The sequence below is a fragment of the Silurus aristotelis genome, assembly GCF_946808225.1.
Source record: "Silurus aristotelis genome assembly, chromosome: 20".
Lineage (NCBI taxonomy): Eukaryota > Metazoa > Chordata > Actinopteri > Siluriformes > Siluridae > Silurus > Silurus aristotelis.
Window position 1 is genome coordinate 16,889,310 of NC_139593.1, and position 144,179 is coordinate 17,033,488.

The following is a 144,179-nucleotide window of genomic DNA, read 5'->3' on the forward strand; positions in this document are numbered from 1 at the left end:
ACTTAGGGCAAGAGGTACACCCTGAATGGGGTGCCAATCCATTGCACTACGGGCAATTTCAGAATGGCAGTTAACCTAATCTGCAAGTCTTTGGACTGTGGGAGGAAACCGGAGTACCTGGGGAGGAAACCCACCAAGCACAGGGAGAAGATGCAAAGCACACTAAAGTTCCCAAATATTTAGTTTATTTAACTATGCTTGAGGCATTTAACATAGTGTGGGCTAATAGTTTTGAACATTTGAGGTCATGAGTTCGAGTCTTTACAAGCATTGGACAATCAAGAGCCAGCATTGTAAACACAGGACTAAATAACATGATGACTTCATATTAACAAGCCTGGATTAAATGGGACGGTTGAGTTAGTAAGGGCATCCGGCGTAAAACCTGTGCCAAGTTGTACTGCGGATTGTTGGTCCACTGTGACTGTGATGGGAGCAGCTGAAAGACTAACAACAACAACATTAACTTAAACACCTTTCCCATTACAGTGAACTTTCAGCCTAATCGCACACAGTATGACTGCAAATCAATCCCTGCTATATCTATCCATTATCACCCAAATGAGGATGGGTTCCCTGTTGAGTCTGGTTCCTCTCAAGGTTTCTTCCTATTGCTATCTCATGTGTTTTTCATTCCCACTGTTGACCCTTGGCTTATAAGTAATGTATAATTACAATTTACACATATTACAAATTCCTTATTTTCATTATAGAGGGCAGTGATATATATCTTGCTTTATTATGAAGGTAATTATTATGATTAAATCTGTGACAGGAACAATGGCAGCAGTTCAGTTTTCAGCTCTATTTATTGCCCAAAACAGAAGAGGCATACAGAATGTAACCTTTACATGTTTTAAAATAAGCTGTTTAATAAATGTTCTAAAAACTAAAATAGGTGAGCTATTTAGTCATCATTGTGTTTGTAAGAAAAGGTTTAGGTAACAGCAGTGCATACACTCCATAGTGTGTAGAGAAAGTAAAAGCAGGTGGACTTCACTGCTACAAGTAGCCTATTTCATGAGATACTACTGTACTTATCCTCTGCCATCTGCCACCTGCTGTGTGTGTGTGTGTGTGTGTGTGTGTGTGTGTGTGTGTGTGTGTGTGTGTGTGTGTGTGTGTGTGTGTGTTTCTGTGTCTGTGTCTGCGTCTGCGTGTCTGTGTAAGAGAGTTCAAATCGCTGAAAAGTCAAAGTTATAGGTCCACTTTTCACATTTTTAACTGTTGTAATTCGCACACCAGGAGCACTGTATCGCTCCGATTTGCCAAAAGATCAATTCAGCCAGCAGCCCACTGAATAACTCAAACTTTCTCTCTTAACTTTTATGAAGTGGACTGTCTGAAAGTGTAACATACTGTATATTTGTAGTCAATGTTAAAATATAATAATAATAATAATAATAATAATAATAATAATAATAATAATAATTTCTTTCTTTCGGCTTCTACCATTAGGGGTCGCCACAGTGGATCATCCGCATGTTTGATTTGACACATGTTTTTACGCTGAATGCCCTTCCTAACGCAACCCTCCCCATTTATCCGGGCTTGGACAACCGTAATGGCTGGGGGTGGTTCCCTGACCGTGGATCGAACCCGGGCCGCAGCGTTGAGAGCGCCGCATCCTAACCACTAGACCACCAGGGAACCAATAATAATAATAATAATAATATTAATAATAATAATAATAATAGTTAATGGCCCAAGATGTGCAGACCTGCAGTAACTACAGGGAAATAAAGTTGATCGTGCCGCCCTCGCCTTGTCTCCAAAACGTCCTACATGCGCTGTCCCCCCTAATAAACTCATTTCTAATCCTTTCCATCCTCGTCACTCCCAATGAAAATCTCAAGATCTTTAGCTCTGCTACCTCCAGCTCCACCTCCAGTCTTTTAATCAATGCCACTGTCTCTAAACCATACAACATCGCAGGTTTCACCACTGTCCTATAAACTTTTCCTTTTACTCTTACAGATACCCTTCTTTTACAATTCACTCCTGTTATCACTCTTCTTCACCCACTCCACCCTGCCTGCACTCTTTTCTTTACTAACACACTCTCCATTACTTTGCACTGTTGAACCCAGGTACCTAAACTCCTCCAGCTTCTCCACCTCTTCTTCCTGCAACCACACCACTACACTGCCCTCCCTCTCATTCACACACATGTACTCTGTCTTACTCCTTCTGACTTTCATTCCTCTTCTCTCCATCACGTATCTTCACCTCTCCAGGCTCTTCTCAACCTGCTCCATACTCTCACCACAAATCACAATCTCATCCACAAACATCATAATCCACAAAGACTTCTGTTATGAACTTAACGTCAACCGGTGATTCACCACTGCAAACAGGAAAGGGCTAAGTGCCGATCCTTGATGCAGTCCCACCTCCACCTTGAACCAGTCTGTCGTTCCTACTGCACACTTTACTGCTTTCACACTGTCCTCATACATGTCCTGCACCACCCTCACATCTCTGACACACCTGACCTGACCACACACACACACACACTCTCTCTCTCTCTCTCTCTCTCTCTCTCTCTCTCTCTCTCTCTCTCTCTCTCTCTCTCTCTCTCTCTCTCTGGCTCTTTCCTCATACTGCACCTGACTCTGCTCTATGCAAATCATTTCATATATATATATATATATATATATATATATATATATATATATATATATATATATATATATATATATATATATATATATACATACACACTGTATATAGGCTGGAAAGAAAATAGTTCAAAAGTTTGGATATGATTGTGTGATACTTTAATTTACATTTGATCAGCTTTTATTTTTTTTGATGATCAACATCTGGTTTTATTTGTTATGATATTTTATGATATTTGAGTCCCTTATTTGTTTTGAACAGTTACAGTGCCCATTGATTTTAAAGGAATTTTTCATGAACTGCAAATTATTTTTGTATATCATATTTAAACTCTGGGGTTAGGGTTAGGGTTAGGGTTAGGGTTAGGGTTAGGGTTCAAAGTTTAAGGAAAGTTTAAGGAAAGTTTAAGGAAAGTCTACTTTGTTTTACTTAAACAGCAATATAACCAGAATTGGTATTGTGTCGTGACACAAAGATGGCTGTCATGATTAAACAAAGTGAAAGTAAAACAAATTGTTTTTGCAATGTCAAAACACAGAGGCAATCACTTAATAAATTTAACTGAGTCCATTCTATTACAGAAGTGTTCATTTGCATTCCTTCATTAAACATCTGTCAAGCTGAAATTATCAAATAAAAGCAAGTTTGATTCTCAAACAGGTAAAGATGATTTTTTCTGAAAAAGAATAATTCTGGTTACTTATTGTTATATTTATAACCAACTCAAAACATTTAATTCTGAAAAAAAATTAATAAACCCATATCAATCAAATCCTCTTCTTTTAGCTATCATCAATTTAATTCTGCTGTTCTCAAGAAGTTCTTTGATATAATGTTTTACTCACATGTGCAGACATAATGATGAGATCAGATCAGATCAGATGGTGATGATAATGACGTTTTTCTGGATTGTCGACAAACAAAAAATTGGACAAAGCAGACTTTTAAACTGATGCATATATTCAAATGACATTATGCTACAATTATTTTTCATAGCAATTTCAAGTTATTTCAGTATATGGTATTTCTAAGGTAAAGCAAGCAATAATGTTTGCACTGCATTGGTTTTGTAATTAATTTAAAATTGTCTTTAATGTAAAAAAAAATATTTTAATGTAAGTCATAAAGCCACAGTTCTTGTTGATTTTGATTTGTGCTAAATATAAACTTTTTAAACATTTAAACTTTTTGTTTGTTAAATGTCATTTGTGGGTGAAAAAAACTATACATTTGTTACAAACTATTTTAATTTCCTTAACAATAGTGGCATATTTGAAATATATATATATTTTAAATAAAATTTCATGTTAAGCTCTTTTATTACTAAAATCGTAATCAGATCCACCACATGATATTGCAGTATAATAACATTATAATAATAATTATGATGATAATGGGTGATTTTTAGATGCATGTAAATGTGTTATATGATAAGGAAAATGCTACCGTGTTCATGTTAATCTACTGATTTAGTTACTCTGATTTGGATTTGATCAGATATTTATTTAAACACGTATTGGATACCGGTGGCCAGATGGTGGCAGTAATGAAGTGCGAGGGAAGAAAAACACCAACTACAGCCACGAGGAAAACAAGTCGCGGTAAAGCGAGACAGGAATAAGACCGGAAGGTAATATTAACATTTTAAAATTCTAATGTGCTGGTGCATTTGTCGTACTTCAATATTAATTCGAATACATCAATTTAACAAAAACAAAAACGTGTCCATGAGCGCATTGTTGTTAGTAACACTGACCACCGGGCACTAGCAATATTAGCATCTGGTTCAATAGTAATGACTGTTTTAATGTTCTGCAGTTTTTAAACAAGCCGAGTTGGTAGCCGTAAATTCACCGTTCATAATTCAATTCAATTTCAATTAATTTTTATTTGGATAACACTTGAAGTTGTCTTGAAGCAGCTTTACATAGAGTCTTCTTCTTCTTCTTCTTTCGGCTGCTCCCATTAGGGGTCGCCACAGCGGATCATCCGTCTCCACACCACCCTGTCCTCTACATCTGCCTCTTTCACACCAACTACCTGCATGTCTTCCCACACCACATCCATAAACCTCCTCCTTGGCCTTCCTCTTTTCCTCGTACCTGGTGGCTCCATCCTCAGCATTCTTCTACCAATATAATTCATGTCCCTCCTCTGCACATGTCCAAACCATCTCAATCTCGCCTCCCTCACCTTGTCACCAAAACATCCTACATGCGCTGTCCCTCTAATAAACTCATTTCTAATCTTGTCCATCCTCGTCACTCCCAACGAAAACCTCAACATTTTCAGCTCTGCTACCTCCAGCTCCGCCTCCTGTCTTTTACTCAATGCCACTGTCTCTAATCCATACAACATTGCAGGTCTCACCACAGACCTATAAACTTTCCCTTTCATTTTTGCAGATACCCTACTATCACAAATCACTCCTGTCACTCTTCTCCACCCACTCCACCCTGCCTGCACTCTTTTCTTCACTTCTCTAACACACTCACTTTGCACTGTTGACCCCAGGTACCTGAATTCCTCCACCTTCTCCAGCTCTTCTCCCTGCAACCGCACCACTCCACTGCCCTCCCTCTCATTCTCACACATATACTCTGTCTTACTCCTACTGACTTTCATTCCCCTTCTCTCCAGTGCATATCTTCACCTCTCCAGGCTCTTCTCAACCTGCTCCCTACTCTCACAACAAATCACAATATCATCCGCAAACATCATAGTCCAGGGAGACTCCTGTCTAACCTCGTCCGTCAACCTGTCCATCACCACTGCAAACAGGAAAGGGCTCAGGGCCGATCCTTGACGCAGTCCAACCTTCACCCTGAACCAGTCTGTCGTTCCTACTGCACACTTCACTGCCGTCACACTGTCCTCATACATGTCCTGCACCATCCTCACATACTTCTCTGACACACCTGACTTCCTCATACAATACCACAACTCCTCTCTTGGCACCCTGTCGTACGCCTTCTCTAAATCCACAAATCCACAATGCAATTCCTTCTGTCCTTCTCTATACTTCTCCATCAACATTCTTAAAGCAAATAAGGCATCTGTGGTGCTCTTCCTCGGCATGAAACCATACTGTTGCTCACAGATGGTCACCTCTTCTCTCAGCCTGGCTTCCACTACTCTTTCCCATAACTTCATGGTGTGACTGATCAACTTAATTCCCCTGTAGTTACTGCAAGACTGCACATCTCCTTTATGGTTAAAGATTGGTACCAGCACACTTCTTCTCCATTCCTCAGGCATCTTCTCACCTTCCAAAATCCTGTTAAACAATCTGGTCAAAAACTCCACTGCCATCTCTCCAAAACATCTCCACGCTTCTACCGATATGTCATCTGGTCCAACTGACTTTCCACTCTTCATCCTCTTAATCGCTGCTCTCACTTCCTCCTTACTAATCCTATCCACTTCCTGCTTCACCAACTCCACATCCTCCAACCTTCTCTTTTTTCCTCATTCATCAGCTGCTCAGAATACTCCCTCCACTTTCTCAACACACTCTCCTCACTAGTCAACACATTTCCCTCTCCATCCTTTACTGCTTTAACTTGCAGTACATCCTTCCCAGCTCGGTCCCTCTGCCTGGCCAATCGGTACAAATCCTTTTCTCCTTCCTTAGTGTCCAACCTCTCATACAGCTCCTCATATGCCTTTTCCTTGGCTTTCGCCACATTCCCTCTTAACCTGCTGCCGCATCTCCTTGTACTCCTGCCTACTTTTCTCATCACTCTGTCTATCCCACTTCTGTTTTGCCAACCTCTTTCTCCTTATGCTCTCCTGCACTTCCTCATTCCACCACCACGTCTCCTTGTCTTGCTTTCTATTTCCAGATGTTACACCAAGTACTTTTCTAGCTGCCTCCCTCATCACTCCTGCAGTAGTTGCCCAATCATCCAACACCTCTTCAACACCACCGAGCCCCAGTCTGACCCCTTCCCTGAACCTCACACTACACTCTTCCTCCTTCAGTTTCCACCATCTTATTCTTCTTTCAGTCCTCATTCTCCTCCTCTTCTTCTTCGCCTCCAAAACCATCCTACAGACCACCATCCGATGATGTCTAGCTACACTATCCCCTGCCAACACCTTACAGTCTCCAATCTCCTTTAGGTTGCATCTCCTGCATAGCACATAGTCCACCTGTGTGCACCTTCCTCCACTCTTATACGTCACCCTGTGATCCTCCTTCTTCTTAAAATAAGTGTTCACCACTGCCATTTCCATCCTTTTAGCAAAATCCACCACCATCTGCCCTTCCACATTCCTCTCCTTAAAACCATACCTACCCATCACCTCCTCATCACCCCTGTTCCCTTCACCTACATGCCCATTAAAGTCTGCCCCAATCACCAATCGTTCTTTCCTAGGTACACCATCTACCACTTCATCTAATTCACTCCAGAATCTTTCCTTCTCCTCCATCTCACAGCTAACTTGTGGAGCATAGGCACTGATGACATTTATCATCATCCTTTCAACTTCCACCTTCACGATCATCACCCTATCAGAAACTCTCTTCACCTCCACTACACTCTTACTGTACTCTTCCTTCAGAATCACCCCTACACAATTTCTCTTTCCATCCACACCATGATAAAACAGTTTAAACCCACCTCCAATGTTCCTGGCCTTAATCCCTTTCCACTTGGTCTCCTGAACACACAACAAATCCACATTTCTCCTCTCCATCATATCAGCTACCTCTCTCCCTTTACCCGTCATAGTACCAACATTTAAAGTACCAACCCGAACCTCCACTCTCCTACACTGCTCCTTTCCCTGCCGTCTCTGTAGACGTCTTCCTCCTCTCCTTCTCCTCCTTCGGCCAACAGTAGCCCAATTTCCACCGGTACCCTGTCGGCTAATGATACCTGTGGCGGTCGTTGTTAACCCGGGCCTCGACCGATCCGGTATGAAATTCTCAATAGTGATCCTGATCCTGATCACCTGTGATCCTGAGCCAGTGTAGCAGACTGTTGAAATACAGAACAGTTCAAATCCATCAACAGAGCTTCCGTGTTGCTCCGTAATCTCATGGATCCACAGGCCATTGATGCGAAACAATCCTCAGCTGCAGTCGCCCACGAACTAACGATTATTTTGATAATCGATTATTAGGGCGAATATTAATCAGATACGAAAATTTTTAATAAGCTGTTTTGCTTATTATATCTATATGGAATCCTAATTCTTTTTATTTACGTATAAAAGTGTACTTTAAAAATGCAAAAGCCAGATAAGGATATTTAATTTTGACATTTTAAAGCTTATAGTAGCTGCTTGTTGAGGAGTGCATGAGGGATTCTTCTTTAAACAAATTCCCTCATGCTGGGTTTTTTTCCTACTGTAAAAAAACCCACAAAAATATCCAAGGTGTAAATAGTTTGAATCAACGTTTGTATTTTTTTTAATGAAAATTGCAGATGGCAAGTTGACAACCAGGAAAAATACACAAACATTTTGTTTAGTTGTAAAGATATAAGCATCTGGAATGTAATTAACTTAATTTTGTATAATAATTAAAGGATATATGCATAATTGAAATATATAAGCATTAGAATAAATATAAAAGCATAAATATACAAGCATTTGAACTTAGTAAAGTCACAGAAAATCATGTTTGAAAACAGAAGGAGAAATGCAGCAAACTAACAGGTTTAAAAGGAAAGAAAGAAAAATACATTGGTGTACAAATGCATAATCATTAGCTGAAAACCATAACGGTGACAAAAAATTAATTGTTTACTGCTGCTGTTATTTGCTGCTTTTAGATTGTGTTTGTTCATGCTGATTTAATTACATCATCACGATGTCGCGAGCGAGCTGATTAAAGCTTGCAGGTCACGACAGAACAGATTCTGTGCGACTTTCCCAAAGTTATAAACAAACAGCTTACACAATAGCGTTTTATTAATCTACGCAATTTTCACATTGTTTCATCTTCATCCGTGACGCCAGTGTGTGTTCTTTTTACTTTCCCCAAGCGGCCGTTATCTTACAGGTACACACTCATCTTATGGAAAGAGAAAAGACAGTCCATCACTACTTTAAGAAATGAACGTCAGTCATTTTGAAAAATCCCAAGAACTTTAAATGAATCCCCAAATGCAGTCACCAAAATCATCAAACACAATGATGAAACGGCCTCTCCTTACCGCAGAGGATCATTTTAATAGAATTACCAAAATCAAAAACCGCCAATTTATATACATGCTTCTTGGAGTTCAAGTGGCAGACATATTTAAAGATCCACTGTTTAGAGGAGTCTGCATTAATCAGGCCATCATGGTCGAAGTTCGGCAAAGAAACCATAATGTCAGAAGAACAACAAACAGAATAGACTTCTTTGGGCAGAAAGATAAAAGGAATGAGTGTTGGTGGTTTTCTCAAATGCCTCCTTGCCTCTTAGCTCCAGTAGCATTTTCCCAAAAATTTTGCAGGGTCTTGGCCACTTTCACTGCCTGCCAGGACATTTACAATCCTCAAGTTAGCTCTACATGAGCAATTTTCCAATTTTTCTATCCAATTCAGAATAGTCATTTTTTTTTGGTTTTGTTGCTGAGTCATGTTTTGATTTTATAGCAGTTTTAATATTTTTTTCAGCATCTATTGGTTTTTCACTATTCAGTGAGCTTTGTAAAGTCAGTAGAATATTGAATCAATACTTGTCTCTGATACTAATTGTTTTATATTAGTTCAGACTCCAGTTCTTCTGGAGCCAGTGGTGGACTGTAACGAAGTAAATGAAATTCGTTACTGTACTTTACTCAAGTATTTCTGTTCGGAGAGACTTTAACTTCAATACATTTTAAAGTCAAATATCTTACTTGTCGTGGCAGTAAGAAGAGCTGAATCCAAATTAAAATTATTGATTGAAAAAATTTTCTAAACCCTCAGGAGCCCAATTCAGACATTTACATTTAAAGTTATTGTGGAGTTTGTTAGTAAACAAGCCAAGGTTGTCCTGCATTCTTTGTTTGGGGAAATAAGAGATAAAAACAAAGAACAACTGAAGTCTCCTATTAGCATTAAGCCAGGGAGATCAGGTGGTTGTAAAAGAAGTTGTACCACTATTGCAAAGCAAATGAACAACTGTAAAAGTGGAAACATAGTCAACCTCTACCAAAACAGACCATACTCGTCTCAGCAAATCATTCACTATGTTTTGCCTATTTTGTAAAAGTGTAAGGATCAGGGAAGAGGTCAGACAGAGGCTCGGTGGTGGTGATGAGATGCTGGATGATTGGGAAACTACTGCAGGAGTGATGAGGGAGGCAGCTAAAAAAAGTAATTGGTGTGACATCCGGAAATAGAAAGGAAGACAAAGAGACGTGGTGGTGGAATGAGGAAGTGCAGGAGAGCATAAGGGGAAAGAGGTTAACAAAACAGAAGCGGGATCGACAGAGTGATGAGAAAAGTAGGCAGGAGTACAAGGAGATGTGGCAGCAGGTAAAGAGGGATGTGGCGAAAGCCAAGGAAAAGGCATATGAGGAGCTGTATGAGAGGTTGGACACTAAGGAAGGAGAAAAGGATTTGTACCGATTGGCCAGGCAGAGGGACCGAGCTGGGAAGGATGTGCTGCAAGTTAGAGCAATAAAGGATATAGATGGAAATGTGTTGACTAGTGAGGAGAGTGTGTTGAGAAGGTGGAGGGAGTATTTTGAGCAGCTGATGAACGAGGAAAATGAGAGAGAGAGAAGGTTGGATGATGTGGAGTTGGTGAAGCAGGAAGTGGATAGGATTATTAAGGAGGAAGTGAGAACAGCGATTAAGAATGAAGGATGAAGAATGGAAAGTCGGTTGGACCAGATGACATACCGGTAGAAGCATGGAGATGTTTAGGAGAGATGGCAGTGGAGTTTTTAACCAGATTGTTTAACAAGATTCTGGAAGGTAAAAGGATGCCTGAGGAATTGAGAAGGAGCTTGCTGGTACCGATTTTTAAGCATAACGGAGATGTGCAGACCTGCAGTAACTACAGGGGAATAAAGTTGATCAGTAGGGAAAGAGTAGTGGAAGCCAGGCTGAGAGAAGAGGTGACCATCTGTGAGCAACAGTAGGAAGAGCACCACAGATACCTTATTTGGCCAGACAGAAGGAATTGCATTGTGTATTTGTGGATTTAGAGAAAGCGTACGACAGAGTGCCAAGAGAGAAGTTGTGGTATTGTATGAGGAAGTCAGGTGTGTCAGAGAACTATGTGAGGGTGGTGCAGGACATGTATGAGGACAGTGTGACGGCAGTGAAGTGTGCAGTAGGAACGACAGACTGGTTCAGGGTGAAGGTTGGACTGCATCAAGGATCAGCCCTGAGATCTTTCCTGTTTGCAGTGGTGATGGACAGGTTGACGGACGAGGTCAGACAGGAGTCTCCCTGGACTATGATGTTTGCAGATGATATTGTGATTTGTTGTGAGAGTAGTTAACAGGTGGAGAAGAGCCTGGAGAGGTGGAGGTACGTGCTGGAGAGTAGGGGAATGAAAGTCAGTAGGAGTAAGACAGAGTACATGTGTGTGAATGAGAGGGAGGGCAGTGGAGTTGTGCGGTTGCAGGGAGAAAAGGTGGAGGAGTTCAGGTACCTGGGTTCAACAGTGCAAAGTAATGGAGAGTGTGTTAGGCAAGTGAAGAAAAGCATGCAGGCAGGGTGGAGTGGGTGGAGAAGAGTGACAGGAGTGATTTGTGATAGTAGGGTATCTGCAAGAATGAAAGGGAAAGTTTATAGGACTGTGGTGAGACCTGCGATGTTGTATGGATTAGAGACAGTGGCATTGAGTAAAAGACAGGAGGTGGAGCTGGAGGTAGCAGAGCTAAAGGTGTTAAGGATTTTTGTTGGGAGTGACAAGGATGGACAGGATTAGAAATGAGTTTATTAGAGGGACAGCGCATGTTGGACGTTTTGTTGACAAGTTGAGGGAGGCGAGATTGAGATGGTTTGGACATGAGGAGGGACATGGGGTATATCGGTAGGAGAATGCTGAGGATGAAGCCACCAGGAAAGAGGAAAAGAGAAAGGCCAAGGAAAAGGTTTATGGATGTGGTAAAGGAAGACATGCAGGTAGTTGGTTTGAAAGGAGTAAGACAAAGTACATGTGCGTAAATGAAAGGGAGGGCAGTGGAGTGGTGCAGTTACAGGGAGAAGAGGTGGAGTAGGTGAAGGAGTTCAGGTACCTGGGGTCAACAGTGCAAAGTAATGGAGAGTGTGTTAGTGAAGTAAAGAAAAGAGTGCTGGCAGGGTCGAGTGGGTGGAGAAGAGTGACAGGAGTGATTTGTGATAGAATGGTATCTGCAAGAGTGAAAGGGAAAGTTTATAGGACTGTGGTGAGACCTGCGATGTTGTATGGATTAGAGACAGTGGATAGAAGAAGAGCATACTTTTTAACACTGTAAAAATCTCCAAAATCCTCATCACAAGGAAAAGCTAGATTTCTCCAGGAGCAAAGGTATGTGTTTTCATCCCAATTGTAAATGATGGGCCTCATGCAGTACTAACTATGCTGGGATGGACAATGAATGGGCCACTGTTGTTACAGTAAAACTAAAAAATAAAGTGCCACAGATAGTGTCAGATTGTATTTCTGTGACCAAGCTGGAGGACGTGTCAAGTCAGCAGTTCAAATATGACTTTTTCTGAGGGTGGGGAAGAGGAAGAGATAGAGATGTTTAAGGCAGATCGTCTGTTTATGGACATAGTGTTACAGTCAGCCAGAATGGTAAATGGACATTACAATCGTGCCATGGCAAAACAGCGTGCCACAAATTTACTTAAGAATTCATCTTTATGCAAGGACTATATTGCCTTAATAAAACGAATTGATCAACAAAGGATATGCTATAAAGGTTCCAAATGAGGACCTTGGATGTCATGGAAAGGTTTGGTATGTTCCCCATCATGGAGTATATCATCCTAAGAAAAACAAACTTTGTGTGGTATTTGACTGTGGTGCTTCGTATCAGAGAACATAATTAAACAAACAACTTCTCCAAGATACAGTTCTCACCAGCACCTTAATAGGTGTTCTCAATAGTTTTCGCTAAGAGTCTGTGGCAATAATGGCTGATGTGGAAGCCATCTTTTACCAGGTATGACTTCCTCCAGAAGATGCTGACCTACTCAGGTTTCTATGGTGGTCCTCAGCCAAATTATAGGGGAGTACAGAATGGAAGTGCACCTGTTTGGTGCGACCTTATCACCTAACTGTGCAAGTTATGTTCTGAGGCGATATTCAAAGTATAGTACACATCTATTTGATGATTGCACAATAAACAGTGCTGCAAAATTCTTATGTTGATGACCGCTTAAGGTCAGCTGAGTCTGTTAAGAGGGCTTTGTCACTTTACAACAACATAAAAGCTATGTGTCAGACATGAGGCCAATCCAAAATCCAAAGCCATCTGGTGGATTTCTCTGTGGCTTCAGTTGCGGTTCTAATCGTCTTCCTCTTTGTCTCCCCAGTGATTCCTAGTAGAGTAAGTACTTTGCAGAGTAAACGCCCTGCAAACCCTCTACAGCTCACCTCCAACGGCTCACAACGAGTTATCCAGCACTGCCTTCTACACTCTTCAACTGACTTTTGGTGCTTACCCCACTTCTTCTCATTGGCCTCTTCCATGCATAAAATCAATTGCTTGGTGGAATTTGAAACAATGATCATGTCTGGATGAAGTTGTGTAGATGTTATTCTGGTAGGGATCTTCAGCCGTTTATTTAGATCGACCTACAATTGCCAGTCTGTAGCAGAAGTAAGAAGACCAGACTTTACTCTGGATTGTGGGTGGGCCTTCTCTCCGGCTCTTAAAAACTGGATGTTCTTTGGCTTGAAATGGCCTTTGTTGGCATTAATGGCTATGGCCAAGGTCTCAGCAACTGCCTTAAGCACTTTGCTGTGGCGCCAATGATAGTGCCTGTCTTCAAGGGCTTTTGAGCAGCTGCTGAGGATATGTTCTAGTGATCCCCTTCCCAAACAATGGGACAGGAAGGTGTCTTGCTTTTTCCCCAGAGGTGGAGGTTTTGCAGGACTTGGCAAGACATCATAGATGCTTTGGACTAAGAACCTGATAGGATAGAAATATACTTTCCAAATATCAGCCCATGAGATCTTACGCTGCCGAACACTAACCCATCTAGTTCAAGCTCCTTGTTGTCCCAATCCCACCATCCGGCTAGCTCTTTTTTCTTCCACGCCTGCCCTGATGTTTTCCGTTCTTTACCTTCAGTATTGTCAATTCCCACAACCGGGAAGTAGCCAAAGCCTGCACGCCCTGTTGCTATTGGCCCCACCAATGCCTTGTGCCTCAACCGTGACTCAGCCACTTCTAGAGATTTCCCTGCGCTCCATTTCCTACCTGTGCACACCTGTATGCCAGCTGCTGCCACCTTGGGATCCCTAGACACTCTGTACTGCCATGCTTTCAGTGTTCTTGACACCATTAACTATTCAGTAAGACTACTCATCGGGGTGCTTGGTGGAGATCCTGGTTCCCCCCCCTTTATGATGTCTGATACAGATTCACATTACACATCGGACCACTGCAACGGACTGTCTACCTCATAACTTGGTAGTTGTGGGGTGAACCCAGTTGCCCCTTCTTCTGCTTCCATAATTCGGTTGGCCCGGTTGAACAGGTGGTGACATGGGTTGCGGTACAGGCTTAGGAAGAGTGAAACCAGTGAGGTCATACTCCTTGTAATGTGCGGGGAGGGTCGTTTACATAGCAAAAAAGATTTTCTTTTCATTCATTCATGAACCTAATTTACCTAATCGCCAATGAAACACACTTATTATTCCGCTGCAACTTTAGCATCCTTCTCCGCGTCCAGATCCATTTAACTATAGTCTCTGTGAGGGTGGGAAAGATCACGTGGTGACAGGTTCTGGATGCTGAATTCCTCTCGCCCGGTGCTCTGTGTATGCATGTGCCTCAATGTCAAAGCGTGAGTGTTTCAATCAAGAGGTGTTAAAGTGAAAGCAACTTGTAGCCTTTTATTACATTAACAATTAGAGAAAGAATAAGTAACATTTGGAGAGAAAATGACTTTTTGGAACTGTATTATTAGTAGTTTAGGCTCTAGGTAGGCAACCAGTGCACTGACTGGAGAGGCTTGTGTTTTTCAATAAATGTTTAATCTAAGAAAGGAAATCTAGGGCTGTGCGATAAATCGATTTTATCAATTAACTCGAATGTGTAGTTTACATCGATCAGTTTTAATAAAAATCGGTTTTCTCTTTAATGTCCGCTGACGCTCCCCTCTGGGCTCCCATAGTTTCGAACGAGCTCAACGGGCTGCCATCTTGTATTTTTGGCTTGTTGTTTCTGATTGCACTTTAACCCAAAGTGGGTTATAATCCCAGAAGGGTAAATAAACTTTATTTAATAAAGTTAAAACTTAAAAAAAAAATGTTTTGTCATATGCAGATTGATTTTAAGCAGGGGAAAAAAATCTATATAAATCGCAAATCGGATTTTTTGTGAAAAAATCGGGGATTTTTATTTTAGGCCATATCGCCCCAGCCCTAGTTTCACGTCTTATTAATTAAGATTTAGAATTAAAATTGCTTAGATCTAAAAAAAAAAAAAAAAAATGCAGCTTGACTCGTTTTTGCTTGAAGGCTATCTGTTCCTACAGTATACCTTTGCTCACCTAAAAATTGTGTGTGTAGTTTGACCTATCTTGATGTAAATTTCTGTTGATATTCTAAATAGTGTTGACATGATTTTGTTATTATAAATTACATAATATTTATTTATGGCTTTTATAAGAAAGATCATTGCTTTTATTGAACTTTGTTGAAAGTTTGAACTATTCTGTTTTGTTTATCTTACTAAGTTACCTGCATCACCAATCAATGGAGAGTGACTGCTTAAACCTACTGCCATCTGTGTGTGAAGTTCTTGCTGACTCCAGACTTGTGCTACATGATGACACATCTCTGGAAAAGCTTCTTGATTGTTTTAAAGAGCTGATAATGCAGAGTAAGTAATGTACATTGTAATTGAAAGCCAAGTCATGTTGTATCTCATGTTGTATCTCTATAGATATTTCATAGATGTACATAATAGGTTAACTAAGGTTAGGACTTTTGGGGGGACACAATTATGGTTTTACACAATTAAACTTTGAGCCTTAAAATCAGTGCTTGATAGCTACTTTGATTTCTTTAAAAAAAGCAGTGTCAAGCTTACTGCAAACTGAGCCAACCAATAAAGATTATTACCCTGATTAAGGTTATAATATAGAATAAGGTCTAGGATGTCAGTTGGATTTGAGCCAGCAAAGTCTGGTAACATTATTTTAACTAAAATAAAACAAATTGACAAAATCTCTTTTACAAGCAGGACCTAAACTAAAAGGCAGCAAAAGACAGTAATAATTAACCAAACCTATCAGATAGGAAAAACGAGTGAAAATAAAAAAAAAATCAATTGAAAAGAAAAGTTCTGATTGTAAGCATGGAGAAGAAGTGGTGGCCTAAAACAGACTGTGTGCCTGTGGAAGAGTAGCTTTGATGTGCTGTGGAACCAGCCTCTCTAAGCACTTTATTATTACCAGAGTGAGTGTGACTGGGAGCTAGTCACTGAGGCCACAGGCAACACTGTAAATGACCCTGTCTCCAGACTTGAAGGCAATATTTCGGGCCACAGGCAACACTGTAAATGGCCCTTTCGCTTGAGGATCCCCACAGGTGCTCAATAACATTCAGGTCTGGAGACGTACTTGGCCACTTCATCATCTTCAGCTTCTTCAGCAAGGCAGTTGTCATCTTGGAGGTGTGTTTCGGGTCGTTATTATTTTGGAAAACTGCCGTTCGACCCAGATTCTGAAGGGATGGCGTCATGTTCTGCTCAGCATGTCAAAGTACATGTGGGAATCTATGTTTCCCTCAATAAACCACAGTTCCCCAGTACCAGCAATACTCATGCAGCCCCAGACCATGATGCTACCACCACTACCGTTTTCTAGGTACTCCTCATCAAGGGCATACTAGTCACCAACTGAGCCAAACAAGTTTATCTTAGTAGACCATAGAACATGGTTCCAGTAATTCATGCTCTTGGAAAAATGTTGTCTTCAGCAAACTGTTTGTGGGCTTTCTTGTGAGGCAGCTTCAGAAGAGGCTTTCTTCTGGGGCGACAAACATGCAAACCAACTTAGCACTGGCAAGCAATGCTGGCTGCACTCATGTGTCTGTTTTTTAAAGCAGCTTGACGCACAGCAAGAAGACTTACCTTCTGTGATGCAAGGCCTGCTCAGAGTGGAACCCGTCTCGGAAAACCTCTGTATGACCCTTGCCACTGTACTGTAACTCGGTTTCAGGGTGGTACCGATCTTCTTATAGCCTCAGACATCTTTGTGGAGAGCAACAGTTCTAATTCTCAAATCCTCAGAGAGTCTTTGCCATGAGGTGCCATGTTGAACATCCAGTGGTCAGTATGAGAGAAAGTTACATAAAGCACCAAATTTTAACTGCTCTAATACAAGATACACAAAATTGTATGATCCAGACAAACATGAATATGATTAATAGGACATTAAGGCTTTGCAAGATTAAACGATATTCATATGTTTTCACTTAGGGTGTACTCACGTTTTTGTCAGCAATTTTAACAATAATGTCTGTATGTTGACTTTTAGAGGACAGTTAATCTGTACTGCTCTGAACCACATTTACTACTCTAAAATGTATCCAAGTTTCATTTCTATAGTATTGTCCCTTTTAGATATACTAAAATATTTGCTAAAATGTGAGGGGTTCTGACGTTTTTGAGATACTTTGTATATACAGTTGTGTGAAAAAGTGTTTGCCCCTTCCTGATTTTGTATTTGTGTTTGTCACAGAGATAACACAAGTGAACACATGCAGTTTTTCAATGAAGGTTTTTATTATTAAGGGAAAACAAAATCCAATACTACATTGCCCTGTGTCAAAAAGTGTTTGCTCCCCTGTTAAAACTGTTGTTTATCACACCTGAGTTAAATTTCTCTAGCCACACCCAGGCCTGATTACTCCCACACCTGTTCACAGTCAAGAAATCTCCAAAGAAATTCAGAAACAAATAAGAAAGAAGGTAATTGAGATCTATCAGTCAGGAAAAGGTTATAAAGCCATTTCTAAAGCTTTGGGACTCCAGTAAGAGCCATTATTCACAAATTCATGGAACAGTGGAGAACCTTCCCAGGAGTGGCCGGCCGACCAAAATTACCCCAAAAGCACAGCGACGACTTGTCACAAAAGACCCCACAACAACATCCAAAGAACTGCAGGCCTCACTTGCCTCAGTTAAGGTCAGTGTTTATAACTCCACCATAAGAAAGAGACTGGGCAAATCTGTTCTGCGTGGCAGAGTTCCAGGACGAAAACCACTGCTGAGCAAAAAGAACATAAAGGCTCGTCTTAGTTTTGCCAGAAATCTTCTTGATGATCCTCTTAACTTTTGCGAAAATACTCTGTGGACTGATAGGACAAAAGTTTAACTTTTTGGAAGGTGTGTGTCCCATTACGTCTGGTGTAAAAGTAAGTGCGCATTTCAGAAAAAGAACATCATACCAACCAGTTATTAGGTTTAGGGGGCAAACACTTTTTCACACAGGGCTATGTAGTTTTGGATTTTAAATACTGCATGTTGTGTTCACTTGCGTTGATCTGAAACATTATAGTGTGACAAACATGCAAAAAAATTAAAATCAGGATCGAAATAGAAATACTGTTTCACACCAGTGTGTGTGTGTGTGTGTGTGTGTGTGTGTGTATGTATGTATATATATACAGTACAGACCAAAAGTTTGGACACACCTTCTCATTCAAAGAGTTTTCTTTATTTTCATGACTATGAAAATTGTAGATTCACACTGAAGGCATCAAAACTATGAATTAACACATGTGGAATTATATATGGAATTATATACATAACAAAAAAGTGTGAAACATTTGAAAAATGTCATATTCTAGGTTCTTCAAAGCCACCTTTTGCTTTGATTACTGCTTTGCACACTCTTGGCATTCTCTTGATGAGCTTCAAGAGGTAGTGACCTGAAATGGTCTTCCAACAGTCTTGAAGGAGTTTCCCAAGAGATGCTTGGCACTTGTTGGCCCTTTTGCCTTCACTCTGCGGTCCAGCTCACCCCTAAACCATCTCGATTGGGTTCAGGTCCGGTGACTGTGGAGGCCAGGTCAACTGGCGCAGCACCCCATCACTCTCCTTCTTGGTCAAATAGCCCTTGATGTCTTCAGTGTGACTCTACAATTTTCATAGTCATGAAAATAAAGAAAACTCTTTGAATGAGAAGGTGTGTCCAAACTTTTGGTCTGTACTGTGTGTGTGTGTGTATATATATATATATATATATATATATATATATATATATATATATATATATATATATATATATATATATATATACATACAGTGAGGAAAATAAGTATTTGAACACCCTGCTATTTTGCAAGTTCTCCCACTTAGAAATCATGGAGGGGTCTGAAATTGTGATCGTAGGTGCATGTCCACTGTGAGAGACATAATCTAAAAAAAAAAATCCAGAAATCACAATATTTGATTTTTAAACTATTTATTGGTATGATACAGCTGCAAATAAGTATTTGAACACCTGTCTATCAGCTAGAATTCTGACCCTCAAAGACCTGTTAGTCTGCCTTTAAAATGTCCACCTCCACTACATTTATTATCCTAAATTAGATGCACCTGTTTGAGGTCGTTAGCTGCATTAAGACACCTGTCCACCCCATACAATCAGTAAGAATCCAACCATTAACATGGCCAACACCAAAGAGCTGTCCAAAGACACTAGAGACAAAATTGTACACCTCCACAAGGCTGGAAAGGGCTACGGGGAAATTGCCAAGCAGCTTGGTGAAATAAGGTCCTCTGTTGGAGCAATTATTAGAAAATGGAAGAAGCTAAACATGACTGTCAATCTTCGTCGGACTGGGGCTCCATGCAAGATCTCACCTCGTGGGGTCTCAATGATCCTAAGGAAGGTGAGAAATCAGCCCAGAACTACACGGGAGGAGCTGGTCAATGACCTGAAAAGAGCTGGGACCACCGTTTCCAAGGTAACTGTTGGTAATACACTAAGATGTCATGGTTTGAAATCATGCATGGCACGGAAGGTTCCCCTGCTTAAACCAGCACATGTCCAGGCATGTCTTAAGTTTGCCAATGACCATTTGGATGATCCAGAGGAGACATGGGAGAAAGTCATGTGGTCAGATGAGACCAAAATAGAACTTTTGGGTCATAATTCCACTAAACGTGTTTGGAGGAAGAAGAATGATGAGTACCTTCCCAAGAACACCATCCCTACTGTGAAGCATGGGGGTGGTAGCATCATGCTTTGGGGGTGTTTTTCTGCACATGGGACAGGGCGACTGCACTGTATTAAGGAGAGGATGACCGGGGCCATGTATTGCGAGATTTTGGAACAACCTCCTTCCCTCAGTTAGAGCAAGTCTAGTCATGTCAAGTCAAGAAGCTTTTATTGTCATTCAACCATGTATAGCTGATGCAGTACACAGTGAAATGAGACAACGTTCCTCCTGAACCCAGGTGCTACATAAAACAACAGTAAACAACAGTCACAGAACAGAAGAACACAGGGCCAGGAACTAAGATCCTCGCCACATAAAGTGCATGTGTGCAACTGGTGCAAACAGTGCAAAGACATCACAAGACAGTGCGAGACAACACAGGACAGTGCAGGACAATACAAAATACACAAAATATAAAAATAAAAACAACAATAGCTCCGCCAGTAAAACCTGTCGTACAAAATAAGGTGCACAGTAGCAGAAAAAATGTAAACAGAGAAATGTAAACAATTGTGCAATTCTACAATAGCAGCAATCAAAAATAAAGTGATCAGTGACCAAAGGATTTGGAGAGAATATTGTGCAAAGAGAACAAGTCCCGGAAGATCAGCAACAAACAACAAATGGCATGTAAACATTATTGCGACAATGAAAGGTGTAAATGGTGTTGAAACCTGGGTGTGCGAAGTGTATGTGTGTTGAATCCGGTTGTACAGATCAGTGTGTGAGTATGTGTGTGTGAGAGAGAGTTCAGTTCAGATGTTTGTTGAGGAGCCTGATGGCTTGCGGGAAAAAACTGTTACACTGTCTTGTTGTGACGGCCCAAATGCTTCGGAACCGTTTCCCTGATGGTCGGAGGGTGAAGTGTGTGTGTGACGGGTGTGTGTGGTCATCCACAATGCTGTGTGCTTTGCGGATGCAGTGTGTGGTGTAAATGTCCATGATAGAGGGGAGAAAGACTCCGATGATCTTCTCAGCTGTCCTCACTATCCTCTGTAGGGTCTTGCGATTCGAGACGGTGCAGTTCCCAAACCAGGCAGTGATGCAGCTGCTCAAGATGCTCTCGATGGCCCCTCTGTAGAACATGGTCAGGTTGGGGGGAGGGAGATGAGCTTTCCTCAGCCTTCTCAGGAAGTAGAGACGCTGCTGGGCTTTCTTGGTGATGGAGCTGGTGTTAAGTGACCAGGTGAGGTTATCCGCCAGATGAACACCAAGGAATTTGGTGCTCTTGACGATCTCCACTGAAGATCCCTCGATGATCAGTGGAGAATGGTCTCTCTGTGCTCTCCTGAAGTCAACAACCATCTCTTTGGTTTTGTCCACGTTCAGAGACAGGTTGTTGGCTCCACACCAGGCTGTTAACCATTGCACCTCCTCTCTGTATGCTGACTCGTCGTTCTTGCTGATTAGACCCACCACGGTCGTGTCATCAGCAAACTTAATGATATGATTCGAGCTGTCCGTTGGTGCACAGTCGTGAGTCAGCAGAGTGAACAGCAGTGGACTGAGCACACAGCCCTGAGGGGCTCCAGTGCTCAGTGTGGTGGTGCTGGAGATGCTGTTCCCGATCCTGACTGACTGAGGTCTCTCAGTCAGGAAGTCCAGGATCCAGTTGCAGAGGGAGGTGTTCAGGCCCAGTAGGCTCAACTTCTCAATCAGGTGCTGAGGAATGATTGTGTTAAATGCTGAACTGAAGTCTATGAACAGCATCCTTACATAAGAGTCTTTGTTATCCAGATGGGTGAGGGCCAGATGGAGGGTTGTGGAGATGGCATCGTCCGTGGAGCGGTTTGGACGATACGCAAACTGCATGGGGTCCAGTGCGGGTGGGAGCTGGGTCTTTATGTGCCTCATGACGAGCCTCTCGAAGCACTTCATCATGATGGGTGTGAGTGCAACGGGACGATAGTCATTGAGGCAGGAGACAGAAGACTTCTTCGGCACAGGAATGATGGTCGTCGTCTTGAGGCACGTGGGAACAGTGGCGCTGCTCAGGGAGATGTTAAAGATGTCAGTGAATACATCTGCTAGTTGTTCTGCACATTCCCTGAGCACTCTGCCAGGAATGTTGTCAGGTCCAGCAGACATTCATGGGTTAACTCTGCATAGAGTTTTCCTCACTTCAGCTGTGGTTAGACAGAGCACCTGGTCACTGGGAGGAGGGATGGTCTTCCTCGCCACCACGTTGTTCTGCACCTCGAACCGGGCGTAGAAGTCATTCAGCGCATCTAGGAGGGAGGGGTCACGGTCACAAGCAGGTGATGTGGTCTTGTAATTCGTGATCGCCTGGATGCCCTGCCACATGCGCCGGGTGTCTCCTCTGTCCTGGAAGTGGCCATGGATTCTCTTGGCGTGTGCGCGCTTCCCCTCTCTGATGGCACGGGGCAGTTTGGCCCTTGCTGTTTTCAAGGCCGCCCTGTCCCCTGCTCTGAAGGCAGAGTCTCTTGAAAATGGGTCGAGGCTGGGTCTTCCAACATGACAATGACCCGAAGCACACAGCCAGGATAACCAAGGAGTGGCTCTGTAAGAAGCATACCAAGGTTCTGGCGTGGCCTAGCCAGTCTCCAGACCTAAACCCAATAGAGAATCTTTGGAGGGAGCTCAAACTCCGTGTTACTTAGTGACAGGCCAGAAACCTGACTGATCTAGAGAAGATCTGTGTGGAGGAGTGGGCCAAAATCCCTCCTGCAGTGTGTGCAAACCTGGTGAAAAACTACATAAAATGTTAGACCTCTGTAATTGCAAACAAAGGCTACTGTACCAAATATTAACATTGACTTTCTCAGGTGTTCAAATATTTATTTGCAGCTGTATCATACAAATAAATAGTTAAAAAATCATACATTGTGATTTCTGGATTTTTAAAAAAAAATTGTCTCTCACAGTGGACATGCACCTACGATGACAATTTCAGACCCCTCCATGATTTCTAAGTGGGAGAACTTGCAAAATAGCAGGGTGTTCAAATACTTATTTTCCTCACTGTATATATGTGTGTGTGTGTATGTATATATATATATATATATATATATATATATATATATATATATATATATATATATATATATATATATATACACAAATTTACATACAGTACAGAACAGAAGTTTGGACACACCTCATTCAAAGAGTTTTCTTTATTTTCACGACTATGAAAATTGTAAATTCACACTGAAGGCATCAAAACTATGAATTAACACATGGAATTATATATGGAATTATATACATAACACAAAAGTGTGAAGCTCTCCCTTCACCCAATCTCAACGCGTTACAACGGCTTGTATCTAAACAGTAGCCTACCAAGAAAGTCATTGTTCACTGTCTTCCTCCTTCCTTTCACAACTATTTCTCTCAGGAGTTTATCTTTTGGCATCGTCGTGCGTTTAAAAAAAAAAAAGTTTTTTCTCCCGATGCCGTGCCGCTCAGAACACAGGTGAGGTGCGTGGTTTTTTTTTTGGTTTTTTTTTTTTCTCCCCGTTCGGAAATTTCATTGGTCTAATGATATGGGGTTCAGTTTTTTGTCTTGAAGTTTTTGAAACCGGAAAAAACCCAGGAAAAATTAATAAATAACCCGCTTCATTGTTTAAGCCACGGGGTTCAAAACGTGGGAAAAAAGTAGCGGCTTATAGTCCGAAAAATACGGTATATATATTTAGATATATTATGGGTATAATAGTACACGTATTCATTCTGAAAAGTTTCGGTACAGGGCTTTCGGTTCAGTGGATGTGTACCCAATACAATCCCTTTTCCCCTTACAAACAAGTTTGTTTAGTCTCCGCCTCACACTTTAAACAATTATTTTTACATACACAAAGAGCTTTTCCTGTTTGCAGTGGCAATGGACAGGTGGACGGTCAGACAGGAGTCTCCCTGGACTATGATGTTTGCGGGTGATGTTGTGATTCGTAGTGAGGGTAGTGAGCAGGTGGAGAAGAGCCTGGAGAGGTGGAGATGTCCACTGGAGATAAGGGGAATGAAAGTCAGTAGGAGTAAGACGGAGTACATGTGCGTAAATGAGATGGAGGGCAGTGGAGTAGTGCGGTTGCAGGGAGAAGAGGTGGAGAAGGTGAAGGAGTTCAGGTACCTGGGGTCAACAGTGCAAAGTAATGGAGAGTGTGTTAGAGAAGTAAAGAAAAGAGTGCTGGCAGGGTGGAGTGGGTGGAGAAGAGTGACAGGAGTGATTTGTGATAGAAGGGTATCTGCAAGAGTGAAAGGGAAAGTTTATAGGACTGTGGTGAGACCTGCGATGGATTAGAGATAGTGGCATTGAATAAAAGACAGCTGGAGGTAGCAGAACTGAAGTTGTTGGGAGTGACGAGGATGGACAGGATTAGAAATGGGTTTATTAAAGGGACAGCAAGTAGGATGTTTTGGTGACATAGTGAGGGAGGCAAGATTGAGATGGTTTGGACATGTGCAGAGGAGGGACATGGGGTATATTGGTAGAAGAATACTAAGAATGGAGCCACCAGGTTGGAGGAAAAGAGGAAGGTCAAGGAGGAGGTTCATGGATGTGGTGAGGGAAGACATGCAGGTAGTTGGTGTGAAAGAGGCAGATGTAGAGGACAGAGTGAATGACATGGGTATAAAAACAAGACAAAAAAGAAACTAGAGATTTAATTTAATCAATTTGGTTTTGGCAAATTTTATTTGATTACTTAATTTAATCAATATAATAAAAATGTGTATTGCATTAATTGAATTTATTGTATTTAAATTTATATAATTTATTTTTATAAAATATTATATATTCAATCAAGCCTTTTATTAAAAAATGGTTTGAACAAATGTAAACAATAAAAAGCTATTTTAGTTTTTCCATTTTCCCCCCCAAATTGTACCGAAATTAAACTGAAACATCACTTAAAAACAGGTACATACCGACGATGAATTTTGTGTACCCTTACAACCCTAATATATATATACTCTCAGTATACCCACACAGTCATGTGAAAATTAAAGTACTTAAAATAAAGGACTTAAATTGGAATAAATAAAACCTTAGATGAAGACCACATAACATATTACACAATGTTATTTATTTATTTTACAAAACTAAAGCCAAAATACAGAATTCGTGATGAGATGAGACCAAAGCTTTGCCATAATACACTTGCACCTTGTGTAGCAAAAATGAACACAACAAAACAGCATAAACGCCCTATTCCAGCTGCCAAGCACAGTGGTGAATGGGTGATGGTTTGGGCTTGGTTTGCAGCCGTAAGACATGGTTAATGTGTAGTTGTTGAGTGAACTTTTTTTACCAAAGTATTATAGAGTCAAATATGAGGCCATTTGTCTGACAGCTAAAACTTGTTCGAAACTGGGTCATGCAACAGGACAGTGATCACAAGCACACCATCAAATCTACAACAGAATAGCTGAAAAGAATAAAATTGTGCATTGGGTGAGCCAAAGTGCAGAACTCATCTTGACTACAATGCTGTGGCAGGACCTTAAGAGAGCTTTGAATTAGCAACTGCCTGCAAAGGAAACTGAAGCAACGTTGTAAGGAAGAATGAGCAAAAACTCCTCCACACTGATTTCAGATCTATGAGAGAGTCATACAGAATATGATTACTTTTAGTCAAGTTATTCTTGCTGAAGTTGGTTCTTTAAGCTATTGATAATAAGGCACCTTTTTTTTACACAATGTTTCTAGATTTAGGCTTGATTTTTGTAAATAAATAAATAAATAAATAATGGCACAGTGTAATGTCCTGTTGTTCTTTTGAGGTTGTATTTACCTAATTCTAATATAAGAACCAGATGATTTTTGTCCTTATATGTAAACCCAAATAATGTACATTTTATTGTCTTTAGAATTAATAGTATTATACAATAGCCTTGCAAAATGCTTAGGAAGGTATTTTATATCATATATTCTTACATAAGAGGGCAAAATAAAGCAATACATTTAGTGCCATAAACTCTGCTACTTAAGAATATTTAAAAGTTATTGATGACACCTTGTGATACAAATACTTATCATACAGCTAAATCATCGAAATCATCCAGTTACTGAGCTTGTTAATTGAATTTCTGTTGCTTGTTCACTGACTGTATAGCACCACTGTTTTTGTGGTGAAGTACTATATTTTAATTCCTAAGACAAATTCATTCATTTTGCTTACAAAAAAAAACCTTTTTTTTTTTTTTTTGTCCTACAGATGATGAGCAGTATCTTGCGCAGTATCTTCCATACCTCCAAAAGTTTTTGCAGTCTGTAACACAATCTTGCACATTAGATCCCAATGTCTTTTCATTCTCACTCAAAATTGCTGGGCTGCTGGCAAGCAAAGAGCACAATTTCACCCTGTTGGAGGTAAGAATGTTAAAAGAAACACTTGTATACATTATGTACACTTGCTTCGTTACTGTCTTACCCATGGAAAAAGGGTATTTCAGCAGTAAAGATACTACAGTGAGGAAAATAAGTATTTGAACACAATGCTATTTTGCAAGTTCTCCCACTTAGAAATCATGGAGGGGTCTAAAATTGTCATCGTAGGTGCATGTCCACTGTGAGAGACATAATCTAAAAAAAGAAAAAACCAGAAATCACAATGTATTTAACTATTTATTTGTATGATACATATATGCATATGCATATAAGTATTTGAACACCTGAGAAAGTCAATGTTAATATTTGGTACAGTAGCCTTTGTTTGCAATTACAGAGGTCAAACGTTTCCTGTAGATTTTCACCAGGTTTGCACACACTGCAGGAGGGATTTTGGCCCACTCCTCCACACAGATCTTCTCTAGATCAGTCAGGTTTCTGGCCTGTCGCTGAGAAACACGGAGTTGGAGCTCCCTCCAAAGATTCTCTATTGGGTTTAGGTCTGGAGACTGGCTAGGCCACGCCAGAACCTTGATATGCTTCTTACAGAGCCACTCCTTGGTTATCCTGTCTGTGTGCTTCGGGTCATTGTCATGTTGGAAGACCCAGCCTCGACCCATCTTCAATGCTCTAACTGGGGGAAGGATGTTTTTCCCCAAAATCTCGCAATACATGGCCCCGGTCATCCTCTCCTTAATACAGTGCAGTCGCCCTGTCCCATGTGCAGAAAAACACCCACAAAGCATGATGCTACCACCCCCATGCTTCACAGTAGGGATGGTGTTCTTGGGATGGTACTCATCATTCTTCTTTCTCCAAACACGTTTAGTGGAATTATGACCCAAAAGTTCTATTTTGGTCTCATCTGACCACATGACTTTCTCCCATGACTCCTCTGGATCATCCAAACGGTCATTGGCACACTTAAGACGTGCCTGGACATGTGCTGGTTTAAGCAGGGAAACCTTCCGTGCCATGCATAATTTCAAACCATGACGTCTTAGTGTATTACCAACAGTAACCTTGGAAACGGTGGTCCCAGCTCTTTTGAGGTCATTGACCAGCTCCTCCCGTGTAGTTCTGGGCTGATTTCTCACCTTCCTTAGGATCATTGAGACCCCACGAGGTGAGATCTTGCATGGAGCCCCAGTCTGAGGGAGATTGACAGTCATGTTTAGCTTCTTCCATTTTCTAATGATTGCTCCAACAGTGGACCATTTTTCACCAAGCTGCTTGGCAATTTCCCCGTAGCCCTAGCTGATTCTAGCTGATAGACAGGTGTTCAAATATATATTGTGATTTCTGGATTATTTTTATTTTTTTTTTATTATGTCTCTCACAGTGGACATGCACCTACGATGAGTGGGAGAACTTGCAAAATAGCAGGGTGTTCAAATACTTATTTTCCTCACTGTGTATCTAAAATACAGATTATATATATATATATATATATATATATATATATATATATATATATATATATATATATATATATATATATATATATATATATAAAAAAACATTTTCTTTTCTTTTTTTCTTCTTCCATAAAATTTACTATTATATTTGCCTTAAAAACAGATGACTAACTTGTGGTGTTTGCATTGCAAGTAATTGTTAGCTTAGTGTTTAAGACTCTGGGTTACTGATTGAGAGGGCAGGTGGCTCAAGCCTTATCAAGTTGCTTCCTAACAAGCGGGGATATGTGAAGGAAAATGTCACTGTGGTGTAATGTAAATGCGACAAGTTGTCAAGACACAATTGAAGTCCAACAAGGCATACAATTAAAAAAAACTGATTTACTCATATGAAAATTTCCTGACTGCTGTTATTTTTTACAACCTAATTATTTATTTATAGATTTTCATACATTTTGTTGCTCTTATTTGCATTGGACACACCTGCAATAATTAAACTTTTTTTTTCAAACTGTCCTTTCAAAGATTTCTTTGCAGTAAGAATCGGAAAAATGATAGCTTAGTGGTTAAGCCGTTGAAATTCTGATCAGGAAGTCCTGAGTTTATATCCCAGCACCACTAAACTAGGCTTTTTAAACCTTAACTGCTCAGTTGTATAAATGAGATATTGTAAATCACTCTGGATAAGGGTGTCTGCCAAATGCTATAGATGTAAATGGAATTATATAATGTGTTGGGTGTGTTGTGGGTGTTTTAAAGAAAATGGTTGTAACTGCTATTGATTTTTCTTGAACAGGAAAGAGGACTTTTGGAGTATTTGTTTCAGCCAGACAGCTGGCATATGCCGGAATTCTGGAAAATTTCTTCAGTACGTTATGGGTGGCTACAGGGACTGTGGAACATGTTGCAGCATCCAAAATCCATTAACTTTTTCTGCAAGAATAGTAAGTATTGAATTTTTTATTCTTCTTCATAGACAATAACAGCAGCATAAAGTGTTTAAAGGTGGTTCCTTGGCACAGGAGTTGTTAAAGTGGCCCTGTAAAAAATATTTTAACAATCCTATGATATCCACAATGTAAAAATGTGTCTGGAATTGTGGAATCGAGTCAAAAAATAATAATTTGCCTTATAAAGTGGAATTTCATGAAATTTGCCAAATTGTGATAATTAAATTTTACTATGTTGTCTGAAAATAAAACAGCAAAATGTGACTATTTAAGAAGTCTGCAGGTCCTGCTTGAATAATTGATGCAGCTGTACACTTCATCTGCTACACACACTGAAGCAAGCATGGAGTTTGCTGTCTCAATATATATAAATATTATATATATATATATATATATATATATATATATATATATATATATATATATATATATATATATATATATATATATATATGGTATGTTTAATATAATATTTATATATATATATATAATATTTAACATACATACATATACATACATTTAACTTTCACATACATATAGAAACTCAAAGATCTTCACAACAACCTATCATAAAAGTTCACTTTAACTTGAAAAAATTATAAAATTTGTTAAAGCGTGATCTGATTACAGATCGCCCAGTATATACATTTAAGGTAAATATAAAGGAGTAGTTCACCCCCCCCCCCAAAATAATGTATTCTATCATCATTTACTAACCCTCATGTTGTCTAGATCTTCCATACTATGGATAACAGTGGGGACCATTAACTGCTTGGTTACTGAACTTCTTTTTTTTTTTTTTTTTTTTTCCACAAGAAACAAATTCATACAGGTATTGAACATCAGTTTGTTTAAATAATCACAGAATCTTCTTTTTTTTGGGTGATGTATCCCTTTAACATTGAATTAAAACATACAAATTTTATTCTGGGTGCTATGTATTCTAAACTTCCCTTTACTGTTAATTTTAACTTGTATTTAAGTTTGAACATTTAAATGTCCAAATTTTTAGAACTAGGCTTCTTACTGCTGTGAATTTTATTAAAGTATTTAGGACAAATTACTTAAGGTAATGCTGTAGAGTATAAATGCAATTTGAAGAAAATTTTTTTTCCCTCTGTTTGAAAGTATAAATTAGTGGTTTTAACTTGATTTAAACTGAAATGTATTTCTAGTTTGAAGGTTGAAATATTTCACAATGTCAATTAACCGTTTGGCATCTAACAGTAAAAAAGTATTAAGCATATGTTAAATCACCATTAAAATTAAGTACATGGAAAATGTTCTTCCCTGTAAGGAGACATGCTGACATTGGTAGAAAGTTAATAAATGTTAAAGATATCAGACTAGCACTTACATTTGAGTAAAAAGTATTTACTCTGATGGAATTTCTTATATAGGTTTTGTTGAATCATGTTTGGATTGGCGTTTTAATAATTTAATGACACAGAAAAAGCTTTATAATTATCAGTTAAAAAATATTTTTTAAATAATTTACAGTATATTTACAAACCTAATTACTATATAAATTGTTACACTGTGTAAAATGTAAATAAACAGAATGTAGTGATTTGCAGATCTGTCCCTTGTGCACAGAAATTGTTTCTTTTAAACTTTTAATGATTTTACTGTATGTACTGGTGATGATTAGATATTCAAAGTTTAGCAGTTTGCTTTTTTGAGAAACATTAATCTAAATTTGTTCTACAATTTGTAGGGGAACCACTGCCCACCTTTACATCTGAGACTTTTTAATATACCTAATTATTTGCACAACTTGTTCGAGACATGTTGCAGCCATCAATTTCCATTTGATCTACTTTCCTTAAAAACATTTATTTCCAAAATGTAAACATTTGATAAGTTTTCTATGTTCTACAGAGAATAAAATATGGGTTTATGAGATCTGCAAATAATTTAATCTGTTTTAATTTACTATTACATTTATTTCGTTTTTCTAGTGGTGGATGACGTACTCAAACCATGTACTTGATTTAAAGTAGATACACTCTGTAAAATCCATTTACTCCAATTTACTCCAGTAAATATAAAAGTGCTCCCTTTACACTTTCACTTAAAAAGGGTGACATAGTGATAGACTTTCTAGGTACAATAAGACTAAAAACTCTAAAGTTGAACTTGTATTACTTAGAATTTGTGGGTTAATTTTTTATTCTATTTAGGTGTTGCCTATATGTATTGTTTGAGGAAGTCAGGTATGCAGAGCAGTATGTGAGGGTGGTGCAGGACATGTATGAGGACAGTGTGACAGCAGTGAAGTGTGCAGTAGGAACGATTAGACGGGTTTAAGGTGGAGGTGGGACTGCATCAAGGATCAGCTCTGAGTGATTTGTGATAGAAGAGTATCTATAAGAGTGAAAGGGAAAGTTTATAGGACTGAGGGGCAGCTGGGAAAAATTGCTTCGTTTGTTGCAGTTCTTGAGAATGCGCTAGCTTATAACTACAGCCGAGCAACAGATCTCTGCAGTGGAAGACACGGGGAGTGCGCATAGTAATCAGGTGGCAGGTGCTACCGTGGAGCAACTGCAAGCTAAAGTGGACGATCTGGAAAACTGGGCTCACCGTAAAAACATGAGGATTGTTGGGCTTCCCGAGAAAGCAGAAGGCAGTGAATCTCTGACTAAATTTTTACAGTCCATGTTGCCAGTTTGGCTTCAGATTCCCGCAGGTTTCCCTGTCATCGAGATCGAGAGAGCACACCGAGCCCCCCTTCCATCTCAGTCAACACCGAATGTGCCGCGCCGAGGAGTGTTATTGTGCGGTTCCTATGCTTCCCAGTGAAAGAGGCAGTTTTAAGAGCTGCCAGGAAAACACTGGTAAACCATAATGGTACCACATTACACACGTGTGTAAAAGAATGGTGGATACCATGTCTTTGCTTATCCAGCTAGACTCCGATGTTTACACAATAAAAATTAATTTTATTTGACACTGTGGAGGCAGATATTAACTTTCTGGTCGCAGCCGAGTGTTGGACGGTGTGTGTCAAGTTGTTATGTGAGCCCTATCGTTTGGGGGGAGGGGGAAGGGTTGGGGGGTGTTATTGTTTATGTTTAGGAGAGCCGGTTATATTACAGAGATTTGTTGTCTTAATCTTACTTTTGTCAGGCCACGGTATTTAAATACTTTGACCAGCATTGATATATGTCTGGTCTGACTAGGGTGGTTACATAGAACTTAAAGGGCATGGGTAACGTAGTCAAAAGAAAGAAAATTCTAACATTCTTGAAAAAGGAAAAGGTAACTATTGCACTCTTACAGGAGACACATTTGTCAGATAAAGAACAATCAAAGCTCAAAAGAGACTGGGTTGGTGAGGTATATTTTAGTTCTTTATCAAATAAACAGGGCGTGGCCATTTTGATACATAAAAGTTTCCTTTTATATAAGAGCTGGTTGAAAAGGATCCTGACAGATGGTTTGTTTTGATTACTGGCCACATCTTGGGAAAGCCTTTTACCGTTTTAAATGTGTATGCCCCAAATCAGGACAGCCCTGACTATCAAAGATGGTCCTACTGTTTAATCATAGGTGTAATGGTCTGGGGATTAGTTGTTTGAAGAAAAGATATCCCAGTACTGGCAGGATAATTAATTCTGTCCAGTTAACAGCGCCACCAAGTGGGACGCAGCTAAGGCCACCTTAAAGGGCCTCATTATCTCTTTTACCACTTGGCGTAAAAAACAAAGGGCAGAGGACAGGAAAAAATTGTTGAGTTTAATTGAGTTTAAACGTTTGGAATTATTTCATAAAATTTCACCTACACAAAACAACTGGAATCTTCTGGCCAGATCTAAATTAAACTTAAACTATTCATAACATGTAAAGAAATTGTTCAGCAGGCAGAAGTTTTATCAATATGGGAATAAACCCAGTCACCTTTTGGCATATCAACTCAAATGTGAACAGGCTGAAAGGTCCATTAAAGCAATTAAAACCGCTGAGGGAGTAATTTCACATAATCCAGTTAGAATAAACTCCAGTTTTAAAGATTTTTATGAGAATCTGTACACCTCCTCTTGCGCACCCCAGGACCCTGCCGCTCTTTTGGATGGGATACCCCTGCCGTCAATTTCAGACAAGGACCAGGCTTTTCTCAATACCAAGCTCTTTTAGTGGGCTGCTCAGATTAAACAAATGCTTAGATGGTTTTTAAATGACAAGGACTCCTTGTGGGTCAGTATGGAATCTTTTGCGTGTACGCCAATAACGTTAACATCCCTTCTATTTATTCTTAACTTTAGGGAGGTCCAATCCCCAATTGCTTTAAACCCGACTTCCCTGACTCATTAGGCCTTAGTACATTAAACCTTTTTGGCGTGAGGTACATGATATGGTTCAGAAAATTCTATGTCTCCAACTATATATTTACTAAACTGCAAAGCAGCATTGGATTTCTTTACTGACTTACACGCTTTGTTAAATATCATTACTTACTTGGCAAAGAAATGCATACTTATTCTATGGTCATCACCACAGGTACCAACTTTACAGATGTGTTTTGCACAAGTGGCTAATCTTCTCCCTTTGGAAAAACTTACATATGATTTGCAGAATAAATCCAATATATTCTGGTGGGCATGGGCCCCGTTGTTGGATTTACTTGAACAAGCAAGACCCTCGTCCTGACTTATATTCAATATACCAGGATTTTACACTGTTGTATGTCTGTTTTTATTTAAACAAAAACAAAATGTTTGTAATAATAAAGCAATTTGTTTGTTCTGTGTGTCTTTTACAGGATTCATTAAGTTGGTTCTTCAGCTACAAAATGACAAAGGCCTTTTCATTACCTCATTGACTTGTCAGATTTTAGCACATGTTTTAGACTCCACCATGCCAGTAGAAATCGAGACACCAAGCTGCATTCCTGCCAACACCGAGGTTAATTCAGTTACTGAAGAAGTTATGAGCCATGTGGCTACTTCATTAGTGTCACGTGAAAAGGGTGTTATTGTACCAGCCTTAAGGATGTTGGCTACAATACTCACCAAGTGTAGAGAACCACTCAAAATAATGTTTTGGAAACATGTTGTGACACCATTGGAAGCATTAGCAAATGAAAAAGATGACTCATTTACATTGCCCATCATAGCCGTTCTTCAAGCTGTTGTAAGGTAAGTACTGTACTTATTTCCAGACATGGAAAGAGTTAAAAATATTAAAATCTATTATTTTTATGAATTCAAGTAAAATTACCAGTCAAAAAATCTACTAAGGTAAAAGTAAAAGAAAGCTCAATTGAAATTTACACTTAGTAAATGTTTTTGACAGTGGGGGGGGGGGGGTTGGGGGTGTTATTTATTTTGATTAAACACATTTACAAATTCAGTGCAATAAGAAATTTAAACATCAAGATACATAACATTGTTTTAAAAACCAACCAACCATTGATAGTTAATTTTCTAAGTGGGTTTTTATGAGGTATTTATGCCTAATCAAAATATTCCCTGCAGTAGGCAATGCTCAACACTGCAGAGGACGGGGACAGCAATAGAGCAACCGAAACAAATTTTATCCTCCTATAAGTAGTCTAACTTATTGCTGTGTTGTTGTCCCTGTGCTCAGCAGTGTATTTCTCTTTGTGTCTTTTTGTACTACACTCTACACCTGCAAAGTGGAAGAGTGCTGATTGCTATGGGTAATAAATATGCTGATTAGGAATAAGTACGTCAAAACAACTTACTTTGTGATTGTATATAAATTCATATTTATATTTACAAATAAACGGGTGGTAAACTTTTTATAAGTTGCTAGTTCAATCTCTTGTACTGTATAATCTGTTGCCTTTCTTTAAATTCAAAGTGATTACTTAAATATGGAAAGGGGTTTACTTAATTTCTTTTTAGCAGAATTTAATGGGGTTTTGCGTTTAATCAGTGTCTGCACCACTGGTGTCTTCCGTGTGATTTTTTTTACTGCAGTAGCATCTGGGACACGATTTATTTTCTTGTATTCTACTTAAAATAAAAATAAAGGTAAATTATTTAAAGTAAAAATTACAGATTTGAAAAAACACTTTAAAAAGTAAAGTACACAAAATAAACTTCTCAACTGCAGTAACACAAGGCAAGTACATATAATTTGTAACTTTCCACCTCTGCTTTTTTTTTCCCCTGCATTATTTCAATACTATGTGGCACTTCCAGCTAATTTTTTATTAATTTTGTTTTAAAACATCTGAAAGTTTTCTAGAAGACTAACATTTCTCTTGCGAAGAAGGCAAGAGTTTGTTTTTCTAGCAATGCCTAAAAATAGCGCATACTTCTAATACTTTGCTGACTTTGTTTATAACACAGGAGTTCCATTTTGATCCATCCTGATTGCAGAGTAGAAACACTGCTGGACATCATGTTGTTTTCAAGAAGTGTAACTGAATCTGTGCAGTGTGCAGCAGTTATCTTGCAAATGGAAGACTGGTGACTATAGATGATATATGTTTCTTATTTTTAAAAAGGTAACAGTGTCAACATCAGTAATTTTCCTTTCCTTTGGTTTTTTTCCTAGCTCTGAGGTTTTAAAACGGAAAGCCACAGATATAATCCTCCTTCCTCTACTGTGTGCCACTGCATCCCCTCTAGATCTTCATGAACCAGGTGCAAAATGTACATTTTATTCACTACTGCATTGATTATCACAAAAATAAAAGCATTAACTATTTAAAGGTTTAACTGATTTAATTATACACTGTGTGCACAATTATTAGGCAAGTTGTATTTTTGAAGATTAATTTTGTTATTGTACAACTACAGTGCTCTTGGTCAATCAAAAATGTTAATAAACCCTGAACATTTAAGTAGTTAAAGTTTTTACATGTATTTTTTGAGAATATTTACATGTACACCATTATTAGGCAACTATTAGTGTGCAGAATTATTATGCAACTAAATGAAAAACATTTTCCCATCTCACTTGTTTATTTTTTGAAGTGTTGAAGTGAGAATAATAAACAAACTCAAAGTTTACAAATAAACATTTCTGAAATTTCAAAAAGAAAACCTCAGTGACCAATATAGTCACCCTTCTTTTCGATAACATTCAAAAGGCTTCCATTCATGGAGTCAGTCAGTTTCTTGATCTGGTCAGCATCAACTTTTTGTGCAGCAGCAACTACGGCCTCCCAGACACTGTTCAGAGAGGTGTACTGTTTACCTTCACTGTAAATTTCCTGCTTAAGGAGGGCCCAAAAGTTCTCAATAGGTTTGATGTCAGGTGAAGAAGGGGGCCATGTCATTAGTTTTTCATCTTTAAGGCCTTTACTGGCCAGCCACGCAGTGGAGTACTTTGATGCATGTGATGGAGCGTTGTCTTGATTAAAAATCAAAGTCTTCTTGAAAGATGCAGACTTTTTCCTGTACCACTGCTTAAAAAAAGTGTCATCTAAAAATTAGCAGTAGGTCTGAGAGTTGATTTTGAGTCCATTTTTAACCCGAAAAGTCCAACTAGCTCATCTTTAATAATACCTGCCCATACCAGTAGCCCACCTCCACCCTGCTTCGACTGCATCTGAGTCGAAGTGGAGCTCTGTGTTCGTTACTGATCTAACCACGGGCCCATCCATCTGGTCCGTCAAGAGTCACTCTCATCTCATCAGTCCACAAAACCTTTAAATAATCTGTTTTCAAATATTTCTTGGCCCATTCTTGACATTTCAACTTATGTGTCAGGTTTCAGCCTTTCTTACCTTGGCCATGTCTCTGAGAACTGAGCACCTTGTACTTCTTGACACTCCAGGTAGGTTGCAGTTGTGGAATATGGCAGCACTGGAGGATAATGGTTTCCTGGTAGCTTCATGTTTGATTCTTCTCAAATCTTTGCCGGTTAATTTGCGTCTTTTCTTCTCGACACGTTTCTTGCGACCCTGTTGACTATTTGCTACAAAACTTTTGATGGTTCTGTGATCACGCCCCAATATCTTAAATAGTTTAAGTGCTGCATCCCTGTTAAAGACCTTTTACAATTTTTGATTTCTCAGAGTCAGTTAAATCTCTTTTTTTGGCCCATTTTTCCTGAGTAGAAGAATCTACCTAATAATTATGCACACCTTGATATAGGGTGTTGATCTCCTTAGGCCACATCCTCCCTCGGTACACAAATACACATCACCTGATATGCATTAAATTCAATAATCATTCAAGTTTATACAGCTTTGACTTGGAAATTATGGATAAAATGATATGATCAAAATAATCACTTGCCTAATAATTGTGCACACAGTGTAGTGTACCAACTCTGTTTAGATTACATTAATGACCATAGGCTGAGAACACATTATGGATTTTATAATAAATTTAAAACCTCCTTACCACCACAGGGTTTCCATTTACTTCAGTGTTCATGTTGTTAATGTTGATTACCTTTTTTTTTTTTTTTTTTTTTTTTTACAAACAAATGTAAACAAAATGGCCAAATAATTAATCAAACAATTGGATCAAAGGCAAGTCATTTAAGTATAGTATAGTATAGTATAGTATAGTATAGTATAGTTCTGATGCTGGACTTGGGTTCTCTATTGCTTCAAGTGAGAAATACTACCACAATTGGAACAATGACTGCACCCCAGGCCTCCTCAGTACCTGATTGCACTTAAGCCCTTGTGGGCGAATGAGCACAAATATCCACAATCACACTCCAAAATCTAATTGAAGATCTTTATAGAAGAGTGGATGTTATTATAACAGCAAATGGGGACTAAAAGTAGAATTAAATTTCTAAATTTCCAAATGGCGTGCCATGCCTGTCAAAAGTTTGGAACCAACTAGTCCTTCATTCTTATTGATAGACACATGCTTGTTCATTTTGTTTATATGCAACAAACTAGGTGATTTGATAGTATAAAGATATGCTTAGACAAAAAAAATCTATAAGTAATAGAAATATAATAATAATCTATAGAAATAGAAAAAATCTCCATTAGCATGAATAACAGCTTTACACAATCTTGGCATATGGACAGTAAGTTTCTCTGGTCCTGATTACTTTTTTATATGGCAAAAAGACATATAAAAATAATCCAGTTTATTCCAGATTAGTTTAATTAAATTAAATTTTATCTATCTATCCATCCATCCATCCATCCATCCATCCATCCATCCATCCATCCATCCATCCATCCATCCATCCATCCATCCATCCATCCATCCATCCATCCATCCATCCATCCATCCATCCATCCATCCATCCATCCATCCATCCATCCATCCATCCATCCATCTATGGAAAATAAGTATTTGAACACCCTGCTATTAGAAATCATGGAGCGGTATAAACTGTGTATATATTTATATATAGCACCCCATATTGACAGAAAAACACAGAATTGTTGACAATTGGCAGATTTATTAAAAAAGAAAAACTGAAATATCACATGGTCCTAAGTATTCAGACCCTTTGCTCAGTATTAAGTAGAAGCAGCCTTTTGATCTAATACAGCCAGGAGTCTTTTTGGAAAAGATGCAACAAGTTTTTCACACCTGGATTTGGGGATCCTCTGCCATTCCTCCTTGCAGATCCTCTCCAGTTCTGTCAGGTTGGATGGTAAACGTTGGTAGACAGCCATTTTTATGTCTCTTCATAGAGATGCTCAATTGTGTTTAAGTCAGGGCTCTGGCTGGGCCATTCAAGAACAGTCACGGAGTTGTTGTGAAGCCACTCCTTCGTTATTTTAGCTGTGTGCTTAGGGTCATTGTCTTGTTGGAAGGTGAACCTTCGGCCCAGTCTGAGATCCAGAGCACTCTGGAGAAGGTTTTCGTCCAGGATATCCCTGTACTTGGCCGCATTCATCTTTCCCTCATTTGCAACCAGTCATCCTGTCAGTGCAGCTGAAAAACACCCCCACAGCATGATGCTGCCACCACCATGCTTCACTGTTGGAACTGTATTGGACAGGTGGTGAGCAGTGCCTGGTTTTCTCCACACATACCGCTTAGAATTAAGGCCAAAAAGTTCTATCTTGGTCTCATCAGACCAGAGAATCTTATTTCTCTCCATCTTGGAGTCCTTTAGGTGTTTTATTTTTGCAAACTCCATGCGGGCTTTCATGTGTCTTGCACTGAGAAAAGGCTTCCATCGGGTCACTCTGCCATAAAGCCCCGACTGGTGGAGGGCTGGAGTGATGGTTGACTTTCTACAACTTTCTCCTATCTCCCGACTGCATCGCCGGAGCTCAGCCACAGTGATCTTTGGGGTTTTCTTTACCTCTCTCACTAAGGCTCTTCTCCCACGATAGCTCAGTTTGGCCTGATGGCCAGCTCTAGAAAGGGTTCTGGTCGTCCCAAACATCTTCCATTTAAGGATTATGGAGGCCACTTTTCTTCTTAGGAACCTTAGCAGAAATTTTTTTGTAACCTTGGCCAGATCTGTGCTTTGCCACAATTCTGTCTCGAGCTCTTCAGGCAGTTCTTTTGACCTCATGATTCTCATTTGCTCTGTAGGGTGTGCTATGTGTACATTAATTGGTTTATTTGACCTTGTTTTATACTGTAATGATTAAGTGATCTCTTTCACTTTTAATAGACTAATAACATCACTGATACATACAGTATTTAATCTTTATTCTGTGAGTACATTTGCCTAATTCCACTAGATGTATTGGCAATAGATATTGTAAACCAGAAATCCTTACCACTTGTTTCTCATGAAACCCAGATTTTTATTTATGCATTTTTAAGTCAAAGCTACAAATATAAGGAAAAAGAAAAACACATTTTTGTTTTGTCTTGTGGATTCTGATAAAAAAAAAATAATAATTCTATAACAAGTTTAAATCTGTAATTTTTGTTTGGCATATCTTTTCAAGATACTGAAAATAAATTTTTATTTCAGAAAATGTGTTCCTCTTTGGTTGTACCCCTACTATGCATACTACTATGTACTATGTTTTTTCTTTTTTTTTCTTTTTTTAAATCAATGTTTGTCCAAAGTGACAGCATTTCTTTTCTTGTTAATGTAGATAAGCTGCATGACTACATATCACACTTGGAGAAGCAGTTATCCCAGAAGGCCACATGTGTGTGTCTGCTCACTCAGAGCCTGGCCAGCATAGCAGAGACCATTTGTAAGGTAGGATGAACATATCTATTTATCAATATTAATAAATACTAATCACGTTAAATAGAAAATAAAAATAAATCAAATGAGAAGTTCTATGTATAGCTTTCCAGTAATCCTCAGTACCAAAAAAATAAATATAATTATTATTTAGAAGACATTTCTGAAATTATATATAAAAAATCAACAAAACATTAGACAATATGGGAGTATAACCGACATTACTTGCACAGGCATTAAAATAATATGCTGAGCATATTAAAAAAAGAAATTCCACTGGAAAAAATTTTTTTAGATAATTGTATTAGTTTAACTGCCTTTGCTATGCATGTGCTATAGCAGATAAATACAGTGAGGAAAATAAGTATTTGAACACCATGCTATTTTGCAAGTTCTCCCACTTAGAAATCATGGAGGGGTCTAAAATTGTCATCGTAGGTGCATGTCCACTGTGAGAGACATAATCTAAAAAAAAAATAATCCAGAAATCACAATGTATGATTTTTAAACTATTTATTTGTATGATACAGCTGCAAATAAGTATTTAAACACCTGTCTATCAGCTAGAATTCTGACCCTCAAAGACCTGTTAGTCTGCCTTTAAAATGTCCACCTCCACTACATTTATTATTCTAAATTAGATGCACCTGTTTGAGGTCGTTAGCTGCATAAAGACACCTGTCCACCCCATACAATCAGTAAGAATCCAACTTCTAACATGGCCAAGACCAAAGAGCTGTCCAAAGACACTAGAGACAAAATTGTACACCTCCACAAGGCTGGAAAGGGCTACGTGGAAATTGCCAAGCAGCTTGGTGAAAAAAAGGTCCACTGTTAGAGCAATCGGTAGAAAATGGAAGAAGCTAAACATGACTGTCAATCTCCCTCAGACTGGGGCTCCATGCAAGATCTCACCTCATGGGGTTTTAGTGATCCTAAGGAAGGTTAGAAATCAGCCCAGAACTACACGGGAGGAGCTGGTCAATGACCTGAAAAGAGCTGGGACCACCGTTTCCAAGGTTACTGTTGGTAATACACTAAACGTCATGGTTTAAAATCATGCATGGCACGGAAGGTTCCCCTGCTTAAACCAGCACATGTCCAGGCACGTCTTAAGTTTGCCAATGACCATTTGGATGATCCAGAGGAGTCATGGGAGAAAGTCATGTGGTCAGATGAGACCAAAATAGAACTTTTGGGTCATAATTCCACTAAACGTGTTTGGAGGAAGAAGAATGATGAGTACCATCCCAAGAACACCATCCCTACTGTGAAGCATGGGGGTGGTAGCATCATGCTTTGTGGGTGTTTTTCTGCACATGGGACAGGGCGACTGCACTGTATTAAGGAGAGGATGACCGGGGCCATGTATTGCGAGATTTTGGGGAACAACCTCCTTCCCTCAGTTAGAGCATTGAAGATGGGTCGAGGCTGGGTCTTCCAACATGACAATGACCCGAAGCACACAGACAGGATAACCAAGGAGTGGCTCTGTAAGAAGCATATCAAGGTTCTGGCGTGGCCTAGCCAGTCTCCAGAACCAAACCCAATAGAGAATCTTTGGAGGGAGCTCAAACTCCGTGTTTCTCAGCGACAGGCCAGAAACCTGATTGATCTAGAGAAGATCTGTGTGGAGGAGTGGGCCAAAATCCCTCCTGCAGCGTGTGCAAACCTGGTGAAAAACTACAGGAAACGTTTGACCTCTGTAATTGCAAACAAAGGCTACTGTACCAAATATTAACATTGACTTTCTCAGGTGTTCAAATACTTATTTGCAGCTGTATCATACAAATAAATAGTTAAAAAATCATACATTGTGATTTCTGGATTTTTTTTTTTTTTTAGATTATGTCTCTCACAGTGGACATGCACCTACGATGACAATTTCAGACCCCTCCATGATTTCTAAGTGGGAGAACTTGCAAAATAGCAGGGTGTCCAAATACTTATTTTCCTCACTGTATATATTTTTTATTTGTATATTATTTTTTTGCCAATTTATTAGCCAAAGTATTATTATTTTTAGACAGAATTTTTTTTATGTCGTCATTATTTTCTGTGATGTAAAGTGATCTGTTTTTATATATGATTATTTATTTAATATAATATTGACATTTTGCATCTTTTTAACGTTATGTTTATATATTATATTTCTATTAATAATTAATTTATGCTCTAATTTTCCCAATTCAGGAGTCCTAATAATTAGTTTTATGATGATGATGATGATGATGATGGTTAAGAATAAAAAAAAATAATAGTATTAATACTTAATATAATTATTTGACTTATTAATACTAAAGATGCCTGTAGTCAGTTTTTTTTAGAACAGAAAATTCAAAACTAGAGGAGGAAAAGCCTGTTTTAAAAATAGCAAATTAAGTGTATTCTTTCTGATATCTTTCTTTTCTTGGAAAGAAATCTTTGGCCAATGTTCCTGTTCAACTCATTGCCGCTTCTGTGATGAAACTTTTGAGAATATGCATTGGTCATCTTCCCTTTACTTTACTGGAAGCTGGTACATTTCCTCATCTTTTTGGCTGTTACAAGGTTCAGCAGTGCAGTATCGACCTACTAGGTTGTCTAACTGTTTACCCAGGTAAGAAAATGTATTTTATATTCTTTATAAAAATACTTTATGCACAAGGCAAAAAAAAAATATTTTATGGAAATATTCAGAGAGATATTTAGTATAGAGTATTTTATATTTAGCCTCAAGGCAAACTGAGTCATTAGCTTTTTTTTTGGTGGTTTAGGGGTTATTTGTGAAATAAAAAAAACTGAAATATTTTAACAAGAACCCATTGGCATCTATCATTTTTAAAGGTTTTATGACATTTTCTGTATTAAATCCCCATTGTTAAAAAATATAATGACACAGGAATCAAACCACCCAGCCACTGGCAAATTAGGCTGGCCCTCAATACACAGTGCTCTAACAAGAATAAGACTTGTGTGCGAAGCCAGAGAGAGCGGGCCATCAATTTGACCTCAATAGCTGGGGGTGGATTGAAGGTGCACCAGTCAACCATATTAAGAGCATTGTATAATGCTGGCCTGTGTGGAAGGATGACAAGTAAGAAGCCTTTACTTTAAGTGCCATCTAAAAACACATCTGTAGTAGAGGTTGACTGATCGGCCGGCCTATTAATGCCGATTTTGGGCATTTTTTTATTAATCAGCAGCGGTCGAGTGTGCTGCAAATTAGGTCGATTATTAGTCATGCCCATCTGACTTAGCAAACCGTGTGAGTACGTTCTGTGCTTGTGTGAGCGAATATAACTCCCATACCAGCAGGTGGCAGTAGTCTGTATTCAACATCCAAACAGGGAAACCGGAAGAGCTAGAACTGTAAATATCTAAAGTATGCAGCATTCACACTATATCATTAATAACAGATTTGTGTAGCTTTTTTTAGTAAGTTGCAAAAACAAGTGCCAAAAATGTCAGTTCCTTTTTTTTCTTGTGTGCTCATTCGCTAAGCTAAATAGCCAGTTGCGGTTCTCTTTCTTGACGTTGAGCTCCACCGCATGCAGAATCGGCAAAAAAACAGCTGACGCTGTCCATCAAGATCCAACGGTGTGAAAGACATCAAAAGTATTAAAACTCCCTGAGATGGCATAAGGAAGAAACCTTAAAAGGAACCAGATTCAAGAGGGAACCCATCCTCATCTGGGTGGCACCAAATGTCCAATAATTACAGCTAATCAATGTTAAAGTGCAGTGATGGTGATTAAATGCAAACTGTGTTTCTGAGTCAGTGAAGGAGACTGTTGACATTAAGTACAGTCCAAATCCATCCTCAGAGCTCCTGTTACTCCTTAATTTCATCGATCTCCAGAGCGTTGATGTAAAATCATTCCCAGCTGCACATAGTGTCCTCCAATCGAAGCGAACACCATCCAGAAGCAGGTTGGGACGAAGTGGGCAGATCCGAGGAGAGGAGAGGGGTCACTGGTACCTCAGAAGCATGTTTAACTCGATTGAGAGGTGAGAGAGAGAGAGAGAGAGAGAGAGAGAGAGAGAGAGAGAGAGAGAGAGAAGATGGGTGTCAGGAAGAGAAAAATATGGATTATTAAGTTTCCTTATCGTTGTATAAAAGTTAAGTACACTTTGCAGTTGGGGACTCCGGCAAGACTCGCTATGGCAGCATAACTAAAAGGGAGAGCCAGGAGGTAACACAGACATGAGGGATCTCTGGGATAAGAGACGGCCCACCACACCACTGTCAACAAAACTGAGTGAATGTATGAGAGTAAGGGGACGACAGCATACAAATATCCCAGTTCACCAAACACTCTATATCCATGATCCCTCCAGATCTACTCCAGTTCTACATTAAATAAATTTTTAGCACTAAACTTATAAATTCTAACTTTATAATCTCTATAAAGCTTATTTGGGGCAATGTTGACTGTTGGAAACACTTTACAAATTTATTATGTAGGGGTGCTTCTTATCAGCAGGGTCTGTGCATCTTCTTAGACTTGTATGAAGGGTGATGGAAGGAGCAAAATATGTTTTAAATATGAGGAGTTTTATTTTTCAGCAGAACAATAAGCACAAGGGAAAAGCAACAGTGGAGTAGCTCCAGAACAAAAAGATAAATGTCTTACAGTGGCCCAGTCAAATTCCCTATTGACAATCTGTGGGACTACTGAAAATTGCAGTAGACAGGCCTCACCTAAACAACCTGTAGCTAAACAAATCTGTCAAGCATAATGGGCCAGAAATTACTGTGAGCAAATCTGATGCATATGTATTCCGAAAGACTTAAAGCTGTTATTGTGTCAAAAGTTGACTTGACCAAATGTTAATGTGTGGTGGTTGAATACTTATGCAAGCACAATATTTCTGGTGCAACAGAACTTAACTGGTATATACCAAACTGATGAATTTCTCAGTCTTCAATCTGTCAACTCTATCAATGTGCATCAATGTGTATCTTTTTAGCAATTTGTGCCTTCACTCCCCACATGCATCAGTTATGTTTTGAGTGCGTGTCCATGACCCTCTTGCAAGTTCACTGGTTAAGGACCACTTTTGGTAGTTATTAATCACTGCATACCACAAGACCTGCTGTTTTGGAGATACTTTACAAACTTCACTTGCTTTCTAATATATCCCACCCATTGAAAGGTGCCATTGTATTTGGTGCTATATAGATAGATACGGTGCCCCTAGAGCATAGAGGGTTAAGGGCCATGCTCAAGGACCTTTAACCAGGAAAGCCAGGATATATGGTTACAGTTAAGGTGCAGTTTTTAAGAGTGCAAACAGCAAGACTACCTATGATATCATATCTTTCAGGGACAAACGCACACCATTCACCTTCACTGTTGTTTTCTGTAAAGCTGCTTTGAGACAATGTCTGTTGTGAAAAGCGCTATACAAATAAACTTGACTTGACTTGACTTAAAAGGAGAGCAAGACCAGACATAAGGAATTTTAGGACATAATGTGGCCAGCCATTCTACAGTCAACAAACCTGCACAAGAGAGGGAAAGGTGACATCATCCAAACTTCCTAGTTCACCAAAACAATCTATAACCATGATCCCTTTAAATCTTCTTTATCTTAAAAAAGAAATATATTTACTAAAGGCTTGACTAAACAAATATTTTTCAGTTTAGATTTAAAGACTGTTTCTCAAACATTAATTGGAAGGCTGTTCCATGCAATGTCAGTCATTTGTGGGGGTTCATATTTCTGGAAAAAAATAAGGAATTAGCAGTAGGGCTAAAATATCTGGATATAAATATCTAATATATGGATGAGTGCTTATCAATTAAAACTTAACCCCAGCAAAACAGAACTGCTGGTCATCCCAGGTGATTCACCTCCAGGTCAAGATCTCTGAAAAACTGTTCATGACTCTCTGAACAGCCATTGCTCGCAACCTTGGGGAACTATGGACAATCAACTGTCCTTTTCCTCACATGTTGGTAATGTAACTTGTTATTGTCGATTTCTTTTCTACAACATCCGAAGGATTCAACCATTTCTGTCCACACAGGCTGCCCAGGTGCTTGTTCAATCTCTTGTCATTTTCGAGACTGGACTACTGCAACTCTCTGCTGGCAGGTCTTCCTCTGAAAGCTATTCGTCCATTGCAAATGATCCGAAACGCAGCTGCACGACTTGTGTTCAATCTGCCCAAGTTGTAGATTCATTCATTGATAGAGACTCAAAGCACTTTTGTATGCCGCTTGGGAAACTGGCATCTGCTAAATGCCACAAATGTAAATGTAAATATCTAATTAAAAATAATAATACAGATGATTGTGTTTTGTCATTTCATAGAGAGTGTGGCCTTAATTCAGGAAGCTTTTACTGTTCTTCTGCAGTATATGCAGTGCCCCGACTCTAATGCTACAGTAAGTGTACAATCAGAGTGGTTAAAAAAATTTTTGTTGCATTCCTTAGATTATTACAAATATTTGCATGTTTTGTTTATTTTAAATTTGTTTTTTTTTTGTCCATGCACTTGGCTGCGTTGAATTTATTTAGGACATAAAGGAATTTATTATAACAGGTTTGTTGTTTTCTAGGTTTTAAAGAAAACAAATCAGGCCATTCTTAAATGGCTTAATATCTGTTCACCATCATCTGATTTATGGAAGACAGTTATACAAGGTGAGTACTCCTGAGGATTTATCATGCTGCAATTCACCATGCACACACACACAATACACACTAAGCTCTCCCTCATAACTTGATGAGTTATCATGATGCAAAATCATGTCATAAGCCATTAAGTTAAGGCATAGTAGGGCTAACAGTCGCTCTTCAAGAGTTACAAAGAAGATTGGCAAAGATTAGCATGAAGATACGTTAAATAATGATTTCAGGAATTAATGACTTTATAGGAGCATGGCAGAATGAAACCTTTGCTGAGGAAGACCTATGCAATAACACAGGAATGATTCAATATGGATGTGCTTTTTTTAATTTATTTTTTTTAGTAACACTTTTTCAGTATTTCCCCCCCCCCATCAATGTAAAACATTTTCATAGTTTAAACATTTGATATGGTTCCTGTGTTCTATTGTGAATAAAATCTGGATTAATGAGAGTTGCAAACCATTGCATTCTCTTTTTTTTTTTTTTTTACATGAATATCACAAAACAATTACATTATAGACAAAACTATTCACACACCACCACATGCACTTCCACCAAAATTGCTCATTGACTTAGAATGGGAATCTTGAAAGAAGATTATGAAAGAATTTGACAAATGTCCTTTAGACTTAAATATGTCTTATGTCATAACAAAGTCATCCTCAAATACATCAACCTTTCTAAGTAAACCAATCAAGTGTGTGTGCTTTTCTAACATATCTAGTGTCACTATTAAAGGTATCTTTTTACACCAGCTTGATGACTTTTTTTTAATATACTCAAGACTTGTTCAAGATTTTTGTTGTTTTATTTATTCTTGACTGAATTCTCTTTTGAATCTCTGACAAACCAGAATCAGTTATTTTTATTTCAGTCACTGTTTCCTCTAATATTCCTCTAACAGGGAGATCTGGTTATTTCAGCCAATTAGAAGCTCTTAGCTGAATTGCAGTCAACCCCCTTATAGCATGATTAGCAGGATTGCTTGCAGAATTGAAATATCACCTGTGCAATAAGTCCAGTCCTGGAATTTCCTCGCTACTAAATATTCCATAGTCAAATATTAGTGGAATTATCACAAAGTGGAAGGATTTGGGAATGACAGCAACTCAGCTACGAAGTGTTAGATCACATAAAACCGCAGAGCGGGTCAGCGGATGCTGAGATTCATAGTGCACAGAGGTCACCAACTTTCTGCAGAGTCAATAGCTACAGACCTCCAAACTTCATGTGCCCTTCAGATTAGCTCAAGAACAGTGCGTAGAGCGCTTCATGGAATGGGTTTCCATAGTTGAGCAGCTGCATCCAAGCCTTACATCACCAAGTGCAATGCAAAGCATCCAATGCAGTGGTGTAAAACACTGGACATTAGAGCAGTGGAGACGTGTTCTCTAATCAAGCTTCGATGTCTGGCAATCCGTTGAATGAGTCCGAGTTTGGTGGTTGCCAGGAGACCGGTACTTGATTGACTGCATTGTGCCAAGTGTAAAGTTTGGTGGGAGAGGATTATGATGAGGGGTTGTTCTTCAGGAGTTGGGCTCGGCCCTTTAGTTCCAGTGAAAGGACTCTTAATGCTTTAGCATACAAAGGCATTTTGGACAATTTCATGCTCCCAACTTTGTGGCAACGGTTTTGGGATGGAATGTTTCTATTTCAACATGATTGTGCACCAGTGCACAAAGCAAGGTCCATTAAGCCATGGATGAGTGAGTTTGATGTGGAAGAACTTGATTCGACTGCACAGAGTCCTGAACTCCACCCAATAGAAATCCTTTTAGAATTAATTAGATTGGAGACTGCGATCCAGGCCTTCTCATCCAACATCAGTGTATGACCTCAAAAATGCGCTTCTGGAAGAATGGTGAACCCCACCGTTATGTTATTAACCTTATGGATTAAGAATCGGGTGTTACTCATTCATTTGCATGTTAAAGGCAGACGAGCGAACACATTCAGCAATATGGTGTACCTTCTCTCAAAAAAATTTCTTCCTGAGAAACTGGATTATCATCTGTACTTGAATTTGTGAAGTTAAATTCAAGTGCCTTGATTATAATGTGAATCGGGTTCTTGGGCCACATTGTGGAGTACTTGTTGATCTAACAATTTTGTGGATTAAAATCAAACTACTATGATCATGGAAGTTTGTCTATTTAGCCTTTCATGTCTGGCTGCATTGGTGGTTGAACTGGTTGATCTTAAACAGTTTTCTCACAGCACCTTCTACACTTAACTAAGGCATGTCCTGTTCTTTTACAAAAGGCACATGCCTGTGTTGATGCTGTTTTGTGCCATGTTTGTGTACCGTGTTCTTGTGTGAATGTTTTGGTTTCCCTCTTTTCACACTTTTAAGCTGTTGTATTGAGGAAATAGGATCGAGAAGTGTTTCCCTTGATAGGAAGTCAACAAACTCTTTGAATTGTGTGTAATCTATATTTGCTTTTCTGGCTTCCATCACTTTGTGGTTTCATCTGGACACTACCCAATGTGGCAACTATATCCAGAATTTGTATTTCATTGCAGTCATTTGAGGACTTTGTGTTGATGTGAGGTATTACACTTCACAGCTCCTAAGGAGATCCATAAGCTCTTAGTTCAGCCATCTTTAGAGCTTTTCTTTCATCCTCCAAACAGCCCGTCTGTGAAAGACCTCCAAATTATGTATGGGTCATATTTCCAATTGCTTCCAGGCAGAATCACATGTTACTTTGGTGTTTAGCAGAAAGAATCCTTTGAGGATTTTCCTCTCAGTGCCACCAAGACCTTTCCTGGGTAATATAGCTTTTCACTTTTCTTAATATGTTTTCTGTAAATTAATGTTTTAAAAAATAGTCACCAGTCTTTGAATTTTAAAGAATCTTTAATAAATAATGAAAGTTTTGGCATTGGAAGAGTGTTAGCGCTTATTGCTTATGCTTGTGCACTGACCAGATAACAATAGTTTTGCATTTGAGACATAAGCATTGAAGCTGGTGGAGCTTGAAATGGCACTGCCACATTCTGGAAATTAGAATCTTGACTTGTAGCAGGTAAAGATTGAGGAGTAAAGGGTGAACATAAAGACTAGGGGATTGGGTTATGATTGGCACTGAGGAATGACTGAGAGAATGTAAGTTTAAACTTGAAGTTCTCCTGTGGCTTCTGCATTATGCAGCAATCAATTGCTTCTAAATTTTCTTTGACTTGGTCATAGACCTTTTATTTGAACTTTTTGCAGAGTTCAATTTCTTTACTACCACTAAGCCTGATTATGGTGGCAGGGGTGTGGCCAAGTGCTGGTTTGTAAATGGGGAAAGAGCGTGAGAGTGGTTTGACTACAAGTGTTCTTTGTTGCAGTGATCAGCAGAAAGGAGAAAAGGTAAAAAGACAGAACATGAGATAGAACAATATATATATATATATATATATATATATATATATATATATATATATATATATATATATATATATATATATATATGATCTGTGTGTACATTAAAAAACACACTGAAAAGTGAAATTGAACTTGTCACCTGCCTCCCATTCTGCTCCAAGCCTGGATGGTGGACTGGAAATTATTTCAGAGCATCATAGAGAAATGTACTCCAGTGACGGCACCATTCCCCACTCTAACCTGAGGCTTTTTTTTTGCTGTGTAAGAATGGCTGGCCAAACTTAAACCGGACAAGCATCCACTTCCACTACACCTAATGTTTGTCAGGAAGACACAGGTGGATAGGGAGGCCCTGCTTCCATAAATAGGGCCCCCTTCGAAAGAATTGGTATTGGGGCTTGTTAGTTCTGTTGTACTATGCAATGCGCTACTTTGAAGTGGTGCCTATGTGCAATATCACAGCTCATACTTTTGCTGAGGCACTGTGCTATCATGGTGTGGATGGAAAGAGAAATGGTGTAGGGGTGATCCTAAAGAAAGAGTACAGTAAGAATGTAGTGGAGGTGAAGAGTGTTTCTGATATGGTGATAACCGTTAAGCTGGAAGGTTAAAGGGGTGATGATAAATGCCATCAGTGACTATGATGTTTGCGGATGATATTGTGATTTGTGGTGAGAGTAGGGAGCAGGTTGAGAAGAGCCTGGAGAGGTGGAGGTATGCGCTGGAGGGAAGGGGAATGAAAGTCAGTAGGAGTAAGACAGAGTACATGTGTGTGAATGAGAGGGAGGGCAGTGGAGTGGTGTGGTTGCAAGGAGAAGAGGTGGATAAGATGGAGGAGTTCAGGTACCTGGGGTCAACAGTGCAAAGTAATAGAGAGTTTGTTAGAGAAGTGAAGAACAGAGTGCAGGCAGGGTAGAGTGGGTGGAGAAGAGTGAAAGGAGTGATTTGTGATAGATGGGTATCTGCAAGAGTGAAAGGGAAAGTTTATAGGACTGTGGTGAGACCTGTGATGTTGTATGGTTTAGAGACAGTGGCATTGAGTAAAAGACAGGAGGTGGAGCTGAAGATGTTGAGGTTTTTGTTGGGAGTGACGAGGATGGACAGGATTAGAAACAAGTTTATTAGAGGGACCGCGCATGTAGGACGTTTTGGAGACAAGGCGAGGGAGGCGAGAATGAGATGGTTTGGACATGTGCAAAAGGAGGGACATGGGGTATATCGGTAGGAGAATGCTGAGGATGGAGCCACCAGGAAGGAGAAAAAAAGGAAGACCAAGGAGGCGGTTTATGGATGTGGTGAAGAAAAACATGCAGGTAGTTGGGTTGAAAGAGGCAGATGTAGAGGACAGGGGGTATGGAGACGGATGATCTGCTGTGGCCACCCCCTAATGGGAGAAGCCGAAAGAAGAAGAAGATAAATGCCATCAGTGTTATGAGATGGAAAAAGTATGAAGTCAGTTAGATGAAGTGGTAGAAGGTGTAACTAGGAATGAAATATTAGTGATTGGGGCAGACTGTAATGGGCATGTTGGTGAAGGGAACAGAGGTGATGAGGAGGTGATGGGTAGACGTACGGTCTTAAGGAGAGGAATGTGGAAGGGCAGATGGTGGTAGATTTTGCTAAAAGGATGGAAATTGCAGTGGTAAATACATATTTTAAGAAGGAGGAGCAGCATAGGGTGACGTATAAGATCTCAGAAATGAACACACAGGTGGACTATATACTATGCAGGAGATGCAACCTGAAAGAGATTGGGGACTGTAAGGTGTTGGCAGGGGACAGTGTAGCTAGACAGCATTGGATGGTGGACTGAAATAAGTACAAGATGGTGGAAACTGAAGGAGGAAGACTGTAGTGTGAGGTTCAGGGAAGAGGTCAGACAGGGGCTTGGTGGTGGTGAAGAAGTGTTGGATGATTGGGCAACTACTGCAGAAGTGATAAGGGAGACAGCTAAAAAGGTACTTGGCGTGACATCTGGAAAGATGTTGGCGCAACAGAATTGGGATTGGCAGAGAGATGAGAAAAGTAGGCAGGAGTACACAGAGATGCGGCAGCAGGTGAAAAGGGATGTGGCTAAAGCAAAGGAAAAGACATATGAGGAGCTGTAGGAGAAGTCGGACACTAAGGAAGGAGAAAAGGATTTGTATCGATTGGCAGGCTGGAAAGGATGTGCTGCAAGTTAGAGCAATAAAAGCTGGAGATGGAACTGTGTTGACTAGTAAGAGAAGTGTGCTAAAATGGTCTAGGAAGTATTTTGAGCAGCTGATGAATGAGGAGCTTTATAGAGATTGATGATTGGCAATCAAATGGGCACCTTCTGATACTATCTTCTGGGATTGGCCTTCACTCTCAGAGGCTTTATTGCATGCAAGATACCAAAGTGTAGATCACTCTCTGTAATCTGGCACTTCAGGATTTTTTTCTTTCACAATGGGGATTGGGTGGGGGAATCGACTGTATGGCAGCCCTCCTGAGTTCAGCAGTAGTGGTAGTCCTTCAACTCCATTACCCTGAGTGTAGGAGCCCCTCAAGTTTGTGTCCTAGTCCACCTGATCTACTCTCTCTACACTCATGAGTGTGTGCCCCCGCACAGCTCTACTTCCTAGTGAAATGTGCTGATGACACAGTGGTTCCAAGCATCATCTCCAACTACATGGTGCCCGGATAACTGTCTCTCCCTGAATGTCAGCAAAAGCAAGGCGCTAGTGATGGACTTCAGGAAAAGTTAGAAAAAAAAGATACTCTTCATTCATGATCAGTGGGGGACCCCTGTGGGGAGTGTGAGCAGTGTCCAATACCTTGAAGTACACATGTCTGAGAACCTGACATGGTCTGCTTACACACAATCTTACGTAAAGAAAGCCAGACAAAGACTGTCATCTTTGGCAGCTGAGGAAATTCAGGGTTTTAGCAGTAATCCTGAAAACCTCCTCTACTGGGGCTATAGTAAGCATTATGACTCAGTTTATCTCAGTTTGGTATGGCAGTTGCTCCAAACAGGACTATAAGGCACTTCAGAGGGTAGTTTGCTTAGCAGAGCGCATTTCAGGGACTACTCTTCCCTCTCGGCAGAAAATATACAACACCAATCACCAAGGACCCTAATCACTCCAGTAACTGTCTGTTTTGTCTGATGACATCAGGCAAGTGCTTCTGATAGCTGATGGCAAAATCTGCAGGTTTTAGAAGAAGCGTCTTCCGAAAAGCCATCAAACTTCTCAATGCTAGCATGACCATGAACACTATCCCAGAAGACTTTATTCTGCATCTGCACACTGTACTTCACATTGTCATAATCATTGCTACTGTTTTTGGTCCGTTATACCTCCATTACAAAATGTACGTTATTTTTTGGCACATCGAAATATATTTGCATCATTTTTACATCTATCTATATATTTATATTTTATACTCACACACTTTACTTACTGCACGATTTCTGAGCAGCTGATCGGGATTTTAACTATATTTTGTGACAAATAAAAATGTTGAATCTTTACAGAAACATCATTAATACTGTTAAACCATGCTTTCATTTCTAACCTTAACCCTAGAGTATTACAGCTCAAGTCTGCTTTCCCTTAATGAAAATTTCATTTTGTGTTTTATATGTAAAAATTATTTCTTGAAGATAAAAGCAATCTTGGTTTTTGTACGTTTCCCAGAACTCTTTGGATTAATGAAGAAACATGTATGTGATGGACGATGGGAAGTGAGAGATTCAACTCTAGAGTTCATTACACAGCTCACAGCTGACCTCAAAGGTACAGAAATAATTATCACTTCCAGCCCTTTTAAATTTTCAATTTGAAATTGAAAACAGGAGGAGTGATTTCTTTTTCTTCTTGTCTTGTTTAGGTTATAGCAACTATACCAAAACTCTTCATAGTAGTGGCATGATCTCAGTCCTCTTCACCTTATTGTCAGATTTAGAAGGTTATGTCCAAGCCAGTGCAGTGGTAGCTCTTGGAGAGGCAGTAACTACATCTGATGTCTGTAGCAACGTACAGGTATACATTTTATTGAATATACATATTTTTTCTTTCTTAAATAGACATTGCAAATCACATGTTCACTTACCAGTCTTTTATTGATGGCAATTACAATTTTTGCATTGTTTCATTTGATCTATGCACTAGTTTTTTCTTTTCTTGTTTTCTTTTAAGGAAAAGGCTGTGACACAGCTGTTGAGCATTTTGTCTCAAGATACACAGAGCTTCCCACACCGTGCTGCAGTGAAGGTCTTCATTAAATGGTTAAAAAGCCCACACTTTTACACTGCTTTGGAGCAGTCTATTAGCTCAGTGTTGTTGGTTGTTGGAAATGACTTTGACTGGGAGGTTAAAGTTCACACATTGGAGTTAGCAGATGTATTAATGGACAAATCGCTAAATCATTGCCCCTGTCACAATCAGAAGATTTATCGAAGATCTGAAAGTGCATGCGTAATGCAGGCATTAATCAAACTGAAGAATCTAGGGGTATTTGAGTTTCTGTTTAAATGCTTATTTGACTGTGACAGACCTGTTTCTCAGAAAGCTTGTTCACTTCTGCTAAAGCTAAGAACATTTATGAGAGAGTATTCTATTGATGACCACAGAGATCTTACTACTGAAATATGGAAGTACAATTGGAATGAGGAAATGCTTCACACATACCTCACAAATCAAGAGTCCCTTGAGCTTAATTGTGTAGAAAATAGAGACACAGCATCTTGTAGGCAAATGGGCAATCATGACTTTGACAATGGATTTCCAAAAGTGATGAATCTGTGCCAGATATTAGAACTACTAGACCTTGAGAAGATGCAACATACTTTATCATTAAGTAGTGACCATGTGATAAATTCACCTCAGTCTCTAATGGAAGATATTTTATTTATGGCTAGTGAGAGTGACGAGAATATTGCAGATTGTTATTGAAAATTTGTTTACACAGGTAGCCACTTGTCATAATTTAAGTAAGACAGTACTTATTGTATACTGATGACTAAGTTCAAAAGGAAAGGACCAGTAACAATGTAATACCTAAGGCCTGTAAAAGTGTTAGTCTAGTATATTATATTATATAAGGGGTAGTGTCTTCAATGGACTCTGAATTGACTCTGGTTTTATGATTAAATATGACTAGAAAATTGGTAAACATTCTTCTTAAATGTACATATAATTGTATTATTCATGCACATAATTTTAATAAACATATCTGAAGTCCCACAATGTGTTTGTCTCTTATGTACATAGATCCTAGTTTATTCCTGTTACAGTCAATGGAAATTCTGTGTTTTTGCTGAATCTAGCACAAAATGACTACAAACTAAGTACGTTAACAGCAAATAAAAATATGGTGCATATGGTTCCACTGTTTGGAGGAAGAATAATGATGAGTACCATCCCAAGAACACCATCCCTACTGTGAAGCATGGGGGTGGTAGCATCATGCTTTGGGGTGTTTTTCTGCACATGGGACAGGGCAACTGCACTGTATTAAGGAGAGGATGACCGGGGCTATGTATTGCGAGATTATGGGGAACAACCTCCTTCCCTCAGTTAGAGCATTGAAGATGGGTCGAAGCTGGGTCTTCCAACATGACAATGACAAATTAGGTCTCCAGACCTAAACCCAATAGAGAATCTTTGGAGGTAGCTCAAACTCCGTGTTTCTCAGCGACAGGCCAGAAACCTGACTGATCTAGAGAAGATCTGTGTGGAGGAGTGGGCCAAAATCCCTCCTGCAGCGTGTGCAAACCTGGTGAAAAACTACAGGAAACGTTTGACCTCTGTAATTGCAAACAAAGGCTACTATACCAAATATTAACATCGACTTTCTCAGGTCTTCAAATACTTATTTGCAGCTGTATCATACAAATAAATAGTTTAAAAAAATCATACATTGTGATTTTTTGGATTTTCTTTTTTTAGATTATGTCTCTCACAGTGGACATGCACCTACGATGACAATTTCAGACCCCTCCATGATTTCTAAGTGGGAGAACTTGCAAAATAGCAGGGTGTTCAAATACTTATTTTTCTCACTGTAAGTGTGTGTGTGTGTGTGTGTATGTATATATATATATATATATATATATATATATATATATATATATATATATATATATATATATATATATATATATATATATATATATATAGGGGGGGAGTGGTGGCTCCAGCGGTTAAGGCGCTGGGTTACCGATTGGAAAGTCGGGGGTTCAATCCCCAGTATCGCCAAGCTGCCACTTTTGGGCCCTTGAGCAAGGCCCTTAACCCTCTATGCTCCAGGGGACCCTTACGAGAAAAATAAAACCAAGGACCGTGACGTCGGAGCGACGTGGGGCCGCCTTCCCTTGGGCTCCCCACCTGCAGGAGGGACCGTAAGGGACCGATGCTGAGAGGATTGGGCAGCAGTCGAAGGCGGGGGCCTTGACAGCCCGATCCCTGGACACGGAGAAGTGTCTGGGGAATCTGCTTAGACTGCTGCCCCTGCGACCCGAATTACGAATAAGCAGGAGAAGATGAAATGAAATGAAAAAAAAAAATATATATATATATATATATATATATATATATATATATATATATATATATATATATATATATATATATATATATACACAGTACAGACCAAACTTTGGACACACCTTCTCATTCAAAGAGTTTTCTTTATTTTCATGACTATGAAAATTGTAGAGTCACACTGAAGGCATCAAGGGCTATTTGACCAAGAAGGAGAGTGATGGGGTGCTGCGCCAGATGACCTGGCCGCCACAGTCACCGGACCTGAACCCAATCGAGATGGTTTAGGGGTGAGCTGGACCGCAGAGTGAAGGCAAAAGGGCCAACAAGTGCCAAGCATCTCTTGGGGAACTCCTTCAAGACTGTTGGAAGACCATTTCAGGTGACTACCTCTTGAAGCTTATCAAGAGAATGCCAAGAGTGTGCAAAGCAGTAATCAAAGCAAAAAGTGGCTACTTTGAAGAACCTAGAATATGACATTTTTCAGTTGTTTCACACATTTGTGTTATGTATATAATTCCATATATAATTCCACATGTTAATTCATAGTTTTGATGCCTTCAGTGTGACTCTACAATTTTCATAGTCATGAAAATAAAGAAAACTCTTTGAATGAGAAGGTGTGTCCAAACTTTTGGTCTGTACTATATATATATATATATATATATATATATATATATATATATATATATATATATATATATATATATATATATATATATATACACATACATACACACAACCCAGCCATTAGGGGGGCACAAGCCAGTGTACTCTCAGTGCCGGTCCCAAGCCCGGGTAAATGGGGAGGGTTGCGTTAGGAAGGGCATCCAGCGTAAAACATGTGCCAAATAAAATATGCGGATCACAAATGAGAATTTCATACCGGATCGGTCGAGGCCCGGGTTAACAACGACCGCCACAGGTATCGTTAGCCGACAGGGTACCGGTGGAAATTGGGCTACTGTTGGCCGAAGGAGGAGAAGGAGAGGAGGAAGGCGTCTACAGAGACGGCAGGAAAAGGAGCAGTGTAGGAGAGTAGAGGTTCGGGTTGGTACTTTAAATGTTGGTACTATGACGGGTAAAGGGAGAGAGATAGCTGATATGATGGAGAGGAGAAAGGTAGATGTGTTGTGTGTTCAGGAGACCAAGTGGAAAGGGAGTAAGGCCAGGAACATTGGAGGTGGGTTTAAACTGTTTTATCATGGTGTGGATGGAAAGAAAAATGGTGTAGGGGTGATTCTGAAGGAAGCGTACAGTAAGAGTGTAGTGGAGGTGAAGAGAGTTTCTGATAGGGTGATGATCGTGAAGGTGGAAGTTGAAGGGATGATGATAAATGTCATCAGTGCCTATGCTCCACAAGTTGGCTGTGAGATGAAGGAGAAAGAAAGACTCTGGAGTGAATTAGATGAAGTGGTAGATGGTGTACCTAGGAAAGAACGATTGGTGATTGGGGCAGACTTTAATGGGCATGTAGGTGAAGGGAACAGAGGTGATGAGGAGGTGATGGGTAGGTATGGTTTTAAGGAGAGGAATGTGGAAGGGCAGATGGTGGTAGATTTTGCTAAAAGGATGGAAATGGCAGTGGTGAACACGTATTTTAAGAAGAAGGAGGATCATAGGGTGACGTATAAGAGTGGAGGAAGGTGCACACAGGTGGATTATCTTCTGTGTAGGAGATGCAACCTGAAGGAGATTGGAGACTGTAAGGTGTTGGCGGGGGACAGTGTAGCTAGACAGCATCGGATGGTGGTCTGTAGGATGGTTTTGGAGGCGAAGAAGAAGAGGAGGAAAGTAAGGTTTGAAACAAGAATAAGATGGTGGAAACTGAAGGAGGAAGAGTGTAGTGTGAGGTTTAGGGAAGAGGTCAGACAGGGGCTTGGTGGTGGTGAAGAGGTGCCGGATGATTGGGCAACTACTGCAGGAGTGATGAGGGAGGCAGCTAGAAAAGTACTTGGTGTGACATCTGGAAATAGAAAGCAAGACAAGGAGACGTGGTGGTGGAATGAGGAAGTGCAGGAGAGCATTAGGGGAAAGAGATTGGCAAAACAGAAGTGGGATCGACAGAGTGATGAGAAGAGTAGGCAGGAGTACAAGGAGATGCGGCAGCAGGTTAAAAGGGATGTGGCGAAAGCCAAGGAAAAGGCATATGAGGAACTGTATAAGAGGTTGGACACTAAGGAAGGAGAAAAGGATTTATACCGATTGGCCAAGCAGAGGGACCGAGCTGGGAAGGATGTACTGCAAGTTAGAGCAATAAAGGATGGAAAGGGAAATGTGTTGACTAGTGAGGAGAGTGTGTTGAGAAGATGGAGGGAGTATTTTGAGCAGCTGATGAATGAGGAAAATCAGAGAGAGAGAAGGTTGGAGGATGTGGAGTTGGTGAAGCAGGATGTAGATAGGATTAGTAAGGAGGAAGTGAGAGCAGCGATTAAGAGGATGAAGAATGGAAAGTCGGTTGGACCAGATGACATACCGGTAGAAGCGTGGAGATGTTTAGGAGAGATGGCAGTGGAGTTTTTAACCAGATTGTTTAACAGGATTCTGGAAGGGGAGAGGATGCCTGAGGAATGGAGAAGGAGTGTGCTGGTACCGGTCTTTAAGCATAAGGGAGATGTGCAGACCTGCAGTAACTACAGGGGAATTAAGTTGATCAGTCACACCATGAAGTTATGGGAAAGAGTAGTGGAAGCCAGGCTGAGAGAAGAGGTGACCATCTGTGAGCAACAGTATGGTTTCATGCCGAGGAAGAGCACCACAGATGCCTTATTTGCTTTGAGGATGTTGATGGAGAAGTATAGAGAAGGACAGAAGGAGCTGCATTGTGTATTTGTGGATTTAGAGAAAGCGTACGACAGGGTGCCGAGAGAGGAGTTGTGGTATTGTATGAGGAAGTCAGGTGTGTCAGAGAAGTATGTGAGGGTGGTGCAGGACATGTATGAGGACAGTGTGACGGCAGTAAAGTGTGCAGTAGGTACGACAGACTGGTTCAGGGTGAAGGTTGGACTGCATCAAGGATCGGCCCTGAGCCCTTTCCTGTTTGCAGTGGTGATGGACAGGTTGACGGACGAGGTCAGACAGGAGTCTCCCTGGACTATGATGTTTGCAGATGATATTGTGATTTGTGGTGAGAGTAGAGAGCAGGTTGAGAAGAGCCTGGAGAGGTGGAGATATGCGCTGGAGAGAAAGGGAATGAAAGTCAGTAGGAGTAAGACAGAGTACATGTGTGTGAATGAGAGGGAGGGCAGTGGAGTGATGCGGTTGCAGGGAGAAGAGGTGGAGAAGGTGGAGGAGTTCAGGTACCTGGGGTCAACAGTGCAAAGTAATGGAGAGTGTGTTAGGGAAGTAAAGAAAAGAGTGCAGGCAGGGTGGAGTGGGTGGAGAAGAGTGACAGGAGTGATTTGTGATAGAAGAGTATCTGCAAGAATGAAAGGGAAAGTTTATAGGACTGTGGTGAGACCTGCGATGTTGTATGGATTAGAGACAGTGGCATTGAGTAAAAAACAGGAGGTGGAGCTGGAGGTAGCGGAGCTGAAGATGTTGAGGTTTTCGTTGGGAGTGACGAGGATGGACAAGATTAGAAATTAGTTTATTAGAGGGACAGCGCATTTAGGATGTTTTGGTGACAAGGTGAGGGAGGCGAGATTGAGATGGTTTGGACATGTGCAGAGAAGGGACATGAATTATATTGGTAGAAAAATGCTGAAGATGGAGCCACCAGGTAGGAGGAAAAGAGGAAGGCCAAGGAGGAGGTTCATGGATGTGGTGAGGGAAGACATGCAGGTAGTTGGTGTAAAAGAGGCAGATATAGAGGACAGGGTGGTATGGAGACGGATGATCCGCTGTGGCGACCCCTAATGGGAGCAGCCGAAAGAAGAAGAAGAAGACACACACACACACACACACACACACACACACACACACACACACACACACACACACACTTACTGGCCACTTTATTAGGTACACCTTACTATTAATGGGTTGGACCCCCTTTTGCCTTCAGATCTGCCTTAATCTTTCATGGCATAGATTCAACAAGGTACTGGAAACATTCCTCAGAGATTTTGGTCCATATTGACATGATAGCATCAAACAATTGCTGCAGATTTGTCGGCTGCACATCCATGATGCGAATCTCTCGTTCTACCACATCCCAAAGGTGCTCTATTGGATTGAGATCTGGTGACTGTGGAGGCCATTTGAGTACAGTGAACTCATTGTCATGTTCAAGAAACCAGTCTGAGATGATTCGCGCTTTATGACATGACGCGTTATCCTGCCGGAAGTAGCCATCAGAAGATGTGTACACTGTAGTCATAAAGGGATGGACATGGTCAGCAACAATACTGAGGTAGGCTGTGGCGTTGACACGATGCTCAATTGGTACTAATGGGCCCAAAGTGTGCCAAGAAAATATCCCCCACACCATTACACCACCACCACAAGCCTGAAGGCAGGATAAATCCATGCTTTCATGTTATTGACGCCAAATTCTGACCATACCATCCTAATGTCGCAGCAGAAATCGAGACTTATCAGACAATTCAACGTTTTTCCAACAGCCCATCCGCCTCAAGGTTCGACGTGTTGTGAGTTCAGAGATGCTCTCCTGCATACCTCGGTTGTAACGAGTGGTTATTTGAGTTACTGTTGCTTTTCTATCAGCTCGAACCAGTCTGGCCATTCTCCTCTGACCTCTGGCATCAACAAGGCATTTGTGCCCACAGAACTGCCGCTCACTGGATATTTTCTCTTTTCCGGACCATTCTCTGTAAACCCTAGAGATGGTTGTGCGTGAAAATCCCAGTAGATCAGCAGTTTCTGAAATACTCAGGCCAGCCGGTCTGGCACCAACAACCATGCCACATTCAAAGTCACTTAAATCACCTTTTGTCCCCATTCTGACGCTCGGTTTGAACTGCAGCAGATCGTCTTGACCATGTCTACATGCCTAAATGCATTGAGTTGCTGCCATGTGATTGGCTGATTAGAAATTTGCGTTAACGAGCAGTTGGACAGGTGTACCTAATAAAGTGTCCGGTGAGTGAGTGAGTGTGTGTGCATATATATATATATATATATATATATATATATATATATATATATATATATATATATATATATATATATATATATATATATATATATATATATATGCACACACACACACTCACTCACCGGCCACTTTATTTATATATAAATATTCTCCTGCATAGAATATAGCAGTGGTGGGCTTTCAGGGTCAGCAAAGGCTTCTCTGATGGTCTAAACACTATCAGAAGCACTGACCTATATTTACAACCTAAATTCTAATATTTGTTCCATGAAATTGTATGAAATTATTCCCAACAGTTTATTCTCTTCATTTCATAGCGTTTCTCTTGGATGCACTGCTTCCAGTATGTGTATGTGGATGTTAGATTTCTTGTGAAATAAGATTTCAGCCTCTTCTACTGGTCTTTTTAACCATAGTCTCCATAAGAAATAGCTCTGTTTCTTTAAACAATCAGATTACAAATCCACCATACAAAATAGCGTCAGCATTTTTCCGTCCTCTGATTGGTATTATAGCCAAGTTCGACTGGCAAAACTCCAGTTGTGTCCTACTTCATGTAGAGTTTGGACATTGGAGCTCAAATGTTGAGCTATTTTATGAGTTGCTCAGTAGCTTCTTGTTCCATCAACTGACTGTATTAGACTGTAGAAAGGACATTACTCATAATCACACACTCTGGTACCCATGGTAGTTCTCATTCTCCAGTGTTTTGTATTGTTTTTAAGATTTATAATTACACTATTGACATCACCCAAATGAGGACAGGTTCCACTTTTAAGTATGGTTCCTCTTAAAGTTTCTTTCTTATACCATCTAAGGGAGTTTTTCCCTTTATCCATTCATTACAGTTCCATTGTTGAAGTGTGTAGTAATAGATAATTAAATGCAGAACTATTCATGCAACTTCTTGTCCTGACCAATTGTAGTAGATTATTGATATTATTTACAGCCCGAATCCATCCTCAAAATTCTTGAATTGCTTGGCAACATCATGGATCTTTAGGCTGTAGATCCATCCCCGGCTGCACAGAGTGGTCTCCAATTCAGAAGAACTCCATCCAGAGTTAGGATGTGTTAGGATGAATCGAGCAGATCCTAAGAGATGGATGCACCATTCAAAGTGGTTGTCCACCAGCATTCCCTATACAACTTAATAGAGGATTTGAGAACTTTAATAGAGAATTTGAAATAACCCAGCCATTATGGATGCACAAGCCCGGGTAAATGGGGAGGGTTGCGTTAGGAAGGGCATCCAGCGTAAAATATGCGCCAAATCAAATATGCGGATCACAAATGAGAATTTCATACCGGATCGGCCGAGGCCCGGGTTAACAACGACCGCCACAGGTATCGTTAGCCGACAGGGTACCGGTGGAAATTGGGCTACTGTTGGCCGAAGGAGGAGAAGGAAAGGAGGAAGACGTCTACAGAGACGGCAGGGAAAGGAGCAGTGTAGGAGAGTGGAGGTTCGGGTTGGTACTTTAAATGTTGGTACCATGATGGGTAAAGGGAGAGAGGAAGCTGATATGATGGAGAGGAGAAAGGTAGATATGCTGTGTGTTCAGGAGACCAAGTGGATAGGGAGTAAGGCCAGGAACATTGGAGGTGGATTTAAACTGTTTTATCAAGGTGTGGATGGAAAGAGGAATGGTGTGGGGGTGATTCTGAAGGAAGAGTACAGTAAGAGTGTAGTGGAGGTGAAAAGAGTTTCTGATAGGGTGATGATCGTGAAGGTGGAAGTTGAAGGGATGATGATAAATGTCATCAGTGCCTATGCTCCACAAGTTGGCTGTAAAATGGAGGAGAAGGAAAGATTCTGGAGTGAATTAGATGAAGTGGTAGATGGTGTACCTAAGAAAGTGTCGGAACTTAGAGCCCGTCTCTGAGGCGACACATCGAGGGTGGATTCTTTGCTCAGAGGATTCCCAATGTTTCTCAGCCAATTCTAAAAAGACAAAATATAATAGACACAAACCGCCAATAAAGGATCCTCAGTCCTGGATGAGTAAAAGCAAAACTTCTTTATTTCGTATGCGTTCCAAAGAGCTCAGTTGAAGGCGGGTACCCCACATCAAACCGATCAGCGCATCAAAATTGATACAGCACACCAAGAGTGAGGAAGTACAACTACTGTCTGTTCCACACTTGTATTTATACCCTGTAGCCACCATATTTTTCTATTTTTTTTCTAAGTACTTGACCTTGAGTAATTCCCCTTATTTGCCGATCTTGTTTTCTTCTTGCCTTCTTCTTCCCAATTCCCCTTATATTTGTCCTTGGCTCATTTCTCCAATACAACACCATATTTGGAGTTTCTGTTTTTCCCTATTCCCCCTATTTTCGGCCTTGTTTTGATTTATATATAAAAAATTAGTGGGTATAAAGCCCCTATTTTCTATGAATCCAACCATACGCTTCTTCAGTCTTTCAAGTGTGAACAACCGTCTCCTCTCCTCCTCTGCGGCCTATTTTGCCCATCTGCAATGTGTGAGTGTTATGTTTTATTCTTTGCTTTATTTTTATAATGCTGTTTGCTATTCTATTTTTCTTAAATTGGGTGACACCATTAAATTGAGTGACACCAGTGCATTAAATTGTCTATCTACATGTGCTTGATTATATTACTTAGTGCTTAAGGTATATTTTAAATGTGCATTCCGAACTGAGTGTTACATAGAGTATAGAATCTTCTCTTAAATGTGTGTTATCTTTTGCTTACACCTAATAGTCACCGTGATACCCTGTTTAACATTTTGTCTCTGTTGATCTCTTTTGCTCAGCTCCAGCACGCAGACGTACTCAGGCATATGCTCTTCGCAGACACTATAGCCAATTCCAGCTCTCCTCAATTGCTAATGAGCTTGCTCAGTTCCTTGAGCAGCTCTCTAGCCCGTCTGTTCCATTGAGTCCCTTTTCGCCTCCTCGCATCGTGCAGAGCACTTCTACGCGTGACGCGAGCACACAAACTTCTCCTGACCTTGATGACTGCAGCGAAGGCTCCTACCCCCCTGATACCACTATCGTCTCATTATCCTTCACCCTGGTCCTCCACTGATTATTCCCCTACTTCTCCCGCTGCACCGTCAGGCTACTGTGCTCCTGTGCCTTCGCCTGGCTCTGAGCCCAACTACTCCTTCATGTCTCCTGGGCCTTCAGCAGGCCACACGCCTTACTATCCCACAGCCCACACTCCTTGCTCTCACAATAAAAATGTTTAAACTCCCCAAGGTCGTTTTCTGTCCTTTTTTGTATATTCCACACACTCATAACACTCAGTCAGACTCTATCCTACTCACACATGTAAATACCCTGTTATTACTATTTTACTTATATTTGGTTGGTAAATAAAGGCTTGATTAACATATAGATTAAATAGGCTTTATCAACCCAAATTAAATAGGTTTTGTCAAACTACTTCTACTATATCTGCATTAATTATTAGGTTGTTCTTCATTGACTATTAGATTAACTGTGTTGGATTAATATTAGTTTGATTATACACATGCTAGATAAGGTTAAAATATATTTTCTCGACAAAAGAACGATTGGTGATTGGGGCAGACTTTAATGGGCATGTAGGTGAAGGGAACAAAGGTGATGAGGAGGTGATGGGTAGGTATGGTCTTAAGGAGAGGAATGTGGAAGGGTAGATGGTGGTGGATTTTGCTAAAAGGATGGAAATGGCAGTGGTGAACACTTATTTTAAGAAGAAGGATGATCATAGGGTGACGTATAAGAGTGGAGGAAGGTGCACACAGGTGGACTATGTGCTATGCAGGAGATGCAACCTAAAGGAGATTGGAGACTGTAAGGTGTTGGCAGGGGACAGTGTAGCTAGACAGCATCAGATGGTGGTCTGTAGGATGGTTTTGGAGGCGAAGAAGAAGAGGAGGAGAGTGAGGACTGAAAGAAGAATAAGATGGTGGAAACTGAAGCAGGAAGAGTGTGGTGTGAGGTTCAGGGAAGAGGTCAGACAGAAGCTCAGTGGTGTTAAGGAGGTGTTGGATGATTGGGCAACTACTGCAGGAGTGATGAGGGAGGCAGCTAGAAAAGTACTTAGTGTGACATCTGGAAATAGAAAGCAAGACAAGGAGACGTGGTGGTGGAATGAGGAAGTGCAGGAGAGCATAAGGAGAAAGAGGTTGGCAAAACAGAAGTGGGACAGACAGAGTGATGAGAAAAGTAGGCAGGAGTACAAGGAGATGCGGCAGCAGGTTAAGAGGGATGTGGCGAGAGCCAAGGAAAAGGCATATGAGGAGCTGTATGAGAGGTTGGACACTAAGGAAGGAGAAAAGGATTTGTACCGATTGGCCAGGCAGAGGGACCGAGCTGGAAAGGATGTACTGCAAGCTAGAGCAGTAAAGGATGGAGAGGGAAATGTGTTGACTAGTGAGGAGAGTGTGTTGAGAAGGTGGAGGGAGTATTTTGAGCAGCTGATAAATGAGGAAAATCAGAGAGAGAGTAGGTTGGATGATGTGGAGTTGGTGAAGCAGGATGTGGATAGGATTAGTAAGGAGGAAGTGAGAGCAGCGATTAAGAGGATGAAGAGTGGAAAGTCGGTTGGACCAGATGACATACTGGTAGAAGCGTGGAGATGTTTAGGAGAGATGGCAGTGGAGTTTTTGACCAGATTGTTTAACAGGATTTTGGAAGGTGAGAAGATGCCTGAGGAACGACAGGGTGCCAAGAGAGGAGTTGTGGTATTGTATGAGGAGTTGTGGTATTGTATGAGGAAGTCAGGTGTGTCAGAGAAGTATGTGAGGGTGGTGCAGGACATGTATGAGGACAGTGTGACGGCAGTGAAGTGTGCAGTAGGAACGACAGACTGGTTCAGGGTGAATGTTGGACTGCATCAAGGATCGGCCCTGAGCCCCTTCCTGTTTGCAGTGGTGATGGACAGGTTGACGGACGAGGTCAGACAGGAGTCGGATGATATTGTGTCGGATGATATTGTGATTTGTTGTGAGAGTAGGGAGCAGGTTGAGAAGAGCCTGGAGAGGTGGAGATATGCGCTGGAGAGAAGGGGAATAAAACTCAGTAGGAGTAAGACAGAGTACATGTGTGAATGAGAGGGAGGGCAGTGGAGTTGTGCGGTTGCAGGGAGAAGAGCTGGAGAAGGTGGAGGAATTCAGGTACCTGGGTTCAACAGTGCAAAGTAATGGAGAGTGTGTTAGAGAAGTGAAGAAAAGAGTGCAGGCAGGGTGGAGTGGGTGGAGAAGAGTGACAGGAGTGATTTGTGATAGTAGGGTATCTGCAAAAATGAAAGGGAAAGTTTATAGGTCTGTGGTGAGACCTGCGATGTTGTATGGATTAGAGACAGTGGCATTGAGTAAAAGACAGGAGGTGGAGCTGGAGGTAGCAGAGCTGAAGATGTTGAGGTTTTCGTTGGGAGTGACGAGGATGGATAAGATCAGAAATGAGTTTATAAGAGGGACAGCGCATGTAGGATGTTTTGGTGACAAGGTGAGGGAGGCGAGATTAAGATGGTTTGGACATGTGCAGAGGATGGACATAAATTATATTGGTAGAAGAATACTGAGGATGGAACCATCAGGTAGGAGGAAAAGAGGAAGGCCAAGGAGGAGGTTAATGGATGTGGTGAGGGAAGACATGCAGGTAGTTGGTGTAAAAGAGGCAGATGTAGAGGACAGGGTGGTATGGAGACAGATGATCCGCTGTGCCGACCCCTAATTGGAGCAGCCGAAAGAAGAAGAAGAATAGAGAATTTGAATTTAATCTTATTACATCATACCCAAAAAGACTTGATGCTGTAATTGTTGCCAAAGGTACTAAGTACCCAGTAAAGGGTCTGAATATTTATGTACATGTAATATTCCACAATTATATATTTTTAACTAGAAATTTTTAGAATTCTGTTTTTTACTTTGGCATTATTATTAAAAAAAAAGCATTAATGATTGTGGTACCATGCTGCAACATACAGTAACACATTTTTAAATAGTGAAAGGGGTCTGAATACAATCTAATTGCACACTATAACCAGGACTGTGCAAAAATTAGTTTACAAATAGTTAAATACTTTATTTTTATCAGTTAACAAAATGGAAAATAAATTAACAGAAGAGAAATCCAAATCAAATCAATATTTTTTGTGACCAACCTTTGCTGGCAAAACAGCATCAATTCTTTTAGGTACACCAAGATGGCGACAGTCCTTACCTAGTATCCTGTTAGCCAACGTCCAGTCACTGGAAAACAAGCTCGACAACCTCAGGGCAAGGGTCAAGTTCCAGAGAGACATTTGGGACTGCAACCTTCTCTGCTTCACTGAGACATGGCTGAACCCAGCTGTACCGGACCACGCCATCCAGCCGGCCGAGTTTTTCTTGGTTTACTGCATGGACAGAACACTGGAGTCTGGAAAGTCAAGAGGAGCTGTCTGATGGTGAACAACCACTGGTGTGACTGCACGAGCATCGTTCCCCTCTTACGCTCCTGCACACCAAACCTGGAACTACTGACCATCAAATGTCGGCCCCTTTATCTACCTCGGGAATTTAGCTCGGTCATAGTCAGTGCCGTTTATATTCCACCTCAAGTGGACACGGACACTGCAGTATGGTGTAGTATCTGAAATATGTAATATCTGAAAATATGTAGTACCTTTATTCGACTTTATTCTGTATTGCGAGAATGCAGGCCAGATCTTTTCCCTACAAGACGATGTTGAAAGACCATAGTGTTTATAGCAGAGTCTGGGCCAAATGTTTATGTTGAAGGGTGTACGTGCAGCTTCTGAAATCCCCCACGAGCCGACTGTACAACGAGACATGCTAAACATTCTGGAGAAATGAGCTCACTTACATCTTGCATGTTTTGAGATGCGGACAATAGCAACTGTCCATATGTGGTGATGTTCCTTATGCTAAACATTCTGGAGAAATGAGCTCACTTACATCTTGCATGTTTTGAGATGCGGACAATAGCAACTGTCCATATGTGGTGATGTTCCTTATGCTAAACATTCTGGAGAAATGAGCTCACTTGCATCTTGCATGTTTTGAGATGCGGACAATAGCAACTGTCCATATGTGGTGATGTTCCTTATGCTAAACATTCTGGAGAAATGAGCTCACTTACATCTTGCATGTTTTGAGATGCGGTCAATAGCAACGGCTCAGATATATATAGATGAGACAGGATGTTAGATCGGGAGGACGGTTCTTTTGGCTCTGAACCCCTCCGAGCAAATCCTGGATGCTCGTATCAAGATGCTGTACCTTCTGTGAATAAACCTGGTTTGCAAGAAAGAAGGTGTCTACAGAGATTTCTTCCAAGCAACAGCTACACTCCTGCACAACCCGAAATATACATCATTTCCTGGCGTCACGAATCCTGGGCGTGTTGTGGCCGCTTCGCGGATCTGCTCCATCGTCTGCTCCCGAATCTGTCCGGCTGGCTGAAACGGTGAGCTTTCGCCCCCTGGGGTGGTTCTGTTTTTCTGTGGCTGGGTCGCACCGTTTAAAGGGCCTGTGTGTGTGGATTTTGTGTGTGTGTTGTGGCTGTTTTTGGGAGATTCTCCGTTCTAAATTAAAATATTTTTTTTTGCACTGCTGGGCAGCGCAAAAGGGGGGACTGACTGTGATATTGTTTTAAAGAAAATAAAACGTTGAAATACAATAGAAAAGAAGTGAAGTAAAAAGTTTAAGTGATAAAAGAAACAGGAATAAAAAGAGAAGTGCAGAAAATAAGAGTTGAAGCTGAAGTAAAAAGCATAAAGGTGATTGCTTTTGAGAAACAGTTGAATATGGTAAAAAGGTTAAAGAAAAAGAAAAATAAGGTTTAAAGAAAAGGAGCCGCAAGATTTGGATAAAAACCCTCAGGGAGGTGACATTTAAGTCAGGCCACAAAACCTGGGCATTCACTAGGTGGATTTCAGGTCAGTTTTTGACAAACTGGGCATGTAGAATTAAAATTCATTTGTAGCTCCCACTCGGACAACACCTGACGAAGTGTGTGATGATGCAGCTGTCATTTGAATTTCTGCATGTCAAAGAGGTAGCATAAATTTAATAAAGGAAGGAAAATAATGAAGAGAAAATAAATAGGAAAAAGGTGCGGCAAAATAGCATGCTATAAGTTTGTATGACTGAGTCGACTATAGTGTATGTGAAATTTAAATGTTGTGTATGTATTTACTGCGAGTTTTTTGATTTAAGATTGATTTGTGTGTGTGCGTTTGGAAGAAGAAAAAAAAAAAAAAAAAAAAAAAAAAAAAAAGAGGGAGTCTCTCCCTCTCTGTGCGCGCGGAACTAAGTGTGTGTGTTCCATGTGCGCTTAGCTGCGGGTGAAGTCCCTCTGCGCTCCGCTGTGGGCGGGACCCCCCCCCCCCCTCTCTCTCTCTCTCTGAAAGCTTGTGCGTGTGATTGACTGCAGTATGTGTGGGTATGTGCAACTATTATAATAAAGTGATTATTGTATATGCATATGTATTGTTTGTGGGTAATACTGATTGATAAAAGAGTTGGGGTGATTATTAAAGTAAAGCAAATTGAAGTGCTTACAATGTGATGTTTAGAGGAGATAAGCAATCTGTAGAGCATAAAACTCTGAATGCTGATGGACGTTGTGTGTGTGAAGTTTGAGGTGTTATCTGTAGAGAACTAAATAGATACTAAGGTCCTGTCTATTTTTTTATGTGCTGTGTGGTATGCGGAAATTGCGGTCTAGAATGTCACATGGATTGAGGCCCGCGACCGGAGCAACATGGTCAGCGCATGGCTTCTGTTTGATTAAGGCCAGTGCTGTTTTATCAACAAAATTTTTTTTAAATGCTTGGATGTGTATTTGAACATCCATCCATCCATCCATCTTCTCCCGCTTATCCGATGCCGGGTCGCGGGGGCAGCAGTCTAAGCAAAGATGCCCAGACTTCCCTCTCCCTAGACACTTCTTCCAGCTCTTCCGGGGGGACACCAAGGCGTTCCCAGGCCAGCCGGGAGACATAGTCTCTCCAGCGTGTCCTAGGTCTTCCCCGGGGTCTCCTCCCAGTGGGACGCGCCCGGAACACCTTCCCAGGAAGGCGTCCAGGAGGCATCCGGAACAGATGCCCGAGCCACCTCAGCTGACCCCTCTCGATGTGGAGGAGCAGCGGATCTACTCCGAGCTCCTCCCGAGTGACTAAGCTTCTCACCCTATCTCTAAGGGATCGCCCAGCCACCCTGCGGAGGAAGCACATTTCGGCCGCCTGTATCCGGGATCTTGTCCTTTCGGTCATGACCCAGAGCTCATGACCATAGGTGAGAGTAGGAACGTAGATTGACCGGTAAATCGAAAGTTTCGCCTTGCGGCTCAGCTCCTTCTTCACCACGACAGACCGGTACATCGACCGCATTACTGCAGAAGCTGCACCGATCCGTCTGTCAATCTCCCGTTCCACCCTTCCCTCACTCGTGAACAAAACCCCAAGATACTTAAACTCCTCCACTTGCGGCAGGAACTCCCCACCAACCTGAAGTGGGCAAGCCACCCTTTTCCGACTGAGGACCATGGCCTCGGATTTGGAGGTGCTGATTCTCATCCCAGCCGCTTCACACTCGGCTGCAAACCGTCCCAGTGCATGCTGAAGGTCCTGGTCTGATGAAGCCAACACGACAACATCATCTGCAAAGAGCAAAGACGAAATCGTGTCGTCACCAAACCGGACACCCTCCGACCCCTGGCTGCGCCTAGAAATTCTGTCCATAAAAATTATGAACAGAACCGGTGACAAAGGGCAGCCCTGCCGGAGTCCAACATGCACCGGGAACAAGTCTGACTTACTGCCGGCAATGCGAACCAAGCTCCTGCTTCGGTCATACAGGGACCGGACAGCCCTTAGTAAAGGGCCCCCGACCCCATACTCCCGGAGCACCCTCCACAGGCCGCCGCGAGGGACACAGTCGAATGCCTTTTCCAAATCCACAAAGCACATGTGGACTGGTTGGGCAAACTCCCATGAACCCTCCAGCACCCTGTAGAGGGTATAGAGCTGGTCCAGTGTTCCACGGCCTGGACGAAAACCACATTGTTCCTCCTGAATCCGAGGTTCTACTATCGGCCGTATTCTCCTCTCCAGTACCCTGGCATAGACTTTCCCAGGTAGGCTGAGAAGTGTGATCCCCCTATAGTTGGAACACACCCTCCGGTCCCCCTTCTTAAAAAGAGGGACCACCACCCCGGTCTGCCATTCCAGAGGCACTGTCCCCGACCGCCACGCGATGCTGCAGAGGCGTGTCAGCCAAGACAGCCCCACAACATCCAGAGACTTGAGGTACTCAGGGCGGATCTCATCCACCCCCGGTGCCCTGCCACCGAGGAGTTTCTTTACTACCTCGGTGACTTCAGCTTGGGTGATGGACGAGTCCGCCTCTGAGCCCTCAGCCTCTGCTTCCTCAATGGAAGACGTGACGGCGGGATTGAGGAGATCCTCGAAGTATTCCTTCCACCGTCCAACGACATCCCCAGTTGAGGTCAACAGCTCCCCACCTCTACTGTAAACAGCATTGGTGGGGCACTGCTTTCCCCTCCTGAGGCGCCAGACGGTTTGCCAGAATCTCTTCGAGGCCAGCCGATAGTCCTTCTCCATGGCCTCACCGAGCTCCTCCCAGGCCCGAGTTTTTGCCTCGATAACCACCCGGGCTGCAGTTCGCTTGGCCTGCCGGTACCCGTCAGCTGCCTCAGGAGTCCCACAAGCCAACCAGGCCAGGTAGGACTCCTTCTTCAGCTTGACGGCATCCCTTACTTCCGGTTTCCACCACCGGGTTCGGGGATTGCCGCCTCGACAGGCTAGGGAGACCTTACTGCCACAGCTCCGAGCGGCCGCTTCGACAATGGAGGTGGAGAACATGGTCCACTCGGACTCAATATCTCCGGCCTCCCTCGGGATCTGGTCAAAGCTCCGCCGGAGGTGGGAGTTGAAGATCTCTCTGACAGGAGGCTCGGCCAAACGTTCCCAGCAGACCCTCACAGTACGCTTGGGTCTGCCGAGTCTGTCCAGCTTCCTCCCCCGCCATCGGATCCAACTCACCACCAGGTGGTGATCAGTTGACAGCTCCGCCCCTCTCTTTACCCGAGTGTCCAAGACATACGGCCGCAGGTCAGATGAAACGACCACAAAGTCGATCATCGACCTGCGGCCTAGGGTGTCCTGGTGCCACGTGTACTGATGGACACCCTTATGCTTGAACATGGTGTTCGTTATGGACAAACTGTAACTAGCACAGAAGTCCAATAACTGAACACCGCTCGGGTTCAGATCAGGGGGGCCGTTCCTCCCAATCACGCCCCTCCAGGTGTCACTGTCGCTGCCCACGTGTGCATTGAAGTCTCCTAGTAGAACGACGGAGTCCCCAGTCGGAGCACTGTCCAGCACCCCTCCCAGAGACCCCAAGAAGGCCGGGTACTCTATACTGCCGTTTGGCCCGTAGGCACACACGACAGTGAGAGACCTATCCCCGACCCGTAGGCACAGGGAAACGATCCTCTCGTTCACCGGGGTAAACTCCAACACATGGCGGCTGAGCTGGGGGGCTATAAGCAAACCCACACCAGCCCGACGCCTTTCACCATGGGCAGCTCCAGAGTTGTAAAGAGTCCATCCTCTCTCGAGGAGTGTGGTTCCAGAGCCCAGGCCGTGCGTAGAGGTGATCCCGACTATCTCTAGTCGGAACCTCTCAACCTCACGCACAATCTCAGGCTCCTTCCCCGCCAGCGAGGTGACATTCCACGTCCCTAGAGCTAGCTTCCGTGTCCAGGGATCGGGTTGTCGAGGCCTCCACCTTCGACTGCTGCCCGATCCTCTTAGCACCGGCCCCTTACGGTCCCTCCTGCAGGTGGTGAGCCCACTGGAAGGCGGCCCCACGTCGCTCCTTCGGGCTGAGCCCGGCCGGACCCTGTGGGGGAAGGCCCGGCCACCAGGCGCTCGCATACGAGCCCCAACCCCGGGCCTGGCTCCAGGGTGGGGCCCCGGCTGCGCCATACCGGTCGACGTCACGGTCCCTGATGTAGTATCTCTCATAAGGGGTTTTGAACCGCTCTTAGTCTGACCCGTCGCCCAGGACCTGTTTGCCTTAGGAGACCCTACCAGGGGCATATAGCCCCGGACAACATAGCTCCTAGGGTCATTCGAGTACTCAAACCCCTCCACCACGTTAAGGTGGCAGTTCAAGGAGAGGGTATTTGAACATGTGTGTGCGTATTCAAATATCTATTTTTGATACTGTACGGTTTGATCTCTCTGCTTGAGAGGTAATGCAGTGAATTTCATTTCTGTATACAAATGTTTGTGCTAAACGGTTTAAAGGATACTTGGCAACGGACTGACCAGTCGTGGTATTTACCTAGTAAATTATTTGATTTGTACTTGTTCAAGGGTTGTTGATGCGCGTTTTACAATTTATTTGTGGGTTTTTGTTGAAGTTAGATTTAGGTAATCTTTAATTTTGGTAGTAGGTATTAATTTATGCGTACAAGAATACAGAAAGTTGTCATAATGTTAAAAATAATTACTCCTGTAGATGTGGTACAAAAGCATAATCCTTTAATTAAATGCATTGTAAAAACAATGGAAAAATGGCATAAGCGCTGGCCTGCTATTGAGCGACCGTGGCCCAAAGAGGGGACCTTCAACCCAGATGTAATCCAGACAATGCATGTGCTTATATCAACGTATAAAGCGAAGCAGAGAAACGGTAAAAAAGGGAAAAAAGCGTAATGATATTAGACAGATAGAGCTGGGTATTCTCAAGTTGTTTGAAAATGAGGGACAGAAGCGGTCGAAAGCTGTTAATGATGAGAGTAATAAGGGTGTAGAGACCATAGCAAAAAGTGTGAAAGAGACAGAAAAGTTGATGGCAGAGATTAATGCACCTTTCTCCCATATGGATTTAGTAAAGGACCCCCCACCATATGAGAAACAGGTAAAGTTTGAGGACATTTATCCTCAGCTTCCAGTAATTAGTCAGGCAGGTGGTTATTGTATCAGAGACGATAATGATCGTATAATAGAAACAGGGCAGGCAGATACGACTATAGAAATGCATCCAAGTACCAAAAGTAAGGGGAAAGCAACACGGTTGGAAACTGACAGAAATCTATAGGCTAGAAGGATGAAAGGTATAGATGATAAGGATCAGAGTGAAGGTGGAGAATTAGGTGGCTATCATCCTGCTGTCAGGCGCATATTGTCGAGGGCAGAAAAACGAGGGGATAGAACAAGGAGGAGAGAGTTGGTAAGTGACGATAGCTCTACAGACAGTGAGGAAGGGGACAGTGATGAGGATCTGAAGAGTAAGAGTGGTTTAAGGAAATTTTACCCGAAGAGATTTAGCCCTGAGATAGAGGAAGGCCGAGATAGTGCCTCAGCAGAGGTTGAAGGAAGCATGAGTCAACGTTTTTCACATCTGCTCACCCCTAGGGAGTTGGAGGAGTCATATTCAAAAAAGGAAGGGTTACAGGAGAAAGGATCTCAGAAAATAGAAAGGCGATATTCTTTACGCTCTAAGGGGAAGGATTGTGATCAAATGTGTCCAGTGTTAATTCGAGGACGGAATCTGAAGTATAAGCCTTGGCAGAATACAGATATGTCTGACATACTTGAAAAGTTGCCTACTCTTCAGAGTGGGGCATATCCTTGGATTTCAAAGTTGGAAGAGATTATGGTGGGAACACAAATAGCCATAGGAGACATTAAGAGATTATTGGCCAGTTTTCTTGGGGTTCAAGGTATGGAGGAAGTCCTGCAGAGAGCAGGACTTAATCGTTATGTGGGTACCGCTGTTAATGATTCAGAATTGTTTTCTGCAAACAGAGGTCGAGTGTGGAGAGCTTTGAAAGACATATTTCCAACAAATGTACACCCTGATAATATTTTTATTGAGCCACTAGGTCAGGAGGAGAATCCAAGGGCCTATGTGTCAAGAGCTCATCAGGTGTGGAGAAGCATCACAGGAAATGATCCGGATTTGAACCAGATGGAACAGTCAATTTTGAGAGCTAAGATAGAGAAGGGACTGCCCCAATCTGTAAGGAGTAAGTTAGCCGAAGTGGTCGGTCTTACAAATGCTGCAAAGGGTACGTACATAGATAACATAGCTCATCAGGTGGAATTATATCGGAAGAAAGAATATGATCAGAAACAGCAGGATCTAGAAATCCTTAGGAAGCTTAATCAAATACAGCTGGCGGATAGCAAAAAGAAAGAGAAAAAGCAGGCTGTGATTGTGCTCCGCCCCTGGTGGATCAGGCACAATCTTAGCCTCATCAGGTTTGGTTTCAATTGCTGCAGCCACCATCAGCAGTTCCAATGATTTCTTATCCACAGCAAGCTCCAGGTCAATTTCAGACCTGGAGAGGTCGAGGTCGTGGAACTTTTGGAAGAGGTAGAGGAGGAAGATTTAATCCAAACTTCCAACAGTCTCAGGAACCATGTTACAATTGTGGACAGATTGGTCATTTCACCCGTGAGTGCCATAGACAAGGAGAAAACTCCAGAGGAAATTTCAGAGGAAATTTCAGGGGCCAGTCTAGGCCACCTGGAAGACTGGTGAACCCTTTTAGGGGCCCAGAACCAGGATTTTAGGGGTGCCCGGAGGATCCGAGCGGGGGATGTCAGCTGGTAGTATCAGGGCCGGAGATAGATCCAACAATAGTGGTGAAAGTAAATAATAAGCCATTGGAAGTAATGGCAGATAGCGGAGCTGCTTTCACCTGTATTCGGCCTGAAGATGCTATACATCTCCCCATGTCTGGTCAATTGATTCGGACAATCGGGTTAGAGGGAATAAAACAGCTGATTCCTCTCACGGAACCAATCGAGCTCTGCTATAAAAATCTGAAAACTAAAATACCTATATTGGTGTCAGAACATACACCTATTGCGCTTTTGGGAAGAGATGCCTTGTGCAGATTGAATTGTATTATAAAATGTACACCTGACGGCTGTCGGGTGGAAGTGCCAAATGACACTGTTTGCGAATTGGTGATGACTAAGGAAACTGAAGCTTCCTCTGTATTTTGGGTTGGAAGTCTTAGTGCTGTGTTTTTGGAGCCGGCTAAGTTGTGGGAAACGTTTATCGTGGCAAATATGCCCAATGTGAAACCTCCAGAGTATCCTTTACATTGCACGCTTAAGTATTTTAAGAATGCTGTTCAAACAAGTTCAGATGAATGGTTGAGAAATCAGACAAACCAAGTCCAACTCAGTTCGAGTTGTATCATTTTGGGACCACAAGGAACAGCTATGAAGGTAAATATGGATGATTATTTGGAGAAAGAATTTGATATTAAGAACAGTGTTCCACATGTGACTTTGTTGGTAGCTGAAGAGTATGATCAGAAGCATGTAGGAAAGATGATGGCAGAAGCAGGGAAAGCCGTTTTTGTGCCGTTGACAGAGAATTTAGCTATATGGAAGAGTGAAGATCAACGATTTATTAAGATTATGATTTCTGCTCAAGGATTGGGACAGCCACAAACTGTGCGACTGACACATGAGTCAATTTGTTATGTCAATATAGACTCAGACTCCATGAGAGAGGAGATGTTGAAGCAAGTCCCAGAAAGTCTGTGGTTTCAACATAGCACGGATATAGGACTTGTGAAATCAGCACAACCAGTGAAAGTGGAACTTAGACCAGGAGTTAAACCTCCGTGGAAGAATCAATATCCACTGAAAGAAGAGGCAATAAGGGGGATTGGATCACAAATTGAGGGACTTTTGAAGGCTGATGTTTTGAAAATAACTCAGAATCCACAGAGTAATACGCCTTTGTTGCCTTTGCAGAAACCTGATAATTCTTATCATCTGGTACATGATTTAAGAGCAGTGAATGACATAACAGCTGATTATCCGGCAGACGTACCGGATCCACATACTTTATTAGCTCAAATTCCACCTGATGCAACACATTTTACAGTCTTAGATTTGTGTGGTGCATTTTTTAGTGTCCCACTCAGTGCTGAAGTCAGGGATTGTTTGGGTTTACGTACAATGGACAGAGTTATGAATACAGAAAATTGCCACAAGGGTTTAAGCATAGTCCTCACATTTTCAACAAAGTATTGAAGGATGATTTGGCAGGGATAGATCAGGTACTGAAAAGTACGGTTGTTCAATACGTGGATGATATTATTATTTGTTCACCAGATAAGGAAACATGTCATAAGGACTCCTAGAGCAGGAGGATGTTACCCTAGTGAGATGTACTACAGTGAACCCAGCTGAAACTTTGCCAACTCTAGAAGATGGTGAACCACATGACTGTGTTCAAGAAGCAGAAAGATATTCAAGGCTTAGATTAGATCTGCAAGCCCTCCTGTTGCGTGAGTCAGTATTGGACTGATGGTTCCTGCTATCGAGTGGGAGATAAATTGAGTGCTGGCTATGCAGTGGTAAGAGCACAAGGAACAGAATTTGTGGTAGAAAAGGCTGAAGTTATACCACAGCCTGCATCTGCACAGTTTGCGGAACTTGTGGGGCTAACTGAAGCATGTTTGCTAGCAGAAGGCAAGCGAGTGACAATATACACTGATTCTGCATATGCACATAACGTGTGTCACTTGTTTGGAGCCTGTATGGAAGAACCGAGGGTTTAAGAAGACAGATGGTTCGCCAATACAACATCATGCTCAAATAATGAAGCTGTTACATGCTATGATAAGACCTAAAGAAATAGCAATAGCTAAGTGTGCAGCACATAGGATGGATGTGTCAAGGGTCACTCAAGGGAATAAAGCAGCTGATGAAGCTGCTAAAGCTGTCACAGGAGCAGACAAATTGGGTAAAGTGTTTCTGGTTACTCATGGAGTGGATTTGGAAGATAAAATTACCATTAGAGATGTGATTTTAATGCAGGAAGCTGCTCCCGCCATGGATACACAGTTGTGGCTAGATCAAAGTGCCACTCAGGATTCTACTGGTCTGTGGAGAAACCATGAGGGGCTGATAATAGCACCTCCAGACTTGTTGGGTCTGATGATTCAGGAAGCACATAGGTTAGCTCATGTGGCAAGGGGGGAAGTTAGAAGGAAAATCATAAAGGAATATGGTTTTTGGGCACCCTGTTTACTTGAACAGATCGACTATGTCATAGGTAGGTGCATTATCTGCTTGAAAAATAATGTTTGAAGGGGTGTGTCAGTTCCTCCTGGGCACATTCCCACTCCGAAGGGTCCTATGCGTGAATTAGTTGTGGATTTTGTAGATATGATAAGACCAGTAGAAGGGAAAAGATACATGTTGGTCGTCGTGGATAGATTTTCACGTTGGCCTGAGGCCTGTCCGACTAAGCGAAAGGATGCTCAGGCTGTTGCCAAGTTTTTGTGCAGAGAGGTTATAAGTAGGTGGGGACTTCCGGATCGGATATTCTCAGATAATGGAAAAGAATTTGTGGATAAAACAGTTAAATTGATCTTACAAAAGTTGGGAATTAAACAGCGTCTTGGAGCAGTATACCACCCACAAAGTCAAGGAATTTGTGAAAGGATGAATGGTGTTTTAAAGAATCGCATAGTTAAGATGTCAGCACACGGGCTTAGACTGGGTAGCGGCGCTTCCTCTGGCACTGATGGCGTGTCGCTCAAGTGAGCTGCGTGATTTGCGTATGACACCTCATGAGTTGCTAACGGGAAGACGGATGCCGACTCCTTGTTTGCGTACCAGTGGGAAAGGTCCAAGTCTAGCACTTTTGGAAGACGAAATGCGAACTTATGTAACATACATGGTCAGCTTACATAAAAGGATATCCGCTTATGTTTTTGACAGGCAGAGGAAAGACGAGGTGCAGCAGAAACTTGATGAGCAAAAGAGTACCACAGTGCAACCTGGAGACAAGGTGTTTGTGAAAGTGTTTAGAAGGAAGTGGTATAACGAACGTCGGGAAGGACCATTTGAAGTGGTCCGCAGTACTGGAACAGCGGTCCAGGTCAAAGGATCTCCAACGTGGTATCATTTATCACATTGTGTTAAAGCACCGAAAGAGGAGATAACGTGTTCCCAGAGTCAAGATGGTGAGGGTTCAAGAAAGTTGGAAGAAAGTGTGGATGAGCATGCAGCAGGAAAGGAGATGCACGAAAATAACCAGAGTCAAAACCCAGAAGGGGAGATTGTCGTGATATGGACAATGTTGATGATTTTGTGTATGTTTTTGATGATGCCAGAAATGACGTTACAGTTAACGGACAGGGAAGAACATTTGGGGACATTGATTTCTGTGACTCAACTGCAGGAGAATCAAGGGAGACAGTTGAAAGAAGGAGTCCAAGACCAGCTCGAAAAAGGTTTAGACCAAAACACTACGAGAACTAGAGCCCATGCGATTATAGTTCCCCAACAGATTGCTACAACGCCCTCTCCTCCGAAGGTTGTTATTAGAGTTAAGTTAGGGAATGCGACTGTTCTTCCTTGTCGATGTGGAAGATGTTGGTAGTACTGATCCTCCTCAGTGGAGGAATAATCGTGGTGAAGATCTGTTGTTGGCAGGACCTGAATTCGAAAGTGTGCCTCGCGATCAAAGAAAGTATTTTTTGTATAATGACATGAAGTTGGTGAAGATGCAGACAGATTGTTCACTAGTCTTGCGTAATGCTACATGGGAAGATGAAGGTGAATATGTGTGCATTTATTTAGAACCAGCATTTAAATTTGTACCAATTCTTAGTTATTGGGTGGATGATTATGTAACGCGTAAAGTGACACTTGTGATAAAAGATTTGGAACCCAGTGGGAGTGTCACGAATACTAAAGAGGTTCAAGATCAACCTATTACAATAACCACTCCAAGGATGAATAATACTCGAATGGAGCTTGTTACTGTAGCTCTGGATACAACTAAGAATGTTAATACATCAACCCAGACTACTACTACTTTATCTAGGACTGTGAAGGAGAATAATGATACAACAGTGACGACGCCTTTGATGTCTGTGAAATTTGTAAACGTAACACAGGCACCTGACATAGTGACTTTAAGGTCAAAAGAGGTGGTAAATGTAACTCAGAAGCCTATGTTGAAAACTGAGCCTAAAGTAAATGGTAGTGAGGAGACCTTTGAAGCTGGGGAACAGATGATGGAAGAGCATGCTGTAGAATCAGCTGAGACAGCTCAGGAAAAAGTACTAGATACAAAGAGTGAGTATTTTGATTCTACTCAAAATCATGCCTTACAAAAGAGAAACAGTGACTGGAAAGCATATAGATTTGTTTCATCAGTGTTACAGATTGCTGACCCATGGGCAAGTCGGAACTTATGGTTCCAGCAGATAACTCATTCTGTTAGATCAGTTAGAAATTTGAATTGTCCATGTGTGGTGAAAGTTTCATCACCAGGCACATGGCCTTCAATCTTAGAAACAGTGCCAGAACCACTAACTTCTAAGTGTCAGTATTCTGCATTAGCGTGGCTGTTATTTCAGCAGCAGGCATCAACGGATATAATAATGGTTAGGTCATGCCTCCTGTTTAAGCCTAAATATAATTGTTCATGGTTGGAAGAATTACCTTATGTGAATTTGCTAGATCAACATGAAAATATAATAACAGCAGTCCCTGAGTCGATGGAAGTGACACCTGTGAAAGCTGCTAGTTGTTTCTGTTCAAATGAAACGTATACTGGTTCGGGTATGTTTATGGGAGTATCTGATTGTGACAGCTATTTGATTAATTTGGGCCAACATGATAATAAAAATATGAGTAAGTTGTATGAAGTGAAGTTTCATGCGCCACATCAGAAATATAGTAAAACTTTGATGGTAAGGAATCAAGACTTGCCTGGAAATGTGACAGTAGGGAATTTTAGAGATATTTGGTGGGTTTGTGGTGATAAGGCATATATATTTCTGCCTTATGGATGGATAGGATGTTGTTACATGGCAAGGCTGAAACTTCCATTTGAGGTTTTTGCTGTACGGAAGGAAGAAGGACCTGATAGAAATCAGTCGAATGTTGTTTCTACAAATAGGATGAAAAGAGCATTGGCACAGTTCCATAATTTGGAGTCCTATCATTGGAGGATAAGTCTAGGAAAAAAATGGGGTATAGGACTGTTCCCATGGTACGGTGTGACATTTTTAGCTGATCATATTGATAACATCACTTACACGTTACAGGGTTTCGCCAATGAGACAATAAGGAGGTTTGATTTTCTGTCAAATACTCAAAGGAGTCATAGATTGACATTGCTAAAGCATGACATGGCTTTAGATTATATATTGGCCAAGCAAGGTGGCCTATGTGTGGCTTTGAACTTAACTGGTGATGCCTGTTACACCTTGATCCCCGATTCTTCTGATAATATGACTAGTGTTATAGAGGCACTGCGAAACATACGAGATGCGTTTGGTCCATCAGAAGGAGCTGTATGGTCTGCAAATTCTTGGCTGCAGGACAAATTAGGACCTGTAGGTGCAGTCCTGGTACAAATTTTTGTGGCAGTTATCTTATCGTTGTGTGTGATGTTTTGTTTCTGTACGCTGTTGTTGACCTTTGCGAAGGCAATGATATTGCGATGGGTTGAAGTTGTGATGCCTGGGGATCGAACCCAGATGCCACTATTGCAAACAACTGATATAGATGAAGTGGAATTAGAAGGTGAACTGGTGGAGAAGTATCCATTTTGATATTAGTACATATTATAATTTTTCATATATTTTGACTATAGCTTACTTTTTGTAGTTTACTCCTATACTGAGTTAGGATGAAAGGGGGGAATGGAATGTGATATTATGATTCGTTTGTTGCCTGAGAAGACAATCCTGGTTGTTTTTTTTTCTTTTCTTTTCTCCAAAGAAACAATATTGGGGGAGATACATACGTTCCAGCATGGACAACAATCTGATATCGGAAGGCTCGGAACGAGGAATGCTGTGATTCTACACATCAGCGACCCCATACTGAGAATCAACGCAGCCGCGGATGGACAATTTCTCTATACACACATATATGTTTATTATTGGATTTTATGTGTTGCAGTATATCCAGTGACATTGATAGAAAATGTTTGTATGCTAGTGGTAATCATAGTAAGTCATAGTAAGTTTCTTCTGTTGCATAACAAATGCATATGTATTACTTCCTGTTAAAGTTTTGATTGGGCTGGAGTACAATTTGTGGCCACCTGGGGCAGAGGGGCCGTGAGAGCAGTTTTCCTGTCTTGATTGTTTGAAGGAAATTTAAGGAGAAACGACTGCCTGACAGGTTTTTTCACTCTCGCACTCCATAAATTCATTATATTGTTAAGGTTATGTGACAGGAAGTATAATTATTATCTCTGTAAACAATGATGAACATGTATGTTATATTCTTTTGTTTGTAGAGGGCTTTAGAACCCTCTAAGGGGGGAAATATGTAGTATCTGAAATATGTAATAACTGAAAATACGTAGTACCTTTATTTGACTTTATTCTGTATTGCAGGAATGCAGGCCAGATCTTTTCCCTACAAAACGATGTTGAAAGACCATAGTGTTTATAGCAGAGTCTGGGCCAAATGTTGAATGGTGTACGTGCAGCTTCTGAAATCCCCCACGAGCCGACTGTACAACGAGACATGCTTGCGTGTCCATATGTGGTGATTTTCCTTATGCTAAACATTCTGGAGAAATGAGCTCACTTACATCTTGCATGTTTTGGGATGCGGACAATAGCAACTGTCCATATGTGGTGGTGTTCCTTATGCTAAACATTCTGGAGAAATGAGCTCACTTACATCTTGCATGTTTTGAGATGCGGACAATAGCAACTGTCCATATGTGGTGATGTTCCTTATGCTAAACATTTTGGAGAAATTAGTTTACTTACATCTTGCATGTTTTGAGATGCGGTCAATAGCAACGGCTCAGATATATCTAGATGAGACAGGACGTTAGATCGGGAGGACGGTTCTTTTGGCTCTGAACCCCTCCGAGCAAATCCTGGATGCTCGTATCAAGATGCTGTACCTTCTGTGAATAAACCTGGTTTGCAAGAAAGGCGGTGTCTACAGAGATTTCTTCCAAGCAACAGCTACACTCCTGCACAACCCGAAATATACATCAATGGGATTTACACAAGACTAAAATTCACCAAATTCAATTCAATTCAATATATTTTTATTTGTATAGCGCTTTTAACAATGAACATTGTCTCAAAGAAGCTTTACACAGATAATGTGGTGATTAAAAGTGAATATGTTCTTTATAAGTGTAAGTTTGTCCCTGATGAGGGGAGGCGACTGTGGCAAGGAAAAGCTTGCCGAGATGGCATTAAGAAGAAACCTTGAGAGGAACCCATCCTCATCTGGGTTGCACCGAATGTCCAGTTATAGCAGATATACGATGTTGTGGGGTACAGTGATGGTGATCAGACGCGAAAAGTAGTCCTGAGTCAATGTAGCAAACAGTTGACATTAACTACAGTCCAATCCATCCCTAAAGTGCCCGATCTTACTGCGGAATTTCATGGAACCACCCAAGGTGTTGATGAGAAACTGTCCCAAGCTGCACAGAGTGGCCTCCAGTCTAAGAGAACACTATTCAGAGGCAGGCCTGGACGAAGTGTGAAGAAACATGGAGGGGAGAGACGCAGGAACAGTGGTCACTGGAACCTCAGGAGCATGTTTACCTCGACAGGGAGAGAGTGAGAGAGCGAAGGGTGTCAGGAAGAGAAGGATATGGATTATTAAGTGTCTTTATTGTTGTATGAAAGGACTCCAGCAAGACTCGCTATGGCAGCATAACTAAAAGGGAGAACCAGAAGGTAACACCAACATGAGGGATCTCTGGGATAAGAGACGACCCTCCACACCACCGTCAACAAACCTGAATGAACATGTGAGAGTGAGGGGATGACAGCATACAAATATCCCAGTTCACCAAACACTCTATATCCATGTTCGATCTAGATCTGCACCTTTACCTAAGAAAAAAATATACTGATCAAAGGCTTGACTAAATAAATATGTTTTCAACCTCGACTGGAACACTGAGACTGTGTCTGAGTCCCGAACACTGATTGAAAGGCTGTTCCATAACTGTGGGGCTTTATAAGAGAAAGATCTGCCCCCTGCTGTAGTCTTCGCCACAGATAGCCTGCTCCTTTTAATCTAAGTGGGCGTACTGGTACAGAAGCTCACTCAGATACTGCGGTGCAAGACCATTAAGTGCTTTATACGTCAGTAGTAGTATTTTATAATCAATGCGAGATTTGATTGAGAGCCAGGGTAGACTGATTAGAACAGGAGTGATGTGGTCATATTTCATAGATCTAGTGAGGACTCTTGTTGCTGCATTCTGAACTAATTGAAGCTTATTTATGCACTTACTCGCACACCCAGACAGTAAAGCATTACAGTAGTCTAATCTAGATGTAACATAAGCATATATTTGCAACTAATTTTTCTGCATCCTGTAACGACATCATATTTCTAATTTTAGCAGTATTTCTAAGGTGAAACAAGGCGATCCTGGTAATATTATTCATGTGAGCCTCAAAGGAAAGAATTGGGTCAATAATAACACCAAGGTCTTTGACAGCCATACAAAAACACCATCCAGAGATGCTACGTAATCGGAAAGTTTGCTTCTAGCTGCATGTGGTCCTAGTAAAAGTTCTTCCGTCAAGCAGTATAGTGTGATCACTAGTGTCAAAAGCTGCACTAAGGTCGAGCAAAACAAGTAAAGAGACAAAACCCTGATGAGAGGCCAATAACAGGTCATTTTCCACCTTAACTAGCGCTGTCTCTGTGCTATGATGAGGCCTAAATCCTGACTGATACATTTTAAAAATGTGAGCAGATGTGAGCATAACTGCTGTGCTACAACCTTTTCTAAAATTTTGGATATAAAGGGCAGATTTGATATTGGCCTGTAGTTGGACAGCTGACATGGGTCAAAGTCAGGTTTCTTAATTAGGGGGTGGATAACTGCCAGTTTAAAGGATTTAGGTACATAACCAGTGCTAATGGAAGAGTTTATTATTTTTAAAACAGGTTCAATTACCTCTGGAATTATCTGTTTGAAAAAACTTGTAGGCAAGGGATCGAGAATGCAGGTTGATGATTTTGATGAGGAAATAAATTAAATTAATTCATTCTCATGAATAGGACTGAAGCTTTGTAATTGATTGTCTGTTATAATTACACTGCTGTCTACAGGGTTACTTGTAAAATAATGTGGATTTATATTAATTGTCTGGATTTCTTGCCTGATGTTTTCAACTTTATTGTTGAAAAGGTTCATTAAATCATTACTACCTAATGATGGTGTGCATGTTAGTGCAGTGCTTTTATTTCCTATTAATTTTGCTACCGTGCTGAATAAAAATCTAGGATTATGCTTGTTATTTTCTATGAGGGTGGAGAAATATGCTAATCTAGCAGCACTAAGAGATTTCCTATAATTTGAGAGGCTCTCTCCTTCCATGCTATTTAAAATACTGGTAATTTTGTTTGACGCCATTTACGTTCTAATTTCCGAGTGGTCTGTTTTAAGGTGCGCGTATGATCATTATACCACTGTGCTAATTTTCTCTCCATGATCATTTTGGTTTTAAGGGGAGCTACATCATCTAGAGTATAACGTAATGTTGATTCTAGGTATTCAGTGGCCCAGTCGAGCTCTGTGGGGTTAGACGGAGATCTATTTAATATCGTAATTTCTGTAAGATTATTGATAAAACACGCTGCTGTAACTGATGTGAAAGTATGCTTAACACAGTAACGTGGTGAGGTAGTAATGCAATGACTGAGGCAGATTTTAAAAGAGATGAGATAATGGTCTGAAATAGCTTCAGACTGTGGAATTATGACTAAGTTTTTTATTTTTAATCCAAATGTTAAGAGTGTGTCCACCACTATGAGTGGGTCCTATAACATTTTGATTAATTCCAACTGAATCTAGAATGGACACAACTGCTGCTCTTAAGGAGTCTTCCTGATTATCAAAATGAATTTTAAAGTCACCAACAATTAATGCTTTGTCTAAAGAAGTAGCTAAATTTATGATGAAATCTGCAAATTATATGAGAAAATCAGAGTAGGGGACTAAGGGGTCTATAAATAATAATTAGTGTAATTGACTGACTTGACCTGCTTTTGGACACTGAATATTTTATGTTGGTGTAAGAACTTCAAATGTTTTACATTTGTGTTTAGTCTTTTGTGTGACGCTTAGATTATTATTATAAATACTGGACACTGGACCACTGTTACACAACATTCAAGAACAGCTACAAGGCACAATCACGCCCACTATTTGGGAAATCGGACCATCTTCCTCATGCCTGTTTACAAACAAAGGCTGAAACAGGGAGCTCCGGTTCAGAGGGAGGTCGCGCGCTGGACTGAACAATTGGTGGCTGCTCTACAGGATGCTTTGAATGATGCAGACTGGGACATGTTCAGGCACAGCTCTGATGATGTCAACATGTTTACGGAAGCGGTTGTGGGATTTATCGGGAAACTAGCGGATGATACGGTGCAAAAAACCACCATTAGAACGTTTCCCAACCAGAAGCCGTGGGTGGATAAAACCATCCGCGATGCCCTGAGATCCCGCTCCGGAGATCTCGGAGCATGATGTGAGGAGGGCATTCAAGAGAGTGAATGCCAGGAAGGCAGCAGGACCAGATGGCATCACAGGTCGAGTTCCGAAAGCCTGCGCTGACCAGCTAGCACCGGTGTTCACTAAGATATTCAACCTCTCACTGGAACAGTCTGTTGTCCCCTCATGTTTCAAACAGTCCACCATTGTTCCTGTCCCAGAATAAACCCCAGCCTGCCTGCCTTAACGACTATCGCCCTGTAGCCTTGACCTCAGTAGTGATGAAGTGCTTTGAGAGACTGGTCAGAGACTTCATCACTGCATCACTACCAGACACACTGGACCCATTACAGTTCGCATACCGTCAGAATCGTTCCACTATGGACGCTATTGCTCATCTCCTCCACACCACGATGAGTCCTGACAGACTGAACACAAGCCGTACAGGTGGGAAAACACACCTCATCCTCATAACTGAAGCTCCCCAGGGTTGTGTTCTGAGCCCCTTGCTGTACTCACTGTACACATACGACTGTGTGGCCACTTCCAACTCCACCACCATCATCAAGTTTGCTGACGACAATGTTATGGTGGGCCTGATCTCCAACAACGACGAGTCGGCCTACCTACAGGAGGTTAAAAAAAATGGAGCGATAGTACCAGGAGAACAACCTTCTCCTGAATGTCAGCACAACTAAGGAGTTTATACTGGACTTCAGCACGACGCAGGAGTGGTCATACCAAATGCTAAACATCAATGGGACTCCAGTGGAGAGAGTGGACAGTTTCTGGTACATAGGTGTTCACATCACACAGGACCTGTCACACCAACACCCTGGTGAAGAAAACCCGGCAGCATCTGTACCATCTAAAATGCTTAAGGGACTTTAAATTACCTTCTCAGGTGCTAAAGACTTTTTACACTTGCACTATTGAGAGCGTTCTGATGGGTAGCATCACTTCCTGGTTCGGGAACAGCACCATGCAGGACAGGCGAGCCCTCCAGAGGGTGGTGCGTTCAGCTGAATGTGCCATCCATACCGAGCGCCCTGACCTGCAGGACATCTACGGCACGCAGTGCCGGACCAGAGCCAGGAAGATTATGAAGGACCTCAGCCATCCCAACAATGGACTCTTTTCTTTGTTGCATTCAAGGAAACGCTTCTGCTTCCAGAAAGCGAACACAGAGAGAATGAGAAGGAGCTTTTTCCCGCAGGCCATTCGGAATTAAAACCAGGAAACACCAGGGATCTAAAAACTGGCCCACTCTCTCCATCATCACACTTTTTCTCTGCACATATTTTTCTTTTCGCACTACGACACTTTAAACTCTGGACTTGCACAGCACAGTGCACTTTATATTTTATACCACACCATACCGCACATGGACACTTTAAGGACAATTACATAAATCACCTTAAATTGTTTACTGTTTACTGTTTACTGCCACAAGCATATTTTGTATAAACCTTTTTTTTTTTTCATTTTTCTCATATCTTTATATATTCTTATATATTTTATATAGTTTTTATACTTTATTTATCTGCCTTCTTTTTCCTGTTTTATTTTTCTCCCCATCCTATTCCCTCATGCCGGACCGTCGTAAAAATCATTTCACTGCATGTCGTACCCTGTATTTATGTGTATGTTACAAATAAAATTTGATTTGACAGGCACTTGTAGGTACAGATTTTGAAGGATCTTTTTCCAGGTAGGTTGTTCCAAACACCACGGAGAACAAACCACAGATATGCCAGACAGACTTAATGATGTAGTCAGGGCTCTGTCAGAGCCAAACCACTATTTTCAGGACAATTTTTCGCTGAAAGTAGTTTGTTTGAGGTCATTGTCCTTCTGCATAATACATTTGGGGCCAATCAGATGCCTCCCTGGGGATCAGTGTTGGGGGTAACGCGTTACAAGTAACGTGTTATGCGGGAAACGGAGGCGGGAGCCGTAGTAACAGCAAACAAAGTTTATTTCCAAAAGAAAGGCAAAAGCCAACACAAAACACTTACACCGGATACGGAGAGTCACAAACTGAAAGTATATATCCGCTTGGTACGAGTAATCCACAGATACGCTTGGGAAAGCGCGGTGCTGGGCAGGAAAATAGAAACTTAATCCACACCGAGAACACAAATGCGGCCATACCGGGAGGATCGGGGTAATCCAGGGTGCGCTCCGGAAGGGCAAGCGCAGCCGTGGAGAGAGAGGAGTCCAAGAAAACAGGTACGTAGCGGAACCGCGCATACGCCCACACACACACACACACACACACACACACACACACACACACACACACATGAACCCACACGAACATGCAATAACGGACCCCGAGTGTGGGTGAATGAAGGGTTTATATTGGCGGTGTGATGAGCGAGTAGATGGGAGTCAGGTGTTCCCCATGAAGCCCGATTGCGAGCAGCTCTGTGCGGGGCACGCACGGGAGAAGGAGCGAGGTGCTTGGGGGAATGCCGAAGTTTGACAGCCGCCAAAGGGGGCATGGCAGGGGAATTCCTGAGTGTAACATCACTGCCTATATTAAAATAATGACAAACACCTGTGCTTTTTCCAAACACCTTTTACTTCCATTACTTTCTCCGAACACAATTATTCTCCTCCCATCCAGCACCCTTAAACGACGGACACTGGTAACAACCACAGCAATCCTAATACATGACACTGACATAACGTGCGTTACGTAATAATATTACTTTTCTGGAGTAACGAGTAAAGTAGCGCGTTACTTTATAAATTTACACATTAATATCTGAGTTGCGAGTTACTTTTCAGTTAAATTATTTTGCATAAAAAAATAAATACTGAATTAATATGAACGTAGTCACGTAGAATCGCGCACTCATACGTGCGAGCCACGGGAACAGAAGCTGGTCAGAAGCGGAGATGGCAAACCAGAGAATTACATTACTGTGATGGAAGTATTCTTATTATTTTGAAATAGTTGAGGAAAAGGAGAAAGGAATAATGGTTAAGTGTAGATTATGTGTTGGTGAAAAGCTCTTGTCAACTGCAAAAAATACCACTTCAAAAAAAAAAAAAACATCTGCATGCAAAGCACAGCACTACAGATGTGTGTGTGTGTGTGTGTGTGTGTGTGTGTGTATAATGTTGAATATATGCAAATATATATATATATATATATATATATATATATATATATATATATATATATATATATATATATATATAATATGCATATATTGCATATATGGAAATGGAGACAGAAATATAAAAAAATTTTGCCGACTGTAAGATATCCTTGATCACTAGTCCTAGATTAGGTTGACCCAGAACACTCAGTTCTTGTCTATATCCTCTCTTTATATGCTTACGCTGTGAGAAAAGCCACACTGTTGCCTTTTGGTATGGCTAATCCACGTTTAGTTGCTTCTGCTAAACGAATAACATGACCAGATGTGGAGTTATTATCGTTAACAGTTTTTATGTTCTCACAGTATGGTAATATGTATCTTGTTGCCATTAGTAGTTATAATAATTCTGCTGTATGCTTCTAGAATAACCTTTTTGTATGTTTCTGTTGACCATACCCTGAACTATCCTTTTTGTGGCATGTGTTACTTTGCTCGTACACACACAGTGGTTCCTGTATTTCTGTTTTAGGCTTATCTTTGCAGGCTCAACATGACCTTGTGGAGTCGTCTCTCCTAACTTTCTCTTCTGTTCACACACACACACACACACACACACACACACACACACACACACACACACACACACACACACACACACACACACACCTGGCAGCCCCCCCTTTCTCTCCTTCACTTTGGAAGTATATCTTCATGTCTGAGACAATAAACTTTGGAACTTCTCTCTGAAAGCTGACTCGTGTGTTTCATTGAGACTTCCCCGTATACGTAGGAGAGCAGAGATCGAGACGGAAATGCTGAATTAAGGGGTATCCTGTCCAGGGGACAGAAGGCAATCCTGCCCAAGCGGCAGAGGATAACAAATTCCTTACACCGACTTTGCACCACTGCAGCTCTATTGACTGCTCAGAATAAAAGTTTTCCGTGGGAGACACATGTACGATGCCATCGCAGCGGAGATAGAGAGCAAATTCACAGCTCATTTGCTCTTTGTGGGAAGATAAACTGCCACGGTCACTGATAATAGCGCAAACTTTGTAACAGTGTTCAGAATGTTTCAAGCTAAAGATGAAGTAGATAATGATGTAGACGAGGACGAGGTCATATTTACGGAATTGCACGAAGTTTTACGTGATGACAGCAAAAGGTATGTTCTTCCTCCACATCACTGGTGTGCAGCCCACACCCTTAATCTTATATACACGAACGATAGTTACATTCCTGACGGCGAAGGCAGATTGCAAAGCAGTGTACAGAAGAGCGACTGGAAAGTGTTCAGCCTTGTGGTCAAAATTTAGTCGATCATCTTATTGTTCTCTAAGAAGTTATTAAGCATTTTAAATGTTTAAGACAGTTATATTACACCTGTTACACCTGTAAGGCATGAAAGAGATACAAGTAACGCAAAAGTAACATAATAGTAATATAACGCGTTACTTTCCATAAAAAGTAACTAAGTAACGTAATTAGTTACTTTGGGGAGTAACTCAATATTGTAATGCATTACTTTTAAAAGTAACGTTGCCCAACACTGCTAAGGATATTGCATGATGAATCTGCCTATATTGCAATGATGATACCATTAATTCAACTCCATTTGGAAAAATGCAGCCCAAAACTTGTACAAAACCTCCAGCATGCTTCAGTGATGCCTGCAGACACTCCTGCTACAGACAAATATTTTACATTTTGACTCATCAGTCCAGAGCAAATGTTATATTTTTTCTGCATATTGTACATATGTTTTCATGTATAGTTGAGTCACTAAGCCTATGATATATACTGTATATCTAAAATCGTAGGTGCATGTCCACTGTGAGAGACATAATCTAAAAAATAAAATCCAGAAATCACAATATATGATTTTTAAACTATTTATTTGTATGATATAGCTGCAAATAAGTATTTGAACACCTGTCTATCAGCTAGAATTCTGACCCTCAAAGACCTGTTAGTCTGCCTTTAAAATGTCCACCTCCACTACATTTATTATCCTAAATTAGATGCACCTGTTTGAGGTCGTTAGCTGTTTAAAGTCGTTTGAGGTCCACCCCATACAATCAGTAAGAATCCAACTACTATCATGGCCAAGACCAAAGAGCTGTCCAAAGACACTAGAGACAAAATTGTACACCTCCACAAGGCTGGAAAGGGCTACGGGGAAATCGCCAAGCAGCTTGGTGAAAAAAGGTCCACTGTTGGAGCAATCATTAGAAAATAGAAGAAGCTAAACATGACTGTCAATCTCCCTCAGACTGGGGCTCCATGCAAGATCTCACCTCGTGGGGTCTCAGTGATCCTAAGGAAGGTGAGAAATCAGCCCAGAACTACACTAAGACGTCATGGTTTGAAATCATACATGGCACGGACGGTTCCCCTGCTTAAACCAGCACATGTCCAGGCACGTTTTAAGTTTGCCATTGACCATTTGGATGATCCAGAGAAGTCATGGGAGAAAGTCATGTGGTCAGATGAGACCAAAATAGAACTTTTGGGTCATAATACCACTAAACGTGTTTGGAGGAAGAAGAATGATGAGTACCATCCCAAGAACACCATCCCTACTGTGAAGCATGGGGGTGGTAGCATCATGCTTTGGGAGTATTTTTCTGCACATGGGACAGGGCGACTGCACTGTATTAAGGAAAGGATGACCGGGGCCATGTATTGCGAGATTTTGGGGAACAACCTCCTTCCCTCAGTTAGAGCATTGAAGATGGGTCGAGGCTGGGTCTTCCAACATGACAATGACCCAAAGCACACAGCCAGGATAACCAAGGAGTGTCTCTGTAAGAAGCATATCAAGGTTCTGGTGTGGCCTAGCCAGTCTCCAGACCTAAACCCAATAGAGAATCTTTGGAGGGAGCTCAAACTCCGTGTTTCTCAGCGACAGGCCAGAAACCTGACTGATCTAGAGAAGATCTGTGTGGAGGAGTGATTGTGATTTCTGGATTTTTTTTTAGATTATGTCTCTCACAGTGGACATGCAACTACGATGACAATTTCAGACCCCCCCATGATTTCTAAGTGGGAGAACGCAAAATAGCAGGGTGTTGAAATACTTATTTTTCTCACTGTATATATATATATATATATATATATATATATATATATATATATATATATATATATATATATATATATATATAGTATGTCAGAGGGATGACTTATTGGCCTCAATTCTTCCATAAAAACCACCTCCATCTCCGGACAGCAGCGTCCGCGGCTCATGGCCTCCAAGTCTTAAAAATCCAGTGATACTCCACTTGGCCTCCTGTACATGAGACCCCTTTAGTGGTGGCTCAGGACCTGTGGGTTCTCACAGAGGGGCAACCCCTCTGTGGCGATGCCTACGTTCCTTAGATGTATGGAGAGATCCCCGGTTCCTATCTCTAGGCCCCGTGCTTGGAGTCCCCAGTCGTCGCTTAGCGCTCGCACATCAACTGCCTAGAGATGCTGGCCATGCTTCTAGCACTGAAGCATTTCCTCTAACACCTCAGAGGTGTTAGAGGAAATGCTTCCCAGCTTGGACATATTTCACCCCATCAGGATCTGTGGAGGCTGTGGCTGTGACGCCAGAGCTCCCTCCACAAGGAGGTCGTATGTCGCCAAGTGGCGTCTGTTCTGCTGGTGGTGTGAGCACCACCAGCTGGATCCAGTCCACTGCCCGGTTGGTTCAATGCTGTTTTAGTGCCACATGCAGTGTCTCAACTGTTACTAGAACAAAAGACAGTATTTGTTAAAAAATGCCTAATGTCACACTTAAACGGTGCACTTTGCTTAATTTTCTAATAGCTTCTCTCTACAGATTCAGATGGAGAACCTCATGATTGTCTCTTTGTTGTTAATGAAGTTTGCAGCCCCAGACCAGATTTACAGGTTTGTGGATGGGTCAGCATACAGAAATGTAGAATCAGGCAAAAAATGTGTGGGGTATGCAGAGTGACACAAAATAAAACCCTAGATGCACAACCTTTACCAACACACCTCTTTGTACAGGCTTCAGAGTTGGTTGTCCTCACTAAAGCCAGTAAATTGGCAGAAGAGACAACAATGAACATCCATACATACAGTAGATATGCATTTGGTGTAGTACATCATTTTTATACACTTTGGAAACACATCATCCTGTTAGTGGTGGGGCAGTAGAACAAGAAATCTACATACTTAAAAACAAACAGACTCAATGCGTAAAGAATGGCGTGTTCTGGGTAAAAGTACTTCCCATAGTACTTTTGCACATGAGAACCAGGATCAGGGGAAGGGCCAACTTGAGATGGGGTAGATCTTCTAACACAGATGAAATGTTGAGTTATTGTGCAAAACTGTCCTCTTTTTGTCTGTAGTCCAAAAGCAGGAAAAGGACACTCTTACAGAATCGAAGTAGTCCAATCTGCAAGTCCTAAAACCTGGTGACTTTATCACAGTGAAAGGCTTTGGGAGAAAGAGCTGGAAAGTAAAGAGGGGCCACGTGGATTCACACCAGCCATTGTAAGCAAGTGACAGACCAATAGTCAGCTGAAGGCGGTAAACCAAACCACAACCTAAAAAAGGAAGACAGATAAAGGTGAGGCTTTTTCCTGATGGTTTGGCTGAATGCCTGTAAGGCCCAGTAAAAACCAAAGGAGAAAGCAATCCCTTTGAGAAGAAAATCCATATCCCCCCCTCACCGGGACCACAGAAAAACTGTTTCTGCATATTGTTCAGGCATTTCTGGAAGTGTCATAGGTGCCTCGGAGATGAGAGGAAAAGACTGATACAAAGCCAAACAAATGACTCTATATCTAATACCCATCTGAATGTTGATTCTAGCCTTCAAAGGATGGATGCGAATAAACGTGACAGACAAAAATGTGTTCATAGAAAGATAAAACCGGAAAAGCCCAGACCCGTAAATTCAGGAACATTATCTTGTGTCTAAATATTCCATTCAAACAGGAGAACAACCTCAAGTAAAGGGACTGTGGACAAGGCTGTTGGAGCAAAATGTGACAATTGTAAACTCTGAGGACCCTTAGTGAATCATCTACTAGTGGAAGAGTGGAAGACTGAAAAACTACACAGATACATAGGTAGAGAAAAACTCCCATTTGGTTGAGATAGCTAATAAAACCACCCATGAGGAATCGTTTAGTTCCTTAAACCCAGTAACAGCACAGAAAGATCAAGAACTATAGGTTTCTCAACTATTTGTACTTTCTTTCGCATGCTCTTCAGAGGAAGACACTGTCCTGAGTACAGAAAAGAAATTCAACCACTGAGCATCAGTTCCAAGTGAGACATAAGCAAAGGAGCTTAGAATCAGAGACAATGTGTACAAGAGGCTCTTTTCCTGCCTGACCTACTCAGTGAAAGAACCACTGATTATCACAGTGCACTGTGATATACCACAGTTCAGTAATCATTCTCTTTCAAACTGTGTAGGAGCAGACATGCTGATGGGAGAGGGAATAGCAGTTGGCTTTAGAAGAAGATTAGGCAGAATTAAAGAACTTAAGCAGCAGAAGAAATCCACAGAGACAAGCTGTGTATATTATCAGGTGGCAAAAGAAAGATGCACCTCTTCTTTATAGATGCTTTGAGTTTGTGCGTGTTACTGTGATGTCCTCTGCAGACTACTATAAGAATAGTATTATTTCTTAATCCTCTCTGTTTATTCATTTAAATGAGGGGTGTCAAACTCAAATTCACAGTGGGCTAAAATTAAAAAGTGGGACGAAGTCGCGGGCCAAACTCAATATTAATTGATAAATTGACTGCAATTGTGCATTTTTTCTGTCTCTCCAGATATGTAATGTTGAACCTTTTTATATGGAAACAAACTTTAGTTTTGCATAAACATTGAATCTGGAACAACCAAGTTTACAGTTTTTCTCGATTGCTAAGACACATTTCTTGAAAGCTGCTCTCCTTTTCTCTAAACTGTGAACACAAAACCCAATTCTCAAGGTACATTCACAAAACCTCAGACTTTTCTTGCAAAACCAAACTTTCACCCCAAAACAGTTCAATCTGTGCTCAAAACTGAACTATGTTGTCAAATCGTGCCCCGAGTCAATCAAAATTAAAATCACTACGGAACAGTCACTAAACACTACGTAGAGAAATAGAAAACACAATGCTCAGGACATGAAGCTGGAGAAATAAATGTTTATTGTTCACTGTAGGCTAAATGCATGTTGCAAAACAAAAAACACCTGTGCATTTTGCACTTGTACAAAAAGACAAAACAGAAATCTTGTGCATTTACACATAGCACTTGTAAAAACAAACAGAAATCTTATGAGTTTGCCACTTGTGTACAGTAAGCCCATGTAAAAATAAAGTAAAAAAATATACAAATAAGTGCATTACTCAGCCCAGCATCATGTCTCCGTACTGGGTCATGCCACAGGGCTTCATCCACATCACAGGCCACATTTTGTCTGGCCAGGCAACGGTGGAAAAAAACCATGGCATGCCGTATCCAGGCTTGGCATGCCTCCACACCTATGTCACCACAGGCCCATGGCTTGCAGGAGATGTACCCTGGTGTAAGGTTGGCATTCATATACCTTCCATCGCCATGAGGAAAATAATTCCTCAATGGGGTTTAGGAAAGGCGAGTACGGTGGAAGGCAAAGATTGATAAAACCTTGGTTCATATTGAACCACTCTCTAACCTGGAGGGCTCTGTGAAAACTCACATTGTCCCAAACAACAACATAAATGGGATGCTCATCCTGCTGCCCTACAGAGCATCTCGCCTGTGATTGAGTGAGATTTAGTAAGATTAAACCCAGCTTCATTCATGTACACATATTAATGGGGTCTTTCCATTGCATCCAGTTGAAGAACCCTCTGTAGAAATAGACATAGTTTTGTAAGTGATACGGAAAAAGTGATTTAGGCCACTACAGTAAATCACTAATTAGAGTAATCAACTTTGAATGTGTCTGGATATTTACCAACCTGTACAGTAGAGAGGCTGACACTGATGATACCCTTAAAATGTACATGGTCCTCAATGATCTTCTGCTGAATTTCACTCAGATTAATGGCATTGTTCTCACGGACCATATTTCTTGGTGGGGGGAGAACATACCTGTCCTCCCACCCCCATGTGGCAGTCTTTCAATTCTACAAAAAGAGAACATGGAGTTACAAAAAATATACATGGAATACTAGGCCTACAAACAGTTAGACCAACCCTCCATGACAATACTACAGTACATTGGTACAGTGATGTTCTAAAACATATATTTACTTACAGTATACTTTGGGACAATATATAGTATTTCATAGAGTAATTGCTGTCAACTTTTACATGTACTGTACTATAATTTCAAAAAAGGTAATTACCTGTTCTCTTCTCTAAATCTTCGGATTATGGTGGACAGAGTGAATCTACTGATGTTTGGTTGTACCCTTTGTCCAGCCTCCATCGTGCTTATACCATGGACAAGAACATGGTCAATCACAGTAGCTCTGTTTTCATCAGATATTACTGTTCTTTGTCTTCGCTGACCACTATATCTATTGTAGGGTCTCACAAACCAGTGCTCTCTGAACTGGCTTAATTTATATGTTCCCTCACATCATTAGCCACAAGTGTGATCCATTTTGAGTTGTATTGTTCAAGTGGTGAAACTTGTGCTTTAATTGTGTTTGACTTTTGTCACCTGTGCTCACCATTATGCAGCACGGGTGCATCACAATGAAAATGTGTTGGCAAGTTGTGCCTAAACAGGTGAAACGTGCTTATGGTTTTGCCAAAAGAGTGATTGATTCAATCAGTGGGTTCAGGCAACTGAGCATTTGGTTCAGACAATAGGGTTTAGTGTTTTAGCAATTGAGAAAAATTGTAATAGAAATTAAATTTGAAATAAAACACACATTATACAAAAACACACATGCATCAAGGATCGGCCCTGAGCCCTTTACTGTTTGCAGTGATGGACAGGTTGACGGAAGAGGTCAGACAGGAGTCTCCCTGGACTATGATGTTTGCGGATGATATTGTGATTTGTGGTGAGAGTAGTGAGCAGGTTGGGAAGAGCCTGGAGAGGTGGAGGTATGTGCTGGAGAGGAGGGGAATGAAAGTCAGTAGGAGTAAGACAGAGTACATGTGCGTAAATGAGAGGGGGGGAAGTGGAGTGGTGAGGTTGCAGGGAGAAGAGGTGAAGGTGGTGGAGTTCAGGTACCTGGGGTCAACAGTGCAAAGTAATGGAAAGTGTGTTAGGGAAGTAAAGAAAAGAGTGCAGGCAGGGTGGAGTGGGTGGAGAAGAGTGACAGGAGTGATTTGTGATAGTAGGGTATTTGCAAGAATGAAAGGGAAAGTTTATAGGTCTGTGGTGAGACCTGCGATGTTGTATGGATTAGAGACAGTGGCATTGAGTAAAAGGCAGGAGGCGGAGCTGGTGGTAGCAGAGCTGAAAATGTTGAGGTTTTTGTTGGGAGTGGCGAGGATGGACAAGATTAGAAATACATTTATTAAAGGGACAGCGCATGTTGGACGTTTTGATGACAAGGTGAGGGAGGCGAGATTGAGATGGTTTGGACATGTGCAGAGGAGGGACATGAGTTATATTGTTATATTGAGAATGCTAAGGATGGAGCCACCAGGAAGGAGAAAAAGAGGAAGGCCAAGGAGGAGTTTCATGGATGTGGTGAGGGAAGACATGCAGTTAGTTGGTGTGAAAGAGGCAGATGTAGAGGACAGGGTGGTATGGAGACAGATGATCCGCTGTGGGGACCCCTAATGGGAGCAGCCGAAAGAAAAAGAAGAAAATTATACAAAAACACACACACACACACACACACACACACACACACACACACACACACACACACACACACACACATATATATATATATATATATAGCCGTTCAAATTCCTTTTTAATGTAAAACTTTTTTTCCCAGGCCAACAACAAAACCAAAAATAATAATAATTTCCTTCAATTAAAAAAGAAAAGCAATCTTTCAACCATTAAAAGTCCATGCCTTGGAGTAGAAAAAGTGCATAAAGACAACATTCATTCAAGCTCAGTTTGCTACACTCTGATTTACTCTGATGCACATTGGTTCAAACCAGATACCTGCATCTCTTCTTAGATACAAGTGCATCATGTTTGGGTTTATTCTCTGAGCTGAGGAAATTCTCAGGATTGAGTGAAGGTGTTCATCAGTGAGACTCCTAAATGGTGTTTTGTTCATCTTCATCAAAGAGAACAGTCACTCACATAGATATGTGCTGCTGAACATAGAGAGTATTTGAGCAGCTTGGGCACAGAGTTGAGAAGTGTGTCGGGGAGGAAACATGGAAACACGGAGTTGTACTTTGATTTGAGCGTGTGTCTACACTGGACTTAAATGTAGTATTAGCTGTGTATGCGCTATATACTGGCGGGCCAGCTCTAATACACATTTGATATGATCTCGCGGGCCAAATATAATAACAGTCTGAGTTTGACACCCCTGATTTAAATAGTGTAAGCTTACATTACCACAACACTATCTTGGACATCTACCTACTTACCCTTGTCCTAATATAGTCATTGAACCCACTCTGATGCCTCATCATGCTGACCTGTTCTCCCTCTTTCCCTGGTTGTGGTGCAGACACGGTCGATAATTTCTACCCAATATGTGGTAATCTTGCTTATTCTTCTCTCCCACCAGGCTGGACAGGCCATAGCGCTCTAGATAGACTCAATACCTTGACGTTCAGCCATTTCTGGACACTCAATTTAATTCAATTTATTTGTATTTGTATAGCGCTTTTAACAATAGACATTCTTACAAAGCAGTTTAACTTAGACAAAGCAGTAAAAAAGAATTTATAAGTGTGTTTCTTATAAATAAACTAATCTATAGTTTGTTTCTTTTAAATAAGTTTGGTTCTTATAATACCCAACTTCCTGCAACTATACAGGCTTATTTAACTTATTGGTATTAATTAACTATTGTCATAAGTGGATTATAGACTGCTCTCACAACAATGAGCTCTGCAGTACACAGCCGTGTGCATGGCTCCTGCTTTGGGCCAGCCAGACTACAGTAAATCTCTATTTTTTTAAACACTCCGGTTCTGCTGTGGGGGTTCTCGCCCAAGAGCACAGTTGGGGTTATTGCCCCTGTGCATAACTCCCAAAAACATATCTCTCATATCCTTTGGTTTTACATTCTACACATCAGGTACAACATATAACTATTAACCTCTTAACCAGGCATAGCACATGCACAGTGGCACTATGGTTATAAAAACTCTGAGCAACTACAGGTCGATATTACACATGTACATACACACATATGCCTGCAATAGGCCCATTGAAATATCGACTGGCAGTAGTCAATAGATTTTCCAATTTGGTAGAAGCTTTTCCATGTTCTAAAGAAAATGCCAAAACAGTAGTGAAAATTCTGAGTAAGGAAATTGACATTTGCGCTGACATTTTTACACCCATTATTACCCATGACCCTCTGGTGTAGTAGAATGAATTAACAGGATCTCTAAAAAAATAAAAACTATTCAGAATGCATAAAAGTTTAACTGGGTTAAACTACGTCCTGACATTTCGGCAGAAATTTGAATGGCACTGAACAAAACTTCCAAACTCTCCCTGTTTGAGATGATTTTCAGACAATTATTTCAAACACCCTGTAGCCACAGCAGACCATGTCCATCCAGTCAGTTAGATAAACATTAGTAAATATCACTGAATATGCTGATGCTTTAAGAAACACTCTCTCTCGCTCAAATTAAAAAGTTCATGACGTCTTACTGCTTTCTGGTGGTAAACCAACACACTCTTTCGTTCCAGAAATTATTGCTGTCATGAGAACTGCTGTTTTCTTTGCTAGCTCGGTTCATGCTTCGAGGCTTAAGATGTGTAACAGTTAATCTGTGTGTGTATGAGTATTATGTATGTCTATGTTACACAGATATAATACATATAAAGAGTTAAGTTGATAACTCCCATAACCAAATTTCACCATTAAATCCTGATTTGGTCACAACTGGTGGCTGCCTGTGGCGGTTCAGTGCCCCCTTTTTTGGCTCTAACATCAGTGGTACCCAACAAGAATTCAGGGTTCAGCATAACGGAATCATATTGGTATAGACACTTCTCTAGACATGGTAACGGTAACGGAGTGACTTTATTTTTAAAAGTAACGCGTTACTTTTGACAGTAAGTAATACTTTAACGCATTACTTTTAAAAATAAAGTAACTCCGTTACCGTTACCGTGTCTAGAGAAGTGTCTATACCAATATGATTCCGTTATGCTGAACCCTGAATTCTTGTATGTCTATATATATATATATATATATATATATATATATATATATATATATATATATATATATATATACAGTGTTGGGCAGTAACGCGTTACTTTTGACAGTAACTAATACTGTAACGCGTTACTTTTAAAAATAAAGTAACTCCGTTACCGTATGGTGCGTTACCCGTTACTTTTATAAATTAATTAATTTTGGCTGAAGTGTAGACTACAGCCTAACCTGCTTACAGCAGCGTCGCATTGTAGGATTGCTGGATAAACCACTGTAAACACGAAGAAGACGCATTGTAGGATTGGTGGATAAACCACTGTAAACACGAAGAAGACGCATTGTAGGATTTGTGGATAAACCACTGTAAACACGAAGAAGACGTATTGTAGGATTGGTGGATAAACCACTGTAAACACGAAGAAGACGCATTGTAGGATTGGTGGATAAACCACTGTAAACACGAAGAAGACGTATTGTAGGATTGGTGGATAAACCACTGTAAACACGAAGAAGACGCATTGAAGGATTGGTGGATAAACCACTGTAAACACGAAGAAGACGCATTGTAGTATTGGTGGATAAACCACTGTAAACACGAAGAAGACGCATTGTAGGATTGGTGGATGAACCACTGTAAACAGGAAGAAGACGCATTGTAGGATTGGTGGATGAACCACTGTAAACAGGAAGAAGACGCATTGTAGGATTGGTGAATGAACCACTGTAAACAGGAAGAAGACGCATTGTAGGATTGGTGGATGAACCACTGTAAACAGGAAGAAGATGCATTGTAGGATTGGTGGATGAAACACTGTAAACAGGAAGAAGATGCATTGTAGGATTGGTGGATGAACCACTGTAAACAGGAAACAACGAAGCTAGAAGCTAACCCGGTGTTCTGTTTTCATACTTCAGCTGTGAAAGGAACATTTTTAAGAGCTAAACATAACAGCAGAAGCCACTTTAGTTTTTGATTGTGAATATATTATTCAGCTTGTTTTGTTGTTTATTTTAGAAACCCTTGTGATATATTCAGTTTGTGTTGGTCTGACTTCAATAAAATAGTGTTTAAAAATTACTTTGTGTTTAAGTCAGTTTTGTGTTTGTATACATCATAACGCATAAATGGACATTAATGGGAACATTAAAGAACGTTCTTTAAAAAAGTAACTAAAAAGTGTAAGTAACTTTGGTGTAAGTAATCAACAAAGTAACGGAGTTACTTTTTGAATGAAGTAACGAGTAACTGTAACTAGTTACTATTTTTTAGTAACGAGCACAACACTGTATATATATATATATATATATATATATATATATATATATATATATATATATATATATATATATATATATATATATATATAGTTAACCCAGCCATTAGGGGGGCACAAGCCAGTGTACTCTTAGTGCCGGTCCCAAGCCCGGGTAAATAGGGAGGGTTGCGTTAGGAAGGGCATCCAGCGTAAAACATGTGCCAAATCAAATATGCGGATCACAAATGAGAGTTTCATACCGGATCGGTCGAGGCCCGGGTTAACAACGACCGCCACAGGTATCGTTAGCCGACAGGGTACCGGTGGAAATTGGGCTACTGTTGGCCGAAGGAGGAGAAGGAGAGGAGGAAGGCGTCTACAGAGACGGCAGGAAAAGGAGCAGTGTAGGAGAGTAGAGGTTCGGGTTGGTACTTTAAATGTTGGTACTATGACGGGTAAAGGGAGAGAGATAGCTGATATGATGGAGAGGAGAAAGGTAGATGTGTTGTGTGTTCAGGAGACCAAGTGGAAAGGGAGTAAGGCCAGGAACATTGGAGGTGGGTTTAAACTGTTTTATCATGGTGTGGATGGGAAAAGAAATGGTGTAGGGGTGATTCTGAAGGAAGCGTACAGTAAGAGTGTAGTGGAGGTGAAGAGAGTTTCTGATAGGGTGATGATCGTGAAGGTGGAAGTTGAAGGGATGATGATAAATGTCATCAGTGCCTATGCTCCACAAGTTGGCTGTGAGATGGAGGAGAAAGAAAGATTCTGGAGTGAATTAGATGAAGTGGTAGATGGTGTACCTAGGAAAGAACGATTGGTGATTGGGGCAGACTTTAATGGGCATGTAGGTGAAGGGAACAGAGGTGATGAGGAGGTGATGGGTAGGTATGGTTTTAAGGAGAGGAATGTGGAAGGGCAGATGGTGGTAGATTTTGCTAAAAGGATGGAAATGGCAGTGGTGAACACGTATTTTAAGAAGAAGGAGGATCATAGGGTGACGTATAAGAGTGGAGGAAGGTGCACACAGGTGGATTATCTTCTGTGTAGGAGATGCAACCTGAAGGAGATTGGAGACTGTAAGGTGTTGGCGGGGGATAGTGTAGCTAGACAGCATCGGATGGTGGTCTGTAGGATGGTTTTGGAGGCGAAGAAGAAGAGGAGGAAAGTAAGGTTTGAAAGAAGAATAAGATGGTGGAAACTGAAGGAGGAAGAGTGTAGTGTGAGGTTCAGGGAAGAGGTTAGACAGGGGCTTGGTGGTGGTGAAGAGGTGCCGGACGATTGGGCAACTACTGCAGGAGTGATGAGGGAGGCAGCTAGAAAAGTACTTGGTGTGACATCTGGAAATAGAAAGCAAGACAAGGAGACGTGGTGGTGGAATGAGGAAGTGCAGGAGAGCATTAGGGGAAAGAGATTGGCAAAACAGAAGTGGGATCGACAGAGTGATGAGAAGAGTAGGCAGGAGTACAAGGAGATGCGGCAGCAGGTTAAAAGGGATGTGGCGAAAGCCAAGGAAAAGGCATATGAGGAACTGTATAAAAGGTTGGACACTAAGGAAGGAGAAAAGGATTTATACCGATTGGCCAAGCAGAGGGACCGAGCTGGGAAGGATGTACTGCAAGTTAGAGCAATAAAGGATGGAGAGGAAAATGTGTTGACTAGTGAGGAAAGTGTGTTGAGAAGATGGAGGGAGTATTTTGAGCAGCTGATGAATGAGGAAAATCAGAGAGAGAGAAGGTTGGAGGATGTGGAGTTGGTGAAGCAGGATGTAGATAGGATTAGTAAGGAGGAAGTGAGAGCAGCGATTAAGAGGATGAAGAATGGAAAGTCGGTTGGACCAGATGACATACCGGTAGAAGCGTGGAGATGTTTAGGAGAGATGGCAGTGGAGTTTTTAACCAGATTGTTTAACAGGATTCTGGAAGGGGAGAGGATGCCTGAGGAATGGAGAAGGAGTGTGCTGGTACCGATCTTTAAGCATAAGGGAGATGTGCAGACCTGCAGTAACTACAGGGGAATTAAGTTGATCAGTCACACCATGAAGTTATGGGAAAGAGTAGTGGAAGCCAGGCTGAGAGAAGAGGTGACCATCTGTGAGCAACAGTATGGTTTCATGCCGAGGAAGAGCACCACAGATGCCTTATTTGCTTTGAGGATGTTGATGGAGAAGTATAGAGAAGGACAGAAGGAGCTGCATTGTGTATTTGTGGATTTAGAGAAAGCGTACGACAGGGTGCCGAGAGAGGAGTTGTGGTATTGTATGAGGAAGTCAGGTGTGTCAGAGAAGTATGTGAGGGTGGTGCAGGACATGTATGAGGACAGTGTGACGGCAGTAAAGTGTGCAGTAGGTACAACAGACTGGTTCAGGGTGAAGGTTGGACTGCATCAAGGATCGGCCCTGAGCCCCTTCCTGTTTGCAGTGGTGATGGACAGGTTGACGGACGAGGTCAGACAGGAGTCTCCCTGGACTATGATGTTTGCAGATGATATTGTGATTTGTGGTGAGAGTAGAGAGCAGGTTGAGAAGAGCCTGGAGAGGTGGAGATATGCGCTGGAGAGAAGGGGAATGAAAGTCAGTAGGAGTAAGACAGAGTACATGTGTGTGAATGAGAGGGAGGGAAGTGGAGTGATGCGGTTGCAGGGAGAAGAGGTGGAGAAGGTGGAGGAGTTCAGGTACCTGGGGTCAACAGTGCAAAGTAATGGAGAGTGTGTTAGGGAAGTAAAGAAAAGAGTGCAGGCAGGGTGGAGTGGGTGGAGAAGAGTGACAGGAGTGATTTGTGATAGAAGAGTATCTGCAAGAATGAAAGGGAAAGTTTATAGGACTGTGGTGAGACCTGCGATGTTGTATGGATTAGAGACAGTGGCATTGAGTAAAAAACAGGAGGTGGAGCTGGAGGTAGCAGAGCTGAAGATGTTGAGGTTTTCGTTGGGAGTGACGAGGATGGACAAGATTAGAAATGAGTTTATTAGAGGGACAGCACATGTAGGATGTTTTGGTGACAAGGTGAGGGAGGCGAGATTGAGATGGTTTGGACATGTGCAGAGAAGGGACATGAATTATATTGGTAGAAAAATGCTGAAGATGGAGCCACCAGGTAGGAGGAAAAGAGGAAGGCCAAGGAGGAGGTTCATGGATGTGGTGAGGGAAGACATGCAGGTAGTTGGTGTGAAAGAGGCAGATATAGAGGACAGGGTGGTATGGAGACGGATGATCCGCTGTGGCGACCCCTAATGGGAGCAGCCGAAAGAAGAAGAAGAAGAAGAAGATATATATATATAGTTATAGTTATAGTTATAGTTATAGTTATAGTTATATATATATATATATATATATATATATATATATATATATATATATATATATATATATATATATATATATATATATATATATATACTTATACTTATATGTATACTTACCTCAAAGGTGGTACCAGTCTAGCAGTCAGCATCTCAAACCCCCCCACCCCCCAAACAGCTTTCACAAAGAACTCACACAAATTAATAAATCAAAATTACAAAAATTACAAAATTAGCCATTTTAGCCCTTAATTTTAATAGTAATGTCAAAGGTATATTTAATAGTTTTGTCAATATGTCTTCTGATGGGCAGTACTCAATGATTATTTTTTCTGTACTGAGTACCTCACAAATGAAGTCATACTTTACATCTATATGTTTGGATCTCTGCCTGTTTACTGAATTCCTAGTCAGTGATCTAGCCCCCTGGTTATCTGCATATATCTTGGTAGGACTGTAATTCTTATTGTCCAAACAATTTAACAGTTTTTTAGAGTTAAATACATGCTTTCCTGATCCATATTTGCTAGGCCATTGTATTCTGCTGTTTTTGTCATTAACATAAGTTTTTATTTTATGCCCACTTGGGGTAGATCTGGCTTTACAGTCTTACATTATACATTTCTCAAGTATTTTTAGGATGTACCTTGTCTGTTTAATTTAAATTTCTCCTTCATTTTGTTTAAATGGAATGCCTAAAATATAGGATATTTTTCCCAGGTCTTTCATATTGAATAGGAACTGCATGTTGTCTTTGAACCCGTTAAGTAGATCATTATTGCTTGCTGCAATGATAAAGTCATATACCCAGATAATTACTATGATCATGTCATTTTCCATCTGAGCTCTATGCATGCAGTGATCAGATAAATTCTCTTAAAGCCATTCTGTACTAGGTGATCATGTAGGAGTTTGCACCAGTTCCTTCCAGATTGTTTCAGACCATGAAGAGATCTTGTTCATTTCCGCATTCCTCATTACCAGTGACAGGCATTGATCGTCCAAGCATTGAATTAGCTTTGAGTAGTATTCATTCTTCATATACCGGCCTTTTAATGGCTGGCGTCTCTCTCCTCTTAATATTTTATTTTAAAATTTCTCTCCGTCGCCGAACTAAAAGAGCACTGATTCATCTCATCAGCTGCAGGCGTTTCTAACCGCTCGTACCTATCGTAAGCATGTTGTGCTGTTTTAGTCAGCCACATACCTGCACAGTGCAGTATTCCATTAACCAGCCAACATGTCTATGTGGGCCGCACATGAGTTTTATCTGGGTTATATGGGCATCACGTGGGCATGGGGTCTGAGTGGGCACTTTGATGGGCTGAATGTGGGCCCCAGCTTAGTCAGGGTTGTGGGCCCCAATTAGGTTGCCCATTTTGTTTATTCGAGGGCCCTGTATGGGCCACATTTAATAATATAGTATTTGGGCTATAATTAGCTATATTTGTTAAAAGAAATCTATCATTCAATTATTCAATTGATATGTTTTTTGCATGTTTTTTAAGATCAATAGATTAACAAAAATTATATATATTAACAATAACATTTAGTAAAAAAAAAAAGAATTGTGCAGCTCACAGAGTCTCTCATTGGCTCCTGTGCTCCTGCCTTCTGATTCTGAAGAAATGGTCGTCACTCACTACCAATGGAGCACCTGACCTGACCTGGATAACCTGACATCTCTGTCACTATAAGAAATGATGTTTTGTTTTAAATTATTCACATTTTACTGTTGCTTTTATTTAATGAAAATTTTTGAAAGATTTGTGGTGATTAAAGTTACAGGCACGAAATAATACAGGTAAGTGTTGAGATTGAACTGGTTTACCTCAGAGATATACACCTGTGGATAACTGTGGAAAATTCTTAACGATTGGCAAATAACTAGGAAATTGTCTACTAAAATGTGGAAATAACGACTTTTCAAACCATTTTCACCCGTGTTTTCTCTATATAGTGTCCTCGTGATAACAGGAGGGTGAAACAGTAAAAGCACTGTGGCCTAATCTTTCTCTTTCACTACCTTTATAACATGTGTATATGCAATACACAGAGAATAGGTGGAGGTGATAAAAAAAAATTCATATTTATATTATTTCTAAACATTACTGAAAATATGATACGTCAATGTAATTTTGCGCTGTTCAAAAAGTCAGTCAGACTCCTCCCTCCAAGCTCAGAGGCTTCACGCATGCGCATAAACACCATTAACTGAGTTGTGTTTGACTTGAAGCTGTGCAGTGCAGACCGACAAATTCGAGAGCAGACAACTCCGTATTCTTCCAAATCGCTTTCACTGTATTTTTTATGTTAAGCACGCTTCGGTTTGTGCAGTCAAGTCGAACACTTGATGTGTTAAGTCTTTTTAAGTGAGTAACTTGAACTAATGTTACAGTGGTCAGTTCAAATTCACGGTCCAAAGTGTACCAGTGTACCAGGTGTACCAGTACGAATTTAATAATCGATATGTGTTCAAGGCCCCACTAATTATTCTAAACATTAATAACAACAAAGCCTGAAATTCACCATATTGATGCATTTAACTTTTTGCATGGTATTGTGTAACAATAACATAACTTAACATAATTTAATCAGATCAGTTATATTATATTATATTATATTATATTATATTAGATTAGATTAGATTAGATTAGATATATATATATACACACACACACACACACACACACACACACACACACACACACACATAGAATAATTTATTTTTTGGGTTTTTGGGTGGTGCAAGGATGCATGATTTTAAAGTGGTGCAAAATAGTACAAAACACAGTGGTGATTGTTAACACCATTTAAGCTGTTCAGTGCAGAAACAGCCACGGGAAAGAAGCTATTTTTCAGTCTATTTGTTCTGGCTTTGAGACAACAGTAGTGTCCTTCCGATGGGAGAATTGTAAACAGTCTGTGGTTGGGGTGAGAGGGATCTTTGATGATGCCCCTCGCCCTTTGCAAACAGAGTTTTTTGAAAATGTTCTCCAAGGTGGGTAGTTCAATACCGATGATTTGTTGGGCGGTTTTCACCACCCTCTGAAGGGCTTTACAGTCTGAAGCTGTGCAGCTGCTGTACCACACTGAGATGCAGTTTGTGAGGATACTCTCAATGGTACAGCGGTAAAAGTTCCACAGTATCCTGTAGCACAGATGGGACTAATAAAATATAGGCGCTGTTGTGCCTTTCTGATCAGGATGAACAAGTTCAGAGACCAGGTGATGTCCTCAGCGATTTGTATTCCAAGGAACTTAAAGATGGGTACACGCTCAACAGCAGTTCCGTTGATGTGAATTGGAGGATGAGTGTGATTGCCAGCACGTCTGAAATCCACAGTGACCTTGGTCTTTTTGGTGTTAAGTTCCAGGTTATTGTCCTCACACCATGCTTCTAGGTGCTGGATCTCCTCCCTGTAAGCTGTCTCGTCATTACCTTCAATCAGGCCTACCACTGTGGTGCCGTCTGCAAACTTTATAATGCTCTTTGAGGTATGGACAGGTATGCAGTTGTGGGTAAAAAGGGAGTATATTAGTGGAGACAATACACATCCCTGAGGAACCCCAGTGCTGATGGTGAGACTGGAAGAGGTGACAGTGTTCAGACGAACAGACTGTGATCTGTTCGTAAGGAAGTCCAGAGTCCAATTGCAGAGTTGTGTGCTGATGCCAAGTTGTTGGAAGGGCTAACTGTATTAAAAGCGGAGCTGAAATCAACAAACAGCATCCTGGCATAGGTGTCAGGGCTATCCAAATGAGTCAGGGCAGAATGAAGTACAGTGGAAATGGCGTTCTCAGTTGATCTATTTGAGATAGGCAAATTGGTAAGGGTCCAGGCTGGGTAGCAGACAGGCTTTAAGGTGGGTGAGGACCAGTCTTTCGAAGCACTTAGCGATGACAGGTGTGAGTGCGACGGGACAAACGTCAGCCAGTTCTGTTGCAGTGGAGTGCTTTGGCGATTGCCTGGGCCAAGGACAGATTAAAGATGTCCGTGAAGACCTCGGCCAGTTGCTCCGCGCATGCTCTGAGTACATGACCAGGGATGCCATCAGGGCCAGCTGCTTTCCTTGCATTCACCCTTCACAGGGTGGCGCACACTTCAGTGGTGGAGAGTGTAAGTGGCTGCTTACCTGGTAATGGCTCTGTTTTAAACAGGGGCTCCATGTTCCCCTTTTTTAAAGCGAGCGTAGAAGAGGTTGAGTTTGTTGGGAAGTGAGGCATTTGAAACGCTCGCTTTGAAAAGGGGAACGTGAAGCCCTTGCTCAAAACAAAGCAGTTAACAGTTTGTGCAAATGGTGGATTAGAAGGTGTTTACAACCTTGTGATTTTTTATTTATTTATTTATTTATTTATTTATTTATTTATTTATTTATTTATTTATTTATTTATTTTTTAGTTCTGATAGTCTTATGCCCATGTAACTTGCATGCTTTATACATACAAATAATGGGTTTGCCCTGGGTGATGCAGTAGCATGCGCTACTTTATATGAATTTTTGTGCTTTACAGGTAGCCTGAAGCAGAACCCTTTGCTGAAAACTGTCAGTAAGAAAGAGCTGGAGACAGCGCTTGGTAAATGGTTCACAAATGCAAGAGACAGAGAAGTCAGTGGCCCCTCTGGGCTAACACACATGGGGCCCATGTGGAGCCGATGGACAAATTTCTCCGGGCCCCATTTGGGTTGCCCATGCAGGGCCCAAGTGACAGCCCATCAAAATGTTGACTGGGTAGACACCATGACCTCTCTTAAGAGATGATATCGACAATTTTTGCAAAAACATGGCTGCTGAATTAGCTTTTTTATTGACACTTTGCTGTCTCCTTCAGCTCCACCTTACCCAAGACTGTGGTCATCCTACTGGCTGGATTGTGTCCCCCAAGTCTTTGGTGCTTCTACCCAAACAAACAGATACCTCCCTGATGCGAACCCATTTCCAGATATTGATAATGACTGTGTTGATTTCAGACCCACCTCACCTACTGTATTTGTAAGGATCTTACTGGGCAAGCCTGTAAAGATTTTGCTGATCAGGCCTGGGGTTTCCTAAGTATTACCTCTTTTCTCAAGGTCAATCTGACCCAGAACATTTCACTCAGCTATTATGTGCTGGTCAATAAAAATCCCACCAATCTTTTATTGCTCCTAAAGTTAGTGTGCATTCTGTATTCCTATATGAGAATAAAGTTTAAACTTTAAAGTATTATGTATTAAATTATTACACACACACACACGCACCGAATGTCTGGAAATCCTCTCTCTTTCTCTCTCCGTGCTCCTTCGTGGCTCCTTTTATATTCCCCAGTCTCCTTGATGAGCTTGGAGAGTTGGCGTTATTCTTATGAGCTTCCAGCCGTGCTTTGTTATGCCGCTCCGCCCCGCTGGCATGTGCGCTGCAGCTTTCCACAACACGGGTGCTGATATGGCGCTGTCCATTCAGCACCTGCCTGGCTGTCGCGTTCGGAGCGCTTGCCTGTTTTTGTGAACGCGACGTGATGCCGACGTCACACCCCCTTACCAAATCTATGTTATAAATTATACATTCCCCCCTTAGGCACTAATTTAAAAGGTAGTGTAAACAAACAGAACAACTGACCAAATCACAACAGGGAGTACTGGTAAAGTGTAGCTACAACCATTTGCAGACAACACACACATGGGGATGCGAGGAAGTACTTTTTCAAAAAGAAAGAGAAATGCGTTGAGGGCAGGAACAGCTGCGCAGGGTGAAATGGACTGGCACATGTAAGATAGTGTCAGGGTAGTGACCACCCATAGGAAGCGGGAGTAACTCAATCATAGTCTTTATTAAGGTAAGAACATAAACACGAGTCTGGAAAAACGAATCGTAATGCGGGTATAATCCGTAATGCGGAGAGGATCTGTAAAGAGAGTATAATTCGTAATGCGGAGATAATCCGTAAAGCAGGTGGGATCCTTATTGCGGGGATAATCAGTAAAGCGAGTAGGAACCATATTGCAGGGATAATCCGTAAAGCGGGTAGGAGCCGTAAAACGAGTATAATCCATATAGTTGGAACTAGGAGCAATAACCAGTGGGGAATGCTGGCGGTCAGGGGTCCGGTAGATCACGGTAGGTCAGGCAAGGTCTGAGACGGAGCGACGCCCTCTGCAAAGATCTGAGGCGGAGCGAAGCCCTCTGCGGAGATCAGAGGCTGAGCGATGTCCTCGGCGGAGGTTTGATACAGACTCTGGGGTATGGCTGTGCCCTTGACAGGACCCAGGAGTGCCGTGACACCCTTGGCGGGATTCAGGAGTGTGACGGCGCCCTCCATGGGTGTCCGAGACCCAATTGCACCCTTTGTCGAGACCCCTCTAATTTAAAGAACATTGTGAGGGAATGAATGCATGCACTGGACTACTGTACTGTTAAGTGGGTTTTGAGGTATGTAAAAAGTACATAAAAGTAGCTAGTAATAAGCATTGCATTTGTCTATGTTTGCTGCTAAGAGAGCAGCAGGAAGTGTGAGCATAGACTGGTATGGGTTATGCATTAGTCTGTGCTTATGAAAAGTACCGTTGGTCGAGAGAGCTCTCAGTGCTATAAACTGTTGATACATTTTTGATGATTAATGACTTTCTAAACCATTTCCGTTCACTTTTTGCAGTTTTAACTGTTTGTCATAAAATTATGATTATGAATATGAACATTTATATAACATGAGCTGTTAAATTATTACTTTTTAAACAATTTTCGTGAATTTTTCACAGTTTCTCAAGAAACTATGTTATGAATGATTAATACTACCCTTTATATTCATAATAACCTTTTTTTTTTCCAAAAGAAATTTTTTGTCAAAACATAATTTTTTTTTCGGTAATTTTTTCTGTTGACTTGTTGCATTTTTAACAGTTTTAAGAAATTATGCCTATGAATATGAAATTTTTAAATCACTTTTACATATCATGTAAACTTTTTAGTTCCGTGTTGCATATTGCATTACATTATGATTATAAAACTTGTCGTTTTAATGCTTTTTCATCGAATTATGCATATAAATAAGAAAATTCACTTTTTAATATTATGTAAAATATTATTATTATATGATTTGTCATGTAATGATATTTTTTGTTTACTTTTTACCATTTTTAACAGTTTCTTCTAAAATTATGCTTATAAATATAAAAAAAAAAAGTATATTTTCAAAACAACATGCTTTGTCATGGCATCATTTTCGTTGTGCGTTTACTTATTTCACCTTTTAACGTTTTTTTCCTTACATAATGATTATGAAATAGAAAATTCGTATTTTAATAATAATTATCATATTTTAATGAAAACAGTAGTTTTCTGTCAAAACATGATTTGAATTGTCAGCTTTTTCGTTGTATTTGTAGACTTTTTAACAGTTTTTCCTGAGTTTATGCATTGTTCTTTTGAACAAAGGCAAATTTTTGTCAAAACATGTTCCTTTTTTTTGTTTCTCATTCACTTATATTATATTATATATTATATATTATAAAGTTTTTTCATGAAATTTTGCTTATGCTAATAAATATGAATATTCATATTTAATAAACAACTCATTATTATGAAAAAGTTTCGCCAAATTAAATTAGTCATATCTTTTTCGTTTACTCATTGCACTTTTTAACATTCATGAAATTAGTCTTATGAATATAAACATTTATATTTTAACAATAACGTTCATATTATTATGAAAATTTCTGTATTTTATCAAAAAATGCTTTGTCATGAAATTAGTCTTATGAATAAGAAAATTCATATTTTAGCAATAATGAGCCTATATATATTTTTTTGTGTGAAAATGTGCTGTCATGTCACCGTTTTAGTTTTTCGTTTAAGTATTACACTTAATAATGGTTTATTATGACATTATAATTATTAATATAAAAATTCGTATTATAATAATTAACAGATTTTTGTCAAAACATGATTTATTTTTTTACAGTTATATTTTTATGAATAAAAAGCATATTTTTTGTCAAAACATGTAACGTAACTTTTTGTTTCTTATTCACTTATTGTCCAATTTAAAAATGTTTCATGAACTTATGCTTATTATTATGAATATTCATATTTTATAAATAACTATCATATTTTCAAAAACAAATGTGTCATATATTTTTCATTCACTCTTAGCACTTTTTAACATTCTTTCATGGAATTCGTCTCATGAATATGAAAATTTATATTTTAACAATAACAATCATATTATTATGACGGTGACCTTTTAAATTTTTCGCTTATGTGTTGCACTTATTAACGTTTTTTTCAAAAATAAATATTATGAATAAGAAAATTCATATTTTATAATTGATTTCTACAATAAAAGGCTTTTTTTTGTCAAAACATGACTTGACATGAACCGTTTTTCGTGTACTTTTTGCACTATTTAACTGTTTTACCTGAAATTATGATTATAAATATTTTTTAATCATATCTTAATATAAATCATTATATTTATAAAAAGAATTTTGTATTTTTTTCTTAAAACATGATTTGATATTTAATATTTTCATAATTATAATATTTTTCGGATTAAGATGTTGTATTTTTGTCAGACAATGATTTATGACATCTTTCATCATAAACATGTAGATGAATCGTGGTCAAGTGCATGCTGAATGTGCAAACAGGTGTTAGTTCGACCACTAGTTAGTGTTCCACCTACAAAAAACAACTTGCATATTCGCATTTTTAGCGCCTAAGAAGCTCATTCTTTTTAGCACATATAAAACTTTGCCAAACACCAGCTGTGATACGATTTTTCACAATTTAGAATACTGTAGAAATCCGCAGCAGGACCGAATCTTCAGGAACGTTAGGAATAACATTATAAACTGTTTGCTTTAACAAATTTTATACAATATTTAATGAACACATTTCAAAACACATTATTGTATTAAAGTGACAATGTCTAGATGAATTTACTAAGGTACCATATAGGCTGCGGGGGTGACTCCAAAATTCACAGATTTTCGGGACTTGCGTCAATCAAATTATGCTTATATATAAGAAAGTCTGTTTTTACACAAATTTAATTTGTATAAAAAAGTAATAGTTTTTGTCAAAATATGATTTGTCGTGTCCCTTTTCGTTCCCGTAACGCACTTTTTAACGGATTTTAATTAATTATGACTATGATTAGATTCTAAACTATTTTCGTTCAATTTATTTTACAGTTTCTAACGGCATTTCATGAAATTATTATTATAAATGTGAAAATGTATATTTTAAAAAAAGATTTTTATGAAAAAGTCATATTTTTGTCATATTTTATTTTCGTTGATTTATTACATGCGTTAACAATTTATTATGAAATTATGCATATACATATAAACATACATTTCAATAATACCTATTATTTTTTTAAAGTAACATATTTGTTAAAACATTATTTGTCCTGTCACATGTTCATTTACATATTGCACTGTCAGAGAGTCATGGGACACAATTCAAGGCCAGATTATTCTGTCAGTGAGCTTGGGTGACTTGGTGATTAAGGACCCAAATGCAGGATGCGACAGGGAGTAAGGAAAATACAGGCTTTAATATAAGGCAAACACAAAATTCCAAAAACAATCCAGGGTCTAATCACAGGCAAACAGGGTGATGCAGGGAAAACAAAAACAAAATCCAAAACAGTCCAAAAAATCCATAAACCAGCAAAAAGAACAATATAGGCGGGGCAGAAACACGACCCAAAAAACAGTCCAGAGTCCAAACCGGGTAACTAGGGAGGCAGAGCAGACCAGGGGTCAGGAACACATGCAGGAGCAGGAGCCTGTTTTGAAACCAGAAGTCCGCGCCGTGAAACCAAAGGATCCTGATATAAATTTTTTTAGGAATAACTATCATATTTTTATGAAGGAAAAAAAAATCATATTTGAATCCAATATGATTTGTCAAGTCACCTTTTCGTTTACTTATTGCCTTTAATGGTGGCCTCGGCCCGGGTTTCTGATGAGCGTGAAGCTGGAAGTTGAAGAGGTGATGATAAATGTCATCAGTGCTTATGCTCCACAAGTGGGTTGTGAGATGGAGGAGAAGGAAAATATCTGGAGTGAGTTAAATGAAGTGGTGGATGGTGTATCTAGGAATGAACGATTGGTGATTGGGGCAGACTTTAATGTATCTAATTAATTCATCTAATGCATGTAGATGAAGGGAACAGAGGTAATGAGGAGGTGATGGGTAGGAGTTAGGAAGGTTTCCTATCTAGCTCGAAGGACCAATTATAAGGGAGTTTCACTATCTGGTGTGCACTGATCAGGAGATTGTACACACCCCAGCGTGTCAGGAAAAACAAGGCACAGGATTCAGAACACTCAAACTTTACTGGGTTTAGAATTGATCGTGTGTGATTCTTGCTGTCAGTTGCTAGCTGCTGTTCGGTAGGTTGCGTGATGCCGAATGCCCCCTGCTTTCTGCCTCTAGTGGTAAAGCATGGAAATACAACTGAATGGGACTTCTTTCCTACACTGCCGCTATCATATATGCATGGCATATTTGCCCCTAAATCCTAGTTAAAAGTCTGTCTGTTTGATCTTGGCGTTGTCCATCAGTTATCTATGGTAGATTAATGAGACGGGTAACAGGTCGTGTGTATAATCACATCACCCCTGTTTTAATCAGTCTACACTGGCTCCCAATTTAATTTCACATTGATTATAAAATACAGTATCTGAGTGAACTTCTGTACCAATATAATCCTCCATGCCTACTTCGTTTAAAAGGTACAGGATGTTTGTTGGTACCACAAATAATGAAGACTACAGCAGGGGACAGATCTTTCTCCTATAAAACCCCACAGTTATGGAACAGCCTTCCAATCAGTGTTTGGGACTCAGACACAGTCTTGGTGTTCAAGTCAAGGTTGAAAATGTACTTATTTAGTCAAGTCTTTTATCAGTAGATTTTTCTTAGGTAAAGGAGCAGATCTGGAGGAATCATGGATATAGAGTGTTTTGTGAACTGGAATATTTGTCGTCCCCTTACTCTCTCACATTCACTCAGTTTGTTGACGGTGGTGTGCTTTAGCTCTATCTCGAATCTACTCTCTTCTGGTAAGGTAGGATTCTAATTTTGTATATCTATTTAACTCAGTTGATTCTAGAGTGTTGGTCTGTGCTTATTAGTTTGGTCAGGTGATTAATCAAGGGTAGTTTCAGTCTCACTTGAGGTGTGAATTGTGGGCAGGGCTTACTCACTTATATTGAAGGTGCTCGCGGTTGTAGGTAGCCCCCACAAGTAGGTAGCCCCCTTAAAGCCAGTAACTCTTAGTGTGTTTTAGAAAGTCTTATTTGTACTTTTTCTTTCTTTTTTTTTAAAACACATTTGATCTTAAACTGGGAGATCAGTCATGTGCCTCAAACCCATCTCTGTAGTCATCTCTTACAGACACAGACGTTCCCATCCACAGAACAGATGTCACATCGCCAAGTAACCTCATCTACCCTTCCCTGTTGTCTCAATCTCAAACAGCGGTGGTAGGTGGGCTCTGGAATTGTCAGTCTGCTGTAAGGAAAGCTGACTTTATCACAGGCTTGGCTTCCCACTACAACTTTGACTTTCTGGCACTTACTGAGAACTGGATATCCCCACAGAACACTGCTACACCAGCTGCTCTGTCTTCTGCCTATGCTTTCTCTCACTCACCAAGAGAAACTGGTAGAGGTGGTGGTACAGGTGTACTTTTATCACGGCGATGGTGTTTCACACCTCTCCCTTTGTCTCATTTAACCATGTTTTCTTTTGAATTTCATGCAGTTTCAGTTACCTCTCCAATCAACCTTTTCATCATTGTCATCTACCGCCATCCTGGTCCCCTTGGAGACTTCCTAGAAGAGATGGGCACGCTCCTCAGTACTTTCCCCTCTGACAGCACCCCTCTGACAGTTCTTGGTGACTTCAACCTCCCATCCGACAAACTTCAGTCATCTTGCCTCTTGCCTTTTCTGAGTACCTTCTCATTGACATTTAACAGCTGCCCTCCAACACACAAGGGAGGAAATGTCCTGGACCTGGTTTTCACCCGCCCTACTCCAGCTACAGACATGACTGCCACTCCACTTCCAATCTCTGATCATCACTTGGTTTCCTTTTTAATCACTCTTCCTATTCAACCTAAAAATAATTTACATGTCTCTCTTATCCGTCCTTACCTTCACTCTATCTCTCCCTCCACTGTAACGTCCTGTACTCTTTCATCTCTTCCTGACCCTGACTCCTTTTCCTCTCTACCCTTAGACTTTGCTACGGACTCCTTCCTCTCATCCCTTTCCTCAACCATGGACCTCCTTTGCCCCTTGACTACAAGACCCAAGAAGTCTTCTTGTCCAACACCGTGGCTGTCAGAAGTTTTGCTTCCAACCTGGAAGGTCGCTTATACCAGGTAACATGGAGGGGATCCACATCTGCCCCATGCAGACTCACCACTGGTGTCCCACAAGGCTCTGTACTTGGTCCCCTCCTTTTCTCCCTCTATACCCACTCCATTGGTGAAGTCATATCCTCACATGGGTTTTCTAATCACTGCTATGCAGATGACACTCAACTCATCTTTTCTTTCCCTCCATCAGATACCACAGCTTCCGCTCGGATCTCAGCATGCTTGTCAGACATATCTTTATGGATGAGTGCTCACCAACTAAAACTCAACCCCAGCAAAACAGAACTGCTGATCATCCCAGGTGATTCTTCTCCAGGTCAAGATCTCCAAATAACACTTCATGACTCTCTGCTCTCCCCTTCAGCCACTGCTTGTAACCTTGGGGTAACTATGGACAATGAACTGTCTTTTTTCCCACATGTCGCTAATGTTGCTCGTTCTTGTCGATTTCTTCTCTATAACATCCAAAGGATTCGACAATTTCTGTCCATACAGGCTGCCCAGGTGCTTGTTCAGTCTCTTGTCATTTCAAGACTTGACTACTGCAACTCTCTGCTGGCAGGTCTTCCCCTGAACGTTATTCGTCCACTGCAAATGATCCAAAATGCAGCTGCACGACTTGTGTTTAATCAGCCCAAGTTTTCCCACACCACCCCACTGCTGCGCTCCCTTCACTGGCTTCCAGTAGCTGCATGTATCAGATTCAAAACACTGATGCTTGCCTACAAGGCCAAAAATGGACCAGCACCTTCTTACCTCAGTGACCTCATCACATCTTGCACTGCACCACGCTGTCTGAGATCCTCCAGCACTGCTCGACTGGTACCTCCTTCTCTCAGAATGAGAGGTAAGTACACTTCAAGGCTCTTGATGGCGCAAATGTAAATGTAAATGTAAATGTGTGGTGGGTCATCTCTTATCCCAGAGATCCCTCATGTCTGTGTTACCTTCTGGTTCTCCCTTTTAGCTATGCTGCCATAGTGAGCCTTGCCGGAGTCCAAACTGCACAGTGACATTAACTTTCATACAACATTAAGGACACATACTAATCTATATCCTTCTCTTCCTGTCACCCTTCTTCTTTCTCTCTCTCTCTCTCTCTCTCTCTCTCTCTCTCTCTCTCTCTCTCTCTCTCTCTCTCTCTCTCTCTCTCTCTCTCTTTCTCAGTCGAGTTAAACATGCTCCAGAGGTTCCAGTGACCACTGTTCCTGCCCCTTTTCCTCCCGCTGATCTTCCCACTTCGTCCAGGCTTGCCTCTGGATAGTGTTCTCTTCATTTGGAGGCCACTCTGTGCAGCTGGGGACAGTTTTTCATCAACGCCTTGGGTGAAATTCCGGAGTAAGAATGCAAGCTTTGAGGATGGATTTGGACTTTAGTTAATGTCAACAGTCTGCAATATTGACTCAGGAATAAAGTTTGCTTTTGATCACCATCACTGTACCCTGCAACATTGTATATCTGCAATAAATCGACATTCGATGCAACCCAGATGAGGATGGTTTCCCTCTTGAGTCTGGTTTCTCTCAAGGTTTCTTCCTGTTGTGTATTTTGTCGTCTTGATGGAGTGTAGCTGTCGGTTGGAAGGAATCTCCGTAGACGCAGTTATTTCGTGTAAATAATGATTTTTATTCAGCACAGAAATATAGCATCTTTACAGGCCTTCCGGTCAAGCCTGGAGTCAGCACGCTCTGATTCAAAGTCTGACTCCCGATCCATGGCTGCACACTCATTATATATTCTGATCATTCTCTGGGTCCGCCTCTTAATGTATAACAGATGTATATGAGCCTACTGTGCAATAATGTTTATCTTAAAGAGAAACCTGTCTTTGTCCAGATTTAATATATCTCAAATGTACCAGCGCTAACTTTCCCAGACCATTCATCTTAACATACAGTGAGAACGGGTCAGAGGTCTTTTCCCAAGAGGACATGCATCATGGATCATATTCTATACTTCGGCTTATACTGATTTAAGGACGACCATCCGTTTCATTTTCCCAGTCACGGCTCATAAGATAAGCACTATGGGCCTTTCATACATTTGGCTTAAAGGAAAACATCTGGCCAGATGGTTCAGTAATTAACTTTGGCCTTTCCAGGACTTTCACTATTTGTAGAATTGTATGAGTTAAGGCTTTTAGATATTACACATTTAAGATACTATACGTTTAAGACACTACATATTTCCCCCCTTCGGGGGATCAATAATCCCACGACAAACGAAAAAATATAGCATACATATTCATCATTGGTTACAGAAATAGTAATAATACATTCTGTCACAGAACCTTAACAATATAATGAATTTATGGAGTGTGAGAGAGAAAAAACCTGTCAGGCAGCCGTTTCTCCTTAGATATCCTTCAAACAATCAAGACAGGAAAACCGCTCTCACGGCCCCTCTGCCCCAGGTGGCCACAAATTGTACTCCAGCCCAATCAAGATTTTAACAAGAAGTAATACATATGCATTGGTTATGTATCAGAAGAAACTTAAAAACTATCATGACTTACTATGATTACTACTAGTATAAACATTTTCTATCAATGTCACTGGATATACTGTAACACATAAAATCCTATAATAAACATATATATGTGTGTATGGGGAAAATGTCCATCTGCGGCTGCGTTGATTCTCAGTATGGGGTCGCCGATGTGTAGAATCACAGCATTCCTTGTTCCGAGCCTTCAAATCTCCCCCAATATTGTTTCCTTGGAGAGAAGAAAAGAAAAAAAACCCAACCAGTATCGTCTTCTCAGGCAACAAATGAATCATATCACATTCCATTCCCCCCCTTTCACCCGAACACAGTACAGGGGGAAACTATTAAAAAGTAAGCCTATAGCCAAATAACATGAAGAATCACAATAAGAACTAATATCAAAACGGATACTTCTCCATCAGTTCACCATCTAATTCCATTCCATCCTCATCTGTTGTTCGCAGCAGCGCCATCTGGGTACCGTCCCCAGGCATCACAACTCCAACCCATCGCAATATCATTGCTTTCGCAAAGGTCAGCAACAGCGTGCAAAAGCAAAACATCACACACAACGATACGACAACTGCCATAAAAATCTGTACTAGGACTGCACCCAACGAACCTAATTTGTCTTGCAGCCAAGAATTAGCAGACCCTCCGGCTCCTTCAGCTGGACCGAAGGCGTCTCGTATGTTTCGCAATGCCTCTATAACACTAGTCATATTATCAGAAGAATCGGGGATCAAGGTGTAACATGCGTCACCAGTTAAGTTCAAAGCCACACATAGGCCACCTTGCTTGGCCAATATATAATCTAACGCCATGTCATGCTTTAGCAGGGTCAATCTGTGACTTCTTTAAATATTAGACAGAAAATCAAATCCCCTTATTGTCTCATTGGCGAAACCCTATAATGTATAAGTGATGTTATCAATATGATCAGCTAAAAATGTCACACCATACCATGGGAATAGTCCTATACCCCACTTTTCTCCTAGGCTTATTCTCCAATGGTATGACTCCAAATTATGGAACTGTGCCAATGCTCTTTTCCTCCTATTAGCAGAAACAACATTTGACTGATTTGTATCAGGACCGTCTCCCTTCTGTACTGTAAAAACCTCATATGGGAGCTTCAGTTTTGCCATGTAACAGCATCCTATCCATCCATAAGGCAGAAATATATATGCCTTATCACCACAAACCCACCAAATATCTCTAAAATTTCCTATTGTCACATTTCCAGGCAAATCTTGATTCCTTACCATCAAAGTTTTACTATATTTCTGATGTGGCGCACGAAACTTTACTTCATACAACTTACTAATATTTTTATTATCATGTTGGCCCAAATTCATCAAATAGCTGTCACAATCAGATACTCCCATATACATCCCCGAACCAGTATACGTTTCATTTGAACAGAAACAACCAGCAGCTTTCACGGGTGTCACTTCCATCGGCTCAGGGACTGCTGTTATTATATTTTCATGTTGATCCAGTAGATTCACATAAGGTAATTCTTCCAACCATGAACAATCATATTTAGGTCTAAACAGACTACTTGACAAAGCCATTATTATATCCGTCGATGCCTGCTGCTGAAACAACAACCATGATAATGCAAAGGACTGACACCTAATAGTTAGTGGTTCTGGCACCGTTTCTAAAATTGAAGGCCATGTGCCTGGTGATGAAACTTTCACCACACATGGACAATTCAAATTTCTAACTGATCTAACAGAATGAGTTATCTGCTGGAACCATAAGTTCCTACTTGCCCAGGGGTCAGCAATCTGTAACACCGATGAATCGAAACCATATGCTTTCCAGTCACTGTCTCTCTTTTGCAAAGTACGAACTTGAGTAGAATTAAAATAGTCACTCATTGTATCTGATATATTTTCCTGAGTTATCTCAGCTGAGGCTACAACATGCTCATCCCACATCTGTTTCCCGGCCTCAAAGGTCTCTTCTCTACCATTTACTGTAGGCTTTGTTTTTAACATGGGTTCCTGAGTCATATTTAACACTTCTGTCGATTCTAAGGTCACTACGTCCGGCGCCTGTGTTACGTCTACAAACTTCACAGGCATCAAAGGTATTGGCACTATTGTATCATTATACTCTTTTACAATCGTAGATGAAGTAGGAGTAGTCTGGGTTAATGTAATAACACTCGTAGTTGTATCCAGAGCTGTAGTGACAAGCTTTATCTGTGACAAAGTAGTAGTCTGGGTTGATGTATCAACATTCTTAGTTGTACCCAGCACTACTGTAACAAGCTCCGTTTGAGAATTATTCATTCTCGGAGTAGTCATTGCATTAGATTGATCTTGAACCTTTGTAATATCCGCGACATTTCCACTAGGTTCCAAACCTTTTATCACAAGTGTCACTTTACGCGTTACATAATCATCCTCCCAATAATTAAGAATTGGCACAAATTTAAATGCTGGTTCTAAATAAGTGCACACATATTCACCTGCATCTTCCCATGTAGCATTACGCAAAACTAGTGAACAAAATCCGCTGCATTTTCACCAACTTCATGTCATTGTACAAAAAATACTTTCTTTGATCGCGAGGCACACTTTCAAATCCGGGTCCTGTCAACAACACATCTTCACCACGATTATTCCTCCACTTAGGAGGATTAGTACTACCAACATTCCATCTTCCACATTGACAAGGAAGAACAACCGCTTTCCCTAACTTAGCTCTGATAACAACCTTCGGAGGAGAGGGTGTTGTAGCGATCTGCTGAGGAACTATAGCCACATGGGCTCTAGTTCTCGTATCGTTTTGGTCCAACCCTTCTCCGAGCCGGCCTCGGACTCCTTCTGTCAGCTGTCTCTCTTGATTCTCCTGCAGTTGAGTTACAGTCCTTCTTAACCTGTGACGCATTTCTCTCCACCGCCACAGGCTCTGCTGATTCGGGAACCTGCTGGAAATCAATGTCCCCAAATGTTCTTTCCTGTCCGTTAACTGTACTGTCATTTCTGGCATCATCAAAAGCATATACATCATCATCACCATTGCCCATATCACGGACAATCTCCCCTTCTGGGATTTGACTCTGGTTATTGTCATGCATCTCTTCTCCTGCTGCATGCTCACCCATACCTTCTTCCAATTCTCTTGAACCTTCAACATCCTGACTCTGGGAACACGTTATCTCCTCTTTTGGTGCTTTAACACAATGTGATAAATGATACCACGTTGGAGACCCTTTGACCTGGACCGCTGTTCCAGTACTGCGGACCACTTCAAATGGTCCTTCCCGACGTTCGTTATACCACTTTCTTCTAAACACTTTCACAAACACCTTGTCTCCGGGTTGCACTGTGGTGCTCTTTTGCTCATCAAGTTTCTGCTGCGCCTCGTCTTTCCTCTGCCTGTCAAAAACATATGTGGATATCTTTTTATGTAAGCTGACCATATATGTTACATAAGTTCGCATTTCGTCTTCCAAAAGTGCTAGACTTGGACCTTTCCCACTGGTACGCAAACAAGGAGTCGGCATCCGTCTTCCCGTTAGCAACTCATGAGGTGTCATATGCAAATCACGCAGCTCACTTGATCGACACGCCATCAGTGCCAACGGAAGCGCTGCTACCCAATTTAAACCCGTATGCTGACAGATCTTAACAATGCGATTCTTTAAAACACCATTCATTCTTTCACACATTCCTTGACTTTGTGGGTGGTACACTGCTCCAAGACGCTGTTTAATTCCCAACTTTTGTAAGATTAATTTGACTGTTTTATCCACAAATTCTTTACCGTTATCTGAGGATATTCGATCCGGAAGTCCCCACCTGCTTATAACCTCTCTACACAAAAACTTGTTCGCATACCACAACTACAGGAGTAATTATTTTTGACATTATGACAACTTTCTGTATTCTTGTACGCATAAATTGATACCAACTACCAAATTAAAGATTACTTAAATTTAGCTTCAACAAAAACCCACAAACAAATTGTAAAACGCGCATCAACAACCCGTGAACGAGTACAAATCAAATGATTATCTAGTTAAACACCATGACTGGTCAGTCCGTTGCCAAGTATCCTTTAAACTGCATAACACAAAGGTCACACACAAAATGTAATTCACTGCGTTACTTCTCAAGCTGAGAGATCAAACGGCACAGTAAAAATATATATTTGGATACGCACACACATGTTCAAATACAAGTCCAAGCATTTAAAAACTTTATTTATTTATTTATTTATTTATTTATTTATTTATTTATTTATTTATTTATTTATTTTTGATAAAACAGCACTGGCCTTAATCAACCAGAAGCCATGCACTGACCATGCTGTTTCGTCAGCGTGCTTCAATCCGTGTGACGTTCTGAGCAACTGTCTCAGCAACGCGCACACACACCAAAGATTCAACAAGAGAGGCAGACAGGACCTTAGATCCTTTTTTAGTTCTCTACAGATAACAGCTCATACTTCACACACACAACGTCCATCAGCATTCAGAATTTTATACTCTACAGATTGCTTATCTCCTTTTAACCTCTAAACATCATTATTGCTTAAACTTTAATTTATTTTACTTTAATAATCACCCCAACTTTTCATCAATCAGTATTACTCACAAACAATACATATACATATACAATAATCACTTTATTATAATAGTTGCTCATACACGCACACACTCACCACCCTCATTAATTTCTCTACTTGAATATGTCCTTTTTTTTGGGAATTATATTATTCATTCAGGGCAGGGGAGTGTTTTGTCTCACTGTAGGGATATCTTTATTCATTCAGTATTAAGGGGCTTTGACTTCGTATTTAGGTCCTCTTTAGAGGCTCATAAAGTTTATTTAGCCATAAAATATTTTCCCAAAAAGGCTCATTGTTTTTATCTTGTCTTCTGTTATTTAACAGAAAAAGGTCTTCCGAAGGAAGCTCATAAGTTTTAACAGATTCAGTCCTCTCATGTAATGAGGCTCATTGTTTTATTCTTAATAGAAGATAAATATTATCCTTATAGTTACTAGAAACTAACCCTTGTTTTCCACCTTAACTCTATTATGTATTTATTCATATCTATATATCACACATCTCAGCACATATTGCAATCAGTCACGCACACACAAATTTTCCAGAGAGTGAGAGAGAGAGAGAAAGAGAGAGAGAGAGAGAGAGAGAGAGAAAGGGAGGGGATCCCGCCCGCCCGCAGCGGAGCACAGACCCTCACACGCAGAGAGACAAAAAAGCAGAGGAAGAGAGGGGGGGGTTCGCCCACAGCGGAGGAAGAGGGACTTCACTCGTAGCTGAGCGCACACACGCAAACACAAACACACACTTAGTTCCGCGCGCACAGAAAGGGAGAGACACCCCTTATCTTCTCTTATTATTATTTATTTATTATTTATTTATTTATTTATTTTTTTTTCAAAGCGCACACACGTTTTCCTCAACACACACACACAAATTCCACATACACTATAGTCGACTCAGTCATACAAACTTATAGCATGCTATTTTGCCGCACCTTTATTCTATTTTCTCTTTATTTCCTTCCTTTATTAAATTTATGCTACCTCTTTGATATGCAGAAATTCAAATGACAGTTGCATCATCACCTAGCTCGTCAGCTAATTAGTCAGAGTGGGAACTTCAATTGAATTTTAATTCTGCATCATCCAGTTCCCAGAACTGACCTGAAATCCACCTAGTGAATGCCCAGGTTTTGTGGCCTGACTTAAATGTCACCTCCCTGAGGGTTTTTGTCCAAATCTTGCGGCTTCCTCTTTAAACCTTATTCTTACTTTTCCCTTTTTATTTCAACCTTTATATTCCTGTTTTCCTTTATTTCCTCAACTTTTTACCATATTTAACTCTTTCTCAGAGTCATTCACCTTTTACTTTTTACTTTAGCTTCAACTCTTATTTTCTTCACTTCTCTCTTTATTCCTGTTCCTTTTTTTTTTTTTTTTCTCTTGAACTTTTTACTTCACTTCTTTTCTATTGTAATTCAACGTTTAATTTTCCTTAAAGCATTATTACAGTCAAATCCCCCCTTTTGCGCTGCCCAGCAGTGCAAAAAATTTAGAACGGAGAGCCACCCAAACCGACAATCACAACACAACACTCAACAACCCAATAACCCACACACACAGGCCTTTAACGGTGCGACCCAACAGCAGATAAACGGAACCCCAAACGCTCACCGTTTCAGCCGGCCGGACAGATCAGGGAGCCGTCGTCGGAGCAGATCCGCGAAGCTGAGAAGGCCGCAAACCGCCCAGGATTCGTGACGCCAGGAAATGTTGTGTATTTCGTCGTCTTGATGGAGTGTAGCTGTCGGTTGGAAGGAATCTCCGTAGACGCAGTTATTTCGTGTAAATAATGATTTTTATTCAGCACAGAAATATAGCATCTTTACAGGCCTTCCGGTCAAGCCTGGAGTCAGCACGCTCTGATTTAAAGTCTGACTCCCGATCCATGGCTGCACACTCATTATATATTCTGATCATTCTCTGGGTCCGCCTCTTAATGTATAACAGATGTATATGAGCCTACTGTGCAATAATGTTTATCTTAAAGAGAAACCTGTCTTTGTCCAGATTTAATATATCTCAAATGTACCAGCGCTAACTTTCCCAGACCATTCATCTTAACATACAGTGAGAACGGGTCAGAGGTCTTTTCCCAAGAGGACATGCATCCTGGATCATATTCTATACTTCGGCTTATACTGATTTAAGGACGACCATCCGTTTCATTTTCCCAGTCACGGCTCATAAGATAAGCACTATGGGCCTTTCATACATTTGGCTTAAAGGAAAACATCTGGCCAGATGGTTCAGTAATTAACTTTGGCCTTTCCAGGACTTTCACCATTTGTAGAATTGTATGAGTTAAGGCTTTTAGATATTACACATTTAAGATACTATACGTTTAAGACACTACATTCCTTATGCCATTTTGGGGAGTTTTTCCTTGCCACAGTCGCCTTGCTCATCAGGGACAAACTTACACTAATAAAGAACATTTTTTATCACCACATTATCTGTGTAAATATGCTTTGAGACAATATTAATTGTTAAAAGCGCTATGCAAAAAAAAAATAAATTGAATTGAATTGATTATAATTGACCCTTTACGTTGACCTCGGCAGACCTTAATTTGTCCATCTGCTCCAGGAAATGTCCATATAAATTTCCCGATCAACCAAAGGGCTCGTGGTAGCTGGGGATCATTAATCATAACAACAGACACAACTGACAGAGTTCATCACTCGAGGAAAAGAGTTCTGGCCGCCCCATGAGCCGGAGATTTGCGGTAATTGGGTCAAAGTCTGCTACATTGGTGGAGACATAACCTAGAGGTTTGCTATTGAGATTTCCCTCTATCTCGATAAGTACTGTTTAAAGAACTTCTTCTGTTACTGTTTGTGCACCTACTACTGTACACAGCTAATTTTTAAGAGATTGAATATCTCTTTTATAGTTGCCATCAAAGTTAGGGGCATTAGGTGGGTTGAAATTCAATCTTTTGTTTGTTATGATGGGATTTTTGAATTGCTTCACGACCTCTCACTATCCAGACACTGCAAATTAAGCTAATTTATTCTGTTCCTGGGTGACACATCTTACTATCATAGTCCTGAATGAGTAGTTTGGTGGCTTGATGATGAGGGTCTAGCCTTTGGCACAATGTAGACATCCTTTTTCTGCTGAATGACAGGTTGTACGATGTCGAAAGCCAACTGCTGAATGACAACTGCTGCTTAGTGTTTAGAGAAAGCGTACGAAAGGGTGCAGAGAGAGGAATTGTGGTACTGTATGAGGAAGTCAGGTGTGTCAGAGAAGTATGTGAGAGTGGTGCAGGACATATATGAGAACAGTGTGACAGCAGTGAAGTGTGCAGTAGGAAACACAGACTGGTTCAAGGTGGAGGTTGGACTGCATCAAGGATCGGCTCAAAACCCTTTTCTGTTTGCAGTGGTGATGGACAGGTTGACGGACAAGGTCAGACAGGAGTCTTCGGGGACTATGATGTTTGCGAATAATATTGTTATATTGTTATTTGTGGTGAGAGTGGGGAGCAGGATGAAATGAGCCTGGAGAGGTGGAGGTACGTGATGGAGAGAAGAGGAATGAAAGTCAGAAGGAGTAAGACAGATTACATGTGTGTGAATGAGAGGGAGGGCAGTGCAGTGGTGCGGTTGCAGGGAGAAGAGGTGGAGAAGGTGGAGGAGTTCAGGTACCTGGGGTCAACAGTGCAAAGTAATGGAGAGTGTGTTAGGGAAGTAAAGAAAAGAGTGCAGGCAGGGTGGGGTGGGTGGAGAAGAGTGACAGGAGTGATTTGTGATAGTAGGGTATCTGCAAGAATGAAAGGGAAAGTTTATAGGACTGCGGAATCGCATTTTCAGCACTTAAGAAGCTCATTCTTGACAACACGTAGAAGGCTTTGCCAATGGGCAAGTGCATGCATGTTTGTGTATGTCTTTTTAACCCATTTTTTTTTGCAATATCTAAAATATTTATTTAAAAAATTTTATATTTTGTTGGTTTTTCTTTTACGTATTGTTTTTGTAATGAATTTTCATGAAATTTTACTTTTATAAAAACAATATTTTCATAATAACTCATAGTTTTAATATAAACGCAATTTTTTGTCAAAACATGTCAAGTTTGTTGTTCACTTATTGCAATTTTTTAAGTTTGTTTTCAATAAAAATAAACTATGCTTATGAATATGATAAATCAATAACTGTCAAAACTCACAGTGTGAAAAAAATGTCCAAAAATATTTTTTTATGTCGGTTTATTTTTTTCGTTCACTTATTGCAATTTTTTTTATTTTCTATTAAATTATGCTTCTAAATATGAAACATCATGGTTTAAAAATAATCTTTTTATGAAAAATTGTCTTATTTTTGCCAAACATCTTTTGTTAGGTTTTTTCTTTTATGTATTATGTAAAATTATGTTTATAAATATAATTTATTTTAATTTTTTATGAAAAACGGCATATTTTTGTCCAACCATAATTTGTCATGACACATTTTTTGTTTACTTATTGCAGTTTTGAACGGTTCTTAATGAAAATTTGCTTATGAATATTAACATCATATTTTCCCAATAACAATCATATTCTTATAAAAAAAAAACATTGTTTTCAAACCATTTGTCATGAACCCTAATTGAGAAAATTTGTCACACTTAATTCAGATGGACTTAATAGAGCCACATGGTCGACAGTCAGAGGAGAGTGCAGCGTTCCAAGATGCAGAACCACTTATGGTCAACATTCGTTCGTTTATAAAGCAGCAAGCCTTTGGAACACTCTTCCAAATGATATTATTTTATGTACAAACTATAGCACATTAACATGCCTGACCAAACAGTGGCTATTAGCAAAGCAAACTTGTAAGCACTAAATGACTGTGATATGAACAATGTAGACTGTGAGTGAGTGAGTGCTAGATTCATGAAGTGGAGAGTGTTTTTATGATGTAAGTGAAGTAAGGTTTTTCTTGTATAACTTCTGTTAAATTATGAAGTGGAGAGTGTTTTAGTGATTTTATTGATGTGAGTGAAATAATGTTTCCATTTATGGTACTGTATGTATTTCATGACCTTTTGCAAATGTAACATCTGTCTAGGGACTGCAGGTAGAAATTAAATTTTTTTTTGCTATAACCTGGCACATGACATCTCTTCTTTCTTAGACTAATGTTCTCTGTGCATTGTCCCTGATTAAGTAAAAATAAACTCATTCATTCATTCATTCAACCATTTTTCGTTTACGTCTTGCACTTTTTAATGTTTTTGACAATTATAATTATTAAATTATAAATCTGAAAATTCTAATTTTGTATTTTCGTATTATTTATGAAATTATGATTATGAATATGTAAATGTGATATATAAATATTATTTTATACATTTATACATTTTAGTTGATGATGCTTATGAATATGAAAAGTCAAATTTTTCACAATAACTTGTAAAAACTTGATTTGTCATATCACGTTATTTATTAACTTTTTAACAGGTTTTCATGAAAGTATTCTGATGAATATGAGAATTTATATTATAGCAATTATTTTAATATTTTTATTAAAAATTTTATTTTTTGCTCAAACCATGGTTTTTCATGTAAGTTTTTCGCTTACATATTGCACTTTTTTTTTACTGTTTTCCATTAAATGAAGCTTATGAATATGAAAATTTATATTTTCATTTTAACTATCACATTTTTATTGAAAATATAATCTTTTCTGTCAAAAGATGATTTGCATGGACACTTTTTTGTTTTTGATTCACTTATGGGCCTTTTTTTTAAAGGTTTTACATGATCATATGATTTATTTTTTTTACAATTACTAATATTTTTATGGTAAAGGTTAACGGTTTTTATGAAAATATCATTATGAATGGGAAATGATAGATTTTAATAAAAGACAATCCATCGTTTATTAAAAAAAAAAGTAATTATTTTTAAACCATTGTTTATCTATCACATTTTGCGTTGAATTTTTGCACTTTTAATGGTTTTTAGTTGAATGATGCTAATAAATATATTACTCATTATATTTTTCACAATAGATTTCAAAAACTTGATTTGTCATATCACGTTTCTTTATTAAATCATTTCACTTTTTTTGACAGTTTTTTATTAAATTATTCCTTTGTATATCAAAAATCACATTTTACCAATTTATTTGATATTCATATGAAAAAGTCATAATTTTGCCATGGTTATCATGAATCCTTTTTTGTTTACTTATTGCACTTTTTTTTAACGGTTTTCCATGAAAATATGCTTCTGTATATGAAAATGTATATTTTACTAATTAATTTCATATTTATTCAAAAAGTCATAATTTTGTCAAAACATGGTTTGTCATGTTAAAGTTTTTCGTTTACGTATTGCACTTTTTAATAGGTTTTAATGAAATTATGCTTATGAACATAAAAATTCATATTTTCACAATAACTCAAATTTAACTTTTTTTTAATGAAATTATGGTTCTGAATATGAAATGTAATATTTAAAAAAAAACTGTTTTTTTTTTTTTTTTATAAAACAGTCAGATTTGTTTCGAACTATTGATTGTCATAACAGTTTTTGCGATGAACATTTGCATTTTTTAATCCTTTTTACTTAAATGATGCTTATGAATATGAAAAGTCATAATTTCACAATATCTTGTAAAACTTATCACGTTTTCATTGAATTTTTGCACTTTTTTTCAGTTTTTCATGAAATTATTCCTTTCAATATTTACCAATTAATTTCACATTCATATGAGAAAGTCATATTTATGTAAAAACATGGTTCATCAATTTTTTTTCGTTCACTTATTGCAATTTTGCGAATCGTGCGGAGCCCGGCCCCCATCTCGGATACTCAGACCACTGCTCTGTTATGTTAATTCCAGCATACAGCCTGCTCATCAGACGCTCTAAACCGGTTCTGAAACAGGTGAAAACCTGGCCAGAGGAGCTACTTCTGCTTTTCAGGACTGTTTTGAGTGCACTGACTGGGACATGTTTAGAGAGGCTGCAACCAATGGCGATTCCATCAACTTGGAGGAGTACACATCAACAGTGACCAGCTACATCAGCAAGTGCATTGATGATGTGACCATCTCCAAGACAATCACTACACGCTCCAACCAGAAGCCGTGAATGACTGCAAATGTGCGTGTGCTGCTGAAACAAAGAGACTCTGCTTTCAGGACTGGGGACAAGGCGGCCTAAAAAACAGCAAGTGCCAAACTGTCCTGTCCCATCAAAGAGGCGAAGCGCGCAAAGAAAATCCACGACCACTTCCAGGACAGCGGAGACACCCGGCGCATGTGGCAGGGCATCCAGGCGATCACAAACTACAAGACAACATCTCCTGCTTGTGACCGTGACGCCTCCCTCCCAGATGCGCCGAACGACTTCTACGCCCGGTTTGAGGTACAGAACAACGTGAAGGCGAGGAAGACCATCCCTCCTTCCACTGACCAGGTGCTCTGTCTAACCACAGCTGAAGTTAAAAAAACTCACGGAAGTCTGCTGGATCTGACAACATTTCTGGCAGAGTGCTCAGGGAATGTGCAGAACAGCTAGCGGATGTCTTCACTGACATCTTCAACATCTCCCTGAGCAGTAACATTGTTCCCACGTGCTTCAAGGCAACGACTATCGTTCCCGTGCCGAAGAAATCTACTGTCTCCTGCCTCAATGACTATCGTCCCGTCGCGCTCACACCCATCATGATGAAGTGCTTCGAGAGGCTCGTCATGAGGCACATTAAGACCCAGCTTTCACCCTGCCTGGACCCCATGCAGTTTGACCACACTGAGCACTGGGGCCCCCAAGGGCTGTGTGCTCAGCCCACTGCTGTTCACTTTGCTGACTCACGACTGTGTAGCAATGCACAGTTTGAATCATATCATCAAGTTTGCTGATGACACGACCGTGGTGGGTCTAATCAGCAAGAACGACGAGTCAGCATACAGAGCAACGGTTAACTGCCTGGTGTGGAGCGAACAACCTGTCTCTGAACATCGACAAAATGAAAGAGATGGTTTGGACTTCAGTAAAGCACAGAGCGAACAATCTCCACTGATTATTGATGGATCCTCAGTGGAGATCGTCAAGAGCACCAAATTCCTTGGTGTTCATCTGGCGGACAACCTCACCTGGTCGCTCAACACCAGCTCCATCACCAAGAAAGCCCAGCAGCATCTCTACTTCCTGAGAAGGCTGAGGAAAGCTCATCCCCCTCCCCCCATCCTGACCATGTTCTACAGAGGGACTATTGAGAGCATCTTGAGAAGCTGCATCACTGCCTGGTTTGGGAACTGCACCGTCTCGGACCGCAAGACCCTACAGAGGATAGTGAGGACAGCTGAGAAGATCATCGGAGTCTCTCTCTCTCTCCCCTCAATTATGCACATTTACACCACACGCTGCATCCAACACGTTCTCACTCCCAACTCGTCACATATGGACGCTTGGTCAGGATCCCCTGGAATCCCCTTTGACGCACTGGGTATCCCTTTAGCGTCATTTTTCAACGTGCAGGGATTCCCATAGACTTCTGTAGATCTCTGAACCGGAACCTGCGTTGTTGAAATTTGACGTGTTGGGGAATCAGACTGCAGTCTGATTTGTGTTATGAACGGGATCGGGACTACGATAAATAAGAATAAAAAAAATAGCTTGCTATAAATTAATTATGGCAGGGCTACTCAATCCAGGTCATGTTTTTATTCACGTCTCTAAAACTGCCTCTTTCTCACCAACTACCTGCATGTCTTCCCTCACCACGTTTATTTATTTATTTATTTATTTATTTATTTATTTATTTATTTATTTATTTATTTATTAGGACTTTTCTTATTTATTTATTTATTTATTTATTTATTTATTTATTTATTTATTAGGACTTGTCTTATTTATTTATTTATTTATTCATTTATTTATTAATAAATTCATCAGTCGCGCTGACGTCATTGTATCCTATGCTCCATTGCGATTTTCCACTCGGTAAATAGAACAATTCATTAATATAATTGGGAACAATCCCTACAATTTCCGGGACAAAAACTGTTCAATCAGGTCAAGAAGTTGTGTTTAGAAGCTGTAGAAGTGAAAGGAAGCAGTTTCGTGATGCAGTAAATCACAGCAGACATTATAAAAATATAACTTGCTGCACCAAATGTGTAGTAGGCAGGCTAAGATAGCTAATTACATTCAAGTTTGTTTGTTTGTTTTTCCACATTTAATCATGCAAGGAAATAAAGGAGATTGTATGATATTTGGAAATTGTGTGTTTTAAGTTACCAAACTGACAGTAGCACTTTAATACCTTAGCCATTTATAAATGTTCAGATGAGGAACAGTGTTGCCAGATTGGTGTGTTTTCCAGTAATTGTTCCCAAATACACACAAAAAACTCTAGTAAATGCACAAATCTTAGCAATAACCTAATCTTAGCAAATAACGGCAGTGCTGATCCAGTGGTTAAGGCTCTGGGTTACTGATCATAAAGTCAGGGGTTCAAGCCCCAGCACTGCCAAGCTGCCACTGTTGAGCCCTTGAGCAAGGCATATTTACAATATAATAAAGCAAATTAAGTGTTCTTGTCTAAAGAAGGTTAGGTTGTAACTACGTTGTAAACTATTTTCCATGTCTGTCATTTGGCACATCAGAAATAACAAAATCCCACCTGTCTAATCTCATTTCATCCCACATAGTACAACTTAAAACCATCACAAACTGCCCAATCTGCCAACACTGATGAAGAAAATAATGGTAAAAATGTAAGGTATTCAATTCTGAATTCTAAATCTTTCTTTTTTTGTCTCATTAGGTCTTTCAGATTTGCCAGCTACCAACATTCCTCTTTTATTTTAATCCCCTCACCACACACACACACACACACACACACACACACACACATACACACACAAAATAGCAAAAGGCACTTTTAAGAGCCAAGTCTGTCTTGTTATCCTCCTCTCTCTCTCTCTCTCTCTCTCTCTCTCTCTCTCTCTCTCTCTCTCTCTCTCTCTCTCTCTCTCTCTCTCTCTCTCTCTCTCTCTCTCTCTTTTTCTCTCTCTCTCTCTCTCTCCCTCTCACCCTCTCTCTCTGTCTCTTTCTCTCTCACTGTTTACATCTGTTCTTGTTGTTGTATCTGTCTGTCTTTCTGTCTGTTTCTGTTTTTGCCCCTCACCATGAGTGATTCAGAACTACAAGAACAGTTTATGCTGCTGGCTAACCTGGTTGGGCATCAAGAAATCAATGATGAGCTCCAAAGTCTTGATGACTTACTTCAAGAGCTGCAGGGAAAGGAGGAAGCAGCACCAGTAAAAACACCTGAACCAAGGGTACATTGGAGAAAGAGAGACAGTGATGGAAACATTGTCTATGCAAGACCAAGATCAAACAGGAATCAGTCAAACGAGGGTCAGTATAATTTCTCATTCAAGATATATTGAATATCTGGATTGTTTAGGCACTTATGAATGTATCAAACAAGGAATATGATGGAAACAATCAAACCAGAAGCACGTTTTTTTATTTTCAGAAGCACATTTTTAACATGGAACTAAATTGTATTTGTGTAAAGAAGTATAAGCTTCACTAAATGATTGGTCTTGGTAAGATTTGTTCGAAGCAGTTTGTTCTGAGTGTGTTGTGTTAAATACTTATTTTCCTCACTGTATATATATATATATATATATATATATATATATATATATATATATATATATATATATATATATATATATATATATATATATATATATATATATATATATATATATATATATATACAGTGAGGAAAATAAGTATTTGAACACCCTGCTATTTTGCAAGTTCTCCCACTTAGAAATCATGGAGGGGTCTGAAATTGTCATCATAGGTGCATGTCCACTGTGAGAGACATAATCTAAAAAAAAAAATCCAGAAATCACAATGTATGATTTTTTAACTATTTATTTGTATGCTACAGCTGCAAATAAGTATTTGAACACCTGAGAAAGTCAATGTTAATATTTGGTACAGTAGCCTTTGTTTGCAATTACAGAGGTCAAACGTTTCCTGTAGTTTTTCACCAGGTTTGCACACTGCAGGAGGGATTTTGGCCCACTCCTCCACACAGATCTTCTCTAGATCAGTCAGGTTTCTGGCCTGTCGCTGAGAAACACGGAGTTTGAGCTCCCTCCAAAGATTCTCTATTGGGTTTAGGTCTGGAGACTGGCTAGGCCATGCCAGAACCTTGATATGCTTCTTACAGAGCCACTCCTTGGTTATCCAGGCTGTGTGCTTCGGGTCATTGTCATGTTGGAAGACCCAGCCTCGACCCATCTTCAATGCTCTAACTGAGGGAAGGAGGTTGTTCCCCAAAGTCTCGCAATACATGGACCCGGTCATCCTCTCCTCAATACAGTGCAATCGCCCTGTTCTATGTGCATAAAAACACCCCCAAAGCATGATGCTACCACCCTCATGCTTCACAGTAGGGATGGTGTTCTTGGGATGGTACTCATCATTCTTCTTCCTCCAAACACCTTTAGTGGAATTTTGACCCAAAAGTTCTATTTTGGTCTTATCTGACCACATGACTTTCTCCCATGACTCCTCTGGATCATCCAAATGGTCATTGGCAAACTTAAGACGTACCTGGACATGTGCTGGTTTAAGCAGGGGAACCTTTCGTGCCATGCATGATTTCAAACCATGACGTCTTAGTGTATTACCAACAGTAACCTTGGAAACGGTGGTCCCAGCTCTTTTCAGGTCATTGACCAGCTCCTCCTGTGTAGTTCTGCGCTGATTTCTCACCTTTCTTAGGATCATTGAGACCCCACGAGGTGAGATCTTGCATGGAGCCCCAGTCCGAGGGAGATTGACAGTCATGTTTAGCTTCTTCCATTTTCTAATGATTGCTCCAACAGTGGACCTTTTTTCACCAAGCTGCTTGGCAATTTCCACGTAGCCCTTTCCAGCCTTGTGGAGGTGTACAATTTTGTCTCTAGTGTCTTTGGACAGCTCTTTGGTCTTGGCCATGTTAGTAGTTGGATTCTTACTGATTGTATGGGGTGGACAGGTGTCTTTATGCAGCTAACGACCTCAAACAGGTGCATCTAATTTAGGATAATAAATGTAGTGGAGGTGGACATTTTAAAGGCAGACTAACAGGTCTTTGAGGGTCAGAATTCTAGCTGATAGACAGGTGTTCAAATACTTATTTGCAACTGTATCATACAAATAAATAGTTTAAAAATCATATATTGTGATTTCTGGATTTTTTTTTTTAGATTATGTCTCTCACAGTGGACATGCACCTACGATGACAATTTCAGACCCCTCCATGATTTCTAAGTGGGAGAACTTGCAAAATAGCAGGGTGTTCAAATACTTATTTTCCTCACTGTATATATATATATATATATATATATATATATATATATATATATATATATATATATATATATATATATATATATATATATATATACACACATAATGTGTGTATGTGTGTATGTTTAATATTCCATACTATTTTAACAGAGTGTTTCATGCAAGATCTCCAGCACTCACTGAGCGATTCTTTAGATGATGATACATCAGCTCTTGGAACCTCAAGAGATCCTCTTCTAGTTTCCTCAAACTGGAGTACAAGACAAAGTCTCATTTTAGAGAAGTGGAGGGCAGAGAGACCCCGCCTGGTGAACACGGCTGTGGCACGAGAAAATGTGGTAACACGCATCTGCCAACTGTGTGGAAGCAATCCAGCTGCTGTCCGGTGTTGTGACTGTCGACCACGCCCCTTCTTTTGTGCTGAATGTGATGTCATCATGTACACCAGACATGTTCTCCATAACCGAGATGCCATGACTCCTGGATTTTACCAGCCATTGCCTCCATAACTTTTGTTGTAGTTAAGGCTCTTTCCCATTGTGGTAAGTTCTCCTTTGTGTCTGGACAACATAAATATTATTCTAGGAATTGTTAGTCCTCATAAGCGTTACTATTTAAATATGCCTTTTTGTCTCTTGTTGTTTGATATTGAATTTATGTGTACACTTCATGTCAGTCAGCTTTTTGAGCATCTCTGTATACTTTTTTGGCAATGCACTGCAATACCGTAGAATCGTTCCAATGTTATATTACTCAGTCAATCCAAATGATCTTAATTCACGTTCAATCTTGTTCAGTGCGCCATGTGCCCGTGGAGGTTCCTGACAAAATTTGCGGTTGTTCACCAGAGTCATTGAGGGTCAGCCCAGGGAATACTGTTGCTGTGATCACAATGAATGGTAAGTGTGTGAAGATAAAAATCTATACATGCTCTACCTCCATAGGTTTGGCACAGGTCTGTATGTAAGATCTACACATGACTTTTGAGTAATGTTTAACAAGTATACAAAGTCATGTAAAAAAAGGTTGAAATAATCCAAGACCTGATTAATCATTTAAGGTTTACTTTAAAGTGGAAATGTTTTTTATTTTTTTCAGGACGATATGATCTAAGCATGCCTGAGTTGAGTTGTGGACATGCCAAGCCACTTGGGCTGCTGGAGTGGTCGAGCTAAATTCAGGTGACTACTGGCCTGTGACCCTGAACACAATTTATGCCACAGATGTCTTTTTTTCATTTGAAGAAATGAAGATAGCAGCACCCGAACTGTCCTGCCAAGCTTTTTCAAGAATGCTGGATCAGCGAACTGTCCGCTTTGGTCGTGTGAGTATTACATTTATTTATCCTACAGTATTGGTTCTTTCTGTATTCTGGGTTGAAAGGTGTTTGATGCTAATGCATTTGTTTTACATTATTATCTGTTGATTTCCTTACTTTTAATAGACTGGCAAGATCTCCACAGACAGTTTTCAGAAAAGCTTTTTTGAGTGGGAGGCTGTCCGTTTTGAGGTGGACAAATTCTGCAAATCAGCCTTTCATCTGTCCTGCATGCACCCCAGATATTCTGGCAGTTTCAGTAGATGGAAACCGCAAGTTTTACCGTTTCAAGAATGCAGCTAGGTAAACCAAAACTGTGCATAATGCTGTTGAAACAATATTAATAAGAAAAAATATCCTTTAATGTGCACAGTAAAGTTAAATTAGATTACAATGTATCATTAACTTTTGTGTACCTGTTTTTTTTGTTTTTTTTTGTATAGATCTGAAGAACAGGCCATCTTTGAAGACGTCTTTATAGCTAAGGATGAAGATCTGACAAGATTTGTGGACTACATTCACGAGGCATCCAAACATGTACTGTAAAATCGCAGATGATTAGACTTTATTCAGGAGTACAATTGCCTCCAACTACAAATTTTGTTAACGAGAGTCTTAATTTCATCAACTATTTTCTATATTATAGGTCAGTGGAAGAGGTGTTTGTGGAGGCGAGTGGTCAGCAGCCAGAGAGACTTCCCAAAGATCTGCTAGCAAGGTAGACAAGGAGGGACTGGAGCTTGCGGTGTGTCGGCATGGAGTGCTACTCTGTGCGTTGAATATGTACGGGGGGGAATTTTTGCTTATCCCCTGTACCTGCAAAAACAGCTGGTTAGTAGGCAAATCACTTTTTTTGTATGGATGTGACCTGCAAATATTGTCCTTACCGCCAAAGAATTGCAAAAAGCTGCCCAGAGCTCCAGCACCTTCTTAACATGAAGCCCTTTCTATCGGTATTCCATGCCAAAGCCCATGATTTTAAGTGCAAAATAGGTGAACTTTGCTATGAGATTAATTAAATCTGCAAATGAATGTCAAAACGTTCTCAGCATTATACTATTATTTTTCATTCCTAATCAGGTAAAATGGAGTGGAGCATATCAGGATGGGGCTGGTTTAACACTAGGAGAGGAGGTGGAACAGTGCAATGCTTTTCTCTCCAGGATTGCAGTGACCACAAAACACATGTCTAAAGCAGGTAAAATGACCTTCTACTGCACTTGTTGCATCATTACAGGGGGAATATGTTAACATGATATTTTCTGTGTTTGCAGGGCGCACAGACATGCTGACTCTCATGGCTATGCACTGGAATCAACAAAAGTTCAACAATTTGGCCACCGCACTGAGCCGCCGATATCAGAAGGTAAGATAGAATCAGTAGAATTAGTTCTAGATGCTTATTAATGAATGTCAATAATTTTTTAAGCTGTACAGGGTTATTCAAAACGAATGAACCGATATCATGACGCATTGCTTCAGTTCTCAAGCATTGTCATGGAATGAGTATTATATTCACAAGTATTATATTCACAATCAACTTGGATAACTCACGGTCACTGGACCATGAGTTATCCAAGTTGATTGTGAATATAATACTTGTGACTTGGCTGGAGTTTTCTTTTTTAATTAACCCTGTATTTTGAAGATTTGTTTGTTTTTATACTATCAGAGATTTCTTGTCATTTCAGACCACGAAAGCTCTGCAAAGTCAGTTGCAAAACCTAGAGTGCATGAAGGTCGACCTAACAGTGACAGTGAGCCAATTGGAAGACTGGGTCAATGATGTAAAGGAGTGGGCAGACGGTGAGAAAATGACTAGTGTGTGTGTATACTGTGTATATTTATGTTTCTAGTAATACATTTAGTTGTAATTAATTGTAATTGTTACTCTTGTTGTAGTTTCTTCTCAGCAACAACAACAACAACCACAAGTGATGCAGCAGAATTGGTGCTGGTGGCGAGTATCAAGAGGCGTTCCCAGCGTCTCTATAAAGATACAGATGGCAACAAAGGTCGTGCCAGGATCCGCCGCAAGATCAGGGAAGAGAAGGGGATTCTGACATCGGTTGTGGAGATATACAACATAATGGTTCCAAAAAATAGAAACTCTGTGCTTGGAAACCATTTTGTCTGTTGAGACAGCTTGGCCATGGCAGCTACCACACAGTGGTATGTACACTAGTCTTCTGACAATTCTTTTACATAATGACACATCAGCCACAATGCCACAAATGTCAATCTGCAACCCCATATGATGTAATTTTTTTTCATGCATTCCAGACACTGTTGATTTAAGGACAAAAAGAAAGGCATTCGACATCATCATGTCACTAAGGCGACTTCAGGAGGAGCAGAAAATTGTTGTTGCAGAGATGAATCAACATTGGAAATATCTTTCAACTCATGCTGAAACCCTCCGAGAACTGTCCTGCTTGTTTGCCAGCGAGAGTCTGAAAAGTAAGAATTTGTAATATATGACACAAACATAAGCATAAACAAAGGGCTGCCCCATTTTTTTTTCTGGAAAATGAACTCAAAACACAGTTCCAGTTCCATAGCTGAGAAAGAATCTTATAAGTTAAGTTGTTTCAGCCATCACAACTGTCTGATTATCTTTATTTTACTATTAGTAAGAGTCTGCTTTTTTTTGACTAGTGCATATTCCTATAACTACATAGGACATGTCCTGTCTAATCATTAAAGTAAAAAGCCCTGATAAACATACACATCAATGATGATTGTTTATAAGTTTCTAATGGAGGCTTAATGTTATTTTGTTCTTCTTTTTAAGATTCGCAATGTGGCCTAAGTGAACAAGGTTTGAAAGGTCTGCAGAGCATCATCCACAGAAAGCAATGTAAAATCAGAGATATGAGGGTGCAAGCAAGAGGCTGTTACCTGCATGTTTTGTCTGGAGTAGAGAACATCAACTTTTTAAAACAAATCGTCAGCTGATGACTATGACAGTGACAGTGACTTTGAAAATTCTGATGATGAACTGTAATGTAAAAACCTTTTTTTCTTGACAGTGAACCAGTGACCTAAACCCTGAATCTAAAGTGTGTAATAAAATCAGCTTTTTGTCATTTTATAAATATAACCAAAGTGTAGTCTCTATTTTCACATACATAGAAAAACAACCAGTCAGTGATGAAAATGAAGTGTGTTATTGTAAGGCTAAGTACTGTACTGTACTAAAGTATAGATTTCAGGTACTTGTACTCTAGATGATTTGTTACTTCTCATGGCTCTTTGTAGTTGTAGTTGTAGAAGTGCTAGGCTGCAAAATACTTTTTACTGAGCTTATAAAATACGACATTTTGGTATGAATAAAACTACACAGTAGTTTACTCATATAGAATAAATACAGCCAAAAGAATTAGTTAATATGCAAAGAAAAAAATATATTTGCCAACATTCATTCATTCATTCATTTTCTCCCGCTTATCCGTAATTCGGGTCGCGGGGGCAGCAGTCTAAGCAGGCATACCCCGCCTTCGACTGCTGCCCAATCTTCACAGCACCGTCCCTTACGGTCCCTCCTGCAGGTGTTGAGCCCACTCGAAGGCGGCCCTACGTCACTACAACGTCACGGACCTTGATATTTCCCTCGTAAGGGATATTTGCCAACAAAGATTTATAACTCGTTAGATTTGTAACTTTTTGTAAAAAATAATCATTAGATACAGTTGTCTACAAATTAGTTGAAAATGACCTCCACCAACTACAACACTAAATAATCATGAGTTTAATGAGTAATAATAATCAAAGGAAATTTGGAGTTAATGGACAGAACAAAGGAGCCTGAGAAAATGCCCATTTCAGAAGAAAATTTTAAACACCACTTACCTTAATTGTCCAAATATAGTAATTACAGGATCTACCGGCTTCAGGTAGGTTATAACTGGAGCTAACCTTATGTAGATTAGATTATTGATTAGTGAATCTTTTTTTCTAAAACAATGGCATATATATATATATATATATATATATATATATATATATATATATATATATATATATATATATATAAATATATATATATATATATATATATATATATATATATATATATATATATATATATATATATATATATATATATATATATATATATATATATATATATACAGTGAGGAAAATAAGTATTTGAACACCCTGCTATTTTGCAAGTTCTCCCACTTATTAATCATGGAGGGGTCTGAAATTGTCATTGTAGGGGGTGTCATTGCATGTCCACTGTGAGAGACATAATCTAAAAGAAAAATCCAGAAAACACAATATATGATTTTTTAACTATTTATTTGTATGCTACAGCTGCAAATAAGTATTTGAACACTTGAAAAAGTCAATGTTAATATTTGGTACAGTAGCCTTTGTTTGCAATTACAGAGGTCAAACGTTTCCTGTAGTTTTTTACCAGGTTTGCACACACTGCAGGAGGGATTTTGGCCCACTCCTCCACACAGATCTTCTCTAGATCAGTCAGGTTTCTGGCCTGTCGCTGAGAAACACGGAGTTTGAGCTCCCTCCAAAGATTCTCTATTGGGTTTAGGTCTGGAGACGGGCTAGGCCAATCCAGAACCTTGATATGCTTCTTACAGAGCCACTCCTTGGTTATCCTGGCTGTGTGCTTCGGGTCATTGTCATGTTGGAAGACCCAGCCTCGACCCATCTTCAATGCTCTAACTGAGGGAAGGAGGTTGTTCCCCAAAATCTCGCAATACATGGCCCCGGTCATCCTCTCCTTAATACAGTGCAGTCACCCTGTCACATGTGCAGAAAAACACCCCCAAAGCAAAAAAAAAAAGTATATTATATAATTCATCATAGACATAATAACAATAATGCGCAAGTGGTCCGAAAGACAAATATGTGCTGTTGTTACGTTTTGATTAATTATGTTGATTAATTATTGCCATTTTCACCCACTTTTTGCAGTTTTTATTAAATTATGATTATGAAAATTTATATTATTTATATTATTGAAATAACTATAATATTTATATGACAAATGTCATATTTTGGTCAGAAAATGTTTTGTTATATCAAATCTCATCAAAAATATGTAAAATATGTAAATATGACATTTGTCATATAAATATTATAGTTATTTTAAAAATTTTTATTTTCATATTCATAATTATAATTTCATAAAACTGCAAAAAGTGAGTGAAAAATGGTTAGAAAAACAAAATGAATAAAAAAAAGGAACAACAGCACATATTTTGCAAAGCCTTCTACGTGCTGCCAAGAATGAGTTTCTTATACA

At 40.4% G+C, this 144,179-nt stretch overlaps 2 protein-coding genes and 1 long non-coding RNA gene across 4 annotated transcripts; all 3 read left to right on the forward strand.

The window, feature by feature from the left end:
* The first annotated feature begins 4,145 nt into the window (after positions 1-4,145).
* On the forward strand, positions 4,146-54,957 carry brat1 (BRCA1-associated ATM activator 1). Of its 2 annotated transcripts, none has more exons than XM_083522315.1 (14): positions 4,146-4,252; positions 15,463-15,608; positions 26,137-26,291; positions 28,524-28,671; positions 33,440-33,815; positions 34,998-35,117; positions 35,206-35,303; positions 39,650-39,759; positions 42,166-42,346; positions 46,051-46,124; positions 46,299-46,383; positions 53,410-53,508; positions 53,603-53,754; positions 53,911-54,957. In XM_083522315.1, exons 2-14 carry the CDS (start codon positions 15,482-15,484, stop codon positions 54,664-54,666), a joined length of 2,481 nt encoding a protein of 826 aa, XP_083378441.1. In that variant the 5' UTR covers positions 4,146-4,252; positions 15,463-15,481; the 3' UTR covers positions 54,667-54,957. The 2 variants fall into 2 exon arrangements, with proteins under 2 accessions (XP_083378441.1, XP_083378442.1); XM_083522316.1 differs by having other exon boundaries at positions 35,206-35,294.
* LOC310715607 (uncharacterized protein) lies at positions 51,199-70,072 on the forward strand (the record flags this gene model as incomplete). Its single annotated transcript, XM_083522117.1, has 3 exons — positions 51,199-51,289; positions 64,910-66,015; positions 70,007-70,072. The coding sequence occupies exons 2-3, from the start codon at positions 64,966-64,968 to the stop codon at positions 70,070-70,072; spliced, it is 1,116 nt and encodes a 371-aa protein (XP_083378243.1). The 5' UTR covers positions 51,199-51,289; positions 64,910-64,965.
* Positions 70,073-140,974: 70,902 nt separating this feature from the next.
* Positions 140,975-141,922, forward strand: LOC310715817. Its single transcript, XR_014530392.1, has 3 exons — positions 140,975-141,076; positions 141,188-141,364; positions 141,699-141,922. It is a non-coding gene; the product is annotated as an uncharacterized lncRNA (long non-coding RNA).
* The last annotated feature ends 2,257 nt before the right edge of the window (positions 141,923-144,179 follow it).

Coding starts and splice junctions, on each gene's coding strand:
- brat1 (XM_083522315.1), top strand. CDS start 15,482: ATGGAGAGTGACTGCTTAAACCTACTGCCATCTGTGTGTGAAGTTCTT. Junction 15,609..26,136: donor TAAAGAGCTGATAATGCAGA/GTAAGTAATGTA, acceptor TTTGTCCTACAG/ATGATGAGCAGTATCTTGCG. Junction 42,347..46,050: donor TTGTCTAACTGTTTACCCAG/GTAAGAAAATGT, acceptor GTCATTTCATAG/AGAGTGTGGCCTTAATTCAG.